This window comes from Trichomonas vaginalis, chromosome V (assembly GCF_026262505.1).
Source record: "Trichomonas vaginalis G3 chromosome V, whole genome shotgun sequence".
NCBI classification, from domain to species: Eukaryota; Parabasalia; order Trichomonadida; family Trichomonadidae; genus Trichomonas; species Trichomonas vaginalis.
Genome location: NC_067207.1, coordinates 20,614,718 through 20,752,049, shown reverse-complemented (window position 1 = coordinate 20,752,049; position 137,332 = coordinate 20,614,718). Strand labels below are relative to the sequence as shown.

The 137,332-nt window shown below is 32.9% G+C and overlaps 62 protein-coding genes, 1 non-coding gene and 5 pseudogenes across 68 annotated transcripts in view, besides 14 other annotated features; 32 read left to right on the top strand and 36 right to left on the bottom strand.

Moving 5' to 3' along the window:
* TVAGG3_0373750 (Rho guanyl-nucleotide exchange factor protein) overlaps positions 1 to 2,199 on the top strand; it is a gene marked incomplete at both ends in the record, with an annotated part of 2,476 nt that extends 277 nt beyond the window's left edge. The window contains one exon of the mRNA XM_001314263.1: positions 1 to 2,151. This exon is cut by the window's left edge and continues 258 nt beyond it. Coding sequence (XP_001314281.1) covers positions 1 to 2,151 — 2,151 coding nt within the window.
* Positions 2,200 to 2,649: 450 nt separating this feature from the next.
* Positions 2,650 to 2,679: a mobile genetic element.
* Positions 2,680 to 2,788: 109 nt separating this feature from the next.
* TVAGG3_0373730 (acetylation-dependent protein binding) lies at positions 2,789 to 3,326 on the top strand (the record flags this gene model as incomplete). The annotated part of the gene is made up of 1 exon (XM_001314262.1): positions 2,819 to 3,262. The coding sequence occupies one exon, from the start codon at positions 2,819 to 2,821 to the stop codon at positions 3,260 to 3,262; it is 444 nt and encodes a 147-aa protein (XP_001314280.1).
* Positions 3,327 to 8,001: 4,675 nt separating this feature from the next.
* Positions 8,002 to 12,691, top strand: TVAGG3_0373720 (uncharacterized protein; the record flags this gene model as incomplete). Its single annotated transcript, XM_001312753.2, has 1 exon — positions 9,615 to 10,202. The coding sequence occupies one exon, from the start codon at positions 9,615 to 9,617 to the stop codon at positions 10,200 to 10,202; it is 588 nt and encodes a 195-aa protein (XP_001312754.1).
* Positions 12,692 to 16,348: 3,657 nt separating this feature from the next.
* Positions 16,349 to 18,109: a mobile genetic element.
* Positions 18,110 to 26,071: 7,962 nt separating this feature from the next.
* On the bottom strand, positions 26,072 to 26,776 carry TVAGG3_0373700 (glycine-rich protein family; the record flags this gene model as incomplete). The annotated part of the gene is made up of 1 exon (XM_001312487.1): positions 26,072 to 26,776. The coding sequence occupies one exon, from the start codon at positions 26,774 to 26,776 to the stop codon at positions 26,072 to 26,074; it is 705 nt and encodes a 234-aa protein (XP_001312488.1).
* A 623-nt stretch (positions 26,777 to 27,399) lies between these two features.
* On the bottom strand, positions 27,400 to 27,702 carry TVAGG3_0373690 (glycine-rich protein family; the record flags this gene model as incomplete). Its single annotated transcript, XM_001312486.1, has 1 exon — positions 27,400 to 27,702. The coding sequence occupies one exon, from the start codon at positions 27,700 to 27,702 to the stop codon at positions 27,400 to 27,402; it is 303 nt and encodes a 100-aa protein (XP_001312487.1).
* Positions 27,703 to 28,230: 528 nt separating this feature from the next.
* On the top strand, positions 28,231 to 28,665 carry TVAGG3_0373680 (uncharacterized protein; the record flags this gene model as incomplete). Its single annotated transcript, XM_001312485.1, has 1 exon — positions 28,231 to 28,665. One exon carries the CDS (start codon positions 28,231 to 28,233, stop codon positions 28,663 to 28,665), a length of 435 nt encoding a protein of 144 aa, XP_001312486.1.
* An 11-nt stretch (positions 28,666 to 28,676) lies between these two features.
* Positions 28,677 to 39,384: a mobile genetic element.
* On the bottom strand, positions 29,046 to 29,405 carry TVAGG3_0373670 (protein of unknown function, DUF4107 family; the record flags this gene model as incomplete). Its single annotated transcript, XM_001312484.2, has 1 exon — positions 29,046 to 29,405. A coding segment is annotated over one exon (360 nt), but the record flags the coding sequence as incomplete, so codon positions are not given.
* Positions 29,604 to 29,924, bottom strand: TVAGG3_0373660 (uncharacterized protein; the record flags this gene model as incomplete). The annotated part of the gene is made up of 1 exon (XM_051231876.1): positions 29,604 to 29,924. The coding sequence occupies one exon, from the start codon at positions 29,922 to 29,924 to the stop codon at positions 29,604 to 29,606; it is 321 nt and encodes a 106-aa protein (XP_051101606.1).
* On the top strand, positions 30,535 to 31,389 carry TVAGG3_0373650 (protein of unknown function, DUF4106 family; the record flags this gene model as incomplete). The annotated part of the gene is made up of 1 exon (XM_051231875.1): positions 30,535 to 31,389. One exon carries the CDS (start codon positions 30,535 to 30,537, stop codon positions 31,387 to 31,389), a length of 855 nt encoding a protein of 284 aa, XP_051101605.1.
* TVAGG3_0373640 (uncharacterized protein) lies at positions 31,386 to 31,787 on the bottom strand (the record flags this gene model as incomplete). Its single annotated transcript, XM_001312482.1, has 1 exon — positions 31,386 to 31,787. One exon carries the CDS (start codon positions 31,785 to 31,787, stop codon positions 31,386 to 31,388), a length of 402 nt encoding a protein of 133 aa, XP_001312483.1.
* On the top strand, positions 31,813 to 32,427 carry TVAGG3_0373630 (uncharacterized protein; the record flags this gene model as incomplete). The annotated part of the gene is made up of 1 exon (XM_051231874.1): positions 31,813 to 32,427. The coding sequence occupies one exon, from the start codon at positions 31,813 to 31,815 to the stop codon at positions 32,425 to 32,427; it is 615 nt and encodes a 204-aa protein (XP_051101604.1).
* On the bottom strand, positions 32,765 to 33,346 carry TVAGG3_0373620 (uncharacterized protein; the record flags this gene model as incomplete). Its single annotated transcript, XM_051231873.1, has 1 exon — positions 32,765 to 33,346. One exon carries the CDS (start codon positions 33,344 to 33,346, stop codon positions 32,765 to 32,767), a length of 582 nt encoding a protein of 193 aa, XP_051101603.1.
* TVAGG3_0373610 (organellar and viral DNA polymerase type B) lies at positions 33,364 to 34,281 on the top strand (the record flags this gene model as incomplete). Its single annotated transcript, XM_051231872.1, has 1 exon — positions 33,364 to 34,281. One exon carries the CDS (start codon positions 33,364 to 33,366, stop codon positions 34,279 to 34,281), a length of 918 nt encoding a protein of 305 aa, XP_051101602.1.
* On the top strand, positions 34,638 to 36,197 carry TVAGG3_0373600 (phage tail repeat-like family; the record flags this gene model as incomplete). Its single annotated transcript, XM_051231871.1, has 1 exon — positions 34,638 to 36,197. One exon carries the CDS (start codon positions 34,638 to 34,640, stop codon positions 36,195 to 36,197), a length of 1,560 nt encoding a protein of 519 aa, XP_051101601.1.
* On the top strand, positions 36,751 to 37,302 carry TVAGG3_0373590 (integrase core domain containing protein family; the record flags this gene model as incomplete). Its single annotated transcript, XM_051231870.1, has 1 exon — positions 36,751 to 37,302. One exon carries the CDS (start codon positions 36,751 to 36,753, stop codon positions 37,300 to 37,302), a length of 552 nt encoding a protein of 183 aa, XP_051101600.1.
* On the top strand, positions 37,597 to 38,283 carry TVAGG3_0373580 (uncharacterized protein; the record flags this gene model as incomplete). Its single annotated transcript, XM_051231869.1, has 1 exon — positions 37,597 to 38,283. The coding sequence occupies one exon, from the start codon at positions 37,597 to 37,599 to the stop codon at positions 38,281 to 38,283; it is 687 nt and encodes a 228-aa protein (XP_051101599.1).
* Positions 38,521 to 39,387, top strand: TVAGG3_0373570 (organellar and viral DNA polymerase type B; the record flags this gene model as incomplete). Its single annotated transcript, XM_001312481.1, has 1 exon — positions 38,521 to 39,387. One exon carries the CDS (start codon positions 38,521 to 38,523, stop codon positions 39,385 to 39,387), a length of 867 nt encoding a protein of 288 aa, XP_001312482.1.
* A 347-nt stretch (positions 39,388 to 39,734) lies between these two features.
* Positions 39,735 to 40,039: a mobile genetic element.
* Position 40,040: 1 nt separating this feature from the next.
* Positions 40,041 to 62,300: a mobile genetic element.
* On the bottom strand, positions 40,938 to 41,285 carry TVAGG3_0373540 (kinase C-related family; the record flags this gene model as incomplete). Its single annotated transcript, XM_001312479.2, has 1 exon — positions 40,938 to 41,285. A coding segment is annotated over one exon (348 nt), but the record flags the coding sequence as incomplete, so codon positions are not given.
* TVAGG3_0373530 (uncharacterized protein) lies at positions 41,427 to 43,001 on the bottom strand (the record flags this gene model as incomplete). The annotated part of the gene is made up of 1 exon (XM_051231868.1): positions 41,427 to 43,001. One exon carries the CDS (start codon positions 42,999 to 43,001, stop codon positions 41,427 to 41,429), a length of 1,575 nt encoding a protein of 524 aa, XP_051101598.1.
* TVAGG3_0373520 (uncharacterized protein) lies at positions 43,506 to 43,760 on the top strand (the record flags this gene model as incomplete). The annotated part of the gene is made up of 1 exon (XM_001312477.1): positions 43,506 to 43,760. One exon carries the CDS (start codon positions 43,506 to 43,508, stop codon positions 43,758 to 43,760), a length of 255 nt encoding a protein of 84 aa, XP_001312478.1.
* On the top strand, positions 43,785 to 44,642 carry TVAGG3_0373510 (uncharacterized protein; the record flags this gene model as incomplete). Its single annotated transcript, XM_001312476.1, has 1 exon — positions 43,785 to 44,642. One exon carries the CDS (start codon positions 43,785 to 43,787, stop codon positions 44,640 to 44,642), a length of 858 nt encoding a protein of 285 aa, XP_001312477.1.
* Positions 47,376 to 48,345, bottom strand: TVAGG3_0373500 (annotated as a pseudogene). Its single transcript has one exon. A coding segment is annotated over exon 1 (970 nt).
* Positions 49,863 to 50,444, bottom strand: TVAGG3_0373490 (KilA, N-terminal/APSES-type HTH, DNA-binding family; the record flags this gene model as incomplete). The annotated part of the gene is made up of 1 exon (XM_051231867.1): positions 49,863 to 50,444. The coding sequence occupies one exon, from the start codon at positions 50,442 to 50,444 to the stop codon at positions 49,863 to 49,865; it is 582 nt and encodes a 193-aa protein (XP_051101597.1).
* Positions 51,735 to 52,556, bottom strand: TVAGG3_0373480 (organellar and viral DNA polymerase type B; the record flags this gene model as incomplete). Its single annotated transcript, XM_051231866.1, has 1 exon — positions 51,735 to 52,556. A coding segment is annotated over one exon (822 nt), but the record flags the coding sequence as incomplete, so codon positions are not given.
* Positions 53,246 to 53,879, bottom strand: TVAGG3_0373470 (integrase core domain containing protein family; the record flags this gene model as incomplete). Its single annotated transcript, XM_051231865.1, has 1 exon — positions 53,246 to 53,879. A coding segment is annotated over one exon (634 nt), but the record flags the coding sequence as incomplete, so codon positions are not given.
* Positions 56,425 to 56,985, bottom strand: TVAGG3_0373460 (organellar and viral DNA polymerase type B; the record flags this gene model as incomplete). The annotated part of the gene is made up of 1 exon (XM_051231864.1): positions 56,425 to 56,985. A coding segment is annotated over one exon (561 nt), but the record flags the coding sequence as incomplete, so codon positions are not given.
* TVAGG3_0373450 (uncharacterized protein) lies at positions 57,003 to 57,767 on the top strand (the record flags this gene model as incomplete). Its single annotated transcript, XM_051231863.1, has 1 exon — positions 57,003 to 57,767. One exon carries the CDS (start codon positions 57,003 to 57,005, stop codon positions 57,765 to 57,767), a length of 765 nt encoding a protein of 254 aa, XP_051101593.1.
* On the bottom strand, positions 59,134 to 60,021 carry TVAGG3_0373440 (protein of unknown function, DUF4106 family; the record flags this gene model as incomplete). The annotated part of the gene is made up of 1 exon (XM_051231862.1): positions 59,134 to 60,021. The coding sequence occupies one exon, from the start codon at positions 60,019 to 60,021 to the stop codon at positions 59,134 to 59,136; it is 888 nt and encodes a 295-aa protein (XP_051101592.1).
* TVAGG3_0373430 (uncharacterized protein) lies at positions 60,038 to 60,919 on the top strand (the record flags this gene model as incomplete). Its single annotated transcript, XM_051231861.1, has 1 exon — positions 60,038 to 60,919. The coding sequence occupies one exon, from the start codon at positions 60,038 to 60,040 to the stop codon at positions 60,917 to 60,919; it is 882 nt and encodes a 293-aa protein (XP_051101591.1).
* On the top strand, positions 61,118 to 61,410 carry TVAGG3_0373420 (protein of unknown function, DUF4107 family; the record flags this gene model as incomplete). Its single annotated transcript, XM_051231860.1, has 1 exon — positions 61,118 to 61,410. A coding segment is annotated over one exon (293 nt), but the record flags the coding sequence as incomplete, so codon positions are not given.
* On the top strand, positions 61,493 to 61,645 carry TVAGG3_0373410 (protein of unknown function, DUF4107 family; the record flags this gene model as incomplete). The annotated part of the gene is made up of 1 exon (XM_051231859.1): positions 61,493 to 61,645. The coding sequence occupies one exon, from the start codon at positions 61,493 to 61,495 to the stop codon at positions 61,643 to 61,645; it is 153 nt and encodes a 50-aa protein (XP_051101589.1).
* Positions 62,301 to 80,259: a mobile genetic element.
* TVAGG3_0373390 (organellar and viral DNA polymerase type B) lies at positions 63,407 to 63,727 on the bottom strand (the record flags this gene model as incomplete). The annotated part of the gene is made up of 1 exon (XM_051231858.1): positions 63,407 to 63,727. One exon carries the CDS (start codon positions 63,725 to 63,727, stop codon positions 63,407 to 63,409), a length of 321 nt encoding a protein of 106 aa, XP_051101588.1.
* Positions 64,012 to 64,321, bottom strand: TVAGG3_0373380 (organellar and viral DNA polymerase type B; the record flags this gene model as incomplete). Its single annotated transcript, XM_051231857.1, has 1 exon — positions 64,012 to 64,321. A coding segment is annotated over one exon (310 nt), but the record flags the coding sequence as incomplete, so codon positions are not given.
* On the bottom strand, positions 64,723 to 65,097 carry TVAGG3_0373370 (uncharacterized protein; the record flags this gene model as incomplete). Its single annotated transcript, XM_051231856.1, has 1 exon — positions 64,723 to 65,097. The coding sequence occupies one exon, from the start codon at positions 65,095 to 65,097 to the stop codon at positions 64,723 to 64,725; it is 375 nt and encodes a 124-aa protein (XP_051101586.1).
* TVAGG3_0373360 (uncharacterized protein) lies at positions 67,923 to 68,078 on the bottom strand (the record flags this gene model as incomplete). Its single annotated transcript, XM_001297673.1, has 1 exon — positions 67,923 to 68,078. One exon carries the CDS (start codon positions 68,076 to 68,078, stop codon positions 67,923 to 67,925), a length of 156 nt encoding a protein of 51 aa, XP_001297674.1.
* Positions 76,991 to 77,790, bottom strand: TVAGG3_0373350 (annotated as a pseudogene). Its single transcript has one exon. A coding segment is annotated over exon 1 (800 nt).
* Positions 80,260 to 80,345: 86 nt separating the features above from the next.
* Positions 80,346 to 81,167, bottom strand: TVAGG3_0373330 (protein of unknown function, DUF4106 family; the record flags this gene model as incomplete). The annotated part of the gene is made up of 1 exon (XM_051231855.1): positions 80,346 to 81,167. One exon carries the CDS (start codon positions 81,165 to 81,167, stop codon positions 80,346 to 80,348), a length of 822 nt encoding a protein of 273 aa, XP_051101585.1.
* A 460-nt stretch (positions 81,168 to 81,627) lies between these two features.
* TVAGG3_0373320 lies at positions 81,628 to 82,590 on the bottom strand (annotated as a pseudogene). The gene has a single exon. A coding segment is annotated over exon 1 (963 nt).
* Positions 82,591 to 84,588: 1,998 nt separating this feature from the next.
* Positions 84,589 to 84,625: a mobile genetic element.
* A 117-nt stretch (positions 84,626 to 84,742) lies between these two features.
* On the bottom strand, positions 84,743 to 86,537 carry TVAGG3_0373300 (spectrin binding; the record flags this gene model as incomplete). The annotated part of the gene is made up of 1 exon (XM_001314472.1): positions 84,854 to 86,305. One exon carries the CDS (start codon positions 86,303 to 86,305, stop codon positions 84,854 to 84,856), a length of 1,452 nt encoding a protein of 483 aa, XP_001314498.1.
* Positions 86,538 to 86,740: 203 nt separating this feature from the next.
* Positions 86,741 to 86,777: a mobile genetic element.
* A 1,177-nt stretch (positions 86,778 to 87,954) lies between these two features.
* Positions 87,955 to 87,992: a mobile genetic element.
* A 163-nt stretch (positions 87,993 to 88,155) lies between these two features.
* On the bottom strand, positions 88,156 to 90,378 carry TVAGG3_0373270 (structural constituent of cell wall; the record flags this gene model as incomplete). Its single annotated transcript, XM_001314473.1, has 1 exon — positions 88,156 to 90,378. The coding sequence occupies one exon, from the start codon at positions 90,376 to 90,378 to the stop codon at positions 88,156 to 88,158; it is 2,223 nt and encodes a 740-aa protein (XP_001314499.1).
* Positions 90,379 to 90,844: 466 nt separating this feature from the next.
* Positions 90,845 to 95,884, bottom strand: TVAGG3_0373260 (ankyrin repeat and DEATH domain-containing protein family; the record flags this gene model as incomplete). Its single annotated transcript, XM_001314474.1, has 1 exon — positions 90,845 to 95,884. One exon carries the CDS (start codon positions 95,882 to 95,884, stop codon positions 90,845 to 90,847), a length of 5,040 nt encoding a protein of 1,679 aa, XP_001314500.1.
* A 362-nt stretch (positions 95,885 to 96,246) lies between these two features.
* On the bottom strand, positions 96,247 to 96,889 carry TVAGG3_0373250 (uncharacterized protein; the record flags this gene model as incomplete). The annotated part of the gene is made up of 1 exon (XM_001314475.1): positions 96,305 to 96,889. One exon carries the CDS (start codon positions 96,887 to 96,889, stop codon positions 96,305 to 96,307), a length of 585 nt encoding a protein of 194 aa, XP_001314501.1.
* Positions 96,890 to 101,231: 4,342 nt separating this feature from the next.
* Positions 101,232 to 101,376: a mobile genetic element.
* A 2,262-nt stretch (positions 101,377 to 103,638) lies between these two features.
* Positions 103,639 to 104,180: a mobile genetic element.
* Positions 104,181 to 104,520: 340 nt separating this feature from the next.
* Positions 104,521 to 105,554: a mobile genetic element.
* A 45-nt stretch (positions 105,555 to 105,599) lies between these two features.
* Positions 105,600 to 106,276, bottom strand: TVAGG3_0373210 (uncharacterized protein; the record flags this gene model as incomplete). Its single annotated transcript, XM_001314476.2, has 1 exon — positions 105,911 to 106,276. One exon carries the CDS (start codon positions 106,274 to 106,276, stop codon positions 105,911 to 105,913), a length of 366 nt encoding a protein of 121 aa, XP_001314502.2.
* Positions 106,277 to 107,153: 877 nt separating this feature from the next.
* Positions 107,154 to 123,011: a mobile genetic element.
* Positions 108,578 to 108,898, bottom strand: TVAGG3_0373200 (uncharacterized protein; the record flags this gene model as incomplete). Its single annotated transcript, XM_001314478.1, has 1 exon — positions 108,578 to 108,898. One exon carries the CDS (start codon positions 108,896 to 108,898, stop codon positions 108,578 to 108,580), a length of 321 nt encoding a protein of 106 aa, XP_001314504.1.
* TVAGG3_0373190 (uncharacterized protein) lies at positions 109,059 to 109,457 on the bottom strand (the record flags this gene model as incomplete). The annotated part of the gene is made up of 1 exon (XM_001314479.1): positions 109,059 to 109,457. The coding sequence occupies one exon, from the start codon at positions 109,455 to 109,457 to the stop codon at positions 109,059 to 109,061; it is 399 nt and encodes a 132-aa protein (XP_001314505.1).
* On the top strand, positions 109,507 to 110,361 carry TVAGG3_0373180 (protein of unknown function, DUF4106 family; the record flags this gene model as incomplete). The annotated part of the gene is made up of 1 exon (XM_051231854.1): positions 109,507 to 110,361. The coding sequence occupies one exon, from the start codon at positions 109,507 to 109,509 to the stop codon at positions 110,359 to 110,361; it is 855 nt and encodes a 284-aa protein (XP_051101584.1).
* Positions 110,358 to 110,759, bottom strand: TVAGG3_0373170 (uncharacterized protein; the record flags this gene model as incomplete). Its single annotated transcript, XM_001314480.1, has 1 exon — positions 110,358 to 110,759. The coding sequence occupies one exon, from the start codon at positions 110,757 to 110,759 to the stop codon at positions 110,358 to 110,360; it is 402 nt and encodes a 133-aa protein (XP_001314506.1).
* Positions 110,785 to 111,399, top strand: TVAGG3_0373160 (uncharacterized protein; the record flags this gene model as incomplete). Its single annotated transcript, XM_051231853.1, has 1 exon — positions 110,785 to 111,399. The coding sequence occupies one exon, from the start codon at positions 110,785 to 110,787 to the stop codon at positions 111,397 to 111,399; it is 615 nt and encodes a 204-aa protein (XP_051101583.1).
* On the top strand, positions 112,029 to 112,568 carry TVAGG3_0373150 (organellar and viral DNA polymerase type B; the record flags this gene model as incomplete). Its single annotated transcript, XM_001314481.1, has 1 exon — positions 112,029 to 112,568. The coding sequence occupies one exon, from the start codon at positions 112,029 to 112,031 to the stop codon at positions 112,566 to 112,568; it is 540 nt and encodes a 179-aa protein (XP_001314507.1).
* Positions 112,735 to 113,574, top strand: TVAGG3_0373140 (KilA, N-terminal/APSES-type HTH, DNA-binding family; the record flags this gene model as incomplete). The annotated part of the gene is made up of 1 exon (XM_051231852.1): positions 112,735 to 113,574. One exon carries the CDS (start codon positions 112,735 to 112,737, stop codon positions 113,572 to 113,574), a length of 840 nt encoding a protein of 279 aa, XP_051101582.1.
* Positions 113,854 to 114,327, bottom strand: TVAGG3_0373130 (uncharacterized protein; the record flags this gene model as incomplete). The annotated part of the gene is made up of 1 exon (XM_051231851.1): positions 113,854 to 114,327. The coding sequence occupies one exon, from the start codon at positions 114,325 to 114,327 to the stop codon at positions 113,854 to 113,856; it is 474 nt and encodes a 157-aa protein (XP_051101581.1).
* On the top strand, positions 114,707 to 115,662 carry TVAGG3_0373120 (annotated as a pseudogene). Its single transcript has one exon. A coding segment is annotated over exon 1 (956 nt).
* On the top strand, positions 115,964 to 116,731 carry TVAGG3_0373110 (annotated as a pseudogene). Its single transcript has one exon. A coding segment is annotated over exon 1 (768 nt).
* On the top strand, positions 117,089 to 118,195 carry TVAGG3_0373100 (organellar and viral DNA polymerase type B; the record flags this gene model as incomplete). The annotated part of the gene is made up of 1 exon (XM_001330502.1): positions 117,089 to 118,195. One exon carries the CDS (start codon positions 117,089 to 117,091, stop codon positions 118,193 to 118,195), a length of 1,107 nt encoding a protein of 368 aa, XP_001330537.1.
* On the bottom strand, positions 118,387 to 119,244 carry TVAGG3_0373090 (uncharacterized protein; the record flags this gene model as incomplete). Its single annotated transcript, XM_001330503.1, has 1 exon — positions 118,387 to 119,244. One exon carries the CDS (start codon positions 119,242 to 119,244, stop codon positions 118,387 to 118,389), a length of 858 nt encoding a protein of 285 aa, XP_001330538.1.
* On the bottom strand, positions 119,269 to 119,559 carry TVAGG3_0373080 (uncharacterized protein; the record flags this gene model as incomplete). The annotated part of the gene is made up of 1 exon (XM_051231850.1): positions 119,269 to 119,559. A coding segment is annotated over one exon (291 nt), but the record flags the coding sequence as incomplete, so codon positions are not given.
* On the top strand, positions 119,574 to 119,999 carry TVAGG3_0373070 (uncharacterized protein; the record flags this gene model as incomplete). Its single annotated transcript, XM_001330504.1, has 1 exon — positions 119,574 to 119,999. One exon carries the CDS (start codon positions 119,574 to 119,576, stop codon positions 119,997 to 119,999), a length of 426 nt encoding a protein of 141 aa, XP_001330539.1.
* Positions 120,027 to 121,601, top strand: TVAGG3_0373060 (uncharacterized protein; the record flags this gene model as incomplete). The annotated part of the gene is made up of 1 exon (XM_051231849.1): positions 120,027 to 121,601. One exon carries the CDS (start codon positions 120,027 to 120,029, stop codon positions 121,599 to 121,601), a length of 1,575 nt encoding a protein of 524 aa, XP_051101579.1.
* Positions 121,632 to 122,090, top strand: TVAGG3_0373050 (uncharacterized protein; the record flags this gene model as incomplete). The annotated part of the gene is made up of 1 exon (XM_051231848.1): positions 121,632 to 122,090. The coding sequence occupies one exon, from the start codon at positions 121,632 to 121,634 to the stop codon at positions 122,088 to 122,090; it is 459 nt and encodes a 152-aa protein (XP_051101578.1).
* Positions 123,012 to 123,895: a mobile genetic element.
* Positions 123,896 to 124,516: 621 nt separating this feature from the next.
* TVAGG3_0373020 (RNA polymerase II transcription regulator recruiting protein) lies at positions 124,517 to 125,089 on the top strand (the record flags this gene model as incomplete). Its single annotated transcript, XM_001330507.1, has 1 exon — positions 124,526 to 125,077. One exon carries the CDS (start codon positions 124,526 to 124,528, stop codon positions 125,075 to 125,077), a length of 552 nt encoding a protein of 183 aa, XP_001330542.1.
* Positions 125,090 to 125,368: 279 nt separating this feature from the next.
* TVAGG3_0373010 (galactose-binding domain-like family) lies at positions 125,369 to 126,144 on the top strand (the record flags this gene model as incomplete). The annotated part of the gene is made up of 1 exon (XM_001330508.1): positions 125,495 to 126,004. One exon carries the CDS (start codon positions 125,495 to 125,497, stop codon positions 126,002 to 126,004), a length of 510 nt encoding a protein of 169 aa, XP_001330543.1.
* A 234-nt stretch (positions 126,145 to 126,378) lies between these two features.
* TVAGG3_0373000 (uncharacterized protein) lies at positions 126,379 to 127,370 on the bottom strand (the record flags this gene model as incomplete). The annotated part of the gene is made up of 1 exon (XM_001330509.1): positions 126,391 to 127,062. One exon carries the CDS (start codon positions 127,060 to 127,062, stop codon positions 126,391 to 126,393), a length of 672 nt encoding a protein of 223 aa, XP_001330544.1.
* A 54-nt stretch (positions 127,371 to 127,424) lies between these two features.
* TVAGG3_0372990 (uncharacterized protein) lies at positions 127,425 to 129,152 on the top strand (the record flags this gene model as incomplete). The annotated part of the gene is made up of 1 exon (XM_001330510.1): positions 127,944 to 129,116. One exon carries the CDS (start codon positions 127,944 to 127,946, stop codon positions 129,114 to 129,116), a length of 1,173 nt encoding a protein of 390 aa, XP_001330545.1.
* A 337-nt stretch (positions 129,153 to 129,489) lies between these two features.
* Positions 129,490 to 130,344, top strand: TVAGG3_0372980 (uncharacterized protein; the record flags this gene model as incomplete). Its single annotated transcript, XM_001330511.1, has 1 exon — positions 129,490 to 130,344. The coding sequence occupies one exon, from the start codon at positions 129,490 to 129,492 to the stop codon at positions 130,342 to 130,344; it is 855 nt and encodes a 284-aa protein (XP_001330546.1).
* Positions 130,345 to 130,635: 291 nt separating this feature from the next.
* Positions 130,636 to 130,715, top strand: TVAGG3_0372970. Its single transcript has one exon. It is a non-coding gene; the product is annotated as a tRNA-Leu (tRNA).
* Positions 130,716 to 130,826: 111 nt separating this feature from the next.
* TVAGG3_0372960 (sperm-tail PG-rich domain-containing protein) lies at positions 130,827 to 132,319 on the bottom strand (the record flags this gene model as incomplete). The annotated part of the gene is made up of 1 exon (XM_001330512.1): positions 130,870 to 132,297. The coding sequence occupies one exon, from the start codon at positions 132,295 to 132,297 to the stop codon at positions 130,870 to 130,872; it is 1,428 nt and encodes a 475-aa protein (XP_001330547.1).
* A 226-nt stretch (positions 132,320 to 132,545) lies between these two features.
* TVAGG3_0372950 (uncharacterized protein) lies at positions 132,546 to 133,448 on the bottom strand (the record flags this gene model as incomplete). Its single annotated transcript, XM_001330513.1, has 1 exon — positions 132,562 to 133,425. One exon carries the CDS (start codon positions 133,423 to 133,425, stop codon positions 132,562 to 132,564), a length of 864 nt encoding a protein of 287 aa, XP_001330548.1.
* Positions 133,449 to 133,876: 428 nt separating this feature from the next.
* Positions 133,877 to 134,146, bottom strand: TVAGG3_0372940 (uncharacterized protein; the record flags this gene model as incomplete). The annotated part of the gene is made up of 1 exon (XM_001330514.1): positions 133,877 to 134,146. The coding sequence occupies one exon, from the start codon at positions 134,144 to 134,146 to the stop codon at positions 133,877 to 133,879; it is 270 nt and encodes an 89-aa protein (XP_001330549.1).
* Between the last annotated feature and the right edge of the window lie 3,186 nt (positions 134,147 to 137,332).

Sequence of the window (137,332 nt, the reverse complement as noted above, 5' to 3'; positions counted from 1 at the left end):
GAAAATTTGGAACTCAAGACTCAAGAATGTGTTGCAGAAGAAGTAGTTGAACTTTCTACAAAGCATTCTGAAGCGCAAGCAGTAGAAGTTACTCATGTTGAAACTGCAAAGCAGCACGTTGTTGAAATTAAACAGGAGAAGACCTCAATAACACATGTTGAAACAAAGGTTCACGTTGAAGAGAAAATACATCAAAAATCTGAAACAATTATTTCCAAAGAACAGAAAGCGTCCGCATCTGCTGTCACAGTACATACTGAAGGAAAGATTGAACCAGAACCTGAAAAACAGCCACAAAAAGCAGAAAATAAGAAATCAGAAACAAAATTAGAAACTCCTACAGAAAAACCTACCACAAAACCAGCAGAAACACCTGCTTCCCCTAAGAAGGAAAGTAAGGAAGAAAAGAAGACAGAAAACAAGAAATCCGAAACAAAATCAGAAAAACCTGCTGAAAAACCAGCGCCAAAACCAGAAGAAAAGCCTACACCAAAGCCAGAAGAAAAACCAGCTCCAAAGGCTGAAGAGAAGCCAAAATCAAAACCAGAAGAAAAAACAGCTCCAAAGGCTGAAGAGAAGCCAACTCCAAAAGTTGAAGAGAAGCCAGCTCCAAAAGTTGAAGAGAAGCCAGCTCCAAAGGCTGAAGAGAAGCCAGCTCCAAAGGCTGAAGAGAAACCAAAATCAAAGCCAGAAGAAAAACCAGCTCCAAAAGTTGAAGAGAAGCCAAAATCAAAAGTTGAAGAAAAAACAGCTCCAAAGGCTGAAGAGAAGCCAGCTCCAAAGGCTGAAGAGAAACCAAAATCAAAGGCTGAAGAAAAACCAGCTCCAAAAGTTGAAGAGAAGCCAAAATCAAAAGTTGAAGAGAAGCCAGCTCCAAAGGCTGAAGAGAATCCAGCTCCAAAAGTTGAAGAGAAGCCAGCTCCAAAGGTTGAAGAGAAGCCAGCTCCAAAGCCAGCTGAAAACAAGAAACCACAAACTATATTCGATACTTCTGTGGAACAAGCTGCAACAAAACCAGCAGAAGATTCGAAATCACCTTCTCAAAATACAAGAACGCCAACATTAGATCTTGTTGCAAAGCGTCCAGAAATCGAAGAATTCGAGTCAGATGATGAAGAAAACAACACAAAAGACAATTCATCTACTTCCGAACAACCTTCAGCTCCTGTACGTATTTTCGAAGAGAAGATGTTGAAGAAGAGAGAATTCGCAATCAATGAACTATGCAGCAGTGAAGAAGTCTACTGCAACTACATCAGAAACCTAATTGTCGAGTACAAACCAGCAGTACAACATCTGATCAACGAAGATCAGACAAGACTTATCTTCCAAAACATTGATACTTTGATTCTTCTATCCAACCAATTCTCTTCTTTATTTGCTGCGGAACGCAAGAAAGGTCCTCAATTCGCTTTATGTGGAAACTGTTTCACAAACGCAAAGCACTTAATCAAGATGTTCGTTCCTTACATCGAACATTATCCAGAAATTGATTTATCAATTAAAAAACTGACAGCGATGAACAAAAAGTTTAGAATTGCTTGTGAAGCAGTTGTCAAGAAAGGTGTCCAACCAATATCATCATTAGTTATCATGCCTGTACAACGTATGCCTAAATATGTTTTGTTGCTTCGCGAGATCTATAAAGCAACTCCTGAATGGCATGAAGACAGGAAATTACTTGAAGACGCAATGGCTTCATTAAAGGAAGCTTCTTCAGCAGCTGATGCAAAGACAGAAGAAGCAAAGCGTAAATCAGATTTGTACATGTTGCAATCTACTATTAAAGATTGCCAGTTGACATTAGTTGCTCCTAGAAGAACAATTATCGCAAGATTCCCTGGACAACTTGAAAGATACGAAATTGTCATCATGACTGATATGATTATTGTCATCAAGGGTCACAAGAAGACTGCATTGAGATCTGAGTATACAACACTAAAGTCTTACGTGATGCTCAGTGATAACTCTGTTGTTGCTTGCAATAACCACGTTTTGAATGTTTCTACTCCAAACCGCCCTGAAAAATTGACAATGCAGATGTTACCTGAGAATGAAGCGAAAGTCATGGAGATAATCAAGGGAGTTATCGACTCAATCTTTGTGTTAAAGAGAAGAATTAGTATTGATTCAACTTCTGATTCTTATTAATAAAAAAATATGTTTCAACATTTAAAAAAAGCGAAAAGTAAACAGTTTAAGTTATAAAGAATACATTTTTATTTAGGGAATGAGCATTAGTGCATGATTTACAGAAGAACATTAGATAATGGTATTCGTATATGAAAAACTATAAAATCATATCGAAATCAATTCGAATTTATTTAGGTATTTCGTTTTATAATGAAAATTCGTCTTAATTTTGTCTAAATCTCTTGATGTTAGCAAAACAAAGCTATTGTGAGAGAGGCATTTAGTGTAATGGGATAAACAGTGGGATTGCTGCTCTAAGTCCTAGGTTCGAGACTCATTGGCTTCATTTTTCTCTTTTTTATTGACGTAAACTATTCAATTTTTGTGTTCTCCATTCAAATTTCAGAATTTTTTTTGCAGATTTCACGCTACATTCGAAGTTACCTTTTGTAACAACCACCACTGCCTACGAAAGACGAAAGTGTGTCACGATTTCACCCGGAAATCCGACGGTTGTTTAAGAGTATGCACTTTTGTCACCTACTCAAGCTATTGTCTTTTATTTATTATATTTCCGAGAATTTTCAATTTTTGAATTATTTTTGATAAATTTACGGAAAAATTTAGAAACAGAAATTTTTTATAAAAGTGACGTGAAAAAGTCTATTTCTGTTTTTTTTTGTTTATGAATGACTATAACAAGTACTGGTGCCACAAAATACTCAATGAATTGTTGAAAATGCCTGTATCGAAACCTTTCAGAGCGCCAGTGGATCCTGTACATGATGATGCTCCAGATTATTTGAAGAAAATCAAACACCCAATGGATTTCTCCAAAATAAAGCAAAATCTCGTATTAAATTCCTACAAAACCCCTCAAGAGTTTATTTCAGATGTCCATTTGATTTCTAAAAATACAAGAACTTATAACGGAAAAGATTCATACTTCGCTGCGTGCGGCGATATTATTGATGAATATGTAGACGAGCAATTCAAGGATAAGTCGAATTCTTACGACGAAGAATGGAATAAAAATTTGGAAAGGGCGATTTCGGAGCTACGCGAGCATATTGAATCAGCACCAAAATACAAGCAACTTTTAAAATTCTCAGCAACCATAAATCAATAGAAAAATTTATGTTATTTATTATTGGATTATTACTGTTATATTTGTATTGTTTTTAAATGTATTTGATTTATTTTATTATTTTTCTTAAGTCATATTTTGATTATCTTCCTTTTTAGCTCAAAAAGGCTTAATATCTTTTCTTGGATACTCGTTCAAGTTTTAACAGTGATCCAGACATAAATTATAGTTACATAAAAAATATTTATTTGAATTCAGAGTTGAACTTTTACTGGTTAAATGAAAAAGTTAATTAAGGGTCCACTGTAAAAATTGAAAGTCTCTCAAAATTGAGAGGCAATTTGCAAATAATCATTATCGTCATTTTTCGAAAATCCACTTTTCCTAGTGTTCTGATTAATATTATGTGAATACAACAATGAAGCATATGTTTCAATAAGATGATAATATATTCTATCACTTCAAATCTCATAAAAATTGCAAAATCAGTGAGTTTTATAAGAACATGATTTTTTCGAATTTTTTCGCTTTTGGATGCGTGTTTTGAAAAATAGATATTTTCGAATTTTAATTTTATCTTAAGTATAAGTTTTATATTAGGAATTTTTTTGACCTATTTCCAATCATTAATTCCAATGTTTTTCAAGGAATTTAATTGAGAAGAAATTAGGAATTTCGCTTTAATGCCATTACAAACTAATATTATGATGCATAATATATATATTTATTGAGGCTAATGCCGGGATATCTTGCATTTAAAAAAAATTCAAAGAATTGACAATTGGATAGCACAAATTTAATTCCCTGGACAAAGTATTATTGTTTATATATTCAAACCATTATCCTTAGTTTAGATATGTTGGCCAAAAATTTTCGTGTTATTTTTTGTGTTTAAGCATAAATTATGTATTTACTTATGAAAAATAAGCATTTTATTCATTATCATAAAGATATACCATAACAATTGATAAAATTTTTTTAAAAAAATTGTGTATTTTAGTGGGTATTATTCTGGATAATGCCAATTTTTACAAGATTTAATATTAACCATATCAATAGCCGACTCAATGTAAAAATTTAGATATTACCCTATAATTCCTGGGTTGTCAATTTTTTTGGGGCCTATGGAGAAATTTACTTTATCAATAGCGCACCATAGATTCGAATCCAGAGCCTATAATTCTAGAAGTAGATGAAGGTACCCTAGAATAACTACATGGTGTAGTTTTTATTGCTATTTAAGATATCACATAAAATATATTAATCAAATAATAAAAATTTCAATAAAATTAAATAATTGTTATTTTTATATAGAGTAGATATTATTTCTATATTTAGATCGAAAAAATAAATAATTCTGAAGTACTAGTAATATTCATCCATGATGATTTATTTTTCAATATTATACAATAAGAAATATATTTATAAGTTTTTTTTTGAAAAATGTTTAAAATTGAGAGATCAAAATTTCGGCGTCAAAAATTTTCTCACTGGGTTTTCGTGTATCAATCCCAGCTCATTATATACGCAACCAATCAAAAATCTGATATGGGAGTCCAAGGCTAACTTTTTGTTGTCTACCTAATAAAAGAGGAAGCAGCATTAGTGAGAATAATCGCAAATATTCAATTTAAATTATCTTTTTATTCTTAATTTAAAGTGACAAAAAGAATAAAAAACCTATTCTAAGGCATGTTGTTATGTAAATGAGACTAGACATCATATTTTATGTTATGAAAAAAAAATATTTAGAATTTTAGAACAAAATAAATAGAAAAAATAGCATAACTTATGGATGTGCGTATATTAAATTTAATAAATTAAGAGAAATTATTTTTGGCGCCAAAATTATTCGTTAACTCTCAAATTTTTCTGAGTCAATAAGCCGCCAAAAAAGTGTCATTTCTTTATAGGAAAGGAAACCTATTTGACGAACAATCCGGACACTAGTGCCTCAGCGAATTTCCCCAAACCCACCAATCCCCTCCCTGCTGTTGTGCACCATCGATGGAAAGTAAGTCATCAATAGTCTCTTTTCCTGATTTCAAGCTAACGTTAGATCATTCATGAAAGAAATCATTGCCTTTCATCAGAGACTTTCGTTATAACTGCGCTGCTCTCAAGTTCATCTTGAGAAATTTACGTAATAACTGAATTCCCAAAGTTCTTTAGGTGATCCAAAACACTGTAGCTGCTTGAACTTTGGACGAGCCTCGCACCCCAGAGAATAGAAATCCCAATCTTGCTCATGTTTAGTTGAATTAGTCTGCAGCAGTACAGCTCTGATACCACAAGATCGTGATGTATACAAAGTCACAACGCTATTTGATTCAACAACTAGCTAGTTTTGACATCAAATTGCAAAATTTGACTTCGTTATGAGCTCTTTGTAGCAAAAATACATTACACTTAAAGACTAGTTGCTAGACTGTAGTAGTTTGTTCGTATATATCTATTTTTCCCCAACGTATTGCATACTACATTTTGACAAGACTTGCAACCTTATAGTAACCTCGTTGGGAATTGTTCAAGCAAAGCGTAGGTAGTTAAGGTCGAGTAAGAGTTCTTCTTAAATCTTTCACTGAATGAGTAGGTGTTGGAAGAACTGTTCTCTAAAGCGATACAGTTGCGCTACATGTTCGTCAACTTGTCTAGAAATAAATATATCATTTGTTTTATACGTTTTTTCGTAATAAATCTATTTGTATTTGTTGTATTTGAGTATGAAGATAACAAAAACTACGGCATAAGACGCAGTACACTGGGCTTCGTTGCCATTTTATTTACCATGTTAAGAATAAACTTAACAGACATGCTTTGTTTTCGACGAAGCCATCTAAAATAAGAGTAGGTGCCAAAAGTGCTTACTCTTAAACAACCGTCGGATTTCCGGGTGAAATCGTGACACACTTTCGTCTTTCGTAGGCGGTGGTGGTTGTTACAAAAGGTAACTTCGAATGTAGCGTGAAATCTGCAAAAAAAATTCTGAAATTTGAATGGATAACACAAAAATTGAATAGTTTACGTCAATAAAAAAGAGAAAAATGAAGCCAATGAGTCTCGAACCTAGGACTTAGAGCAGCAAATCCACTGTTTCTCCCATTACACTACATGCATGTCTCACCTAGTGAATGAGATCAACTATATGATAACTTTTTCCCCATTATATTCTTGTGGAAAAGTGACAAATAGCAACTTTGACCCTCTCTCTCTAAAATAACGTACATCTAAATAAAACTAAAAAACTGTAAAATTTCTTTATTTGATAGTATACTTCAAATTATGCACTATACCTTCTAGAATTCTATAACACTCTTTGCATATAATTTTTAAAAAAAAAGTTATATCTCGACAAAAATATGATTTATCAATAGAGTATGTAAAATAAAACTCATTCGCAGTATTAAAAAATCGTAAATCTTTCCAAAAAAATTTTGAATTACAAATTTTAAAACTTAAAACAACATTTTTTGAAGCGAAAAAACGAAATCTAATTTTTTTTTGGAAAATTTAGAATAAATAGAGCTCTTTAACTCGTCGAATACAAATTGTTTTCAAGTTTTTTTCGACCGGAAATTGAACTTTTAGAGTTTATACAATAAGATTCACATGAAAAAATACGGGTTTAACAAAGAAATCACCAATATAAAGGTTTTTTTAGTAGAACGAGATTGATAAAAACTATGGTATGATAAAAAGACGATAATTTTTTTGGCGGGATAATTGAAGAATATGAATGATTCGAATTACAGACATACTCTAGTCCGAAACTTACTATGGTTCGTGACTTATTTTTGACACAGAATAGCTGTAGACTAAGGCTTACTCTAGATCCAGACTTATTATACAATTAAATTTGCTTTTGGAATAAGACTTAATTTTAGTTACAAACTTATCTTAATATCAGACTTATATTTAGAATCAGACTTACTTTAGTCTAGAACTTACATTTAGAATCAGACTTCCATTTCAAGTCAGACTTACTTTCGTCCGAAACTTACATTTCAAGTCTGTCTTACCTTCGTCCGAGACTTACATTTCAAGTCAGACTTACTTTCGTCCGAGACTTACATTTCAAGTCAGACTTACTTTCGTCCGAGACTTACATTTCAAGTCAGACTTACTTTCGTCCGAAACTTACATTTCAAGTCTGTCTTACTTTCGTCCGAGACTTACATTTCAAGTCAGACTTACTTTCGTCCGAGACTTACATTTCAAGTCAGACTTACTTTCGTCCGAGACTTAAATTTCAAGTCAGACTTACTTTCGTCCGAGACTTACATTTCAAGTCATACTTACTTTCGTCCGAGACTTACATTTCAAGTCATACTTACTTTCTTCCAAGACTTACTTTCGTCCGAGACTTACATTTCAAGTCAGACTTACTTTCGTCCGAGACTTACATTTCAAGTCATACTTACTTTCTTCCAAGACTTACTTTCGTCCGAGACTTACATTTCAAGTCATACTTACTTTCGTCCGAGACTTACATTTCAAGTCAGACTTACTTTCGTCCGAGACTTACATTTCAAGTCATACTTACTTTCTTCCAAGACTTACTTTCGTCCGAGACTTACATTTCAAGTCATACTTACTTTCTTCCAAGACTTACTTTCGTCCGAGACTTAAATTTCAAGTCAGACTTACTTTCGTCCGAGACTTACATTTCAAGTCATACTTACTTTCGTCCGAGACTTACATTTCAAGTCATACTTACTTTCTTCCAAGACTTACTTTCGTCAGACTTACATTTCAAGTCATACTTACTTTCTTCAAGACTTACTTTCGTCCGAGACTTACATTTCAAGTCATACTTACTTTCGTCCGAGACTTACATTTCAAGTCATACTTACTTTCTTCCAAGACTTACTTTCGTCCGAGACTTACATTTCAAGTCATACTTACTTTCTTCCAAGACTTACTTTCGTCCGAGACTTACATTTCAAGTCAGACTTACTTTCGTCCGAGACTTACATTTCAAGTCAGACTTACTTTCGTCCGAGACTTACATTTCAAGTCATACTTACTTTCTTCCAAGACTTACTTTCGTCCGAGACTTACATTTCAAGTCATACTTACTTTCTTCCAAGACTTACTTTCGTCCGAGACTTACATTTCAAGTCATACTTACTTTCGTCCGAGACTTACATTTCAAGTCATACTTACTTTCGTCCGAGACTTAATTTCAAGTCAGACTTACTTTCGTCCGAGACTTACATTTCAAGTCATACTTACTTTCGTCCGAGACTTACATTTCAAGTCATACTTACTTTCGTCCGAGACTTAAATTTCAAGTCAGACTTACTTTCGTCCGAGACTTACATTTCAAGTCATACTTACTTTCGTCCGAGACTTACATTTCAAGTCATACTTACTTTCTTCCAAGACTTACTTTCGTCCGAGACTTACATTTCAAGTCAGACTTACTTTCGTCCGAGACTTACATTTCAAGTCATACTTACTTTCTTCCAAGACTTACTTTCGTCCGAGACTTACATTTCAAGTCATACTTACTTTCGTCCGAGACTTACATTTCAAGTCAGACTTACTTTCGTCCGAGACTTACATTTCAAGTCATACTTACTTTCTTCCAAGACTTACTTTCGTCCGAGACTTACATTTCAAGTCATACTTACTTTCTTCCAAGACTTACTTTCGTCCGAGACTTACATTTCAAGTCATACTTACTTTCTTCCAAGACTTACTTTCGTCCGAGACTTACATTTCAAGTCATACTTACTTTCTTCCAAGACTTACTTTCGTCCGAGACTTACATTTCAAGTCAGACTTACTTTCGTCCGAGACTTACATTTCAAGTCAGACTTACTTTCGTCCGAGACTTACATTTCAAGTCATACTTACTTTCTTCCAAGACTTACTTTCGTCCGAGACTTACATTTCAAGTCATACTTACTTTCGTCCGAGACTTACATTTCAAGTCATACTTACTTTCGTCCGAGACTTAAATTTCAAGTCAGACTTACTTTCGTCCGAGACTTACATTTCAAGTCAGACTTACTTTCGTCCGAGACTTAAATTTCAAGTCAGACTTACTTTCGTCCGAGACTTACATTTCAAGTCAGACTTACTTTCGTCCGAGACTTACATTTCAAGTCATACTTACTTTCGTCCGAGACTTACATTTCAAGTCATACTTACTTTCGTCCGAGACTTACATTTTAAGTCATACTTACATTAATATCAAACTTATATTAACCTACGACTTACTTTTATTCCCAGACATCTTGATCCACACTGACATTGAAAACTACTCATACATCTAAAGCCACTCAAACATAATCCAAAAAATGATAATGTAATGAAACTTTATAGAAAATTGAAAATTTCGGCAATTAAAAATAAAGTCGAACAGCATTGTAAATGCAACTGCAACATGGAAAATGTTTATAAACTATATGGTGTTCATATTCCATGTATTCATAACATCTTAGATGTAAAACCGGCCGATTTAGAAAAACCTAAAGCATTTCATATTGGAAAATTGGAATTCAATAGTTCGAAGAATATTCTAGTTTATGATGATGAAGACAATCCGATAGGAAAGGGTGATCGGAAAAATGAACAATGCAAAATTTCGGCTCGGAAAACATTTACAACCAAAGTTGAGAACGAAATTTACTTGTATGAAGAACAAGTAACTCCAGATATAGGAGTTAAAAGTCTTGTTCAACGCATTTTAAATCTTCCGTCAATTGACAAGGCAACAAGTTTCATGTTTAATCTTGGGATGAACATCGATTATGATACAATTCAGGCAATTCATTATATATCATCATTAAGAAAAACACATCCAGAAGTGATAGATTTGGCATTAAGTAATGCATATCTTCCGGAAGAATCAGATGAATATCAGCAAAACAAAGACATGATTTCAAAAATTATCGAAGAAGTTTTTGATAATAAAGACAAGGAAAGAGATCCGGATTTTGTTGTAAGAAGGAAGAGGAAAAATGGTTTGTGAAAAAAATATTTATATGAATAAAATGTGTATGATTATTGTTTATAAAAATAGTTAATAAATATGAGAAACTATTTAATTATTTGTTATATAAAGATTCGATATACAGAACAGAATGAAAAAGGATAAAAAAATTAATCAGAAAGATGTAAAAGTTTGGGAGATATAAAAAATATTATAGAGATAAAATATTTCCTGAGAGATAAAAAAGTCAATGAAAGATGCAACAGTGTTAATGAGATGGCATAGTGTCTGAGAGATGCAAGAGTGTCTGAGAGATACAATAGTATCTAACAGAAGCAACAGTGTCTGACAGATGCAACAGTGTCTGACAGATGCAACAGTGTCTATGAGATGCAACAGTGTTTGAGAGATACAATAGTATCTAACAGAAGCAACAGTGTCTGACAGATGCAACAGTGTCTATGAGATGCAACAGTGTCTATGAGATGCAACAGTGTCTATGAGATGCAACAGTGTCTGACAGATGCAACAGTGTCTATGAAATTTAACAGTGTCTGAAAGATGCAACAGTGTCTGACAGATGCAACAGTGTCTGAGAGATACAATAGTATCTAACAGAAGCAACAGTGTCTGACAGATGCAACAGTGTCTGACAGATGCAACAGTGTCTATGAGATGCAACAGTGTTTGAGAGATACAATAGTATCTAACAGAAGCAACAGTGTCTGACAGATGCAACAGTGTCTATGAGATGCAACAGTGTCTATGAGATGCAACAGTGTCTATGAGATGCAACAGTGTCTGACAGATGCAACAGTGTCTATGAAATTTAACAGTGTCTGACAGATGCAACAGTGTCTATGAGATACAATAGTATCTAACAGAAGCAAAAGTAAGTGATAGATGCAACAGTGTCTATGAGATGCAACAGTGTCTATGAGATGCAACAGTGTCTATGAAATTTAACAGTGTCTGAAAGATGCAACAGTGTCTATGAGATGCATCAGTGTCTATGAGATGCAACAGTGTCTATGAGATGCAACAGTGTTTGAGAGATACAATAGTATCTAACAGAAGCAAAAGTAAGTGATAGATGCAACAGTGACTTATAGATGCAACAGTGTCTATGAGATGCAACAGTGTCTGACAGATGCAACAGTGTCTATGAAATTTAACAGTGTCTGAGAGATGCAAGAGTGTCTGAGAGATACAATAGTATCTAACAGAAGCAACAGTGTCTGACAGATGCAACAGTGTCTATGAGATGCAACAGTGTCTATGAGATGCAAAAGTGTGTATGAGATGCAACAGTGTCTGACAGATGCAACAGTGTCTGACAGATGCAACAGTGTCTATGAGATGCATCAGTGTCTGAAAGATGCAACAGTGTCTATGAGATGCAATATTATCTGTCACACATAACAATGTCTGACAGATATATCTTTCTATGATTCTAACCCTAATTACATTTTTCGTAGAAACCTATATTTAAGATTTGCAATTAACACCCTTTTTTCTCTTCCAATAATGCACAAAACCAAGATTTGACATCAGATTTAAAATCTCCATCAAGTCTGCTTTCCAAATCCGCTGTCAAAACTTGAATATCTCAATTAATTAATGATATTCAGATATTGCGAATAATCTTTAGGTAAAGAAGAAAATTTAGGTTGTAAAATCATATAAAAATGTAGTTAGAGAGCAAAAATTATGTTTGAGTGGATCTCCATGTCGTAGTGGATCTAGATGTTTGAGTGGCTTCAGATGTATGAGTGGTTTTCAATGTCAGTGTGGATCAAGATGTCTGGGAATAAAAGTAAGTCGTAGGTTAATATAAGTTTGATATTAATGTAAGTATGACTTAAAATGTAAGTCTCGGACGAAAGTAAGTATGACTTGAAATGTAAGTCTCGGACGAAAGTAAGTATGACTTGAAATGTAAGTCTCGGACGAAAGTAAGTCTTGAAGAAAGTAAGTACTTGAAATGTAAGTCTCGGACGAAAGTAAGTATGACTTGAAATGTAAGTCTCGGACGAAAGTAAGTCTTGGAAGAAAGTAAGTATGACTTGAAATGTAAGTCTCGGACGAAAGTAAGTCTGACTTGAAATGTAAGTCTCGGACGAAAGTAAGTCTGACTTGAAATGTAAGTCTCGGACGAAAGTAAGTCTGACTTGAAATGTAAGTCTCGGACGAAAGTAAGTATGACTTGAAATGTAAGTCTCGGACGAAAGTAAGTATGACTTGAAATGTAAGTCTCGGACGAAAGTAAGTCTGACTTGAAATGTAAGTCTCGGACGAAAGTAAGTCTGACTTGAAATGTAAGTCTGACGAAATTAAGTCTCGGACGAAAGTAAGTGACTTGAAATGTAAGTCTCGGACGAAAGTAAGTATGACTTGAAATGTAAGTCTCGGACGAAAGTAAGTATGACTTGAAATGTAAGTCTCGGACGAAAGTAAGTATGACTTGAAATGTAAGTCTGACTTGAAATGTAAGTCTCGGACGAAAGTAAGTCTGACTTGAAATGTAAGTCTGACTAGAAATTAAGTCTCGGACGAAAGTAAGTATGACTTGAAATGTAAGTCTGACGAAATTAAGTCTCGGACGAAAGTAAGTCTGACTTGAAATGTAAGTCTCGGACGAAAGTAAGTCTGAAGAAAGTAAGTCTGACTTGAAATGTAAGTCTCGGACGAAAGTAAGTCTGACTTGAAATGTAAGTCTCGGACGAAGTAAGACGACTTGAAATGTAAGTTTCGGACGAAAGTAAGTCTGACTTGAAATGGAAGTCTGATTCTAAATGTAAGTTCTAGACTAAAGTAAGTCTGATTCTAAATATAAGTCTGATATTAAGATAAGTTTGTAACTAAAATTAAGTCTTATTCCAAAAGCAAATTTAATTGTATAATAAGTCTGGATCTAGAGTAAGCCTTAGTCTACAGCTATTCTGTGTCAAAAATAAGTCACGAACCATAGTAAGTTTCGGACTAGAGTATGTCTGTAATTCGAATCATTCATATTCTTCAATTATCCCGCCAAAAAAATTATCGTCTTTTTATCATACCATAGTTTTTATCAATCTCGTTCTACTAAAAAAACCTTTATATTGGTGATTTCTTTGTTAAACCCGTATTTTTTCATGTGAATCTTATTGTATAAACTCTAAAAGTTCAATTTCCGGTCGAAAAAAACTTGAAAACAATTTGTATTCGACGAGTTAAAGAGCTCTATTTATTCTAAATTTTCCAAAAAAAATTAGATTTCGTTTTTTCGCTTCAAAAAATGTTGTTTTAAGTTTTAAAATTTGTAATTCAAAATTTTTTTGGAAAGATTTACGATTTTTTAATACTGCGAATGAGTTTTATTTTACATACTCTATTGATAAATCATATTTTTGTCGAGATATAACTTTTTTTTAAAAAAATTATATGCAAAGAGTGTTATAGAATTCTAGAAGGTATAGTGCATAATTTGAAGTATACTATCAAATAAAGAAATTTTACAGTTTTTTAGTTTTATTTAGATGTACGTTATTTTAGATGGCTTCGTCGAAAACAAAGCATGTCTGTTAAGTTTATTCTTAACATGGTAAATAAAATGGCAACGAAGCCCAGTGTACTGCGTCTTATGCCGTAGTTTTTGTTATCTTCATACTCAAATACAACAAATACAAATAGATTTATTACGAAAAAACGTATAAAACAAATGATATATTTATTTCTAGACAAGTTGACGAACATGTAGCGCAACTGTATCGCTTTAGAGAACAGTTCTTCCAACACCTACTCATTCAGTGAAAGATTTAAGAAGAACTCTTACTCGACCTTAACTACCTACGCTTTGCTTGAACAATTCCCAACGAGGTTACTATAAGGTTGCAAGTCTTGTCAAAATGTAGTATGCAATACGTTGGGGAAAAATAGATATATACGAACAAACTACTACAGTCTAGCAACTAGTCTTTAAGTGTAATGTATTTTTGCTACAAAGAGCTCATAACGAAGTCAAATTTTGCAATTTGATGTCAAAACTAGCTAGTTGTTGAATCAAATAGCGTTGTGACTTTGTATACATCACGATCTTGTGGTATCAGAGCTGTACTGCTGCAGACTAATTCAACTAAACATGAGCAAGATTGGGATTTCTATTCTCTGGGGTGCGAGGCTCGTCCAAAGTTCAAGCAGCTACAGTGTTTTGGATCACCTAAAGAACTTTGGGAATTCAGTTATCCGTTACTACTCTTAAATTAAAGTAGAGCACTACAGCGAATCAATCGTAATGCCTAGTCTCTCCAGTAACAAGCTGATCTGCTATATTAACTTTAAAGCCAAATCGATTCACATTGTTGCTGGTAAGTCTGATTGCTTCAGATAGAGAGCATGAATTGCTTCTTTATCATCTAATCCCCATCCCCCTTGTTCCCGATTGGATGACATGGACAATTCATCTTTCTCTAACGAAACAAAATGACACTTTTTTAGCGGCTTATTGACTCAGAAAAATTTGAGAGTTAACGAATAATTTTGGCGCCAAAAATAATTTCTCTTAATTTATTAAATTTAATATACGCACATCCATAAGTTATGCTATTTTTTCTATTTATTTTGTTCTAAAATTCTAAATATTTTTTTTTCATAACATAAAATATGATGTCTAGTCTCATTTACATAACAACATGCCTTAGAATAGGTTTTTTATTCTTTTTGTCACTTTAAATTAAGAATAAAAAGATAATTTAAATTGAATATTTGCGATTATTCTCACTAATGCTGCTTCCTCTTTTATTAGGTAGACAACAAAAAGTTAGCCTTGGACTCCCATATCAGATTTTTGATTGGTTGCGTATATAATGAGCTGGGATTGATACACGAAAACCCAGTGAGAAAATTTTTGACGCCCAAAATTTCGATTTGTGAAAAGAAATCATAAATCAAATATGTCCTAATTTTTGTTTTTATTAGGGTATACATGTTTTATACTCGAAGTACGGTATGTTGTTGTTTTTTTATTCAATAATTAAAAACTTGCATACAGGTCGTAAGGTGTTGGAATATCGTACACAGAGGTTACGCACATGTCTAGGGCAACTATTTGTTATGAATGAGTGTATTTTAAAAGATTTGAAATATCATAAGATTGATCCAAAATGGCATTATAATAAATGTTTTTATCCAATGTTAATTATATTTTAAATAAAGTAATGCAAAATTAATGACTTTTGAAAATTGAGAGAGAGAACAAAAAATAGAGTTTTTAAAAAACTAAATGTTGAAATAGTTTGAGATATCAATAAAATTAACAGTGAAAAATATTAATCAGAATAAATACAAAAATTGGGTATCTTATTGAAAAAATATGTGAAAAAGAGTGAAGATCAACCGAAATTTTATATTAATATAAAGGATATAAAAGAAATGTGAACGTAAATAAATATAAATTAAAAGATATAATTAAAATTTTTAATAAAGTTGAATCAAAGACAACAATTGATAGACAATTGTTGTCTTTGTGTACAACATTCACTTGAATTATAAACAATAACAAGTGTTTGTTGTTCACTGAGCAACTTTGAGAAGAATCATTTGTGATTCTTGTCAAAGTTGAATCAAAGACAACAATTGATAGACAATTGTTGTCCTTGTGTACAACATTCACTTGAATTATAAACAATAACAAGTGTTTGTTGTTCACTGAGCAACTTTGAGAAGAATCATTTGTGATTCTTGTCAAAGTTGAATCAAAGACAACAATTGATAGACAATTGTTGTCCTTGTGTACAACATTCACTTGAATTATAAACAATAACAAGTGTTTGTTGTTCACTGAGCAACTTTGAGAAGAATCATTTGTGATTCTTGTCAAAGTTGAATCAAAGACAACAATTGATAGACAATTGTTGTCCTTGTGTACAACATTCACTTGAATTATAAACAATAACAAGTGTTTGTTGTTCACTGAGCAACTTTGAGAAGAATCATTTGTGATTCTTGTCAAAGTTGAATCAAAGACAACAATTGATAGACAATTGTTGTCCTTGTGTACACATTCACTTGAATTATAAACAATAACAAGTGTTTGTTGTTCACTGAGCAACTTTGAGAAGAATCATTTGTGATTCTTGTCAAAGTTGAATCAAATTTTTATTTATTTCATGTATTTCTTTTTTAATATCGATATTCCTATTATTATTGGGGAGAAGCTTCCTAAACTTTTTAATCCCATAAATATGGTCATTATCTGGAATAAAGAGTTAAGCGTCATATGTCACTTTTTGTACTAAGGAAACATCGACTTTATGCGTTATGACTTTTCGATGAGGAAACAAGTGTTCACGTATTACAAACTTCCTTATTCCAATAAACCGACCCTAAACATAATTAATTCTAAGCATGATAATGGTCTCTTTTCTATGATAACCAAATCAATTTGGTTATCATAGTAAAGCACCAAAAACTGGAATAGGAATCGGCAATATGGAATCATGAAGCAACTCGGATAAAATAAATATGGAACATTCATACATCCATTCCCTATTTTTAACCATATTATATTTTCAAACAAAATTCTCGTACTATTTCAATAAAATTTGCATAACCTTGTTATTACTCTTAGGCGAAAGATGATTTTAATGTTAATTTTATAGAAGAACTTTTAATGCATAATAAAATAACCATTTCCTATAAATTTAGACTTAAAACGGTGACAATAAACAAGCTTTAGTCTAGAAATTAATTTTCTACTACTATAAATGCATCTTTATCTTTAATTAGAAAAAAATTTATCAATTTTATTATCCAGATGAAAAAAGAAGTGACATATGATATTTTATCTAATTTAAAATCTTTTATTGATTGTTTTTAAAAACTTTGCATTTTGTATGAGTATTTCATGTTTAAATCAGTATAAATACGCAAAATACTTATGAAATTCCAGCTGTTATTCAGTACTATTCATTTTTCAGCAATCATTAACTGTGGAAGAGTATGGCAAACGTTCGATAATGATCATGTATACTCTCAGATCATCAAGAATGAATTAAAGTCAATGCAGGGAAATGGATAATCCGATTAAAAACCCCAAAAAGGAAAAAGATATTATATGAACGTCTCACAAATGGTTAGTACTAAGCTCTTTCCTGATGATTGAATATTCTTTCATATTTTTGTATATTGTAAGGGATTTTCTCCCCAAATATATAATACCTTCCTTATAAACGATCTACTTTCTTTGAATACAAGTATAATTTTACATTTTAGGAAAAAAATTTATTTTTTCAAATTTATCTTATAACAATAGAGATTTATATATATGTGTGTCAATATAGGCTTTAGTGGTATAAAATTGGGTAGATTTTGTTTTATTTTGAGTAAAAAATTCAAAAAATACTACCTCATTTTGCGTGCAAAGGAATCGTCAGAGCTATTTAATAACATTTTACGAATGAACTATGGAATTACTATAACTTTTGAAGAAATTTCAAAGTTAATAGAAGATTGTATTTTAGAAATCAGCTAAAAGAATGATGTGCATGCATCAAGCGTTAAAGTATCCTAATCAGAATATAGTAATATACAATGATTAGCAAAGCAGATTTGAATCGGCAAGAAGAGTTGCTTAAAAAATCAGTTGAGTCTTCTCTAGTTTCCACACTGCCTATTCCTGTTTAAGTGCGGTTATTCCTATTCCAGTTTTTGGTGCTTTACTATGATAACCAAATTGATTTGGTTATCATAGAAAAGAGACCATTATCATGCTTAGAATTAATTATGTTTAGGGTCGGTTTATTGGAATAAGGAAGTTTGTAATACGTGAACACTTGTTTCCTCATCGAAAAGTCATAACGCATAAAGTCGATGTTTCCTTAGTACAAAAAGTGACATATGACGCTTAACTCTTTATTCCAGATAATGACCATATTTATGGGATTAAAAAGTTTAGGAAGCTTCTCCCCATTCTACCGTTTATTAATAAAAATATTTCTTGCAAAACCTTAAAAATAAAATTTTGGATTCTTCCTTCTCATATACTGTACCCTTAGTTCTTTATTTTTAAAAATCTTATTTGGCGGTTACTCTCAATTTTCTCAATTTTCTGAGCAATGAATTTACTTTTTTATATCAAATTTTAATGAATATCAAATCTTATAAACAAGATGTTGAAAATATTGATATTGGTGATTGTGTCTCCAAGATACCATTTCCTGTTGACAAAATAGATGCATTTGACGAAAATATCCTTGTTTTTACCCGGATTGTTATTTATTACGACTTTAAAATTTTAGCATTAGAATCCGATGATACATATCTATGTTATTTTCAATGGCAAAACAAATCAACACATAATAAACAAAAGAAAATAGGTACATTATTGTATTCATTAATGAATAACGAAATTTCACTAGTAGACTTTATAATGCAAGATCAATAGTTCTCTCTTAACCGTTACATATGGTGGTGTCTAGACCAAAGCGTTCCAGAATTCTTCAATCAGATACTTTTCATTGTTTTTACGCATTTCGATCAAGATTTTATCTTTTATAGCGGTCTTTTTTCAAATATTATTGATAATTATAATGATTACAATTCTAGCAAGAAAAAGTTTTTCGTTCAGATAATTTGCTATTGTATCTTAAATTTCGAATTTTCACAGAACGATCAACAAATAATGTACCACTTTTTATTGGAGGAAGGACTACTTGAATCATTTAATAATAACAGTCTAAGATTTAAAATTGATTTATTGTTGGCTCTTGAAAAATGCTATTGCATATTCGGAAAGTATGATTTTATGCATGACAAAATTGAATTAATAGATTTATCATATGAGAGCCAATTATTCGAAGAAAATTGCCCAAATTTCTTAGAATACTTGATTGAATTAACAGATGAGGATGGTTCATAGAAGTTTATATGAGGATTTACTTTGAATAAATATAATTTTAATGAATTAAAAATTAATTTTATATATTTGGCTATTGTTATTATTTTTAGAGTATATGAGTTGGGGCAAAGTGAAACAAATTTTTGACATAAAAGAAAGTCTTTGAAGAGAGTTAAAGAGAAATTTTTAAAAGATTAAAAAAATAGCATATATAAAATTTAAGGATTTGATATGGTAAGGAGATATTATTTGTGACTGTCTCACAGAATGAGACGTTTCTCTACAATCTTCTTATTCCACATTAATTTTCTTCTCAAATCAAGTTTTTATAGTATACTAATTTTTATTATGAATATACTATAGAGGCATTACATACAAACACACCTATTCATCACAAAAATTCACCTAATCTTCCAATCTGTATGTTTTATCAATTGTTATCATTTCATATAATAACAATTTATATGTTTGACTAATCTAATTTCATATTTTCCTATTAAATACTAATTTACACAAAAATGGTTTTATCAAATCTTTATGAAGTTATTAAATTCCAGATTATATTGCTTACTTTGCAAGCTAACTATAATATAGTGTGATAGCCTTATTGAACTTTGATCAAATACTCCTTCGTCCGTTAAAAATTAAGATGCGTTTAAAAAATCGGAAAAAAATTCTTTTGTTTTATTTTTAATTTTTCAACCGATAAAACTTTTTAGAAAAACTCCAAATTCCAAGAAATGCTTAGATTCAATATGAAGAACATATTCATACAGTCATTTCGTTTCAAATTTCAATTTTCAAATCGAACAAAGCTGCAAATTTGAATACTTTACAAAATTTTGAAACGTCTTTTCCCGAATGAATATTGAGTTTCAAGCCGGACAAGCTATAGCAAAACTGATCCTTATGACCCACTCTATCATTTTGGTTTTTTTTGCAAAACGTGGGTAAACACCCATCTCATAACACATTTTTTGCAAAATTTGGTAAAATCCGTGTAAATGCTCAGATACATGTGGCCAATAATATTTGAATACTGACAGGTCCGGATATTAGGTTTAAATAGCTGATTTAATTCGAAATATGAAAAAAGATGAAATCTCAATGTAATATAGTAAATTAAGAATCAGTATGAATGGTTATATGATTTTGATAAAAGAAAACTGAATGAAATAGAAAAAAATTTGAATCTCAGAATTTAAAAGTAAATAGAGAAGAAAAAGTGGCTTTAGGGGTTTTATGATAAGGTATTGTCGGGTATTAGAAGTAAATATGTTGAAGAGAGATATTCAGTTAATATGAGACAAAATTAAAACAAGAATTGAAGATTGTGTATGAATGTGTCATTCTGGGAGACTTGCATAGACAATGTCTCCCACAATGACACATAGCACACAATAACAGTGCACTGTTGCACTTTGTTGACAAAAGATACACAATCAGAAGAAGATTGTGTATGAATGTGTCATTCTGGGAGACTTGCATAGACAATGTCTCCCACAATGACGCATAGCACACAATAACAGTGCACTGTTGCACTTTGTTGACAAAAGATACACAATCAGAAGAAGATTGTGTATGAATGTGTCATTCTGGGAGACTTGCATAGACAATGTCTCCCACAATGACACATAGCACACAATAACAGTGCACTGTTGCACTTTGTTGACAAAAGATACACAATCAGAAGAAGATTGTGTATGAATGTGTCATTCTGGGAGACTTGCATAGACAATGTCTCCCAAAATGACACATATAGATAAATAAAAGTGTAATATGCTATTTTGTGTTTCAAAGTATTACAAAAGATAAGTTCTCAAAAAGTTGTCAGTGAACAACAAACACGTGATTAACTTCAAATATAACACGTGTTTATAACACATAGACAAACAATTGTCTATCAATTGTTGTCTTTGATTCAACTTTGACAAGAATCACAAATGATTCTTCTCAAAGTTGCTCAGTGAACAACAAACACTTGTTATTGTTTATAATTCAAGTGAATGTTGTACACAAAGACAACAATTGTCTATCAATTGTTGTCTTTGATTCAACTTTGACAAGAATCACAAATGATTCTTCTCAAAGTTGCTCAGTGAACAACAAACACTTGTTATTGTTTATAATTCAAGTGAATGTTGTACACAAGGACAACAATTGTCTATCAATTGTTGTCTTTGATTCAACTTTGACAAGAATCACAAATGATTCTTCTCAAAGTTGCTCAGTGAACAACAAACACTTGTTATTGTTTATAATTCAAGTGAATGTTGTACACAAGGACAACAATTGTCTATCAATTGTTGTCTTTGATTCAACTTTGACAAGAATCACAAATGATTCTTCTCAAAGTTGCTCAGTGAACAACAAACACTTGTTATTGTTTATAATTCAAGTGAATGTTGTACACAAGGACAACAATTGTCTATCAATTGTTGTCTTTGATTCAACTTTGACAAGAATCACAAATGATTCTTCTCAAAGTTGCTCAGTGAACAACAAACACTTGTTATTGTTTATAATTCAAGTGAATGTTGTACACAAGGACAACAATTGTCTATCAATTGTTGTCTTTGATTCAACTTTGACAAGAATCACAAATGATTCTTCTCAAAGTTGCTCAGTGAACAACAAACACTTGTTATTGTTTATAATTCAAGTGAATGTTGTACACAAAGACAACAATTGTCTATCAATTGTTGTCTTTGATTCAACTTTGACAAGAATCACAAATGATTCTTCTCAAAGTTGCTCAGTGAACAACAAACACTTGTTATTGTTTATAATTCAAGTGAATGTTGTACACAAGGACAACAATTGTCTATCAATTGTTGTCTTTGATTCAACTTTGACAAGAATCACAAATGATTCTTCTCAAAGTTGCTCAGTGAACAACAAACACTTGTTATTGTTTATAATTCAAGTGAATGTTGTACACAAGGACAACAATTGTCTATCAATTGTTGTCTTTGATTCAACTTTGACAAGAATCACAAATGATTCTTCTCAAAGTTGCTCAGTGAACAACAAACACTTGTTATTGTTTATAATTCAAGTGAATGTTGTACACAAGGACAACAATTGTCTATCAATTGTTGTCTTTGATTCAACTTTGACAAGAATCACAAATGATTCTTCTCAAAGTTGCTCAGTGAACAACAAACACTTGTTATTGTTTATAATTCAAGTGAATGTTGTACACAAGGACAACAATTGTCTATCAATTGTTGTCTTTGATTCAACTTTGACAAGAATCACAAATGATTCTTCTCAAAGTTGCTCAGTGAACAACAAACACTTGTTATTGTTTATAATTCAAGTGAATGTTGTACACAAGGACAACAATTGTCTATCAATTGTTGTCTTTGATTCAACTTTGACAAGAATCACAAATGATTCTTCTCAAAGTTGCTCAGTGAACAACAAACACTTGTTATTGTTTATAATTCAAGTGAATGTTGTACACAAGGACAACAATTGTCTATCAATTGTTGTCTTTGATTCAACTTTGACAAGAATCACAAATGATTCTTCTCAAAGTTGCTCAGTGAACAACAAACACTTGTTATTGTTTATAATTCAAGTGAATGTTGTACACAAGGACAACAATTGTCTATCAATTGTTGTCTTTGATTCAACTTTGACAAGAATCACAAATGATTCTTCTCAAAGTTGCTCAGTGAACAACAAACACTTGTTATTGTTTATAATTCAAGTGAATGTTGTACACAAAGACAACAATTGTCTATCAATTGTTGTCTTTGATTCAACTTTGACAAGAATCACAAATGATTCTTCTCAAAGTTGCTCAGTGAACAACAAACACTTGTTATTGTTTATAATTCAAGTGAATGTTGTACACAAGGACAACAATTGTCTATCAATTGTTGTCTTTGATTCAACTTTGACAAGAATCACAAATGATTCTTCTCAAAGTTGCTCAGTGAACAACAAACACTTGTTATTGTTTATAATTCAAGTGAATGTTGTACACAAAGACAACAATTGTCTATCAACTGTTGTCTTTGATTCAACTTTGACAAGAATCACAAATGATTCTTCTCAAAGTTGCTCAGTGAACAACAAACACTTGTTATTGTTTATAATTCAAGTGAATGTTGTACACAAGGACAACAATTGTCTATCAATTGTTGTCTTTGATTCAACTTTGACAAGAATCACAAAATGATTCTTCTCAAAGTTGCTCAGTGAACAACAAACACTTGTTATTGTTTATAATTCAAGTGAATGTTGTACACAAGGACAACAATTGTCTATCAATTGTTGTCTTTGATTCAACTTTGACAAGAATCACAAATGATTCTTCTCAAAGTTGCTCAGTGAACAACAAACACTTGTTATTGTTTATAATTCAAGTGAATGTTGTACACAAAGACAACAATTGTCTATCAATTGTTGTCTTTGATTCAACTTTGACAAGAATCACAAATGATTCTTCTCAAAGTTGCTCAGTGAACAACAAACACTTGTTATTGTTTATAATTCAAGTGAATGTTGTACACAAAGACAACAATTGTCTATCAATTGTTGTCTTTGATTCAACTTTGACAAGAATCACAAATGATTCTTCTCAAAGTTGCTCAGTGAACAACAAACACTTGTTATTGTTTATAATTCAAGTGAATGTTGTACACAAAGACAACAATTGTCTATCAATTGTTGTCTTTGATTCAACTTTGACAAGAATCACAAATGATTCTTCTCAAAGTTGCTCACTTCACAACACCCATTAATTCTTTTTGATATTACACATTAAGCTAACCAACCACACCAGTCATTTTATTTATATAGCTTTTTCCGTAACATTTTTAAAGGATTTCAAATAATTTACTTTTTCAAATATTTACTAGTTAATATCTCAATCAATTTATCCTCTTATTTATATTTTTAAAAATTTTCATCTCCATCACCATTCAATTTGGAATCTCATTTTTAAAATATCTTAATATAATCAGAATTTTATTAGTAGGTTAAAATATTTGCGAATATTAATTATTTGGATCAAAGCTTTCATACGATTACATTAATTTTTTTAATCGAAATTCTATTTCATTACTACTCAATTTTAAATCATAGCAGCATTAATAGCTCATCTACTTATATTCCATCATAATGTTATTTTATTCAATTTTTATATATCTGATTTTCATATTTTTTCAAATTCTGTCGCAAAATCTTTAAAATTGTTATATTTCCTTACAACACGGTTAATATAGTATTCTCCTTAACTTGTTTAAATGCAATTTTGCAATATTTGGAAATGATCAAAATATCCTAATGTAAACGTTTGCTCTTAGAATTCAGTGTCATAGTCGATTGTTTCTAACAAATTAATCTTTTTTGCATTGATTTTCGAAGTATTGCATTTTCATTACGGCCAAATCTGCTCTCTTTCATTAGATTGATAGCTCACAATAGTTCTTGTAATCAGAGAGGAAATATCTTACGAAATATACCTCTAAATTTTCACTTTATAGATAAATGTTATATTTTTCCGTTACTCGATTATTGTCCAATAAAACCACAATCATATTAAACTTCGTCCAAAATAAACAATAAAGAATAGTTTTTAAGTTTCTTAAACGGTTTATGAAGGTTCATATTTAATCGATTTTTTTATTTTCAATTCATGTATCTATAGTTCGTTAGTCTATCATCCCTTCATAAATTATCTGCAAAGAATTTTGTAGAATCTCAACTCTGTGAGGAACTACAATAAATTGAAAAGTCATTTTGTGATATCAAAATCCAATATATTATTCTTTCTAATACATATTAATAATATCTTGAGATGTAGTACACTATATATATACTTTCAAAAATCTTATATGTTTATTAGTTATTGAGATAGAAGCGATTTAATTCTTTGAAAATCGACGAAAAGTGCCATATTCATAAAATTATAGGGTATTTTTTCATTAATCAAACTTTGATAAATTTTAGTATAATGAACGATTTTGTTTCGTGTATGATACAGAAATGAAAAGCTTAATTAATATCATTTTGCATTTTTTAAAGGATGTTAGAGTACATCTACATTAAAAAATCAGATTTGAACTGCGATACTGCATCAAATTGATGCATATCTGATAAGGATCTCAAAAGAGTAAAGTTAATTTTTTGTGTTTTTTTAAGTTTTGGGCCTTAGTAAAACACCATCTCGAGCAATATTTTTGGGACGACGATAGACCTTATTTGGCCTTACAGTGGACCCTTAACAGTTAATTTCATGACAAAAATAAGGATTATGAAACAGTGGGTAATGTGATGAATGAAGCAATTTGAGCAAAAGTGATGCCTTGAGAACCACAACCTTCGATTTTAATATTCTCGACTTCTGCATAGTCTAGAAGTGTTATTCTGATTGCACCATTTCCATATTTAACTCCACTTTTCATTGATGGTTTCCTCAGAAAATACTCTTCCTTATAATTATAGCCATCAGGAACGAAAGAATCAATAGAAAAGGCATATTCATAATTTTTGTAATTATGTACTTTATTTTTTCCTTTAGCTGGATTTATTAATTTGTAATTGAATGGCAATTTTAATTGTTAGATTCGTACAGGCCAAACAGAAGTAAAAAGATAGGAATTGCTTATAAAACAAGTGTTTTAATCATTAAACAAGTCAAAGATCTGATATAACTGTTTAACAAGATAAATTGTCGGAATTTAATTCGGAATTTTGGTTGGTGAACTCATTGAGTCAGTTACATTGATACAATAATTTCTGATTTTCATGAATGACTCTATATCATCATTTCATATTTAATTGTTCTTTGTTTCTATTGTGCTTTCTTGAAGAGTAATTTCTTAATTGTTGATGCTGTTGACTATAAATAAGATGGATTCGGCCAAAATATTTGCAGAGGAAATAATTTTCCTTCGATGATATAAGTTTGCATCATTTAGCATCAATGAGCGGGGGATAAGTCATAGTCGAAGCATATATTTGTATCTGAAATTAGAAATATTGGTTTTAATTGTTTCATGAAAAAAAATAATGATTATGAAACAGTAGGTAGTGTAATGAATGAAGCAATTTGAGCAAAAGTGATGCCTTGGGAGCCACAGCCTTGAATTTTTATATTCTCGACTTCTGCATAGTCTAGAAGTGTTATTCTGATTGCGCCATCTCCATATTTAACTCCACTTTTCATTGATGGTTTTCTTAGATAATATTCTCTTTTATAATTATAACCATCAACAACAAAAGAGTAAATAGAAAAAACATATCCTGAACCTCCTGCAGCGCCAAAACCATAGTATCCCGAAGCATCTCCCCCATACCATCCTGCACCACCTCCTGAATTATAAGGGTCACAGCCAGAGCAACGATTCTTTCCTCCGAATCCAAAAGATGCTGCCTTTCGAAAATCATAATTTTTTGCTGCACCTATACCTAATTGAGTTCCGCCATAAGCTGCATAATCTCGATATGAATGATTTTGTGTTCCATCTCCACCTGTTTCTCCACCACCTGATCCTCCTGCATTGTGAGCATAAGGAGAACTAGAAGTAGCTGTATATCCATATCCTGACCCCCCTCCACCGCCCGCAACTATAATGCGGTGGTAAGGTGAGTCATTTTCGAGGCGAATATCACTGGCTCCACCACCTCCTGCACCATAAAAATTTCTTGAGTCATAATAAGCTCCATCACCACCTCCATTGAATCCTCCTCGTTGAATTCCTCTCGTTGTAGTTGCCATTCCTTTTCCCCGATATATAAAAATCCTTTTGTTTCTTTTTCTAGGAAAAGAATACCTTTTGAATACCCACCTAGACCACCGTTGTTATTAAGATACGACCCACCTTGCGCCCCCAGGCTTCCAAAAGATATCTTCCTGGAGGAAAATTAACTTCATACGGAGAACAATCATATGTTAATGAACATGGATATTCAAACGTATAATCGTAATTTTTGTAATTATATACTTTATTTTCTCCTTTGGTATTATCTGTTAGATTGTATTTGAATGGCAATTTTAATAATTATGCAAGGAGAGGTCAAGCAGGAGTAAAAAGATAGGAATGACTTATAAAACAAGTATGTTAAATTTATGATTTAGCCAATGTATCTACAGATGAATTAATAATTTGCGCATCATTTAGCGTCAATGAGCGAGATATAGGCCACAGTCAAAGTATATATTTGCATTAGAAAAAGGTCTCATCAAAAAAGATATGTATCCTTAATAGTGTGATGCTTTTACTAAGTAAATGAAATGTTAATTGTTTCATGAAAAAAATAATGATTATGAAACAGTAGGTAGTGTAATGAATGAAGCAATTTGAGCAAAAGTGATGCCTTGGGAGCCACAGCCTTGAATTTTTATATTCTCGACTTTGCATAGTCGAGAAGTGTTATTCTGATTTCACCATTTCCATATTTAACTCCACTTTTCATTGATGGTTTTCTTAGATAATATTCTCTTTTATAATTATAACTATCAACAACAAAAGAGTTAATAGCAAAAACATATCCTGAACCTCCTGCAGCACTTAATCCATCGTTACCAGAAGCAGCTCCTCCATACCAACCTGCACCACCTCGTGGATTATAAGGGCTGCAGCCATCGCAATGATTAGACCCTCCAAATCCAAAAGATGCTGCCTTTCGATATTCATGACTCATTTCTGCACCCGAACCTAATTGAGTTCCACCATAAGCTACACGATCTGGACGTCATGAACTGCATTTGAGATAGATTAAGTCAAAAGAAAAATTATGTGATGATAAAATTTTGCATCGTTTAGCACCTTTGAGCCAAAGAACGGCCATACTCCCTATTAATATTTGCATCAAAAAAGACTATTACTAAGTGAAAGGTATTTGAAATTTGGATTGAATTTTTATTGAGTAAATGAAATGTTAATTGTTTCATGAAAAAAAAATAATGATTATGAGTTAGTATCCCTAACTTGGGTACGGCGGCACTGCGCGCCTCCGTACACCACTTAGCGGTTTTAACACTTTACGATACCAGTAACGTATATTTTACAACACAACCATAACACCAACTTAACCTTAAATATTTACAAAACCGTCTGATACATAAACGACTTCACTAACGAATTCACTAACGAATTCACTACCATCCTCACTAAATAAAAATAACCTTATTTTATTTATTTTCCAACTTTTTTATTTCATTGTAAAGACATGTCTGACTACATTTACTATGACTCTTTCCCAGAACGTTTCCGTGAGCTGTTTAAAACCCAAGTAAAACTGAGAAACATGCATTTTAACAAAGACAGACCCATTGACGATGAAAGAAACCCTGAATATATTACAATCCCTTATGACGCAAAGTTCATTGCATACATTCCTTATGGTCGCAGAGGAACGAAAACTATTTCAACAAAGAACAAAAATTATTTCTGGAGCGATGAAGAAAATTGCCTTATCTACATAAATGCATACTTAAATAAAGCTACATATTGTACAAAAGAAGGTTGGACTGGATTTGAGCTCTACATATACGACGACGATGGAAACAGACGCTGTGTATACCCATACGATAATATGTACCATTGTTTTCATCAAGCATTAAACGAATACATAGTCAGTAAGGGTCTCATTCCTGTTGAGTAGATATGCTTTATTTTTGTTCTGTCATTTATATAAAAATAATTTTAAAAAATAAACTTAAAAATAAATGATATCACTACCTTCACGCGTATGAAAACATAGCGCAAAAATAAATTTAGGGTAGAAGGTTAGATCTAACCCGATTTCTAACCTCATTTCTACCTTAGCCGCTTTGCGACTCTGATTGCTTTAGCTTTCTCTTGAATTCATTGCTTTATAACTCTCTTCCTTGGTTTCTTTTTAGTTGCTTTCTTTACGGCCGTCTCCAACTTGACTGTCTTTCTTCTTCGGCCGTAATGATACCAATTACTTCCACCAGTCAATGGGTCAAATAGTCGTTCATAAGGGTTTCCATACATTCCATAGGGACCATACGGAAGAACTGCTGGTGGAAGTTGTGGAGAAGAAACATTTTCTTTAGTTCCATCGACTCTATTTAAATGCATTGTTTCACCTTTCATCTGGTCATTAAAGTCTTTTGCGTGTTTTGCAAACTCATCGTCCTTTCCTAAAGAATTTTCTGACTCAGTCGCAACCAAATTGGATGCTTTATTTATGAGCCCTATTTTATTTAATCTTAACTTCTTTGCAACCCAGCCTCCAATCTTTCCTTTATTTGCATCTAATGTCTTCGAAACTCTTCCTCCACTCATTTTATTTACTGCGTCATAAGCTCCAAGTGCTTTTGCTCCAAATGCTAATGCTTTTGTTCCCATTGCGCCTAAAGCTGCCCAAGCTACCATTTACACCATATTAAAACCATCTCTCTTCAACATTATCTCATAAAAGTTCTCGTTACTGGAGAAAGTCAATGAAACATAAACGTTCTCATTCATAAACTTCTTTCTTATTTCATCTATACGTTTCAAAATGTCTGAACAATTGCTAACATCTTCTACAACAGTTATTTCATCATGAATGACCTTCAAGAACAAACTCATTTAATATGCTATTAAAATCATCTCAATAATGAGTCCATCCTTTCCGTCTTTAGGTAGCACAACATCTTTCATTGAAGAAGGTTCGACAAGTCTTATGTTAAACTTACTGACAAAGTTTGTTATACTATAATGCTTCGGCGGCGAATACATGTAGTTTAAAAGACATAATATAGATTCTTCAGCAAATTCACTTATACTGGATTTTATAACAATGTTCTCACGAGACCAAATACCACCAATTGACAATCTTGTAAGCAATCCTGCTGAACCTTCAACTGTAAACGTCGATGGTAACATTCCACGAAGGTCATCTATTGACATCGTTGAGTCACTGTATTTAAATATTTTCTTAAAACAATCGTCATTATCTAACCATGCAATAGCTTTGAAGTTTTCATTCGAATATACATCTGCTTCATTAAATGTAAATCCTGACTTCTTTGCAGAGACGACTTTAAAATCTATTGCATTTGTTTCAAAATTATATGCTATGCTAACTTCTGATGGTAATGGGTGCCCTTCTGCTATAAGTTGTTCTTTCAATACCGTTTGAAGTTTTGTATTAAAAACTTTCATGTCATCTCCTGTGTCTAAGTTCACATACACAGCAACAGGGAAACTATCTTGCTTCTTTGTTTCATCATTATATCTCAAAACATTAAAGTTCTTCAATAATATTGTCCTTCCTGCTGGAATACTTCGAACCTGTCTGATTTCAATAGCTTTCTCACCTCCTATATACTCTACCCAGTGTCTTGGATATTCATAAGTATACTGACTTTCTTGAATTTTGGTAGGTTTCATCATAACGTGTTCATAGTATATCTTTATACTCTTGTCAGTTAGACTCGGTGCTATGTTCTGAATATTTCTGACTTGCATTTTTAATAAGATTAAAATGAAGCATTTAATACATGACGTAGATGAAGACATGAACGAAACCACAGACAAACTTAACTCTTCTCTCATTCTTCCTTTCAGTAAGGACTATGAGTTCTGTTCAAATGGTGTTTATTTCTATTGTGGAAAGATGGGGTCAGGTAAGACATTTAATCTTATTCGTCATATACTCATAACAGAGCGTTTAGGAAATGACTCTTACTATGACCAAATCATTATATCAGCAACTTCAGACTCTATGGACTCAACAGCGAAAACATTCATGTCAAAAGTTCAAGCCTCTGTCGTTAAAGTTCCAGACAGTGAGCTCATTGAATTTCTTCAACGTTACATTCGACGTAAGAGAAAATATTATGCCATCGTTGAATTTATACAGTCAGGAATGCAAAAGACCTCTGAGGAGATGGAAAGAATTATTGACAAACACCACTTACGTCAGTACTCAGGAGTTTACGATATGAAACGACTGACAAACTACATTCTATCAAAACTTTCAAAATACCCCTTCAAAAAATATCCTTCAAACACTCTGCTCGTTTGTGACGACTTCGCCGGAAAAGGTTTAGTTTCAAAGCCTGACTCACCATTAGCTAACATCATAACTAAAGTCAGACATTACCATTTAACTGTAGCAATACTTATGCAAACATGGAGGTTTTTAGCTTTAAACATAAAACGTCTCATAACTGACTTCGTTATCTTTCAAGGTTTCTCACGTTATGATATTGAACTCATTTGGAAACAGTCAGGTATAACATTACCTTTTGAAGAAATTTGGGAAGCATATAAGTCTCTCATCTCTCCTCGTTCATACCTTGAGATTCATATCATGACTAATACCATTAAAGTCAAAAATATTCCATGGGAACGACCAACATTGTTTTAAATCTTATGCTTCAATTGACTGATGGTAAACAAATTCCATGCATCTCTGTCGCCATTTCTGTTAATATTTTTGCTGTCATTCATATCATCCACTTCCCCATCCGTTAGCTTTTGAGGATATGCGTTAGAATAGCTGTTCTTAAATGAAGGCTTTTCACCCTTGATTGCATAAACTCTATAACTTTCTGCATATTTTATGTTTGAACCTCCTGAGCCATCATTGACATAAATTTTTATAGGCTTCCACCCTTTGTTCATGTTCCTGCTTCTTCCCTTAGCTCTTTTGTTCAGTAGTTCTACATCTTTATACACAGCACCTGTCTCAGTGAATTCAACAATATTTTCATTCGTTAGCTTTGCATTCAAACCCTTGTCGAGTATATTGTTCATTTCATACATATAAAAAGTTTTTATTCTATATGAAATGAGAAGCAAATCCATCTTAGCTGGTGCCGTTAATGTTCCAATTGAACCAACATCAAATGTTGACTCACGAACGACAAACAATATTGTCATAAAGAACTATAGTTCAGAATGTTTGAAAGAAAAGGAGCCAGAACTTAAGTCGGTGAATTTAAACACAGCTTCAAACGCTAACGCTACATCAGATGTTAAGTTAGAGTATCCACCATTAGACCAAGTTCTTTCAAGAGAAGCCAACGACAATCCTTACACAAATGTTCAAACAAATCCTTCAGATAACGTAGACCATTACCTTCTTCAGTTATACCAAACAATTTTACTCAAAGACGATAAGAAGCTTTTGACAAATCTTATAAGCAAAAACCAAATAATTCTAACAAAGGAGGACCTTGAAAATGTTATATCACGAATAACAGGGAAACAATGTGTCATTGACTATCTCGACCCTGAAATCGAATGCTGTGGTCAAACTCCACTATTCATGAAAATAGGTAACATCCGCATCATTGAAACACCTGGAACTACAGGAGTTGAGTTTAAGTATAAATATTCGAACGAGTATACAAAACTATCTACTGACTATAAGCTTTGTTTGAAATATGTTTTAGTAAATTAAAGCAGTCAGTCAAAAAATTTCAAGTTAGCAATTTGTAATATCTGTCCAAAACTTCTTCAACAGTATCGAACTCATCTTCATAATGTAGACCTAATCTTATTGACTTGGTGCAGTTTTCACTAACACAATATTTTTCTGTTCTCTTGACTGACATAACTAACTCATTTGTTTCATCAAACAGCAACAACCAAAGTTCATGACCTAATACATAACATTCATACTTTATATTTTTAGCTCTGAGTTCTCTTGTAAGCTGTTGCATTTAATATTTTCTAAAAAGTCAACTTCAACAGTCATTCGCACTGGTGCCTTCAGTTCTACAGGCTCGCCTTGAAAGTCAACTAGTCTGAATTGCATATCTTTCAAATTGTAAGGGTTCATAACAGAAAGATTTATACTCTACTGAACCTTTACTATTAACTCCTGAAATGCCTGTGACATTAGCTATTTTAGACTCAATGTATAAACAATTGCCATAACATACGTATGGAACAGATTTCATCTCAATAACTCCACTAACACTTTTCAAAGGTAGTTGCATATGATATGCTCCTAAAAGAAGTTGAACTCTATGACTCATTCGTGTTATCTTAAACTCCTTCGCATAACTGAACTTCAATGTTCCCTCAGAAGAGAGTTCGACATCTATGTTGTCAATAGTTTCTTCATTTATGAGAGTATCTATGACTCCAGCAATTTTATCTATTCTATACTCGGCTCTGTTAGGAAATGTTATAAAACTTCTTTTGTCATCTATTTCAATCTCTATGAAATCTGTTTCATCTGTTATGACAAAAGTTGCGATAGTATTGAAGTCAACAACTCTGAAAGCAAGTGCTTCATTCTGAAGACCTAAGTTTGTTTGTAGCTTTACTGTCCCGTATTCGTTTGGGTCTGTACTTTGCAAATAGAACAACATTTTATTCTCATTAAAATATGACTATTGCTGCATATGCGTATGAAACAAATGAAGCAAGAAGAGCACATGAACTAGTAAATGAAAACTCAACTTTAACAGTGGAAGGCAATGATTTAGTCATTGACGATGGAAAAACTAAAAAAGTCATTGATTTCGATACTTTTAACACGTATGACCCATTCATTACAACAAGTAAAGTTCCTATCATAAATGATGGAACGGTGCAATATATAAATTCTACAGTAGATGCCTCATTAGTGAAAGTACTAAATGTTCTCATTGAATTATTAAAGAGCTTTCGATTTGACGACAACATTAAATGCTTAAAGAATTTAGTCATGAATGAGAAACAAATTCTCGGCGTTGCTGGTAGCAGTAATGATGTACACCTTATGACATTAGAATATTATAACGAACATAAAGATGAACTGAAAGGAGAGAAGGGTGACACTGGACCTCAAGGAATTCAAGGACCTCAAGGCGAAAACGGTTTGGATGGAGAAGATGGAAAGGATGGAAAAACTGCTAAATCATGGATATGGAACCTTATAAATACTGGTTTAACAGCTGGTTCATATGGAGTTCTTCAATACCAAATCGGAAAGATATGGGCAGTACTTGGTGAAGAAGCTTTAGATGACGTTAAAAATGCTTTGAACTTCATTTCAAATGGTTCGGATACTATTAAAACTTTATCTGGTTGGATGCAAGAAACAAGGAGTCAAATAGATACTGTAAGACGTATAGCAAACAATGCACGTACGGGATTGGATACTTTACGAGAAGCACAAAATACACTAAAGGAAGCAAATGATATTCTTGGCTCAGTATCAGACATGCATGAAGATTGGCTTAAAGGTATTGACAAATCTTTAAAAAATCACAGTCAGTCTATTGCTGACTACAAGAAAAGTACGTACATGATGGAAGTATAAAGAACTTACTTAATGCTAACAATAACTTACCAGGAACTATTAAAGCATTTATAAAGTCCTTTGTAAAACCTGGTGCTCTAACATTTAGGTCTTTGAGAGCAAGAGCATTGAAATCAAGAGATGCAGAAACTCCAACAGAACCTACAGAAGGAACTGAAACAACAGAAACTCCAGAAGAACCACCAAAACCAACAGCTAATGAAATATTGTTCGAATATTTTCCAAGGTACTCTGTTCTCATTGCATACATTCAAGAAATACTTAAGAAAGCAGACTTGACTTTAGGAGATGATGAAAGTTCTGTATATCTTTCGTTCCAGTTCCAAATAGCAGAACTTTTGAGACAGATATGCTTAATGTATGACAACATCTCTGATTTCACAAGATATGATGACGACCATGACCCCGAACACGGTGAAGAAGAAGTTTTACAAACATCCATTAAGACAGGAAAAGTTTTAACACAAAGTCTCATTATTGACACCGAAGATGGTGAAGTGGATGTTCTTCAAGAGCTGAAGAAAAATACTTCTGAAGGAGGTGGTGGTAGGCATGAACTTGAAATAAATGAGATAGAAGAGAAATTAGATAATAAAGCAGATAAAAACCATGTTCATTATATAAGTTCAGATGAACAGATTATAACGGATTATCATGGATATTTAACACAGGATGAAGAAGTGAAGACGAAAGATGTTAATGAAAGAAGATATAAATTCATTCGTGCTGAAGGTTATGACATACGCTGTACTGTACAGTATGACACAGGTAAAGCACCAGAAGCATTTGGTTATAACGATGAAATTTATGCTTCATACTTCTTTGTTAACGGTGTATTAGTTGAACCAAGATTTATGTTGAGAGTTAAGACAAAAATAACTTTTGAAGATGCTATTAAAAGTAAAGCAGACAAAGATGAACTTGACGCAATGAACAAAGTTTTGAAATCTCATAAACACAATATCTCCGATATAAATGAACTTCAAGCTACATTAAATAGTAAAGCAGATAAGAACCATACACATGAATCCTTCACTACTGTTAGAGCAGACGACATAATATTGAACTATACCCTCGGTTCAAGTGCACCTTTAGAGAATCCAAGTACAAGCGTAAAAGATACACTAAACTCCTTAAATAACAAATGTATGAACATTGAAGGTCATGTCAGAAACTTTGAAACATATAAACTACCAGCAATGTTAGATAAGAAAGCAGATAAAGAACATACACATAACTCCTTCTCAACTGTTGCTATAGAAAGTATTGAAGGAACGGTTGGCGGAACTGGTGGGGATGCATTATATTATAAACCTCCTAACTTTCCACAAGGTTTAACATCGAATGAAAACATAACAACGAAGAAAGAAATTAGCTGTAAAAATGTTTATGTCATGGATGATGAAAATAATGTTAAATTCACTGCTCTAGATTTATATGATAAGAAAGCCGACAAAACAGAGCTTCAAACATTAAAGACTGAAATACTTCAAACATTATATCCTATAGGCTCTATTTATACGTCAATGAACTCAACAAATCCAGCAAGTGTTTTAGGTTTTGGTACATGGCAGCAGATTGTAGACAAATTCTTATACTGTGCTAACTCTTCAAAGCAAACAGGTGGTTCAAAGAAAATTTTAGAAGCAAACCTTCCACCGCATAAGCATACAGGAACTACAAACTTTTCTGGCGACCATAGCCACTCATTAAGAGACCACCCATTATACAACTCAGACTATGAAGCCGGTCATGACGTTTTATCTCCAGCTTATAACAATTCAGCAAAAAAGACTTTTCGACCAACTGAACCAGGAGGAAATCATTCACACACTTTCACAACAAATCCAACAGGCTTGGGTGCAGATTATATGCCACCATTTATAACTGTATTCGCATGGTACCGTCTTGAATAAAATCTTTAACTTTACATAAATGAGCTTGAAAGAAGTATTCGAACAACATCCATGGAGGTCATTTAAGAAGTTCAATGAAGCAGCAAAAAGTTGGGGATTTACTAACAGAGCTGAAGTTAAAAAGTTCTTTGACAAAAATGTTGTACATCAAACAAAAATAAACCCTTACGACTACTTTTTACCAATTTACTCCAACACTCCTGACGCATACCAATTTGACACTCTCATTCAAAGCAGAAAAGGAGGACATAAACCATTCCTCATCTTCATTAATGTTAACACTCGCAAAGCATATGCATATCCAATGAGGAATAAAGGAACTCGTGAAGTGTTAAGAGTTTTACAATCTTTTGTAGCAGAACATAACCCAAGTACTTTAACATCAGACCAAGACAGTGCATACCTCAGCAATGAAATCACAGATTTTCTCATTAAGCATAACATAACTCACTACACTACTGAAGACCATAACCATAACATACTCGGCATCATAAACCGCTTCATAAGGACTCTCAGAGATTTAAATCAAGAGCGAGACTTTACCGAAGAAACAATGAAACATTTTCTCGAAGTATATAATTCCTCAACGCATTCTACAACAGGACATACACCAAATTCAATGACACAACAACAAGAAGAAAAGTATATACAAAAGAAACGAAGTCAAACACAAAATATCAGAAATTCAACACAATTTACTCTCATTCCTGGAACAAAAGTTCGTGTAGTTCTTGACGACAAACCATTGACAAAGAAACGTTTAAGGTTAAGTAGAAACTATTATATCGTAGACTCTTCGCAAGGTAATGGATATCTTATAAAAGCTGCCGACGACTCTATTGCGTTTTATCCTCGTCATAAATTAGTTGAAAGTAGTAATGGCAAACTTGCTGAAACCATTGACGAAGCAAAGCGAGGAGTGGTTATTGAAATACTTGGCTATAACACAAACGATGACACTTATAAAGTAAGATATGAAGGAGGCGTTGAAGATGTTATACCATCTAAGAACTTGAGAGAGTCGAAGCCAACACATCTGGGACCATTAGAGCGGGAGTACTGGAAAGACAAAAATATGCCAGAAAGAATAAGAAAATTCTTCTAAACTTTTTCATTAGATGTAAATCAGACAAAAATAATTTTTAGGGAAGAGTATTATAAGGCATTTTGTGAAGAATATAGCAACCGCCGGAATTCCGGCGGTTGCTTTTTATACAAAATTCATGCGGGAATTCCTGATGAAATCAGACAAAAATAAATTTAGGGTAGAAGGTTAGATCTAATCCGATTTCTAACCTCATTTCTATCCTCATGAAAATTCATGAATTTCCTTAAGATAGAAAAAAATAAAGTTAGTTTTATTTTTATTTATTTTTTTATTTTGTATGTAAGAACAGAAATGTCAGTCGAAGCAAAAACATTCACGAACAAATCTAATGGCGAAACATTCATAAAAGGCACTTATAACGGTATTGAAGTCTTACGTAGAGACAAGGATGGTTACATTAATGCAACAAATATGTGTCAGCAGTTTAGGAAAGACTTTAGAAAGTTGTTGGAAAATAAGTCCTGGGAAGAGTATTATAAGGCATTTTGTGAAGAATATAGCAACCACCGGAATTCCGGCGGTTGCTTTTTATACAAAATTCATGCGGGAATTCCTGATGAAATCAGACAGGTTAGAGGAACGTATGTAGACCCAAGACTTATAAACTATATAGCAATGTGGGCTTCTCCAAAATATTGCATAGCAGTTGGAAAAATTATGGACTCCATAGACAAGAAAGTTCATGAGAAATTAGATGAAGAAGAACTTGAAGATACAGTAGAGAATGCTAAACCTTTGTTCGAACAAGATGTTAGAAAAATGCGCGAAAAACAATTAGAACATGAACGTGAGATATGTTATGGTTATAGAGATTCTCCATACGAACTAGACCAATGGGAACAAGAAGATTTAAAGAGAGAATTTAGAGAATATGAACTCGCTAAGATAGCATTAGAAGCTGCAGAAAAGAAGTTAAAAGTTTGGGGTCGTTTTGTACAAAAATATTGTGAGGAAATGAACCATTTATTTTTGTCATAAAGCCGCAAAGCGGCGGGGCATAGCCCATGACCAAAAATAATGTTTAGGGTAGAAGGGTATATCTAACCCGATTTCTAACCTCATTTCTACCCTCACGAATTTCCTTAAGACAGAAAAAATAAAGTTAGTTTTATTTTTATTTGTTTTTTTATTTTGTATAAAAGATATGATTTCAACAATCGGCACAACAACAATTCAAACAACAACAGCACCAAACTCGTTAGTCATGAATCCAACATGTTAGTAGAAATGAAAAACTTCATTCCTTCTTCATTTACTTTCGAAACAGAAATACAAAGAATAAAGCAAGAACTTTTAACAAGTAATTTAGACTGTACCGCACAGGATGAAGAAAATGAAGAATATCTTTATGACATGCAGGACATTATTGACCATTTACCCAAATTGCCTGAAATCCAACAACAAAAACTCACTATTCATGAATTCGATGAAATAGAAGTGAAACCAACTGACTCAGTAGAAATAAAGAAGTTCATACGTAAAGTAAACTATGAGTTTCTAGGATATCATTGCAACCATAAAGTTATGGACAAAGATTGCGACATGGTATATAAGAACATCTCTGACATATATAAATCGGAGGAGTTTAAGACATACGACAACTTTGTTTCATTAGTTGCAAAATGTGTATGGCAGATAAGAGATAAAGATAGAAGAGGTAAAGTATGGAATGGCCAAATAAAACCAGCAGCCTTTGAGTTAAAGAAAACCATTGACGCCTTGGTTGTTCTAGCTGGTTTTATTTCAATGTATAACGCAAAAATGAATCCGCAATGTTCAAAATGTAAAGCAGCAATGAGGAAATATAACTACTCCGTCAAAGAGATAGAACGTATGAGAAACGACTATGCAGACTTAAAGAAAGAAGCAGAAAAACCAGCAGAAAATAAAATGGACATGTTAGCATTTCTGAACAAAAACTATCCAACTGCTGACGATTTTCTTCTATCTGACGTCAAGAAGAAGTATAAAGAAACCTTCGGCATTGTTAAAACTTTTGATATCCTCAGCGAAGAAATAGAAGCTACAAAACTGTTTAGAATCTCACGAATTCATAACGTTTACCATGTAAAACGGTTATAAATAATGAGGGTAGATATCGGGTTAGATCTAACCTTCTACCCTAAAAATTATTTTTGCTGAATTCATCACAAAATTCTGAGTAAAATGACATAGGGCATGTGTCAAACCGTTGAGTTTTCACAAATTTTAAAAATTGCTGCGGAAAGTTCGTCAAAAAAGTGAAGGTTCCCGATGGTTTCAAACCGCCATACTTTACATGAAGATAGTTTACAATGTCAACTAAATATCATGTACGATCGAAACGGTTATGTAAAGTTTACATTTTGTAAAGTAGAACGATAGAATTTCCTGATGTCAGTCAGGACGCGAACCGACGTCAGTCAGGACCCATCCTGAAGTCATTCCATTGTTGTAAACGAAAACAATAAAAATGGTTTGACAGAAAAGTGACACTTTACATGGCAAAAAATAGAGTCTTACTTTTGAGATACTTGAGATTGAAACTGAATCTTATGAGGCGGTGATCTTGAATCACTACCTCATAAGGTTCAGTTTCATATAAAATTTGTTGCAATTTGTTATTCTTTTGCAATTATTTCTTATAAGATTTTACATCTTTTAGCGGGGAATGTTTGTTATCATGTATATATTATAAATATCTACACGATAACGAACATTCCTCGCTAAATTGCTGAGAAACTTTGAGGAAATGTAGTTAGTATACAAGTCTTGGGTACTGTGGCACTGCGTTCCACCTTACCCAATACTTGTGAATTTGACACTTTACAAAGCCGCCAACCACTTCACTTCACTAACGAACTCACTAATGTAAAAATAAACGTTCTCACTATCGTTCTCACTAACAACTTCACTAATGTTCTCATAAATTTTCCTCAATATCTTCATCATCAGTGTTAACCCTATTGTAGTCATACTTGAAGCCATAAACTTTCTCTAACTTCTTAACGTACAATTTACATAACTTACCTTCGTCATCGTATGGTTTAATGATATAACTATTTCTATCTTTATAAACAGTCAATGAAAAGTCAACTGGTCTCGGATGTATTTGAAAGAACATGTTATGCTCAGGAAGGAAGAATAAATGTTTAAATATATGTTTGTTATATGTTTTGATTTGTATGAGTTGCTTTTGTTCTGTCATTACATCCAAATAAAATAAAAATAAAATAAAAAATAAACTTAAAATTAATGATATCACCACCCTCACACGTATGAAAACATAGCACAAAAATAATGTTTATGTTAGAATGTTAGATCTAACACGTTTTCTAACCTCATTTCTAACCTGTTGAATTCATTGCTTTATAACTCTCTTCCTTTCTCCAACTCTTCTAACTTCTTCTTAAGTTCAGCAATGTTGTCCTCATGAAGTTTAATCTTTCTCAAAATTCCTTCTCTATCTAATGGTTGCTTTATCTTTCTAAACTGAACTCTACCATCCTTCATAGTATGAACGTAAAAACCTTCTGGAATAATTCCTGATTTAATGTATTCTACCAAAAACTTTTGTTTCATTGCTTCAGTGACTTTAGTCGTCATTTCAATCAAATAAAAATGTTCAAATAAAATAAAAATAACGTTATTTTTCAGTAAGGAAACGCAGGAGTTTTACGATTTATTTGAGGCGTAGGTTCTGGTTTAAATGTTGGAGTCGGTTTAGGAGTTGACTTTTGAACAGGAGTTTGTACTTCCATAGGTTCAGGAGTCATTGAAGGTTTTGCTTGTGAAGGCGTTGGTTTTGACGAAGGTGTTGGAGTTTGTTTAACTTCAGCTACTTCAGTATTATTTATAACATTTGCTTTATTTCTTTTCAACATCATAACTGCTCCTGCTGTAGCTAGCAAACCTAGTGGGAGACCATATCTTATATAAGGACTTGACCAAATGCTATTTTTGACAGGAGCTGGTGGAACACCTAACCTTGGTGAAACTGCTCTTTGCCATTGTGCAGCTCGTAAGAAATATTCAATAGGTGCTCCATAATCGTTTGGTAAAGTTTGTTTCACAGATGGTGAAGGTTCACGAGAGCTTGATGAAGAACTCATTTATAAGCTTTAAAAATAAACGTTCATCCTTTATTCCTCACTGTCGTCAGTTGCTAAGTTATAGTCGTCAAGTCTTATTATTGGTATGCCTGACTGTCTTACTTGTATTGCAAAGCAACAATCCCTCATAAATCCAATAAGTGGCTTTGGTACATTTTCAGTTGCTAGTTCAATAGGTCCTTTAACAGACAATTTGTATGTTATTGGAGCAGTAGATGTTTGACCTTGCTGGAAGCAAAAGTCCACTTCTGTTGGAAAACCACATAAGAAATGTGTGTTGTCATAGCTATCCCATTTATGTTCCACACTACCATCATCCACCAATGACCTCATAACATCTTCATTAAATCCTATCATATCATTGTTTGTATTGCAAGCGTTCGCAACCATTTCATAAAATACAGGTCCATATGATTTTTCAGGTTCTGCAGGCATATTTCCATAAGCTCCCATGGAAAGCTGAAGATATTTAAACTTAGGGTTCTCAAAATTAACATAATAGTTGTCTTTCTTTCTAAATAGTGCCCAAATACTTTTAACATTAATAGGCGTATAAGCTGCTGTAAATGTTGCACTTGAACTATCTGTATTCTTTGAGAATGAACCGTCCATAGGAATCCAATCCATAACTTTAACAGGAAAACATAAAGCCTCGTTTGTATAATGTTCTACAAGTTCTGTATAAATGTTAGGGTCTAAAGAGAATGACTTTGGATGAATGAAACATTCATTAAAATCCATCTTTGTTCGAAATAGTTGCTGGGTTACAGTTGTAATAGTAACTGTTCCACTAGCTTCTATTGCCTTCGTTATCATAGTGAATGGTTCATTCCATGGAACAAATTTATTTGTCGGTGGATTTGAATCTGAAGCAAATGCAACTTTAAGAGTTGGATTGAAAGCAATGATATCATTTACAGATATAGATGTGCATTGTAAGGCGTCGCTACTGAACTTTACTTTAAGCTGAATGTTTCCTGCAAAAGCTGGAATAAATCGAATAGCTTCTAATGGAAGGAATCTTCTAACAGGAATTCTTAAACGAAGCTTAAAATCAAATGATTTTCCTGCTGTAATTGGACCACTAACAATTTGTCCTGTTCTGCATGTTCCCGAATGACTCCATACATCTTCATGTCGAGTCTTTGAGAAAACATCTACTTTCTTTATTTGTTCGGTAGTTTGTGAGTTTGAAGTTATATATGCTTCTTCTCTTGCGTTGTCTTGAGAATATACGATACGACCATTTGCAAGGATTTGATATCCAGCAACTGCATAGAAAGCGTCATCGAAACCAATCCAAAATCCTGGTGGGTTTGTTTTATTGGAACCTGAACCAATTTCTTTATCTGCAATAAATTGACCTTCCATTTTATACGTAATGAATGTATTGTAAAGGTCCAACATATTTTCACCAGGAGGTGAGAGATTGAATGTTACCCATGTGTTATCTTTAGCAGTTCCAGGTTGTGATGGAATCTTTGCGTCAGAATATTTTCTATTAGTGTCACCAATTTGAACTGCATTGTCTATGATATCGAAATATGAGCGAATCTGATGAATATGCTCTGCTGGAGTAAATTCGTTTAGCTGTTCGTTCTGCATGTATTTACTTCAGATAAAAATATCTATTTACTTCATTATTCTCACTCTTCTTCTTGGTATTCGTGGTGGAAGTTGTTTCTTGACATTTTCAATGAACTGTACATTCTCTTTTGTCTCAACTTCTTTCACTGGCGGGTCAGGGTTCTTTGACTCGGTTTGTTTTTCAATGAAATTCACGAACTTTGCAATAAGCTCTTGGTTCGTTATTGAAAGTACATCTGGCTTCTTTTCTTCTGGTTCTATTGACTTTTCAGTTTGAATAGAAGGTTATATGGGCTTCGTGGACTTCACCCTTGCCATGCACCTTAATGTTGTCGCTTCTGCATTCGCTAATGGAACCTTTCTTTTTCTTACGTATATTTTACCATCTTTACTCTGACTTACGTAATAGAAAGGATGTTGTATTCCTCTTGCGTCATTTAATATAATAGACTCTCGCTCTGATTTTGACAAGCTCATTTTACATCGGTTAAAGTTTTAATTTAGTTTTTTATCTGCAGTCAAATGACTCAGACAAGCCCTACGGACAAGACCCAAGGTGTCATAGATGTTGAAGCATTGAAGAAAGAAATTCGCGAGCAAATTTTATCCGAACTGAAGGAACAAAAACAAGAACAAAAGCCAGAGAGACCAAAGAGAAAACTTAGTGAAAAACAACTAGCTGCATTAGCTGCTGGAAGACAGAAGAACCCACGTTTGCTGGCGAAAAAAGCTAGAGAAGAAGCAAAAGCTAAAGAAGCTGAAGCAAAGAAAGAGTAAATGGTTTATTTTTATCCGAATTAAATGTATAGACAAATACCTTTAACTGTTGCGTTCAGTAGTGAAAACCCTGACGTCAAAATAAAGGGGAACAGAGTAACGTTTAAGTTTCCAACAGACTGGATTGTGAACATAAATGAAGAGAAGTACATTGGCATAACATCTATGTATATAACACGTGCTTTCAGAAAGGTTGACTTTATACTTCAAGTCGAGATAGAAAATGACGAACAGTCTTTAAGCGCCCAAAACATTCACATATACAAATACTTTAAAGACGATACAACATTGCAACAATGTATGATTTCATTTAATGAGATGTTCGAGAAAAAGTTCAACATTGAAGTACAAACTTTACAGCCTTTACGTGAGTTTCTTGCACAACTGAAAGAAGAAGGTAGTCAGCCACAACTTATAGACTTTCATTATGAATTTAATGAAAATGAAGATGGAACTCATGACTGTCAATTCATTGTATTCTCACCATTCAATGAAGTCGCTAAAAAGAAAGAAAATCCATTACGTATAAGATTTCAAATCTCCGAACCAAGTGATGATTTTAAGAATGTTTTCAATTATGATGCAATGCTTCCGAGGAAAAATGAATTTTCAAAGATTGTAACACCTGGCATTTGGGATAGAAAGCAAGCAATACTTTACTCTAATATAGCCAAAGGCGTTGAAAATGAGTTCATTGGTCATACAAGAACTTCACCACTTCCTAACCCTAAATACTATAAATTAACTGGCTTCAATCGTGAGTTTTGGATAGACATGTACTCCACTCATGACCATAAATGTCCAGTGTTCTTGCCTCCAGATGGGAAGGACTGTCTCTACATTGAAGCACAACTCTTAAACTCTACCATCGCAGTATTGTAAAATCTACGCTAGCTTTATTTTTATCACGAATGACCTCATTGCTGACAAAAATAAATGACCTCAGAACTTCAACTTACGAATAAAGCTTGTTTTAGTCGTTATTGAAAAGTTGAACTTTTCAGCAAAGCAAGGTTGACATGACTTACATAAGTCGAATGCAATCTCTTGACCATCATGAAGTGCTTTGTAAAGTTTCATTAAACTGAACTCAGAGTCTTTGTCATATGTTCCAACAGGTATGTGAATGTTCTTATCTTCATTGTAATAGCATTGTATAGCTTCAGGAAACATTTCATTAGCGGTTAAAGCAATAACATCTTGCTTCACGCCTTTCATTCTGCAGTGAAATGCAACTTCATTTAAATCGTTAGTGAGTAAGTCTATGTAGGTCTTCTTTCCACAGAAAATACTTTTATAAGCTAAACTTTGTTTTCCAGGTGTTATTTCTGCAAAGTCGCTATGAAATTGACCAAGGTTCTTTCCTATAAGTTCGCGACCATATCTCTTCTTAAACTCTGCTGCAAGCTTTGGGATGTCTTCATTATATAAGTGCATACTGTCGGTATCCTGGTAAAAGATTTGAAGTCCCATGTCCTCTGCAGTACAGAATACTTCATTCATAATACGTTTTGACATAGACAGAATATTAACACCAAGTGGACAGAAGTTAAAGTGTCTGCAAATGCTTTTCGTTAGCTTGAAAATAGTTTTATCTGAACCATCCAAACCTTCGAACTTCACTATATGGTTGTAATTTCTTATAGCATATCTTATAGCATCTTTGTCATCTACTATGGTTATTTTTGACTCAATAGGAGATAGAATAGTTTTGCCATAAATGCTGTTCAGAATGAGTTTTATAATTTCTTGTAAGGGGTTTTCTTCTTTCTTATACTTTAACCTTAACTCAAACAACTTCTTTACTTCATCTCTTATTCTCATATCTCTGTTTCCATCGTAATAGTATCCTTGCAACACTTCACATTTGACACCTTGATATTTTATGAGGTCTTGTAATGTTATATGGTCAACATACATGAGACAGCAAGTGTTTGAACTTCTTGGAACGTTAAGTTCTGGATTTAGTTCAGGGTCGCAAACTATTAAATGAAAGTGTCTGGGTATACCAATCTCTGTTATCTTAATGAGAACAAAGAAGCCAGACATAAACTTTTCACCAATGGGTTCCTTTTGGTCGTCATCGAATAAATGTCTCATGAGATACTCTGTGCTTAACATTTCTTCCTTCAATACTTTTGGAATACCTTCTAAAGTATAAAGTCTTGCTATAGCTGAAGGATATAATGAAACAGTGTCGAAGTCAGCAATGAGTTTCTTTTTGCTCTTTTGTTTCATGTTATCTGACAACATACATCTTCCACCTTGAATGCATCTCGAAATAAATTCTCTTGGTTTATTTGAGAGGTCATAAAGATTTCCATTCGGGAAGTATACTCTGTTCTCAAACAATTTGTTAGCAATAGAACAAATACTAACGTAGTCATAAACGTTTAAATCAAACTCTTTCAATAAGTCATTGCGGAACTTTACAAAACCTTCTCTTAAAATTCTTACATCTTGTTTGCAGTAAAACGTGCTATATTTTTCTAAGTCGAAGTGGTTTTCATCTATTCTGCAACCTTTGATGGAATCTATGTTCTTCATAAATGTATCTGCATCATGGATAAACTTACATGCTTCAGAAATGACACCAGTTCTGTTGTCATTTGCTAACAAAACACTGCTGTAGTAGTTATATGGAAATACTTCTTTCGGTCCTGTTTGTAAGTTAAACATAGCAGGAAATAGTTTAAGCTTCTTATTTATAACACTGTAAGAGTCTTTTATAATAATTGCCCTTCCTTTATATAAACCAGTTATTTGCATTGTTCGTGAACCTTTAATGATGGGAGTTCCTTTCACTTCTGTCATGTGTCTTAAGATGAAGTTTATGTCATAACTGAGGTTATGGAAATATATTAAACTCTTGTCAGGAAGTCTTTCCAAAAATTCTGTTGCACAGTTTTGACCCCAAATACTTTCACTAACTGAACCATCTTCACTGTCATAACAGATGTTAAAAGCTTTATGAAAGCCATCCGTACTACACTCAAAGTCAGCAAAGAAAACGTGCTCAGGTATGAACTTACATTTAGCTTTATTTACTTCTTTTGACTCTGCTTTCTTCTTCAGTTGTACACAATACTTTGGAGCATATGTCAAATCTTTAAATGGTGCAAGGTTCTGTTTATATAAGTCAGTCGTATATGTGAAAAGTTCTCCATAAGAAATAGGTTCAAAATATTTGCACTCCCACAATGTTTTCATAACATCCCATAGCGGTGTAGTTCTATCCATGCGAACTACATATTTATCTTCTCTCTTTGTATATATTTTCATCTGTTTTTCAATGTTCATTCCACCACACTCCTTCAAGATTTCTATATAGTTTCGAATGAAATATGTTGTCATTGGAAGTCTTTCATTTAGCATGTAGTGGTCTTCAACAAGAAGTAAGTCAATAGTTCGAACAGTTTCACATTCTTTTGGTATGTATCTCTTTATTTCATTATGTCTTGAGTCATTGAAGTAACCAATGGTAACATTAAATGCTATACCTGTTGCGTCAGAAATTTCTTGTACTTTACTTTGAGGAAAGTCTCTAACACGAATGACTTCTCTCATGTGGTCAATAGTTTCTTCATTTACTCCAGCCTGAATGCAAGCATAAACGAAGCAGTTATCTTCTGTCATAAGTGTTGCAGTTCTTTTGTTCAGTTCATTGAAGATTTGGTAGCGTTCAAGATTTATAGGTAATGTGCAAAGATACTTCCAGAACTGACCGCTTCTCTTCTTATAAAACTTCTTTTCACCATTATCTTTCCAAAAGCTTTCTATAAGTGCTGGGTTTCCTGTTTGCTTAAGAGCTTCCAAAATGGCTTTCTGGTCATTTGTCAGTGTGCTTTCATCTCTATATGGTCTCTTCTTGGTTTCCTTTCTTTACATCTGACATTGTTAAGCCTTCATATTCTGTTAAATCATACATCTTTATTTCAGTAAGATTCTTTATGTTTGTCAAGAAGAAGTCATAGTGCATTTCAACAATACCTGCAGCATTTGCTTCTATCTCTGATATAAAGTTCTCCTTCAAGAGCTGATGTAGTAATGTTCCAATATTATTGAGGTTTAACGTAGAACATTCATACTTTCCACCAAGTTTATAACATACCATCCATCTCTGTTGGGAGTTTATTTTAATTTTCTCTAAGAGTCTCATGAAAACCTTACCGAAATGTTTGTGTAAGTAGTCTCTGTTTGGTTCATCTAAAGCTTCGATGTTAAAGTCAATGAGTCTATTGCCTGACTTCACATTCCTCTTCCTATTTTCTTCATCTTTCTTTAACCATCTCTCACCTTCTTTTGGTTTGTCGTCAATGGAACGAATGACATTATTAGCTTTGCGAACTTGTTCTATAGCACTTTTAAACATCTCTCTTCTCTGTTGTTTCAGTGTGTCATCTCTCTTTCGTGTTTCACCAACGTTTGCATTTGTTATGTCAAACATTTCTCTTCTTACTTCATGTGGTACAGCTCTTCTTGTTTCACCAACGTTTGCATTTGTTATGTCAAACATCTCTTGACGAACGTCATGTGAAAAGAGCTTTACGAGTATGACCACGTTTGCATTTGTTATGTCAAACATTTCTCTTCTTACTTCATGAGGTATTGAACGTCTATGATATAAGTCAATAGCAACGTCATTTAAAGGAAATGCTCTTGCATGGACTTCGTCCTCGCCGCGTTGCGGCTTTATGAACTCATGAATTCTATCATAAGTTATTTCACCATTATAGTCATTGAGGATGTCAGCGAGTGCCTTTTTGTTTGTTGTGTAATGCTTTGCAACATCTATATTAGCTTCTGTAAGAAGTTGTTTTATTTCCGAGTGTTCTAACTTAGACAACTTCCGATACATCTTTAGTAGGAAATAAAAAAATATTTTTTGAAAAAATAAACTTAGAAAAATTATTTCTTTCTATATTTGCCATTCCGAACTTCGAAAAGATGTTTTATACCAGCATAGAATTTTTCTCTAGAGCTTGGTCTTATATTGTTTTCATGACAATATTTTCTATATTCTTCATATAAAGCCTTTTTTTCATACATTTCATAAGGACAATCTAACCAGAATAGTGCATATCCAGTTTCGTTATCTAGGTCTCTATATGTTTCTTCTGTTTGTAGAATTTCGCTTTCTTCTATTTGTAGAATTTCGCTTTCTCTATTTAGTTCTATGACTATATATTGTGGCTTAAAAAGATGTGGGCAAGAAGGGTCTGGCGCTATGTAAAAAGTTAATTTTTCTGTCATCTTTTCTATCGGATAAAAAATATTTTTTGAAAAAATTAGATTAGATTTTTTTAAGTTATTTTTCAAAATAATTTAATATTTTTATTTTAATGAAACACATGCAAGATTGCAAGTTCTTTTCATACAATGCTCTCGCTACTGTCATCAAGAATGAGTTCAATAATGCTTCAAACGTCAATGTTATCTTTAACAAGAAGTTTGTGAAAGAATCTAAGTTTGGTCAGTATGTCAGACCATTAGCTTGTCATTGACCGCAAACGTTATACTTCACAAGAGTTAGCAGTAGTTTTGAAACAAAAGGGTTTCTTCGTGAATGTCAAAGATACTCATTATACTATTATAAAGAACTCCAACATTGACTTCTTCAGTATTGCTATGAATCTTTCCGAACAGAAAGAATATAAGAAGGGTGAAACAAATGTGAAATATTATTCTTCATCTCTGAAAACAATAACGAACAAAGATGTTATACAAAAGTTCTTACCAAAGGTTGAAGAAGCTTCTATTGACATTGACGAAGGAAGTGAAATGGTTGAAGAAATTGACCCTGACGTCATTTAAGCAAAAATATATTTTTGGTTAGTCTTCATATCGATATTTTACAACAATTCCCCAATGTATAAACTTTTCATACGCTTTTTCATAAGCTTTATATACCTTCAGAAATTTTGCATAATCTTTAGAAGCATTTAGATATTGTTTAAATGCTTTGTATGTCTTCAGAAATTTTGCATAATCTTTTACATGTTGTTCGTTCTCTTCTTCTGTCATGAGTTCCGAATATTCTAAATTCATGTTCTTTCATATGAGATAAAATTTTATAAAAAAATAAAATTAGCTTAGATTTTTTTATTCTTCCTCTTTGAAGTTATCGAAATATTCTGTTATTTTTTCCTTCAGTAATGTTAAGTCTTCTTTGAATGTAAGTATTGTGCAACCTTTGATGTCATAGTGTGTTTGAGGAAGAGTATTTTTGACAATTTCCTTTATTTGCTCATTCGGTGTCATTGAAATCGGTAAGTTTTCACGATAGAACCAGTTTCTGTCAGATTTGTAAATCTTAGCAAGGTCATAAAAGCTTTTGTTGTTTCTTCTGACTAAATGCAACATAACCATATCTTTATCTTCTTCTTTCTCCAACTCTTCAGTATATATCATATACTTATAACTCTTTTCCTTTCCTTTTGGTACTGAACGTGGTATTCTTTTCTGTATGCTTTTGTCTTTGGATTCAATGACTTCATCTTTTGCTTGAAGTTTCTTTTCCATCTCTCCACGTTCTTGTCTATGAATTTCGTCAAGAAGTCTGTAAACATGCCATGCATAACGAGGAGAAGCCCACATTGCAACTGCATTTACTAAAAGTCTATGAACATAATAACCTCTTAAATTTATTGGCAAATTTTTACGATTTTCATGTGTTTTATGCAAGACCGAAAAAAGTCGGTCTAGAGAAATTTCACTCAAAAGTTCTTGTGTGCTTTGGTTTTTGAACCAGTCGTCTGCGTGTTTAGTGTCTGGAGCAAAACATGCTGTCAAAATACTTTGCATTTGGTACATATCGTCTTTGACCGAACGAATGAGACGGAGTTGTTTGTTAAACTGAACCCACTCGTATTCTTCATTTATGGCTTCATGAACGATAGCAGTTGTTGTGTTCTCTGTTGTTGACATATCTGTCCTTACATACAAAATAAAAAAATAAATAAAAATAAAACTAACTTTATTTTTCTGTGTTAAAGAAATGTTAAAAATTCAGGGTTACATATGTGAAAAGAAGTCACGAACAAATGAAGGTCATAAGATTCAGCACATAATTCTGAATTGAATGGTGTGTCATACATGTCAAGCCGTCAAGAATTGAAGGAGATACGAGGCTATAAAGATTTTGGATATTTTCTGACACACACCCTGAGGGAAAAGTGACAAAACACGACGATAGAAAAAAGTGACAAAATTGAGAGAAAGTTGTTTCCCGACCAAAATGCAATCATGTTGAAAAAGTGACATTTGTAAAGTTAGACGATAGGATTTCCTGAAAAAGTGCAAGACTTGTTCTGAATCAGGACAAGATTTGTCTTGAAAAAATACAAGACTTGTTCTGAAAAAATACAAGACTTGTTCTGAAAAAATACAAGACTTGTCTTGAATCAGGACAATTGTTCTCAAATTTGAGAACTTTACAAGAAAAACTGACTAAAAAGTGCAAGACTTGTTCTGAATCAGGACAAGATTTGTCTTGAAAAAATACAAGACTTGTTCTGAAAAAATACAAGACTTGTTCTGAAAAAATACAAGACTTGTCTTGAATCAGGACAAAACTTTACAAAATGTAAACTTTACATAACCGTTTCTATCGTACATGATATTTAGTTGACATTGTAAACTATCTTCATGTAAAGTATGGCGGTTTGAAACCGTCGGGAACCTTCACTTTTTTGACGAACTTTCCGCAGCAATTTTTAAAATTTGTGAAAACTCAACGGTTTGACACGTGCCATATGTCATTTTACTCAGAATTTTGTGCTGAATTCAGCAAAAATAATGTTTATGTTAGCATGTTAGATCTAACACGTTTTCTAACCTCTTTTCTAACATAACTATTTACAAGCGTTTTACATGGTATATGTTGCGATGGTTCATGACTTTAAACAGTTTTGTAGCTTCTATTTCTTCTTTTAGTACATCGAATGTTTTAACAATGCCGAAGGTTTCTTTATATTTCTTCTTGACGTCAGATAGAAGGAAATCGTCAGCAGTTGGATAATTTTTGTTCAGAAATGCTAACATGTCCATTTTATCTTCTGCTGGCTTTTCTACTTCTTTCTTTAAATCTGCATAGTCGTTTCTCATTCTTTCTATCTCTTTGACGGAGTAGTTATATTTCCTCATCGCTGCCTTACATTTTGAACATTGCGGGTTCATTTTTGCGTTATACATTGAAATTTGACCTGCTAAAACAACTAAGGCGTCAATTGCTCTCTTCATCTCAAACATAGCGGGTCTTAGTTGTTCGTTCCATACTTTGCCTCTTCTATCTTTATCTCTTATTTCCCAAACACATTCAGCAACTAATGAAACAAAGTTATCGTAGGTCTTAAATTCTTCAGATTTATATATGTCAGAAACATTCTTATAAACCATGTCGCAATCTTTGTCCATAACTTTATGGTTGCAATGAAAACCAAGGAATTCATAATTTACTTTACGTATGAACTTCTTTATTTCTACTGAGTCAGTTGTTTTGACTTCAATTTCGTCGAATTCAGGAATAGTTAGTTTTTGTTGTTGGATTTCAGGCAATTTGGGTAAATGGTCAATAATGTCCTGCATTTCATAAAGATACTGTTCATTTGTTTCATCTTTCGCACTACAGTCTAAATTACTTGTTAAAAGTTCTTGCTTTATCTTCTGGATTTTTGTTTCGAAAGTATATGAAGAAGGAATGAAGCTTTTCATCTCTACTAACATAGATGTTGGATTCATGACTAACGAGTTTGGTGCTGTAGTTTGAATTGTTGTTGTGCCGATTGTTGAAATCATATCTTTACATACAAGATAAAAATTTTTCTTAGAAAAAAATTAGCGTTATTTTTCTTTCATAAGGAAATGTCAAAAATTCATGATTTTCGAGAGTTTTAGACCATGTTAGAAAAGTGGTTAGAAAACGTGTTAGATCTAACATTCTAACATAAACATTATTTTTTGGTGTAAATAAATGGTACCATTAATGATATCATGACTGTTCTCATTCATGTCTGATTTACATCTAATGAAAAAGTTTAGAAGAATTTTCTTATTCTTTCTGGCATATTTTTGTCTTTCCAGTACTCCCGCTCTAATGGTCCCAGATGTGTTGGCTTTGACTCTCTCAAGTTCTTAGATGGTATAACATCTTCAACACCTCCTTCATATCTTACTTTATAAGTGTCATCGTTTGTTGTAGCCAAGTATTTCAATAACCACTCCTCGCTTTGCTTCGTCAATGGTTTCAGCAAGTTTGCCATTACTACTTTCAACTAACTTATGTCGAGGGTAAAATGCTATGGAGTCGTCAGCAGCTTTTATAAGATATCCATTACCTTGTGTAGAGTCTACGATATAATAGTTTCTACTTAACCTTAAACGTTTCTTTGTCAACGGTTTGTCGTCAAGAACTACACGAACTTTTGTACCAGGAATGAGGGTAAATTGTGTTGAATTTCTGATATTTTGTGTTTGGCTTCGTTTCTTTTGTATATACTTTTCTTCTTGTTGTTGTGTCATTGAATTTGGTGTATGTCCTGTTGTAGAATGTGTTGAGGAATTATATACTTCGAGAAAATGTTTCATTGTTTCTTCGGTAAAGTCTCGCTCTTGATTTAAATCTCTGAGCGTTCTTATGAAGCGGTTTATGATGCCGAGTATGTTATGGTTATGGTCTTCAGTAGTGTAGTGAGTTATGTTATGCTTAATGAGAAATTCTGTGATTTCATTGCTGAGGTATGCACTGTCTTGGTCTGATGTTAAAGTACTTGGGTTATGTTCTGCTACAAACTTTTGTAAAACTCTTAACACTTCACGAGTTCCTTTATTTTTCATTGGATATGCATATGCTTTACGAGTGTTAACATTTATGAAGATGAGGAATGGTTTATGTCCTCCTTTTCTGCTTTGAATGAGAGTGTCAAATTGGTATGCGTCAGGAGTGTTGGAGTAAATTGGTAAAAAGTAGTCGTAAGGGTTTATTTTTGTTTGATGTACAACATTTTTGTCAAAGAACCTTTTCACTTCAGCTCTGTTAGTAAATCCCCAACTCTTTGCAGCTTCATTGAATTTCTTAAATGACCTCCATGGATGTTGTTCGAATACTTCTTTCAAGCTCATTTATGTAAAGTTAAAGATTTTAACCAACTCGTATCCAAGCGTGCATTGTTATATAAGGAGGCATATAATCTTTTCCATTACCTGCTGGGTCTGTAATACCAGCTACAACATGTGTATGATTTCCTGCAGTTCCACAGAAAATACCTGTGCTAACATCTTTGGGGTCAGTTGTGATATCATATCTATGCATTCCCTGTCTATCCGAACCCGCTGCAAGATTTGTATAACCTCTTTTTGTTATTGAATGTGAATGGTTTCCTTCCACAGATGTTCTTCCACTGAACCTATGCATATGTGAAGGAAGGTTTTCAATACCTATTTTCTTTGAACCTCCCATCTTCATTGACTGAGTATTAGTGTAGAATGGAAAACTGTCAACTATTTCATACCATCTACCACCAAATAAAGTGTTTGGATTTATTGGATTCATAGACGTATAAACAGCTCCTATAGGATATATTAAATCATATATGCTCATAACTCTATAAACATATTCTAAAGAACTTATGTCATTAAATACCATTTGGAATGTATCTCCCGGATGAAATGTTGCATTTGTTCCACTTTTATAATGTAATGTTAGTTCAATAGAATTATCCAAGAAAAATTCAAAAGTATCTGGTTGAAGACCTCTAACAAATTCAAATGGAGTTGCTGGTTCACCATTTATAATTTCTGTTGTAAATGTCATTGTATCTGGTTTCGAAAATTTCTTTGTTAGTTCTGCATCCACATAAGTTTTGTCTGCTTTCTTATCTAACATTGTTGGTAGTTCATGTGCTTCAAAGTTTCTGGCATGACTTTCAATGTTCCTGCAACTCTTATCTAAACTGTTAAGAGTATCTTTTACGCTTGTACTTGGATTTTCTAATGGTGCACTTGAACCAAGGTCAAAGTTCAATATTATGTCGTCTGCTCTAACAGTAGTGAAGGATTTATGTGTATGGTTCTTGTCAGCTTTACTGTCTAATGTAGCTTGAAGTTCATTTATATCGGAGATGTTGTGTTTATGAGATTTCAAAACTTTGTTCGTTGCTTCGAGTTCAACTTTGTCAGCTTTACTTTTAATAGCATCTTCAAACGTTATTTTTGCCTTAACTCTTAACATAAATATTGGTTCAACTAATACACCGTTAACATTGAAAGTAGAGGCATAAATTTCACCGGTATAACCAAATGCTTCTGGTGCTTTAGCTACATCATACTGTACAGTACAGCTTATGTCATAACCTTTAGCACGAATGTATTTATATCTTCTTTCATTAACATTTTTTGTCTTCGCTTCATCACTTCGTGTTAAATATCCATGGTAGTCCGTTATAATCTGTTCGTCTGAAGTTATATAATGAACATGGTTCTTGTCCGCTTTACTATTTAATGTAGCTTGAAGTTCATTTATATCGGAGATGTTGTGTTTATGAGATTTCAAAACTTTGTTCATTGCGTCAAGTTCATTTTTGTCCGCTTTACTATTTAATGTAGCTTGAAGTTCATTTATATCGGAGATATTGTGTTTATGTTCTTTATCTGCTTTTTCGGCTAATTTCTCTTCTATCTCATTTATTTCAAGTTCATGCCTACCACCACCTCCCGAAGAAGTATTTTTCTTCAGCTCTTGAAGAACGTCCACTTCGCCATCTTTGGTGTCAATAATGAGACTTTGAGTTAAAACCTTTCCTGTCTTAATGGATGTTTGTAAAACTTCTTCTTCACCATGTTCGGGGTCATGGTCGTCATCATATCTTGTGAAATCAGAGATGTTGTCATACATTAAGCATATCTGTCTCAAAAGTTCTGCTATTTGAAACTGGAACGAAAGATATACAGAACTTTCATCATCTCCTAAAGTCAAGTCTGCTTTCTTAAGTATTTCTTGAATGTATGCAATGAGAACAGAGTACCTTGGAAAATATTCGAACAATATTTCATTAGCTGTTGGTTTTGGTGGTTCTTTTGGAGTTTCTGTTGTTTCAGTTCCTTCTGTAGGTTCTGTTGGAGTTTCTGCATCTCTTGACTTCAATGCTCTTGCTCTCAAAGACCTAAATGTTAGAGCACCGGGTTTTACAAAGGACTTTATAAATGCTTTAATAGTTCCTGGTAAGTTATTGTTAGCATTAAGTAAGTTCCTTATGCTTCCATCATGTACGTCCATAGCACTATGTAAAAAATCTATACTTTTCTTGTAGTCAGCAATAGACTGACTGTGATTTTTTAAAGATTTGTCAATACCTTTAAGCCAATCTTCATGCATGTCTGATACTGAGCCAAGAATATCATTTGCTTCCTTTAGTGTATTTTGTGCTTGTCGTAAAGTATCCAATCCCGTACGTGCATTGTTTGCTATACGTCTTACAGTATCTATTTGACTCCTTGTTTCTTGCATCCAACCAGATAAAGTTTTAATAGTATCCGAACCATTTGAAATGAAGTTCAAAGCATTTTTAACGTCATTTAAAACTTCTTCACCAAGTACCGCCCATATCTTTCCGATTTGGTATTGAAGAACTCCATATGAAGCAGCTGTTAAACCAGTATTTATAAGGTCCCATATCCATGATTTAGCAGTTTTTCCATCCTTTCCATCCTTTCCATCCAAACCGTTTTCGCCTTGAGGTCCTTGTATTCCTTGTATTCCTTGTATTCCTTGTATTCCTTGTGGTCCTTGAGGTCCGGTGTCACCCTTCTCTCCTTTCAGTTCATCTTTATGTTCGTTATAATATTCTAATGTCATAAGGTGTACATCATTACTGCTACCAGCAACGCCGAGAATTTGTTTCTCATTCATGACTAAATTCTTTAGGCATTTAATGTTGTCGTCAAATCGAAAGCTCTTTAACAATTCAATGAGAACATTTAATACTTTCACTAATGAGGCATCTACTGTAGAATTTATATATTGCACCGTTCCATCATTTATGATGGGAACCTTGCTTGTTGTAATGAATGGGTCATAAGTGTTAAAAGTATCGAAATCAATGACTTTTTTAGTTTTTCCATCGTCAATGACTAAATCATTGCCTTCAATGGTTAAAGTTGAGTTTTCGTTTACTAGTTCATGTGCTCTTCTTGCTTCATTTGTTTCATACGCATATGCAGCAATAGTCATATTTTAATGAGAATAAAATGTTGTTCTATTTGCAAAGTACAGACCCAAACGAATACGGGACAGTAAAGCTACAAACAAACTTAGGTCTTCAGAATGAAGCGCTTGCTTTCAGAGTTGTTGACTTCAATACTATCGCAACTTTTGTCATAACAGATGAAACAGATTTCATGGAGTTTGAAATAGATGACAAAAGAAGTGTTGTAACATTTCCTAACAGAGCCGAGTACAGAATAGATAAAATTGCTGGAGTCATAGATACTCTCATAAATGAAGAAACTATTGACAACATAGATGTCGAACTCTCTTCTGAGGGAACATTGAAGTTCAGTAGCAAGAAAGAGTTCAAGATACCAAGAATGAGTCATAGAGTACAACTTCTTCTGGGAGCATACCATATGACATTTCCTTTGAAAAGTGTTGACAAAACGATTGAGATGAAATCTGTTCCATACGTATGTTATGGTAATTGTTTGTACGTTGAGTCAAAAATAGCTAATGTCACAGGTATTTCAGGAGTTAATAGTAAAGGTTCAGTAGAATATAAATCCTTCTGTTATGCAGTCAATTCAATGTTCATTCCAAACGTTCCTGTCATAGCAACTCATTTAGGTAAATGGGTTCGCATTAGTCCTCATAATTTGAAAGACATGCAATTCAGACTTGTTGACTTTCAAGGAGAGCCTGTAGAACTGAAGGCACCAGTGCGAATGACTGTTGAAGTTGACTTTTTAGAAAATATTAAATGCAACAGCTTACAAGAGAACTCAGAGCTAAAAATATAAAGTATGAATGTTATGTATTAGGTCATGAACTTTGGTTGTTGCTGTTTGATGAAACAAATGAGTTAGTTATGCCAGTCAAGAGAACAGAAAAAGGCGTCAAAGGCGCCGAGCGCAAAGCGCTATATTGTGTTAGTGAAAACTGCACCAAGTCAATAAGATTAGGTTTGCATTATGAAGATGAGTTCGATACTGTTGAAGAAGTTTTGGACAGATATTACAAATTGCTAACTTGAATTTTTTTGACTGACGGCGCAAAGCGCCAAGATGGGCTCAAAGAGCCCTCCTGACTGCTTTAATTTACTAAAACATATTTCAAGCAAAGCTTATAGTAAGTAGATAGTTTTGTATACTCGTTCGAATATTTATACTTAAACTCAACTCCTGTAGTTCCTGGTGTTTCAATGATGCGGATGTTACCTATTTTCATGAATAGTGGAGTTTGACCACAGCATTCGATTTCAGGGTCGAGATAGTCAATGACACATTGTTTCCCTGTTATTCGTGAGATAACATTTTCAAGGTCCTCCTTTGTTAGAATTATTTGGTTCTTGCTTATAAGATTTGTCAAAAGCTTCTTATCGTCTTTGAGTAAAATTGTTTGGTATAACTGAAGAAGGTAATGGTCTACGTTATCTGAAGGATTTGTTTGAACATTTGTGTAAGGGTTGTCGTTGGCTTCTCTTGAAAGAATTTGGTCCAGTGGTGGATACTCTAACTTAACATCTGATGTAGCGTTAGCGTTTGAAGCTGAGTTTAAATTCACGGCGCCATGCGCCAAGATGGGCTCTTTGAGCCCTCCCGACTTAAGTTCTGGTTCTTTTTCTTTCAAACACTCTGAACTATAGTTCTTTATGACAATATTGTTTGTCGTTCGTGAGTCAACATTTGATGTTGGTTCAATTGGAACATTAACGGCACCAGCTAAGATGGATTTGCTTCTCATTTCATATAGAATAAAAACCTTTTATATGTATGAAATGAACAATATACTCGACAAGGGTTTGAATGTAAAGCTAACGAATGAAAATATTGTTGAATTCACTGAGACAGGAGCTGTGTATAAAGATGTAGAACTACTGAACAAAAGAGCTAAGGGAAGAAGCAGGAATATGAACAAAGGGTGGAAGCCTATAAAAATTTATGTCAATGATGGCTCAGGAGGTTCAAACATAAAGTATGCAGAAAGTTATAGAGTTTATGCTCTCAAAGGTGAAAAGCCTTCATTTAAGAACAGCTATTCTAACACATATCCTCAAAAGCTAACGGATGGGGAAGTGGATGATATGAATGACAGCAAAAATATTAACAGAAATGGCGACAGAGATGCATGGAATTTGTTTACCATCAGTCAATTGAAGGTTAAACTTTAAAACAATGTTGGTCGTTCCCATGGAATGTTTTTGACTTTAATGGTATTAGTCATGATATGAATCTCAAGGTATGAACGAGGAGAGATGAGAGACTTATATGCTTCCCAAATTTCTTCAAAAGGTAATGTTATACCTGACTGTTTCCAAATGAGTTCAATGTCATAGCGTGAGAAACCTTGAAAGATAACGAAGTCAGTTATGAGACGTTTTATGTTTAAAGCAAGGAAACGCCATGTTTGCATAAGTATTGCTACAGTTAAGTGGTAATGTCTGACTTTAGTTATGATGTTAGCTAATGGTGAGTCTGCTTTTGACACTAAACCTTTTCCGGCGAAGTCGTCACAAACGAGCAGAGTGTTTGAAGGATACTTTTTGAAGGGGTATTTTGAAAGTTTTGATAGAATGTAGTTTGTCAGTCGTTTCATATCGTAAACTCCTGAGTATTGACGTAAGTGGTGTTTGTCAATAATTCTTTCCATCTCTTCTGAAGTCTTTTGCATTCCTGACTGTATGAACTCTACAATAGCATAATATTTTCTCTTACGTCGAATGTAACGTTGAAGAAATTCAATGAGTTCGCTATCTGGAACTTTAACGACAGAGGCTTGAACTTTTGACATAAATGTTTTCGCTGTTGAATCCATAGAGTCTGAAGTTGCTGATATAATGATTTGGTCATAGTAAGAGTCGTTTCCTAAACGCTCTGTTATGAGTATATGACGAATGAGGTTAAATGTCTTACCTGAACCCATCTTTCCACAATAGAAATACACACCATTTGAACAGAACTCATAGTCCTTACTGAAAGGAAGAATGAGAGAACTGTTGAGCTTTTCACTGCTTTCATTCATGTCTTCATCTACGTCATGTATTAAATGCTTCATTTTATCTTCATTAAAAATGCAAGTCAGAAATATTCAGAACATAGCACCGAGTCTAACTGACAAGAGTATAAAGATATACTATGAACACGTTATGATGAAACCTACCAAAATTCAAGAAAGTCAGTATACTTATGAATATCCAAGACACTGGGTAGAGTATGTAGGAGGTGAGAAAGCTATTGAAATAAGACAAGTTAGAAGTATTCCAGCAGGAAGAACAATATTATTGAAGAACTTTAATGTTTTGAGGTATAATGATGAAACAAAGAAGCAAGATAGTTTTCCTGTTGCTGTGTATGTGAACCTAGACACAGGAGATGACATGAAAGTTTTTAACACAAAGCTTCAAACGGTAGTGAGAGAACAACTGACTGCGGAAGGACATCCATTACCTTCAGAAGTTACCATAGTATATAATTTTGAAACAAATGCAATAGATTTTAAAGTCGTCTCTGCAAAGAAGTCAGGTTTTACATTTAATGAAGCAGATGTATATTCGAATGAAAACTTCAAAGCTATTGCATGGTTAGATAATGACGATTGCTTTAAGAAAATATTTAAATTCAGTGACTCAAAGATGTCAATAGATGACCTTCGTGGAATGTTACCATCGACGTTTACAGTAGAAGGTTCAGCAGGATTGCTTACAAGATTGTCAATTGGTGGTATTTGGTCTCGTGAGAACATTGTTATAAAATCCAGTATAAGTGAATTTGCTGAAGAATCTATATTATGTCTTTCAAACTACATGTATTCGCCACCGAAGCATTATAGTATAACAAACTTTGTCAGTAAGTTTAACATAAGACTTGTCGAACCTTCTTCAATGAAAGATGTTGTGCTACCTAAAGATGGAAAGGATGGACTCATTATTGAGATGATTTTAATAGCATATTAAATGAGCTTGTTCTTGAAGGTCATTCATGATGAAATAACTGTTGTAGAAGATGTTAGCAATTGTTCAGACATTTTGAAGCGTATAGATGAGATAAGAAAGAAGTTTATGAATGAGAATGTTTATGTTTCATTGACTTTCTCCAGTAACGAGAACTTTTATGAGATAATATTGAAGAGAGATGATTTTAATATGGTGTAAATGGTAGCTTGGACAGCTTTAGGCGCAATGGGAACAAAAGCATTAGCATTTGGAGCAAAAGCACTTGGGGCTTATGACGCAGTAAATAAAATGAGTGGAGGAAGGGTTTCGAAGACATTAGATGCAAATAAAGGGAAGATTGGAGGCTGGGTTGCAAAGAAGTTAAGATTAAATAAAATAGGGCTCATAAATAAAGCATCCAATTTGGTTGCGACTGAGTCAGAAAATGCTTTAGGAAAGGACGATGAGTTTGCAAAACACGCAAAAGACTTTAATGACCAGATGAAAGGTGAAACAATGCATTTAAATAGATTCGATGGAACTAAAGAAAATGTTTCTTCTCCACCAGTAGTTCTTCCGTATGGTCCCTATGGAATGTATGGAAATCCTTACGAAAGACCATTTGACCCATTGACTGGTGGAAGTAACTGGTATCATTACGGACGAAGAAGAAAGACAGTCAAGTTGGAGACAGACGTGAAGAAAGCAACTAAAAAGAAACCAAGGAAGAGAGTTATAAAGCAATGAATTCAACAGGTTAGAAAAGAGGTTAGAATCGGGTTAGATCTAACTTCTACCCTAAATTATTTTTGTGCTATGTTTTCATACGTGTGCGGGTGGTGATATCATTAATTTTTTATTTATTTTTTAAGTTTACTATTTTATTTGGATGTAATGACAGAACAAAAGCAACTCATCAAATCACATATAACAAACATACATTTAAACATTTATTCTTCCTTCCTGAGCATAACATGTTCTTTCAAATACATCCGAGACCAGTTGACTTTTCATTGACTGTGTATAAAGATAGAAATAGTTATATCATTAAACCATACGATGACGAAGGTAAGTTATGTAAATTGTACGTTAAGAAGTTAGAGAAAGTTTATGGCTTCAAGTATGACTACAATAGGGTTAACACTGATGATGAAGATATTGAGGAAAATTTATGAGAACATTAGTGAAGTCGTTAGTGAGAACGATAGTGAGAACGTTTATTTTTTACATTAGTGAGTTCGTTAGTGAAGTGGTTGGCGGCTTTGTAAATATTTAAGGTTAAGTTAGTGTTGTCGTTTGTGTTGTAAAATATACGTTAACGGTTTTGTAAAGTGTCAAATTCAACAAGTATTGGGTAAAGTGAGAACGCAGTGCCACCATACCCAAGACTTGTATACTAACTACAACTGGGTCTAACCATAACAAAACTATTGGTATAAGACTTTTGTCTATAAGATATGCTGTAGTTCCATAGAATCTTACCGATATCATAAGCTCAGGATTTCTTGTCAAAATTTTCTGAGTAGAAGCAATTCTAACCCAGTCGTGGGATGTTTTCTTTCCAGATGGAGATATAATGTCTGACAAAGAATATTTCTTGTATTTCTTTGAGTATCTTACGTTTAAATCACCTATTCTAACCATTTTGGTGTCATTGTCTATCTTTTTAACTGTTTCAAACTCAATGTTTAACATTTACTGTTCTTACATACAAAATAAAAAAAATAAAAAAAATAAAACTAACTTTATTTTTTCTATCTTAAGGAAATTCATGATTTCAGGGATTTTTTTACGAAGTGCAAAAGTTCTCTTCGTAAAAAATAACAGTTATATAATGAAATTTGGTCATTTTTTCACGATTTTCGTATGGAATCTCTATCCTCGGTTTTCCGAGGGTAGCAAACATATGAGGAAATTCATGAAATTTGGTCATTTTTTTCGGCAAAAATATATTTTAGGGTAGATGGTTTTTAGGTGTCACCAGGTCCCTCGGTCCCTCGGTCAACTAACATCTTTTTGAAAATGGTGACAACATGACATTTTGACAACAACACAGGAAATAAACTTCTTCGTATATGTTTTGTCAAACATGAGCGTAAATCAGACAAAAATATATTTTAGGGTAGATGGTTTTTAGGTGTCACCAGGTCCCTCGGTCCCTCGGTCAACTAACATCTTTTTGAAAATGGTGACAACATGACATTTTGACAACAACACAGGAAATAAACTTCTTCGTATATGTTTTGTCAAACATGAGCGTAAATCAGACAAAAATATATTTTAGGGTAGAAGGTTAGATCTAACCTCTTTTCTAACCTCTTTTCTACCCTCATGAATTTTGTATAAAAGATATGATTTCAGGGATTTTTTTGACGAAGTGTTAAAGTTCTCTTCGTCAAAAATAACAGTTATATAATGAAATTTGGTCATTTTACTCGGCAAAAATATATTTTAGGGTAGAAGGTTAGATCTAACCTGTTTTCTAACCTCTTTTCTACCCCAGTTATTTTATAAGCGTTTTACATGGTAAACGTTATGAATTCGTGAGACTCTAAACAGTTTTGTAGCTTCTATTTCTTCTTTTAGTACATCGAATGTTTTAACAATGCCGAAGGTTTCTTTATACTTCTTCTTGACATCTGAAAGAAGAAAATCGTCAGCAGTTGGATAGTTTTTGTTCAGAAATGCTAACATGTCCATTTTATCTTCTGCTGGCTTTTCTGCTTCTATCTTTAAGTCTGCATAGTCGTTTCTCATTCTTTCTATCTCTTTGACGGAGTAGTTATATCTCCTCATTGCTGCTTTACATTTAGAACATTGCGGGTTCATTTTTGCGTTATATTCTGAAACCTTACCTGCTAAAACAACTAAGGCGTCAATGGTTTTCTTTAACTCAAAAGTTGCTGGTTTTATTTGTTCGTTCCATATTTTACCTCTTCTATCTTTATCTCTTATCTGCCATACACATTCAGCAACTAACGAAACAAAGTTGTCGTAGGTCTTAAACTCCCCAGATTTATATATATCAGAGATGTTCTTATATACCATATCGCAATCTTTGTCCATAACTTTATGGTTGCAATGAAATCCTAGAAACTCATAGTTTACCTTTCGTATGAACTTCTTTATTTCTACTGAGTCGGTTGGTCTGACTTCAATTTCGTCGAATTCAGGAATAGTGAGCTTTTGTTGTTGGATTTCAGGAAGTTTAGGTAGATGGTCAATAATATCCTGCATTTCATAAAGATACTGTCCATTTGTTTCATCTTTCGCACTACAGTTTAGATCTCCTTGGAGAAGTTCTTGCTTTATCTTCTGGATTTCTGTTTCGAAAGTATATGAAGAAGGAATGAAGCTTTTCATTTCTACCAACATTGAAGTTGGGTTCATGACTAACGAGTTTGGTGAAGTTGTTGCTAACATGTTCTTACAATAAAAATAAAAAAAATATTTTATAAAAAACTAAAATATATTTTTTATCTTAAGGAAAATTCATGAAAATTCACGAGGGTAGAAATGAGGTTAGAAATGAGGTTAGATCTAACCTTCTACCCTAAATTATATTTTTTGGTCATTTACGCTCATTACGATGAAGAAGTTTCGACAAAACATTTACGATGAAATTCATGAAAATTCATGAAAATTCAAGAGGTTAGAAAAGAGGTTAGAAAAGAGGTTAGATCTAACCTTCTACCCTAAACATTATTTTTACTGAAAAATGACCAAAATTCATGAAAATTCAAGAGGGTAGAAAAGAGGTTAGAAAAGAGGTTAGATCTAACCTTCTACCCTAAATTATATTTTTGTCGAAAAAAATGGTTCATTTACTCACAATATTTTTGTACAAAACGACCCCAAACTTTTAACTTCTTTTCTGCAGCTTCTAATGCTATCTTAGCGAGTTCATATTCTCTAAATTCTCTCTTTAAATCTTCTTGTTCCCATTGGTCTAGTTCGTATGGCGAGTCTCTATAACCAGAACATATCTCACGTTCATGTTCTATTTGTTTTTCATGCATTTTTCTAACTTCTTCTTCGAACAAAGGTTTTGCATTCTCTACTGTATCTTCAAGTTCTTCTTCATCTAATTTCTCATGAACTTTCTTGTCTATGGAGTCCAGAATTTTTCCAACTGCTATACAATATTTTGGAGAAGCCCACATTGCTATATAGTTTACAAGTCTTGGGTCTACATACATTCCTCTAACCTGTTTGATTTCATCAGGAATTCCTGCATGAATTTTGTATAAAAAGCAACCCGCTGTTTTCCGCGGGTTGGTATATTCTTCACAAAATGCCTTAAAATACTCTTCCCAGGACTTATTTTCCAACAACCTTCTAAAGTCTTTCCTAAACTGCTGACACATATTTGTTGCGTTAATATAACCATCCATGTCTCTACGTAAGACTTCAATACCGTTGTAAGTGCCTTTTGTGAATGTTTCGCCATTAGATTTGTTCGTGAACGTTTTTGCTTCGACTGACATTTCTGTTCTTACAATAAAAATAAAAAATATTTTTTGGTGGGACGTCGGACATTCGTTTGTGGCTTAACCGTCGGACCACAAACGATAAAAATCTCTGCTCCTAGCAGTACTGCTACTGACAGTAGCAGTACTTTTACTGACAGTAGCAGTACTTTTACTGACAGTAGCAGTACTTTTACTGACAGTAGCAGTACTTTTACTGACAGTAGCAGTACTTTTACTGACAGTAGCAGTACTTTTACTGACAGTAGCAGTACTTTATCGTCGAAAACCCTCTCAAATTTTCCTTTTTACTGACGGTAGCAGTACTTTTACTGACAGTAGCAGTACTTTTACTGACAGTAGCAGTACTTTTACTGACAGTAGCAGTACTTTTACTGACAGTAGCAGTACTTTTACTGACAGTAGCAGTACTTTTACTGACAGTAGCAGAGATTTTTATCGTCCAACTTTACAAATGTAAACTTATATCGTTCTATTTTCTTCACTAGGGTCTAACACCAAAGTAACCTTACAAATGTAAACTTATATCGTTCTATTTTCTTCACTAGGGTCTAACACCAAAGTAACCTATGTACATGAAATTTCACTGCATAAAAGGAAAAAACCTGCGCGAATCGGGATTTGAACCGAGGTCTTCGACGCCTTTAACGAGGTAGCCCATACCACTGAGCTATGAGCCGCTTGCATATTCACAAAAATAAATTGTTTTCATGAGTTTTCTACGATGTTAGAAAACGGGTTAGATATACCCTTCTACCCTAAAATATATTTTTCAATACTTTTTCAGCACTTTTCCGTAGTTGTATATGAAAGACAATTCGAGATAAAAGTCATAGTACAATGGTATTATATGCTGCACACCATTTGTTGTGAACCAAACTTGAAAGTCAGAGAAACTGTTACTAGGTGGTTCGTAGAATTTAGAAGCAAAGTCATAAAAGTCCTTACCGATACATAGAAAACTACTGTTGCTTGAACTGAAACTTGCATGACACATAACATTTTGAGGGTCAAACACGTTTCTATAAACTGTCAAATCTGTAAGCACCGGATGAAATTTCTTCATCTGAAATTGTCCTACCAGTATTTGTAAAGATATAGTCTAACGGTTTTGTATCTGCTACTTTTGTTCTTTGTTTTTCAACCTGAAGCATTTAATATATGTAAAAATATATACTGTTTTAAAAACGTTTTAAAATGGTATGCCATATAGCTTCTTGAATTTGTTAAGAAGTATTTGAACGTGTTTTCCATCTGTATCTCTAGTGTTTACATAAGCATAGCCTTCCTTAGTAAAATATACTTGTAATTTCCTATAGTTTACGCCGGTATAAAAGTAGAAAGAGTCTTGTTCTTCGCTATAGTAGTAAAACTCAAAAGTATGCTTGCCATAGTCTGTAATTTCAATTGTTTCATCTTCTAGTTCGTCGACAAATTCGAATACAATATCTCGAAATTTGCCTTTGTTCTTATTGTTTTCAGAACGAGTGACCCAACGTAAGTTTTCAAGTCTATTGTCGTTTCTTATATGGTTTATATGGTCTACAAAAGGTAGATTGTTAGGGTTCGGTATAAAATGAGTTGCAATGACAATATGTTTAAAATAGTGTTTTCCACCAATCCTCATCCTAGCATATCCGTCATTTCGCTCACATTCGCTTAAAACTCTTTTTGTCTTTTTGTTTCTGACTTCAAATGACTCACAACAGTGAATTTCATATTTCTCATCTAACAAACAAGTTTCCCAACGGTCTTCTCCAACAAACTCAGCGTACATTTCAAATAAAATAAAAAAATATTTTTTTAAAAATATATTGTTTTAAAATGGTATGCCATTTCATATTTCTCATCTAACAAACAAGTTTCCCAACGGTCTTCTCCAACAAAACTCAGCGTACATTTCAAATAAAAATAAAAATATATTTTTTTCTTTACTTTACGTAACCACCTGCTGCCAAAAGTCTTTGACGCCAACCCATACCAGCTAATGAAGGTTGACTTGTTTTAGTATTGAAACTAAACTTTGGTTTTGGTTTATCTTCAGTTTTTGGTTTTTCTTCTTCTATCGGTTTTTCGTCACTTTTCGGTTCACCTGACTTTACTTCACCTGCAGGAACAGTTGTGTCGTCAACATCTTCATAAATATCATATGCCATTTGTTTTTGTTTTCCTTTCAACTTTTTGTGTTTGTTGTAAAGTTTAGAATATTTCGACTCTAAGTCAATGAGATGTTCTATAATGAACTGTTGGTCAGTGAAGTAAACTTTTCCATCTGTTGTCTCGAAAGCTCCTTCAGACTTCAATATTTTATTTGTGAGAGTCTGTTTCTTTTTTGAGATACTAGCCGTTCCATTTCTATGAAAAGTGACTTTATAGTTAGGGTTTGTATTTCCAGACCTGGCACTTTCTATTATTGAATTTTTCTCTTCATCTGTAAGTTCTTTGACAGGTTTTGACAATGGTTCTGAACTTTTTGTTTGTGGTGTCAAATCTACCGTTTCAACTTCTTCGGTCATTTCATCTCAGTAAAAAATTTAGTTTGGTTTGTTTTCAACTGGTTGTTGTTGTTTTTTAAGTCGGTCTAAAACTTCCTGAGGTATAGGAAGAACTTGACAAACACGTGGTTGTGTAACTGCTGGAAGTCGACAAATCCATCTTGAACCCATTTGTCTCAATGCTGTATTGTTCATTTCATCTCAGTAAAAAACTTTACATTCTCCAAGTTTGAGGCGGTTGAGGTTGGTTATTGTTTACCCATTGTTGTGCATGGTTATATCCTCTGTTAAAGAATCTTTCACCTTGGTCCATATAGTGTCCTGCTTGGTTATAGTAGTCATTTGCTTTGTTATAATAGTTTCCTGCTTGTCTTCCTACATTGTCCATCCATCCTTGAACTTTTCCTCTTGTTTCAGGATTTGGAATAAGATTTGTTGCATCTCGTGCTACATCCCAACCTTTCTGTACAGTTTGTATAATAGGTTGTGCTTTCTCTTTAAGTATACCTAATGTACTCAAAATCTTCCTTCCAACTCCAAATACACCTCTGGCTATTGTTCCCACTGCGGGTAAAAATCTGGATGCAACTCCTGCTAATGCGCCAAATAAACCCATTTCTTATGGGTTAAAAAATGACGAATCCAAACAAGGACCCCTATGTTTCTAAAGCGACAAAGAAAGCACTCATGGTAAAAATCTTTAGTTCAACACCAAATGCTTGGTTTATGGATATCTTGGAAAACATTCCGAGGTATAGAGAAGATGGACCACCATACTGGCTAATATTTGTCGGTCAAAACACAAGATACTGTGAAGCCATACCATTACAGTCTAAAAATATTTTAGATGTCTTAGCAGCTTTGACAATATTCGTTGACAAATACCATCCAACAAAACTAACATCTGACCAAGAAAGTTCTTTCAAATCAGACGATGTAAAAAACTATCTGCGTTCAAAAAATGTAAACCAATATTTCATTGTCGACCAAAACCATTCTGCTCTTGGTGTCATTGACAGTTGTATAAAAATCTTAAGGATACCCTTACATTGCGTAGTTAGAAAGAGAATATGATATTGTCATGATTGCTAAAGTTTTAGGCTCCAGAAATGAATATACATCAAACTGAAACAATTGATAAATTGAATGAACTTTTGAGAGGTTCTCAAATAAAAAAATTATCTAATTTTTTACAATATTACTATTATTTTATCCACATATGTATATATAGTAATTTGAGAAAACTTTTAGGAAAAAATAAGTTTAATAAAAATCTGAATTTTACTTGTTGTGGGATTGTTATTAATTGACACTCCAGACGTATTACTAATAGTTATGCGTATGCAATTAAAGTATTTCTGATGGACAAAATGTGAGATTTATATCAGATAATTCATTTCTACTATTAAGTTATTCATTTATGAGTTTGCACTTATTCGCACTAAATAAATAACTATTAAAAATTGTTTTAATTAATTGACACCATATAATAGAGTGAATTTTGTTTGATCAAACAACAATAGATGATAGATATAAAGCCAAGAAACTTGCTATTAATATGCTCTACTTGCTATTTCAATGTAAGTATGATATTTTCTAAATGTTTCGTTCAGATAACTTAGATATATTAGTCAAAATTTGAAATTTTAATAGCACATATATTAAAAATAATTATTATTCATAAAAGATTAATGAAATAGTAAAAAAAATCAATCAAATTATAAAAATACAACATTTAGAAGAATTCTTATTATCCTTCAAAAAGTCAGTATTTCTGCTGTAATTTTCTACAACATTGTAGTTATTGCACTTTGTCTATGGATTTGTATATATGTTATATATAAATTATATATCTAAACTGCCCATAAGTGCAATTTTTATATAAATTGTTTATTTCTTTAACAATTTCATATGAAATATGCTTTTTTAAGCGTATCAAAGCTGTGTTCTTAATGTGCATGGATATATCAAGAAAAATGTCGAAAAAAATGTGAATTCACAAATTCACTGAATTTTCGCCGTTTTTTGAATTTTGCTACAGCACTAATATTAAATAATACTAAAATCTTCTGTCTTTGTAAAAGAATAAATTCTGACAAAAAGTGCTCGTTTAAATTTAATGATCATCTGTATGACTAAGTGGTAAAAAGTGTTTATGACCAAAAAAGGGTTACATGCTTAGTCTATTTTTCTGACAGGATACTCTAGATTTACATGATCTCTATTTCATATCTCCGTTTTTAGATTCTTCGACAGATTTTATGATAGAAAACCAAGATTAACAAATTTCCGGCATGTTAATGAAGAAATCTGCAGCTACCCTCAATATTATTTCAATAATCAGTATCGTTTCTCTTACAATTTATTTTTTTCTCAATAATTTAACAAGAAATAACAATACACACTTGGTTTTACGTATAAAAGCTAAGTGTCGAACTTAATCAACTTTACTTACTTAGCAAATGAATATTTTTGTGGTTGCGAGTTCTGAATGCTGAAGTTTTAGATTTCTCTATAAATGATATCATTGCACTTACAATGTTGTTCCAGCCTATCGCATAAATCATAGAAAATCCAAAAAAAAAATAATATAAAGAAAATTCATGTCATGAAGTTCAAAAAATACCGTGTAACATTAAAATTTGTTATGCATAATACATTTTAGCTATTATTGATTTTTTTTAATTTTCGAGAAATTGAATGGTGAGTCCGATAGAGAAATTTTTAAAAATCCTAGTGCCTCATAGAAGTAATTTCCCTCGTCTCCCATACTTCCAAATGTATGCATATGACATAAACTTTTATGCATTACACAAGTGGCCAATAATATCTATAGAGTAAAAAATTAGAAATTTAATTTTTTTATATGATAGTTATATTTCAGATTTGCGAGCGTAACTTTTTTCTCCATGGCATACTTGTTTTAAGAGCAAATGATCAAAATCGTCCTTCAATTATTGAAGGAGCTGATATCTTTTGAAAATTGAATTGAAAGGGTATTCAATTTTCAAATTTCCTCTCAATTTTGGAAACATATCAACTCTATGAATTAACAATTATGTGCCTTCACAGTTTATCAGTCATATAAGGTGCTTATAAAGAAAAAAGTTACGCTCGCAAAATATGTTTTTATATAGATTTCACATAAAATAATTATGTAATTTCTAAAAAGAATATTTTTGTTCTTGAATATTAAAGTGTATTGTAGTTTAAAAAGTTTTAAATATGTTGCTAAAATTTCAGGTTTATAGCTCATGTCTAGCATGACTTCTTCGTATGCGCAAAAAATCTGACACGTAAGGGTATCCTTAAAATGGATATTCTTATATGGAAAGGAATAGATAAAATAGGAGTGAACCATCAGGATGATGCTCGAATAGATGTTTGAAGCGTATAATCTGGGAAACGATAATAAAAACAATGTTAATAATAGTATCAATCCATCATTTGCCATCTCAGATATAGAACTATTCATTTATCAATGCATTCTATCTGCTTCTTTGATAAATGCAGCTCTTCAAAAGGATCTACTGTTCTATTTGAAAAATCAGATTGTTCTGTTGTTCAACACAGGTTTTGTATTCATAACTGTTTTGCAACAACATAAGGTCATATTTCATATTGCTCTTGAGTTTTTAAATTATGTTGAACAAGGTTCTGCATGTGAATGCGGCATTTCAAACTATTTCTTTATACTTTATCATACAAATGGAAAGATGAAATTTTCATCTTTGAATATGAGTAAAAATGTGCATCTTTTAATGCTGCATTAATGATCATGACTTCAAAATTTAAGAAACCTAATTATTCAAATATAGAAGGTAATAAAAAAAAAAAAGGGAGTGGGGCCTCCAGGCACTTCGTGCCTTCTAGCCCTGAAGATGTTTATTATAAATGATTTTTTTTTCTTGGGATGGCCTTCCAGGCACTTCGTGCCTTCTAGCCCATAAAAAATTTTGCACAAGACCCAAGAGGAGGACCGGAGCCCCAGCCGACCAGCCGTTGACTTTTTTGTTTCACTTTTCACAAATTATATATGTTTTCATGTTTTGTCAAGATTTCTTCGTAATGAGTGTAAATGACCCAAAAATAATGTTTAGGGTAGAATGTTAGATCTAACATGTTTTCTAACATGTTTTCTAACCTCATGAATTTGTCAAGATTTCTTCGTAAATGTTTTGTCAAGATTTCTTCGTAAATGTTTTGTCAAGATTTCTTCGTAATGAGTGTAAAGGACCAAAAAATAATGTTTAGGGTAGAAGGTTAGATCTAACCTCTTTTCTAACCTCTTTTCTAACCTCTTGAATTTTCAAGACTTCTTCTTCGTACATGTTTTGTCAAGACTTCTTCATCGTACATGTTTTGTCAAGACTTCTTCATCGTAAATGTTTTGTCAAGACTTCATCGTAATGAGTGTAAAGGACCAAAAAATAATGTTTAGGGTAGAAGGTTAGATCTAACCTCTTTTCTAACCTCTTTTCTAACCTCTTGAATTTTCAAGACTTCTTCTTCGTACATGTTTTGTCAAGACTTCTTCATCGTACATGCTTTGTCACTTTTCTGTCACTTTTTGGGTAAAAACATTTTTATTATTATATATAAATGAATTTTACAAAACCACCGTTACCGTTCTTTGGAAATAAGAGTAAATGTAAAGATATTATATTGAGAGAACTTAAGAAACTACCGAATGGTCTAACATTTGTAGATTTGTTCGGTGGAAGTTTCTATATATCCCATTTATGTCATACAATATTCCCAGACTCAAAGATTATATGCAATGACTTCGACAACTATATGGACCGTCTCAAACATATTCCAGACACAAACAATATATTGAAAGAGTTAAAAGAAAAGATACCTATAGGTAAGATGGAACGTATACCATTAGATAAGAAAAATATTGTGAGAGAGGTTTTGAAAAAAGCAGAATATATAGACTGGGATAGTATATCTGCTAGACTATTATATAGTGGTTCTATAAGAGTTCATGACATTGAAACACTTATGTCAAAAGTTTTATATCTTAACTATACAAATGTTTTCAAAGAGGACATAGAAAAATATATTGAGGGTATAGAGTTTGTGAGATGTCATTGGACAGAGTTGTATGAAAAATATAAAGACAAGGAAAATGTTTTCTTTATAGTGGACCCGCCGTTCTATAACACATGGGATTTTCAATACCAAGTAGACTGGACTTTGAGAGACAAATATATTGTTTTAAAAATGGTATGCCAATTTCCATATTTTCATCTACAAACAAGTTTCCCAACGGTCTTCTCCAACAAAACTCAGCGTACATTTCAAATAAAATAAAAATATTTTTTTTTTCTTTACTTTAGCGTAACCACCTGCTGCCAAAGTCTTTGACGCCAACCCATAACAGCCTACTATGAAGGTTGACTTGTTTTAGTATTGAAACTAAAACTTTGGTTTTGGTTTATTCTTCAGTTTTTGGTTTTCTTCTCCTATCGGTTTTTCGTCCACTTTTCGTGTCACCTGACTTTACTTCACCTGCAGGAAACAGTTGTGTCGTCAACATCTTCATAAATATCATATGCCATTTGTTTTTGTTTTCCTTTCAACTTTTGTGTTTGTTGTAAAGTTTAGAATATTTCGACTCTAAGTCAATGAGATGTTCTATATGAACTGTTGGTCAGTGGAAGTAAACTTTTCATCTGTTGTCTCGAAAGCTCCTTCAGACTTCAATATTTTATTTGTGAGAGTCTGTTTCTTTTTTGAGATACTAGCCGTTCCATTTCTTGAAAAGTGACTTTATAGTTAGGGTTTGTATTTCCAGACCTGGCACTTTCTATTATTGAATTTTTCTCTTCATCTGTAAGTTCTTTGACGAGGTTTTGACCAATGGTTCTGAACTTTTTGTTTGTGGTGTCAAATCTACCGTTTCAACTTCTTCGGTCATTTCATCTCAGTAAAAAATTTAGTTTGGTTTGTTTTCAACTGGTTGTTTGTTGTTTTTTAAGTCGGTCTAAAACTTCCTGAAGGTATAGGAAGAACTTGAACAAACACGTGGTTGTGTAACTGCTGGAAGTCGCAAATCCATCTTGAACCCATTTGTCTCAATGCTGGTATTGTTCATTTCATCTCAGTAAAAAAACTTTACATTCTCCAAGTTTGAGGCGGTTGAGGTTGGTTATTGTTTACCATTGTTGTGCATGGTTATATCCTCTGTTAAAGAATCTTTCACCTTGGTCCATATAGTGTCCTGCTTGGTTATAGTAGTCATTTGCTTTGTTATAATAGTTTCCTGCTTGTCTCCTACATTGTCCATCCACTCCTTTGAACTTTTCCTCTTGTTTCAAGGATTTGGAATAAGATTTGTTGCATTCTCGTGCTACATCCCAACTTTCTGTCCAGTTTGTATACATAGGTTGTGCTTTCTCTTTAAGTATACCTAATGTACTCAAAATCTTCCTTCCAACTCCCAAATACACTCTGGCTATTGTTCCCACTGGCGGTAAAAAATCTGGATGCAACTCCTGCTAATGCGCCAAATAAACCATTTCTTATGGGTTAAAAATGACGAATCCAAACAAGGACCCCTATGTTTCTAAAGCGACAAAGAAAGCACTCATGGTAAAAATCTTTAGTTCAACACCAAAAATGTTGGTTTATGGATATCTTGGAAAAACATTCCGAGGTATAGAGAAGATGGACGCACCATACTGGCTAATATTTGTCGGTCAAAACACAAGATACTGTGAAGCCATACATTACAGTCTAAAATTATTTTAGATGTCTTAGGCAGCTTTGACAATATTCGTTGACAAATACATCCAACAAAACTAACATCTGACCAAGAAAGTTCTTTCAATCAGACGATGTAAAAAACTATCTGCGTTCAAAAAATGTAAACCAATATTTCATTGTCGACCAAAACCATTCTGCCTCTTGGTGTCATTGACAGTTTGTATAAAAATCTTAAGGATACCCTTACATTGCGTAGTTAGAAGAGAATATGATATTGTGCATGATTGCTAAAGTTTTAGGCTCCAGAAATGAATATACATCAAACTGAAACAATTGATAAATTGAATGAACTTTTGAGAGGTTTCAATAAAAAAATTATCTTAATTTTTTACAATATTACTATTATTTTATCCACAATATGTATATATAGTAATTTGAGAAAACTTTTAGGAAAAAATAAGTTTTAATAAAATCTGAATTTTAACTTGTTGTGGGATTGGTTATTAATTGCCACTCCAGACGTATTACTAATAGTTATGCGTATGCAATTAAAGTATTTCTGATGGACAAAATGTGAGATTTATATCAGATAATTCATTTCTACTATTAAGTTATTCATTTATGAGTTTGCACTTATTCGCACTAAATAAATAACTATTAAAAATTGTTTTAATTAATTGACACCATATAATAGAGTGAATTTTGTTTGATCAAACAACAATAGATGATAGATATAAAGCCAAGAAACTTGCTATTAATATGCTCTACTTGCTATTTTCAATGTAAGTATGATATTTTTAAATGTTTTCGTTCAGATAACTTAGTATATTAGTCAAAATTTGAAATTTTAATAGCACATATCTTAAAAATAATTATTATTCATAAAGATTAATGAAATAGTAAAAAAATCAATCAAATTATAAAAATACAACATTTAGAAGAATTCTTATTATCCTTCAAAAAGTCAGTATTTCTGCTGTAATTTTCTACAACATTGTAGTTATTGCACTTTGTCTATGGATTTGTATATATGTTATATATAAATTATATATCTAAACTGCCCATAAGTGCAATTTTTTATATAAATTGTTTTATTTCTTTAACAATTTCATATGAAATATGCTTTTTTAAGCGTATCAAAGCTGTGTTCTTAATGTGCATGGATATATCAAGAAAAATGTCGAAAAAAATGTGAATTCACAAATTCACTGAATTTTCGCCCGTTTTTTTGAATTTTGCTACAGCACTAATATTAAATAATACTAAAATCTTCTGTCTTTGTAAAAGAATAAATTCTGACAAAAAGTGCTCGTTTAAATTTAATGATCATCTGTATGACTAAGTGGTAAAAAGTGTTTATGACAAAAAAGGGTTACATGCTTAGTCTATTTTTCTGACAGGATACTCTAGATTTACATGATTCTCTATTTCATATTCCGTTTTTAGATCTTCGACAGATTTTATGATAGAAACCAAAGATTAACAAATTTCCGGCATGTTAATGAAGAAATCTGCAGCTACCCTCAATATTATTTCAATAATCAGTATCGTTTCTCTTACAATTTATTTTTTTCTCAATAATTTAACAAGAAATAACAATACACACTTGGTTTTACGTATAAAAGCTAAGTGTCGAACTTAATCAACTTTACTTACTTAGCAAATGAATATTTTTGTGGTTGCGAGTTCTGAATGCTGAAGTTTTAGATTTCCTCTATAAATGATTCATTGCACTTACAATGTTGTTCCAGCCTATCGGCATAAATCATAGAAAATCCAAAAAAAAAATAATATAAGAAAATTCATGTCATGAAGTTCAAAAAATACCGTGTAACATTAAAATTTGTTATGCATAATACATTTTAAGCTATTATTGATTTTTTTTTAATTTTCGAGAAATTGAATGGTGAGTCCGATAGAGAAATCGCTATAGTAGTAAAACTCAAGCGTATGCTTGCCATAGTCTGTAATTTCAATTGCTTCATCTTCTAGTTCGTCGACAAATTCGAATACAATATCTCCAAATTTGCCTCTGTTCTTATTGTTTTCAGAAAGAGTGACCCAACGTAAATTTTCAAGTCTATTGTCGTTTCTTATACGGTTTATGTGGTCTACAAGAGGTAAATTGTTAGGATTCGGTATAAAATGAGTTGCAATGACAATATGTTTAAAATAGTTTTTTCCACCCATCCTCATCATAGCATATCCGTCATTTCGCTCCCATCCGCTTAAAACTCTTTTTGTCTTTTTGTTTCTGACTTCAAATGACTCACAACAGTGAATTTCATATTTCTCATCTAACAAACAAGTTTCCCAACGGTCTGTTCCAACAAACTCAGCGTACATTTCAAATAAAATAAAAAAATATATTTTTTTTATTCTTGAGCTATTTTTTATTCTTGACTTTGTTGTTGCATTTGTTGCATTTGTTGTTCTTGAGCTATTTGTTGTTGAAGTTGTTCTTGTAATACAATACTTTCACCGGTTGCATCTTCCAATTCGAAACTTTCTGCCGTCATTGACAAATACATAGGACATAAAAGTTTTACAGGAACAAAGTTTGCGTCAACTAATGTCAACGTTATGTTTGCTAAAGTGTTTGAGTTTACTAAAGCTGAAAACTCTGCATTCGAATGAACAATAGGCAAACCAGCAGAGAAAGTGTTGTTTATACGCATGAGTATCTTTTGGTCATAGTAGTTTCTGTCGACATTCGAATAGCACTTTGAACCTAAGTTTGAAACAATATATAAAATAGGTGTGCTTAAAGTCAATGGAACAGACATTCCTTGTATGACACCTTTTCCTGTTATAGGAAACTGTTGGTAGTAAAAACCAGATATAAGTTTTGTATTATAGCTCATATCGTTTATAGTAAACTCAGTCGGACATCCAAAACATAATGAAACCTGCTCTAGTTGCAGCACATGTTACATCCGTCCTTAAAGTATTAAATAAGTCAACAAAACCTGTTGGTGGTATATCTGAGTAAGTATCTTCAAAGAAGTATTTTTTACCATTCACAACAACAAAGTCTTCTGGTGTCAAAAAGAGCAAAACAGGCTTTAGTCGTCATCGTGTTTAAAGTTAGTTTACAATATCGTCCTTGAGGACTTTGTAAGTTTGTTGTTATAGAATTATATGACTCAGGGTTTTTAGTCGTAATAGTATAAACCACTATGTCTTCTGCCATTTACTTAGCAAGTAAATTTTAATGAAATGTTGTGGTCGTCAATATTTTTATGACGTCTGGGAAACTATATTTTAAGTTCAACGTTTCACCTCCTTTCATAACGTATATCTTGTCAATGACATTATATGAAACACCACAGCAAGCAATGTCGGGTTCTATTTCTTTGATGTTTATATCGTCTGCCTCTGTCAAAAGTTTCAATAGTTCTTTCAAAATTTCATGAGGTGCGATGACATATGAGTTCACTTTTACAGGGTTGTGCTCAACCAAGTTTAAACATTATACCCAAAGCCTGACAAATCTTCTCCTGAGTTTTAAGTTTGTCTTTAAGTTGTTGGTAGTCGTTTCGAATATCTGCAACAGAACTTAAGTCTCTGCTAACTTCAGGATATGTTGGTTGTTCTTTTACAGGAACAATTGTTTATACCATCTTCGTCTTCGTATGGTTTCCCCACTTCAACATCTCTGTCTTTGACATTGACAACAACACTTTGACTGTTTGTTTGAGTTGGTGAATTTAACTTCACATCTGCCACCGCCATTAAACCTTTTGAAACACTCACGCTTCTATTTTTCGGAAATGACATTTTACTTAGAATAAAAGATGGACGTATTCGAGTATCTCTTCGAATTGAAGCAGAACAAAGTTTACACACACAAACAATACAAATACATTGACAGAATAGTTCTTTATACAAACAATGGTAAATGTTATAGAATAGCAATATTTGCTGAACCAAAATATTTCATAAAGCAAAGAAAGTTGGTATAACCGAAATGGTGAAAGTTCTTGAAGCAGACAAAAATATAACAACAAAACTTACAGATATTTCTAAAGGTAAGTTTATAATACAATTTTATGTCAAAACTGGCGTACTGTCAATATTTGACGGAGAGAAGTCAGTTCAAGAACAACTTACTGACCTGCTGCCAAAATCTGCTCGATGGAAGCTGTCGTTATGCCAATCTGAGGAGCCCCAGCAGGTTTCATCGAACGAATCTTCAAAAGAGCATCTTCCGTGAAAAGTGCTATTGGTTTTGTAAACTTCTTTGCTTTCAATTCATCTGGACCGTCTCTGTCACCAGTATATTGTATTTGTACAGTACCAACAGTTGAAATACCACCCATAAAGTCTTCTGAGTCAGCAAATGGAATGCCAAGCCAAAAGTTTGAACGGTCTCCATTTGTATATTGAGTTTTTTGAGCTCCTGTATGAGTCCATACTTTCACATATGGCATAATAGAACTTTGCATTTCAGGGTTAATGGTTGTTGTGAAGTTGTTGTTAAAGTTCATAGCATCTAATGTCAAGTTGTATGACCTCATATCCTCAACTGTGGAATATTCTTCTCTTGGATAGTATTTGCCATCTATGTTTATATGATATTTAATACCGGGTTGTAGAAACAAGAATAGTCATTTATAGTTCGTCTGAACAGTACAAACATAGTATCTGCATGTTTCATTGCAGTTGTTAAAGCAATATCTGTTCTTGCACCTGGGTCAGCACTTTGGTTTCCAACTTCACCTGCAAAGTCTTTGACAGATATTTGGTGTATAGGGAACATAAGCGGAACTGCAATATATTTGGCAGCTAAAGCATTTGAAATATCTGGGTCCAACATATAGACTGCAAGTCTGCTTTCTATTCTCTTGCATTCAAACTTTTCGCATGTGAACTTAACTGGGTCCCAAGCATCTCCAGCAGCATTGAAATAATAGTTTACTTCAGTGTTGAGGTTTGAGAAACCAAAGTCTAAGTCAACTTTGTTTTTGCAAAAGTCGGCGAATGACATTTTATTTGTTCCCACTACTTCTGTAAGAGTGAATGGGTCTTGTGTTGGTGCAATGACTAAGTTATTTTTGCTTGGAGTAAGTTCGATAGAAATTTTTCCTGCCCAGTTTGGCAAGTATCTTAAAAACCTGAAGATGAGGAAAGATGACAAAGGAACTCTAAGTTTCAGTTTTACTTTGGTTACTGCTGCTGCAGTTTGTCCAGAAAGGTTAACATAAACTCCTGGAACGTTAGGGTCAAGTCTTCTTATTTTCTCAATAGTTGCATACTGGTCTGTTTGTTCTCTAGCTTGTGGTTGTACTGAGTTTCTTAAAGCGAACCATTCATAGTTTGCCCATGTTACTGTTTGAACTAAGTCAGAGTTAGAATATATCTTATATCCCATGAAAACTTCTGGAGCATATTGGTATCCGACATAGAAAATTCCATTGCAACCTTTCTTGTCAGACAACTTGGCAGAAGGTTTTATTTCAATGTCTTGTTCCACGTATAAGAATGAGTTGTCAATAGAAATAATATGAAACCTGTCGCATGCAATATCTACTGTTGTTGAAGAACCTTCTCCAAACTCACCTACGTTTCCATAAGAAACAGCAGTTGTATATTCGTAAGTTCCAGGAACTATTTCTGACCTTCTAATGGCATTGTCGCATTCGTTATACCATTCGGAAACATTTCCATTCATAGCATCCAAAACTGTTGGCGTTATATTCTGAGCGGCGTACATTTCATATGAGTAAAAATATAGAATAGTTGGATTTATATGTCATAATAGAACCCACGTGGACCAAGCTTTACTTTCTTCCTGACTGAGTTTTTAACTCTTCTTTTTCCTTCATTGCCCTCTGCTTGAAGTTGTTGCATCTTTGCATTATGTTCATCTAGTATGTTGCAAATTTCCCATGTCCTTTTTGCCTTTGGACTCTGGTCGCCCATCTCAGGTAACCTATATCCTAGAAAGAGTTTGTCATAGTCTGTATTTGAGTCTTCGCGTATTGTTTGCATGACTCTTTCCTGAGTTTCCGGTTCAAGCGCTTCAAACAGTGCCTGTCCATATGGAATAAGCTCGTTTCCAAATATATGTTTTTGTAGCCATTCTGGTTTTCTTTCCATGTTACCAACTATATCTTTTGTGAATGGGAAAGCTTTTACCCAATCTTTCAGTCTTGCGTCGTTTATTTCTGTAGTTGGTTTTATTTTGTCAAGGAACATGTTTTTCAATACTAACATTTCATTTGGTACTGTCCATTTGAGTTTTCTTAAATATTCATCCCTTCTCGATTCATCGTCTGCAAAGTAAGTTTTTATGACATTTTGTAAACTTTCGTTTGCAAGGTCATGTACAATAGGTTCTCTTCCTTCTCTCTCCCTAACTTTCTTTCTAAACTCTTCACCAAATATACCATCTCTATGGTTCTGTGTAGTTCTTTGAGATAAATGTTCTAGAACGTCAGGTGTTATATTTCCATCAGCCATGTTCATTTCATACTGGTTCAAAATATCTGCATCTTTCATATCTTTCAATGGCATTAAAGCCGCGCTGAAAATACCAGCTATATCTGGTTCACCATTGACTTCCATTGCGTCTACAACTTCTTGGAATTGTGGTTGTAAGTTTATGAACCACCTATCCGGGTTAGCTTTATGACCCCATCTCATTGTAGTTCCATCGTCTGCAGAAACAAAAGTAGGTTTGTTTCCATCTTGGTTAGGTTCTGAATGAACTTTAAACAATGTTTCATTTCTATATGTTTTCTTGAAATTTAACCTTTTATTTTCACCGAGTTCATCCGAAGATTGAACGTTAAATGCTCGTAAGTAAAAAGGGTTGTTGTATTTGTGTACATTTTCTTTCAGTACTTCCATTCTATGCTGAATATTTTCATCTGGTGTTGGAGTCTTTTGTATGTCGGCAAACATTTTTCGATATTCTTCTACTATGTCAGCCGAATCTTTCTTAGACTCTTGGAAAGATTCCATATTCACCTCATGCTCTTGTTGAGGGTCAAGATTTTTCGGCTGTTCCAAATCTTCATCTAGTTCTGTGAAGTTAGTTTCCAAAGGAGTGACTTGTTCGTTTCCTTCAGGCTCTTCTAGCTGTTGTTGCTGAACTATTTCTTCCATGTCTGGTTGTATCTGAACTTCTTCCTGTGGAGTTTCTTGTACCTCATCTGCTGGCATTTCATATATTCCGAGACCGTTTTCAACAATTTCCCTATCTACGTCATCCGCATTCATAAGCTTTTGTTCTTTTCGTTCCGTCTCTATTTTTTACGCGTTTCATGACGAAAGTTGAATTGTCATTTAGCTCTGACATCAAATATCTCGGAGTAAATTCATCCATGTCATTTGGATGATATGCTATTAAATCATATCCCTTAGCGAGCTTGTATTTTCCAGGTTTGAGATTATATCCGTTTTGGTGCTGAGCCATAAAGCTAAATAGGTTCGGGTCAGTATTTCCATCCTTGAACTTTCCAATAGCTTCTTTATATCTGTCACTAAAGTCAACAGTATCTGGGAAACCACACTCTTCTTTAAGCATTTTTAAGAATTCTTGGTTTCCTTGTTCTCTACTTCTTTTATGTCCTTGCTCTGTTTGTGGTTGCTGTGCTGGTTGTGGAGGTGGTTGTGCTGGATTTTGAACTGTTGGTTGCTGTGCTGGTTGTTGTGTTGGTTGTTGTGCTGGTTGTGGAGGTGGTTGTTGTGCTGGTTTTGGTGCATGCCTGTGTCTATGTCCATGTGACGATGTAAATGTTCTAGGTAGTCCTGGTGCAGGTGCTTCTCTTGGAGGGTTTGGTGGTATATAAGTTCCACCAGCTGGCACATATGTTCCATCTGCAGCGTAATGTCCTACCTGACTTTTCGTTCTTAAGAAAGCATTTACTAGGTCTGTTTTGGTCTGTTGTAACTCTTTTTCTTGACTTTTCACAACAGTTGCTCTAACGGCGTCATAGGCACTTTGAACTGCCTGTCTCGTTGCTGCATCTGTTATTTTCGTCATATTTTGTGCTACTTCTTTTAACTCTTTGTCGAAACCTTCAGACTTCAGTTTCTTTCCAGATGAGAAGTCGTTCACTTGTTTCACCTTACTATGAAGAGCTTCGAAGGCGTTCTTAAAGTCAGCATTTGTTAAAGCTTCATTTGAACTGTCTTCATCCGCTTGTATTTTTGTCCTTATTGACCCTATAAGCTGGGCTGCTTTAGCGTTGGCTTGGGCATCTAACCAGTCATTGTTAGCTTTTATATATTCTGAGCTTTTCATTGCCTTTTGCATGGCTGCGTCGTTATTTTTACTTTCTTGTGCTAAGTTTTCATACTGTACGGTTTGGTTTTGCAACTGTAAAAGTTTTTCTGCCTTTACAGTTGCTTCAACTTCTTTTTTATACTCATCGCTATCCATATATGTCTTCAGGGCTTTTTGTTTTATTTCTTCATCTTTCAGTACTTTATATCGAGTAGTATGGTTTTTCAAATTTATGACATCTTGTTCCATTTTTGCTACTTCTGCTGCTTTTTCTGACACTTTTTTCGCATATTCCTCTGTACTTAGTTCTTTCAGTTGTTCTTCTTTCTTCTTTTTCTCTACGTTTAACTCATTGAGTTTCTTTGTGTGTCTGTCATATTCTAGTTTCTTTTCGTTTTCACTTATTTGCTTCTGTATGTCTATGTTTGACTTTTTGACATCTGATATTTGATTTTTGAGTGAACTCAAATTCATTTGACTTTGAGGGTTATAAGCTGTTCCGTCTGCAGCTCCACCATAGCCTGCCATTTTCGCTAAAAGTGCCGCTCTTAAACCTCCACTCTGTGCACCAATAACTCGGTTTAAAAGCATAGGGTTGCTTGACATTTGTTGCAACATAGTGGGGTCATTCATAATTTGTTGTTGCAACTGTTGTTGTGGTGTTAGTTTTACTATTGGATGTTTCAATGCTCCCTTCCTCTTACGTATATTCTTACGTAGCTTACGTGGCATTTTAAGTGAAGTAAAAAACGGTTTTTGACAGATGTTTATATGACACTTTTTGTTCAGCACAAAAAACTACTCGGTCAAAGTGTTGTCAGTTTTGTAAAATAACCGTCCTATCTCCGTGCCTATGACGAAGAAATCTTGACAAATTCAAGAGGGTAGAAAAGAGGTTAGAAAAGAGGTTATATCTAACCTTCTACCCTAAACATTATTTTTGTCTGATTTTACGAAGAAGTCTTGACAAAACATTTACGAAGAAGTCTTGACAAAACATTTACGAAGAAGTCTTGACAAAACATGAAAACATATATAATTTGTGAAAAGCTCCTGGAAGACCTCCGAATAAAAACTTCATTTATGTGGGCTAGAAGGCACGAAGTGCCTGGAAGGACACCCCAAGAAAAAAAAACTTCATTATACCAATCATCCTCAGGGCTAGAAGGCACGAAGTGCCTGGAAGCCCCACTACCTTTTTTTTTTTTTTTTTTTTTTTTTTTTTTATAGAATTTATATACTATTCATCTATTAGTAAACACTACCGTATATTATTTTTTAAGCTATCTTATTTTTTGAACTTTTATTCAAATCTTTGGTCGCAAGAAGAATTGCATGATAAATAAAAACATTTAATCAAAGTCAATTTTATTTTTCATATTCAAATGGACTGAGTGTTAACATTTAACATTTTTTGCTAATTGTCGTCAAAAATTAGGCGTAAAGCAAAAATTGATATTTCATATGGTTTTATGATAGATAAGCATTATATTCCCACTCATTATATTCGTAAATTTTGAGGTTTATCCTTCGCTTTTAAGATCATTGAATTTGATTTTTATATAAAATAGTTATATATTAGAAAATAATATGAGTTTATGTGATATTATTTTTCAGAAGATTTCATTCTATATGCCTATGAAAAGTACTCTCAAAACTAACTTTTCCTAATTATAATTAAATCTAGAATATTGTATTATGCTTAGTATTATTTCATTTTTCTCATTCAATTTAGAATTTACAAATGTCAAAAAATTGAGAGCTGTCACTTTTGATGAATTTCTGTTTATTACAAAATCGAACAAATTGTGAATTTTTACTTTTGAATGGTATTCAAATTTACCCTCTCCTAAGAAAATGCCCCAACAATATGAGGAAAAATATTTTGAGAAATAAATTTTTGGCTTGTTTTTTAAATTAATGAAACCACTGTAAGATAGCAAGAAATATTTTTGAAAAATAATAAGAAACATGTGTAATTTTCATATTTTTAGTTTGTAAATTAAATATTTTTTTTAAGTTAGTTTCTCACTGATATTATGTCATCAAAATCATTTTCTTTTGCAATGTCAATTGGAGTTTTCCCATCAGCATTTTTCTCATCAATATTTAGTCCAAGTGTAACTAAATATTTAAACATATCAATGCAATCTGATTTTGCAGCAATATGGAGCAAATTATCTTTATTATTGTTGTTGATATGGATATCAGCTCCAGAAGTAATGAGTATTTTAGCAGTATCAACATGGTTACCTTCAATTGCATAAATAAGTGATGAGTTTCCATGAATGTCAAGCTTATTTACATCTAAACCGTGCTTTATTAAAAATTTCGTTATATTTTCAGAACCAGTAATTGCGGATGTATGAAGTAAATTCATTCCTTTTTCATTTACTTCATTGAAATCAGCTCCATGAGAAATCAGAACTTTCAGAGCATCAACTGCCTCTGTTGCAGCTGCTATTTCCATGGGTGTTTCATCATCAAATTTTGTAGTTGGATCAAAACCATTTTCAATAAATGCTTCGACAACTTTTTCGCAATTGAACCGTATTGCAACATGAAATGCAGACTCACCATTTTCGTTGGTAACATTAATTGCTGCACCTTTTGAAATCAAATATTTAACCATTTCATGATGATTCCTTGATGCTGCTGCAAAAATAGGAGTTTCTTGATATTCATTTTGATAATTAACGTCAGCACCATTAGAAATAAGTAATTCTGCAACTTCTATTGCATTAATTGATGCTGCTTTAAACAGAGCAGTTTGTAGCATTTCATCAACTGCATCGATATCGCATCCTTTGTCGATGAAAAATTGACAAAGAGAAGGAATATCAAAAAGGGATGAAAAAGAAAAGCAATAATTCAAATCATCACAGTTATCAAAGAATATTAAAAATGCTTGTAAATTATTAAAACAACTGCAATTGAACAAGTTGATTGTCAATTGCTTTTGTAGTAAAAATGAAATAAAATCAACATTGTGGGAGATTATTGCGAAATCCATGCATTCATTGGAAAGTGTGCAATACTTTAGGCATTCATTAATAATCTCTGAACTGCCACCTAAAAATGAATATTTTAAGCAAGAATCTGTGAGTTTTGTCTGAAATTTTGATCTCAAAAGCTTGAAACAATTTGAAGAACCGTAATAAGTGCAAAGTTCAATCAAACTCATTTCTTCTTCAGGATACATTAAGTTTGTTATGATATCATTGTCTTGGAAGTCTTCTTTCTCAGAGCATTTGACGAATTCTTCGAAATTATCGTCCATAATTGCTCTGAAAACAGTACTTGGCTCGTGAACATCCAAAATGTAATTTGAATCTTTGAAAGATATTGATTCTTGTATGAATTTTGATGGTATTTCGACATTATAGACCGTATTTAAGAAATAAATACATATGGGATTAATATATTCAAAACTTGGATGATAATCTTCATAAATTTTATAAATTATTTCCATATATTCTTTTGTAAATCGATTTCTATAAAGAATTATGTAACTTATTCTATAAAATACATAGTATGGTGATAGTTGATACTTATTGATTAAAACTGATACAATTATTTTGTATATTTCTTTAACATCTTCAGATTTATGTGAATTGAGGCAATAAATCCTGTCCCATGCCTGGATGTAATCTTTATAAATCCCGAAAAGTTGATTATAATCATCATGTCTTGTTTGATTAGTGGCCATCAAAATTAATTAAAAGTGGCAAAATAAATTTCCCTTGAATTTGACTTTTAAAACGACCCCTTTTGGATTTCCTTGCCAATTGGAAGAAAATTATCAATCTTTTCTAAGTGTATCTTTTGAAAAAACGATTCATTCAAGATCAAATTTATTTTTTAAAATTTGAAATAATCATTTTAATTCCATTTTATATGTATATTGTAATAAACAGAAATTCATCAAAAGTGACAGCTCTCAATTTTTTGACATTTGTAAATTCTAAATTGAATGAGAAAAATGAAATAATACTAAGCATAATACAATATTCTAGATTTAATTATAATTAGGAAAAGTTAGTTTTGAGAGTACTTTTCATAGGCATATAGAATGAAATCTTCTGAAAAATAATATCACATAAACTCATATTATTTTCTAATATATAACTATTTTATATAAAAATCAAATTCAATGATCTTAAAAGCGAAGGATAAACCTCAAAATTTACGAATATAATGAGTGGGAATATAATGCTTATCTATCATAAAACCATATGAAATATCAATTTTTGCTTTACGCCTAATTTTTGACGACAATTAGCAAAAAATGTTAAATGTTAACACTCAGTCCATTTGAATATGAAAAATAAAATTGACTTTGATTAAATGTTTTTATTTATCATGCAATTCTTCTTGCGACCAAAGATTTGAATAAAAGTTCAAAAAATAAGATAGCTTAAAAAATAATATACGGTAGTGTTTACTAATAGATGAATAGTATATAAATTCTATTAAAATGGATTTGATCCAAAAAATATAAAACCAAAAATAATTGTTATAATTTAAATGAAGAAGTAATTTAAAACGATTTTATTTATGATCAAATTTTATATATTTTTTTGGATCAAATCCATTTTAATAGAATTTATATACTATTCATCTATTAGTAAACACTACCGTATATTATTTTTTAAGCTATCTTATTTTTTGAACTTTTATTCAAATCTTTGGTCGCAAGAAGAATTGCATGATAAATAAAAACATTTAATCAAAGTCAATTTTATTTTTCATATTCAAATGGACTGAGTGTTAACATTTAACATTTTTTGCTAATTGTCGTCAAAAATTAGGCGTAAAGCAAAAATTGATATTTCATATGGTTTTATGATAGATAAGCATTATATTCCCACTCATTATATTCGTAAATTTTGAGGTTTATCCTTCGCTTTTAAGATCATTGAATTTGATTTTTATATAAAATAGTTATATATTAGAAAATAATATGAGTTTATGTGATATTATTTTTCAGAAGATTTTGTGTTCTTCTTCAAAATTTTATTTTTTTTATTAAAAAGAATCTTTACAAAATATACATTTACTTTAATTAATATTTAAAAACGTGCTCTATCAAAAGTTCCAAAAATTCAATATTTTAGCTTTTCTGAGGTGTCACTTTTGATGAATTTCTGTTTACAACAATATGAAAATTTGTCCCAAAAATTTGTTAAATTACTCTTTTTCACGGTGAATTTTTTTTTGAATGTGACATATGCCCATCTTGAATATATAATATAATTAAAAACCATATATATAAAGATCAAATCAGTTATTTATTCTATGAAATGAAAAAATTAATAAAGATTACATTAGAATCATCGGCATGGTTAAAGATATAGAGAAACTGAAAGCATTAGGTTTTGATTTGCATGTGATGTATCCATTTGGACAATTAGTTGAAAAAGAATGATTTGGAATATCAAACTTCGATTTGAAAATCTGCGCAGCAGAAGTTGGACATGAAATAGCTCCGCATCTTCTTAACAAAGGACAACCATCAAATGCCATATCCTGTATTTCAGATAACTGAACTGATGTACCAAGGAAAAGAAATGATAAAGAAGAACAATCAGTAAATGATTGATAACCAATGGTCTTGATACTGCTCCCACTAAATATTATCCTAATTAGGTTTTTGCATGACATAAAAGCATAGCTTTGAATACTAACTGTATTAGGAGGCACAACAAAAGTCTGAATAGAAGAACAAGGAATGAATGTGTAAATCTTAGTCTCTGCGTAGTCAGTTAAAGCGCCATTACTAAATTTAAATTTTGTATCATCTTTTGAAACTGTAATTGAAAACAAATTAACGCATTCAACAAAACAACCTCCTAAAATAGTGATCAAATTACTTCCCAAACTTAATGAAACTCTATTCAAATTCGTACATCCTCTGAAAGCGAATGATTCTATATCCGTAAGACTTGCTGGAATGGTGAAAGATTCGATACTAGAACACTGATAAAAGGCTTTTGATTTTATTGTTTTTATTCCTTCATTGAGATTCAATCTTCTTAAATTTTGGCAACCGATAAAACACTCCAATGGAATTATTGGGCAACTAATTGTTACTTCTTCCAAAGATAAACAATTACTAAAGCATGAAAAATCAATTCTGTTCATAGTATTTTGAATGTTGAAGACTGTTAAACCACTATTAGAAAAAGCTTGTTCACTAACATTTATTAAATTGTTTAAAGATATATCACCGATTGCAGAACATGAATAGAATGCGAAAGTTCCAATGCTTCTTATCGATGATGGCAACTGAATATTGCTTAGTTTGTTGCACTGATTAAAGCAATAATCAGGAATTTCTGTTATCAAATTTCCATTGAAAACAACAGTTGTTAATTTCGAACAACTTCTGAAACATTCTTGTCCTAATGTCGTTAAACTACTAGGTAATGAACTCGATGTTATTGTTGATGAATCAAATGCTCTCTTACCAATTTTAGTTAATTGATCTCCATTGAAAGTAATTGTTTTGAGCTTTTTATTTACAAAACAAGAACCTCCGATCGAAGTCAATTCTGGTGGTGCATTAACAACAGCGTTTTCATCATCTCCAATGTATTGTAGCATATTTTTCCTTTCATCAGATAATAAAATATTTCCAGAAATTTCAAGCTTGCTATTTCCAGATGAGTAGAAAATCATTGTTGAGTTGCATCCTGTAAATGCACCTTCACCAATATAATCCAACTGATCCGAAATGTATAAACTTTGAAGACTCTTACAGTCAACGAAACAAGCGATACCAATCTTAGTATAGTCATTTGGAAGATTTATTGTTCTAAGTTTAGTACATCCTTGAAACAGACTAGTTCCTAATACTTTAATATTATTTGGAATTGTTATTTCTGTGATAGGTGTATATGCAAAAGCTAATGCATCAATTGCTAAAATATTCTCATGAAAACTTATACTTCTAACACTACATTTCCTAAAACAAGCAATTTTCAAATTCAATACGAACGATGGAACAACATAATCTTGATTAAAAGCCGAACTTACATACACCAAAGAATTATTGTTTTCTCCGGTGAATATTGATATAGAATCTGTTTTAAAATATGGATTATCAGGATCAATTTGAATTGATTCAAATTTGCAACCAAAAAATGTCTGTCCCATCATATGCTTAACATGCTTCGGAATGAAAATGGTCTTAATTCTTGATTCAGCAAAAGATTCAGCTCCAATTTTCGTCAAATTCGAGTTCCTGGAAATTTCAATTACATCAATTGTTCCTTTAAAAACACCGCTATCTTGTGCTGTATTGTCTTCAATTATTTCAACAGAGTCAGGCAGGACAATTCTTGATAATGCAGAGTCGTAATTGAAGCAGCCAGATCCAATGTAAGTGATTTTTGGAGGGAAATTTACTGTTTTTAATTTGGGACATTTTCGAAAAAGAGAGTTGTTTAATGCTAGCAAGTTGGTACAATATTGCATATCAACTGATTCGAGGTTGGATTCTGAGAAACAAAAGCTACAAATCGAAATACATTGACTAAACATAGCAAAAGTAATAGAAGTAATGAGACTTTTGCATCCAAAAAAGGGACTATCAGATAATTTTGTGCTGGAGCCAATATATTTGACAGTTGATGGAATCTCATATGAACCGTTGAGATTTTCTGGAGCCTTAATAAGGAATGTGAAATCATTATTATATATAACACCAAAATTATCCTCTTTACATATTAAAAATAATAACAAATAGCTTATTCACCAAACATTTTTTGCATTTATGCCACTTTTTGAGGACCAAATACAGAAACCTTGATATACTAGATAAAGTAAACCATTCAATTGCTGAAATGCTCAAAATTTTAAGATTTTTTTTTTCTTTTCATCGTTGGTGGCATATTGAAATAATAGCTTTTACATTGTAAACTTTTAGTCATTATGGACTCTATTTGAAAGTAATTTTTGAAAATAAAAAATATTCTTTATTTAATACAAATAATATACTCTATATATTTTAATTAATATTCTTAAGTAAATCTACGACATCATCAAATCCAAGTTTTGTTGCATATTGAATTAAAGAATCTCCTTCGAATTGGAGTTTACTACTAGCTCCAAGGGAAATGAGAAGAGATATGACTGGAATATTTCTCTTTTGGACTGCTTTTACCAACGGAAAAACTCCTTTTCTATTTTGACAATTCATATCAGCCTTGTATTGAGCTAGTATTTTGATAATTGCTTCATTTCCGGAAAGTGCAGCATAATGAACTGGCGAATTACCGTAGATATCGACATATTTAGGATCAATATTGTTTTGTAGCAAGTATTTAACTGCGTTTTCTGCTTTGCTTTCCACAGCTTTCATCAATAATAGCCCTCCAAATTTTGTTAAGAATTCCTTTTTCTTTTCGAATGTTTCCTCAAATGACTTTTCATCATCAAGATACTTAATCGCTGTATAAAAGTCCTTGTATAAGTCAATCATCTTCTTCATGTTTTCATCTTTTGTTCTTTCATATAATTTTGGAATTTTATGTGGTTTAAATCCAGCACGAATCAAAGTTTCAAATATTTCAATTTGGTTAAATGAAACAGCAATTTCAACAGCAGTATCTCCTTTCTTAGTCTTTGAATTCTTTGCTCCATTCTGACACAAAACAACTACGCATTTTGTGGCACCAACTGAAGTTGCAATATGAATCAAATGGAATCCATTCATTGCAAATTCCGGATCAAATCCTTTGGATAGTAACTCATTTAGCTGCTCTGAATCATCTTGCTTAATGATTTTATCTAAGTTTGTTACTTGTTTCTTATATTCATGCTTAATAATTTTTGTAATTTCTTCATTCTTGCACAAATCTTGAGGATATTTTCCGTCAGAATTTGTAAGAATAAGTGGATGATACTTCAAAACAATCTTACAAATTGTTTCATTGTTTGATAAAACAGCCAAATGAAGTATTGTGTTGTTACTAGATAATTGGTCTCTAAAGTTAACATTCGCATTGTTTTTAAGGAGCATTAAGACAGATTTTTCAAACTTACTTTTAATAACTTCACATAAAATTTGATTTTGATACTCGCTTCTCAATGTCTTACTTGTATTGAGCAATTTCTTTAGGTTCTTGTGATCATTAAGCATAGAATATAAAAGCTTCTTTCCATAGTTCATTAATAATTGTTTCATTTCTTCTTTCTTGGCATATTCGATTGGCGAATCTCCATTTGAATCTGCAATAAGTTGTGCATATTTGTTGATGAGTAATTTTGCTGTTTCAATCATATTTTTGAGTGCAGCAAAATGAAGAGGTGTTTTCTTCATTGAATTTTGAGTATTAATATCTGCTTCATGCTCAATCAAATAGTTTGATAATTTAGAAAGACCAGCAGCTGCTGACCAATGCAATAAAGTATTATCATCTTCGTCTTTTGCATCCAATTGCATCAAACCATTTTCGACTGATTGAATCAAATAGTTTTCATCACCACTTTTGAGAAAAGTCAAAATCTCTTCAGATGAAACTGATGATACTATATTGAAATGTTTTCTCATAATAAACCAAATTTCATTTTCTTTCTTACATTTACCTCTATTATTCATAGCAAGATCAAGCTCGGACATTCCATTTTCTGATATCCTAGCTCCATTTTCAAGAAGTAATTTTGTAATTTCTACATTACCATGTTCAATTGCTAAATAAAGAGCTGATTTGTTTTCATTAGAACGAACATTAACATCTATTCCTAATGCTAATAAGGCAGTAACTAATTGAGTTCTATTATTCTTTGATGCAGCATGCAACAACGTTTCATTATCTTGGTTCTTTATGTTTATTGGATATCCTATATTATACAAAATTTTAAGGGCTTCAGAGCTTCCAAGTTCGAATGCGGCGAAGGCAAATTCCGAAACATTGCCTCGGAGGAAATCATAATATTGATCGAATTGTTTGTTTTCAATTACAAACACAATTTGTTTCTTTAAATATTCTCTTTGAACTGGATCAATAATTTTAGTTGGTGGTTGTGATATGTCACTATATGAAATTGTATCTGAAACATCTTCGTTTTGAGATGAAGAATCAAATTCGATCTTTTTCTTATTATTGACTAGTTCACTTAAGTAGGAAGCTTTATCAGATTGAGATGAATCATGATTTATTTTTGCATCAATGATAGGTTGCTGATGAATCTTATCTGAAGAGTTATTAATTTCAGAGCTTTCTTGGGGAATTTTCTCGCTGATTTGTGAATCAATATTGATATCTTTTTGTTTAATCTGGGAATAATTTGAAATAGAATTTGTGATATTTTGCTGAACTTCACGTTGTAGACTTTGGTTAGGGGTATTATCAGGGGATGATGTAGGAATTTCTGAATTCGAGGAGCAAGCAGAATTAGAATCATTAGGAAGTGGATCTTTTTGTTCAGAAATCTGATTTGTAGGAAGATTAATTTGCTGATTGTTGCTTATTGGAAGAAGTTCTTGTTCAAGTGACACTTCATTAGGATGACATTCTGCATGTTGTATATTATCAATTGGAGGAAGTTCTTCGTTCGAGGATGCTTCAATTTGAGGAAGTTCTTTATTAACATTGGCTTCAATAGGAGGACTATCAGCTTGATGATTATTATCAATTGGAGGATTTTTTCCATTTAAAGATATATCAAGTGGAGAAAGTTCTGTTTGTTGATTATTAACGATTGGAGGAAGCTCTTGATTCACAGGCATTTCAATTGGAGTAAGCTCAGATTGTTGATTAATATCAATTGGAAGGTGTTCTTTTTCTGAAGAGATAACAACCGAAGGAGGTTCTCCCTTCAATGATGTTTCAATTGGTGGAAGTTCTGTTTGTTGATTAGAATCAATTGAAGGAACAACTTCATTTTCTGTAGATTGTAGCTCCACTTGTTGTTTGATATCAATCGAAGGAAGTTCCCCATTCAATGATGTTTCAATTGGAGGAAGTTCTATTTGTTGATTAGATTCAATTGGCGGAAGATCTCCATTCAGTGGTTTTTCAATTAGAGAGAGATCTCCAGCTAATGACGCACCATGGTGGGGAAGTTCCTTTTCTTCTTCATTTTTACATGGAACAAGCTCTGTTTTCTGTTTACTATCAATTGGAGGAAGTTCTCCATTCAATGATGCATCGATTGGTGGAAGTTCTATTTGTTGTTTGGAATCGGTTGGAGAAAGATCTGTATGTTGATTAGATTCAATTGGTTGAAGTTCTCCCTTCAATGATGTTTCAATTTGAGGAAGTTCTGATTGCTGATTGGAATCGATTGGAGGAAGTAGAGTTTGTTGATTAGAATCGATTGGAGGAAGTTCTGTTTGATTAGATTCAATTGGTGGGAGACTTCCAGTTAATGATGCATCAATTGGTGGAAGTTCTGTTTGTTGATTGGAATCGATCGGAGGAAGATCAACATTTAATGATGTATCAATTGGAGGGAGTTCTATTTGTTGATTAGATTCAATTGGAGGAAGTTCTGTTTGATTAGATTCAATTGGTGGGAGACTTCCAGTTAATGATGCATCAATTGGTGGAAGTTCTGTTTGTTGGTTGGAATCGATCGGAGGAAGATCAACATTTAATGATGCATCAATAGGTGGAAGTTCTCCAGTTAATGATGCATCAATTAGTGGGAGTTCAGTTTGCTGATCAGATTCAATTGGAGGAAGATCAACATTTAATGATGCATCAATAGGTGGAAGTTCTCCGGTTAATGATGCATCAATTAGTGGGAGTTCAGTTTGCTGATCAGATTCAATTGGAGGAAGTTCTGTTTGTTGATTAGATTCAATTGGAGGAAGATCTCCATTTAATGATGCATCAATAGGTGGAAGTTCTGTTTGTTGATTAGATTCAATTGGAGGAAGATCTCCATTTAATGATGCATCAATAGGTGGAAGTTCTCCAGTTAATGATGCATCAATTAGTGGGAGTTCAGTTTGCTGATCAGATTCAATTGGAGGAAGTTCTGTTTGTTGATTGGAATCGATCGGAGGAAGATCAACATTTAATGATGTATCAATTGGAGGGAGTTCTTTTTGCTGATTAGATTCAATTGGAGGAAGTTCTGTTTGATTAGATTCAATTGGAGGAAGTTCTGTTTGATTAGATTCAATTGGTGGAAGTTCTGTTTGATTAGATTCAATTGGAGGAAGTTCTGTTTGATTAGATTCAATTGGTGGAAGTTCTCCGTTTAACGATGTATCAATTGGAGGAAGTTCTGTTTGCTGATTAGATTCAATTGGTGGAAGTTCTGTTTGATTGGAATCGATTGGTGGGAGACATCCAGTTAACGATGCATCAATTGGAGGAAGTTCTCCATTCAATGATGCATCCATTGGAGGCAGATCTTTATGAAATGACACATCAAATTGAGGCAGTTCTTGCTGAATTGACAAATCTGTTGGAGCAAAACCGAGTTGTATATTGTGGTCTGATAAGGAAGGTATTGGGGAGTCGCTCTGTTGTCCGAAAAAAGTTGTCGATTGATAGTCATCAATTAATAACTCTTCAATAGGTGGTGCATTTTTAACAAATATATTGCCATCTTCAATAAGAGGAATTGAATTATTAGAAGTATTATCAATTGCAAGTGGGCTTAAATCAAATGGTTGTTGTATTTTATTATTTGATTCTTCAGATGAAAGGCCCAACTCCATCTCCAACGAACTATCTTCCGATGAGTTCTTAATAAAATTTGCAGCTTCGGAAAAGCCCATTTGTTCAGCTATATAAGATGGTGTTCTTTGATAATTATCTGGTTCATCCTTTAATCCTTTTTCAATGAGTTTTTTAATCATATATAAATTCCCAACTAAAGCAGCTATATGTAATGCAGTGCATCCATCTTGTGAATTTTTTGTATGGATGTCAGAAAATTGAATTAAAATATCAAACCCTGTTTGGTCAAGACTTTCAATAGAAATCATTAGTGGAGTATATCCACGGAAATTTAAATCATTCACACCACATCTTTTCGAAGCCATCCATTGAACAACTTCATAATTTTTTGCAATTAATGCAAACATCAATGGATTTCTTCCTTCTTGTTGATCTTTTATAGACCAATCAGCTCCATTATTATAGAATAACTCAATAGCATTTAGTTTACCTGTATATGCAGCATAAAAAGTTGGAGTCCAATTAAATTATAAAGAATTCCATTAAAAAATAATGAATTTCAGCAACTTCATTCATTACTGACTTATTGGTATCTATAATCTTTTGGATTTCGACCAAATTATCTTCCCCAATAAATTGATAAATGGTCAACTTGAAAAAAAAAATAAAAACCGTTAACTAACGTTCTATTCTCCTTTGAAGGAAGAATCAGAAGGATCCTCTATCTCTGAAAATTCAGAATTATCTAATTAATATGTATAATTTGTTTATTATGAATAACTCTTGTGATAAGAGATGGACTATAACTTAGATAAGTTTCAATAATATCAAAATGATATGTTTCCAGAATTAAGTAATTCTGATAACTTAAGCAAAACGGATGACGTTTTGGAATTTTGGTGGATATCAAACCCAGATTTTTCTAAAATATTTTTAACGGATTTCAAAAGCTTTTGGCTTTGAATTCTGGTGATCTTCTTCTTCTCTGTATTTTCTTTATATTCGTGTCTGCTTGGAGAGTGGAAACATTTTCTATATTTTGGAGAAGATTGACTGAAAACACTGTAAACACTACGAGAATCATCAGGTGTGCTTCGTATATATGGAGGAAAACTTGCACTTGATTCACTATCAACGGCTTCAAAATTGTAAAGTTCATCTAAATTAAATTTATTGATCTCCATTTGAACTTCTCCAATATCTATTGGATAGTCAATCTGTAATCCTGCATTTATAAGCTTATAAGCTTGTTTTGGAACAGTTTTAGCATAATCGCGATATTTCTTTGGAATAGCATGTCCATTATAGACAACAAGGTTTGGACATATTATAAGTAATGAAATAATTATATTTTCCTGTAGGGATGCGACGGTTTTACGCCATGACCGTTTAAAAATAGAATAATACGCCATGTTTGGGGCCGAATGGCGGGTACGAAGTAGCCGCCATTCGGCCGAAAGACAAAACAATATAAAATTATCGCCGCCCCTTTTTTTCTTTCTCTTTTCTCTTTTTCCCCTCTTTCTCTTTTTCACTCATTAAAAGTAGTTAGAGAAAAAAATAATATTAATTTTTAAAATTTTTATAAAAATAAAAGAAAGTATTATAAGAAATTATTTAGAGATTTATATGCAAAGTGTTAAGAATAATCTGAGGACAAGACTAAGGATAATCTGAGGATAATCTGAGGATAGTCTGAGGATAATCTGAGGAGTAGTCTGAGGATAATCTGAGGAGTAGTTCGAGGATAATCTGAGGAGTAGTTCGAGGATAATCTGAGGAGTAGTTCGAGGATAATCTGAGGAGTAGTCTGAGGACTAGTCTGAGGAGTAGTTCGAGGATAATCTGAGGAGTAGTCTGAGGATAATCTGAGGAGTAGTCTGAGGATAATCTGAGGAGTAGTTGGAGGATAATCTGTGGAGTAGTCTGAGGATAATCTGAGGATAATCTGAGGAGTAGTTCGAGGATAATCTGAGAATAATCTGAGGAGTAGTCTGAGGATAATCTGAGGAGTAGTTCGAGGATAATCTGAGGAGTAGTCTGAGGAGTAGTTCGAGGATAATCTGAGGAGTAGTCTGAGGAGTAGTCTGAGAATAATCTGAGGAGTAGTTCGAGGATAATCTGAGGAGTAGTCTGAGGAGAAGTTCGAGGATAATCTGAGGAGTAGTCTAAGGAGTAGTTCGAGGATAATCTGAGGAGTAGTCTAAGGAGTAGTTCGAGGATAATCTGAGGAGTAGTCTGAGGAGTAGTTCGAGGATAATCTGAGGAGTAGTCTAAGGAGTAGTTCGAGGATAATCTGAGGAGTAGTCTAAGGAGTAGTTCGAGGATAATCTGAGGAGTAGTCTGAGGAGTAGTTCGAGGATAATCTGAGGAGTAGTCTGAGGAGTAGTTCGAGGATAATCTGAGGAGTAGTCTAAGGAGTAGTTCGAGGATAATCTGAGGAGTAGTCTGAGGAGAAGTTCGAGGATAATCTGAGGAGTAGTCTGAGGAGTAGTTCGAGGATAATCTGAGGAGTAGTTCGAGGATAATCTGAGGAGTAATTCGAGGATAATCTGAGGAGTAGTCTAAGGAGTAGTTCGAGGATAATCTGAGGAGTAGTCTAAGGAGTAGTTCGAGGATAATCTGAGGAGTAGTCTGAGGAGTAGTTCGAGGATAATCTGAGGAGTAGTCTAAGGAGTAGTTCGAGGATAATCTGAGGAGTAGTCTAAGGAGTAGTTCGAGGATAATCTGAGGAGTAGTCTGAGGAGTAGTTCGAGGATAATCTGAGGAGTAGTCTAAGGAGTAGTTCGAGGATAATCTGAGGAGTAGTCTAAGGAGTAGTTCGAGGATAATCTGAGGAGTAGTCTAAGGAGTAGTTCGAGGATAATCTGAGGAGTAGTCTGAGGAGTAGTTCGAGGATAATCTGAGGAGTAGTCTAAGGAGTAGTTCGAGGATAATCTGAGGAGTAGTTCGAGGATAATCTGAGGAGTAATTCGAGGATAATCTGAGGAGTAGTCTGAGGAGTAGTCTGAGGAGTAGTTCGAGGATAATCTGAGGATAATCTGAGGAGTAGTCTAAGGATAATCTGAGGAGTAGTCTGAGGAGTAGTCTGAGGAGTAGTTCGAGGATAATCTGAGGAGTAGTTCGAGGATAATCTGAGGAGTAGTTCGAGGATAATCTGAGGATAATCTGAGGAGTAGTCTGAGGATAATCTGAGGAGTAGTTCGAGGATAATCTGAGGATAATCTGAGGAGTAGTCTGAGGATAATCTGAGGAGTAGTTCGAGGATAATCTGAGGAGTAGTCTAAGGATAATCTGAGGATAATCTGAGGAGTAGTTCGAGGATAATCTGAGGATAATCTGAGGAGTAGTTCGAGGATAATCTGAGGAGTAGTCTGAGGATAATCTGAGGAGTAGTCTGAGGATAATCTGAGAATAATCTGAGGAGTAGTCTGAGGATAATCTGAGAATAATCTGAGGAGTAGTCTGAGGATAATCTGAGGAGTAGTCTAAGGATAATCTGAGGAGTAGTCTAAGGAGTAGTTCGAGGATAATCTGAGGAGTAGTCTAAGGATAATCTGAGGATAATCTGAGGAGTAGTTCGAGGATAATCTGAGGATAATCTGAGGAGTAGTCTGAGGATAATCTGAGGAGTAGTCTGAGGATAATCTGAGGAGTAGTCTGAGGATAATCTGAGAATAATCTGAGGAGTAGTCTGAGGATAATCTGAGAATAATCTGAGGAGTAGTCTGAGGATAATCTGAGGAGTAGTCTAAGGATAATCTGAGGAGTAGTCTAAGGAGTAGTTCGAGGATAATCTGAGGAGTAGTCTGAGGAGTAGTCTGAGGAGTAGTCTGAGGATAATCTGAGGAGTAGTCTGAGGATAATCTGAGGAGTAGTCTGAGGATAATCTGAGGAGTAGTCTGAGGATAATCTGAGGATAATCTGAGGAGTAGTCTGAGGATAATCTGAGGAGTAGTCTGAGGATAATCTGAAGACTAGTCTGAGGATAATCTGAGGAGTAGTCTGAGGATAATCTGAGGAGTAGTTCGAGGATAATCTGAGGAGTAGTCTGAGGAGTAGTTCGAGGATAATCTGAGGAGTAGTCTGAGGATAATCTGAGGAGTAGTCTGAGGAGTAGTTCGAGGATAATCTGAGGAGTAGTTCGAGGATAATCTGAGGAGTAGTTGGAGGATAATCTGTGGAGTAGTCTGAGGATAATCTGAGGATAATCTGAGGAGTAGTTCGAGGATAATCTGAGAATAATCTGAGGAGTAGTCTGAGAATAATCTGAGGAGTAGTTCGAGGATAATCTGAGGAGTAGTCTGAGGAGTAGTTCGAGGATAATCTGAGGAGTAATCTGAGGAGTAGTCTGAGAATAATCTGAGGAGTAGTTCGAGGATAATCTGAGGATAATCTGAGGAGTAGTCTGAGGATAATCTGAAGACTAGTCTGAGGATAATCTGAGGACAAGACTAAGGATAATCTGAGGAGTAGTCTGAGGATAATCTGAGGATAATCTGAGGATAATCTGAGGAGTAGTTCGAGGATAATCTGAGGATAATCTGAGGAGTAGTCTGAGGATAATCTGAGGAGTAGTTCGAGGATAATCTGAGGAGTAGTCTAAGGATAATCTGAGGAGTAGTCTAAGGAGTAGTTCGAGGATAATCTGAGGAGTAGTCTGAGGATAATCTGAGGAGTAGTCTGAGGATAATCTGAGGATAATCTGAGGAGTAGTCTAAGGATAATCTGAGGAGTAGTCTGAGGATAATCTGAGGAGTAGTCTAAGGAGTAGTTCGAGGATAATCTGAGGAGTAGTCTGAGGAGTAGTCTGAGAATAATCTGAGGAGTAGTTCGAGGATAATCTGAGGAGTAGTCTGAGGATAATCTGAGAATAATCTGAGGAGTAGTCTGAGGATAATCTGAGGAGTAGTTCGAGGATAATCTGAGGAGTAGTCTGAGGATAATCTGAGAATAATCTGAGGAGTAGTTCGAGGATAATCTGAGGAGTAGTCTGAGGATAATCTGAGAATAATCTGAGGAGTAGTCTGAGGATAATCTGAGGAGTAGTTCGAGGATAATCTGAGGAGTAGTTCGAGGATAATCTGAGGAGTAGTCTGAGGACTAGTCTGAGGAGTAGTTCGAGGATAATCTGAGGAGTAGTTCGAGGATAATCTGAGGAGTAGTCTGAAGAGTAGTCTGAGAATAATCTGAGGAGTAGTTCGAGGATAATCTGAGGAGTAGTTCGAGGATAATCTGAGGATAATCTGAGGAGTAGTCTGAGGATAATCTGAGGAGTAGTCTGAGGAGTAGTTCGAGGATAATCTGAGAATAATCTGAGGAGTAGTCTGAGAATAATCTGAGGAGTAGTTCGAGGATAATCTGAGGATAATCTGAGGAGTAGTCTAAGGATAATCTGAGGAGTAGTCTGAGGATAATCTGAGGAGTAGTCTAAGGAGTAGTTCGAGGATAATCTGAGGAGTAGTCTGAGGAGTAGTCTGAGAATAATCTGAGGAGTAGTTCGAGGATAATCTGAGGAGTAGTTCGAGGATAATCTGAGGAGTAGTCTGAGGATAATCTGAGGAGTAGTCTGAGGAGTAGTTCGAGGATAATCTGAGGAGTAGTCTGAGGATAATCTGAGGAGTAGTTCGAGGATAATCTGAGGAGTAGTCTGAGGATAATCTGAAGACTAGTCTGAGGATAATCTGAGGAGTAGTCTGAGGACTAGTATGAGGATAATCTGAGGATAATCTGAGGACTCGTCTGAGGATAATCGAGTAGGGGGAATTTTAGCTAAAAGTGACACGCATGTAAAAAGTGACACACTCATGAAGGGTGTGATTACCGATCGGTAATTTCGACAGTTTAGAATTTAAAATTTTTTATGGAACTGTTGCGAGTTTCATAAAGAATTTAAGGATACCCTTACGTGTCAGATTTTTTGCGCATACGAAGAAGTCATGCTAGACATGAGCTATAAACCTGAAATTTTAGCAACATATTTAAAACTTTTTAAACTACAATACACTTTAATATTCAAGAACAAAAATATTCTTTTTAGAAATTACATAATTATTTTATGTGAAATCTATATAAAACATATTTTGCGAGCGTAACTTTTTTTCTTTATAAGCACCTTATATGACTGATAAACTGTGAAGGCACATAATGTTAATTCATAGAGTTGATATGTTTCCAATTGAGAGGAAATTTGAAAATTGAATACCCTTTCAATTCAATTTTCAAAAGATATCAGCTCCTTCAATAATTGAAGGACGATTTTGATCATTTGCTCTTAAAACAAGTATGCCATGGAGAAAAAAGTTACGCTCGCAAATCTGAAATATAACTATAATATAAAAATTAAATTTCTAATTTTTTACTCTATAGATATTATTGGCCACTTGTGTAATGCATAAAATTTATGTCATATGCATATTATTTGGAAGTATGGGAGACGAGGGAAATTACTTCTATGAGGCACTAGGATTTTTAAAAATTTCTCTATCGGACTCACCATTCAATTTCTCGAAAATTAAAAAAATCAATAATAGCTAAAATGTATTATGCATAACAAATTTTAATGTTACACGGTATTTTTTTGAACTTCATGAATGAATTTTCTTTATATTATTTTTTTTGGATTTTCTATGATTTATGCGATAGGCTGGAACAACATTGTAAGTGCAATGATATCATTTATAGAGAAATCTAAAACTTCAGCATTCAGAACTCGCAACCACAAAAATATTCATTTGCTAAGTAAGTAAAGTTGATTAAGTTCGACACTTAGCTTTTATACGTAAAACCAAGTGTGTATTGTTATTTCTTGTTAAATTATTGAGAAAAAAATAAATTGTAAGAGAAACGATACTGATTATTGAAATAATATTGAGGGTAGCTGCAGATTTCTTCATTAACATGCCGGAAATTTGTTAATCTTGGTTTTCTATCATAAAATCTGTCGAAGAATCTAAAAACGGAGATATGAAATAGAGATCATGTAAATCTAGAGTATCCTGTCAGAAAAATAGACTAAGCATGTAACCCTTTTTTGGTCATAAACACTTTTTACCACTTAGTCATACAGATGATCATTAAATTTAAACGAGCACTTTTTGTCAGAATTTATTCTTTTACAAAGACAGAAGATTTTAGTATTATTTAATATTAGTGCTGTAGCAAAATTCAAAAAACGGTGAAAATTCAGTGAATTTGTGAATTCACATTTTTTTCGACATTTTTCTTGATATATCCATGCACATTAAGAACACAGCTTTGATACGCTTAAAAAAGCATATTTCATATGAAATTGTTAAAGAAATAAACAATTTATATAAAAATTGCACTTATGGGCAGTTTAGATATATAATTTATATATAACATATATACAAATCCATAGACAAAGTGCAATAACTACAATGTTGTAGAAAATTACAGCAGAAATACTGACTTTTTGAAGGATAATAAGAATTCTTCTAAATGTTGTATTTTTATAATTTGATTGATTTTTTTTACTATTTCATTAATCTTTTATGAATAATAATTATTTTTAATATATGTGCTATTAAAATTTCAAATTTTGACTAATATATCTAAGTTATCTGAACGAAACATTTAGAAAATATCATACTTACATTGAAATAGCAAGTAGAGCATATTAATAGCAAGTTTCTTGGCTTTATATCTATCATCTATTGTTGTTTGATCAAACAAAATTCACTCTATTATATGGTGTCAATTAATTAAAACAATTTTTAATAGTTATTTATTTAGTGCGAATAAGTGCAAACTCATAAATGAATAACTTAATAGTAGAAATGAATTATCTGATATAAATCTCACATTTTGTCCATCAGAAATACTTTAATTGCATACGCATAACTATTAGTAATACGTCTGGAGTGTCAATTAATAACAATCCCACAACAAGTAAAATTCAGATTTTTATTAAACTTATTTTTTCCTAAAAGTTTTCTCAAATTACTATATATACATATGTGGATAAAATAATAGTAATATTGTAAAAAATTAGATAATTTTTTTTATTTGAGAACCTCTCAAAAGTTCATTCAATTTATCAATTGTTTCAGTTTGATGTATATTCATTTCTGGAGCCTAAAACTTTAGCAATCATGACAATATCATATTCTCTTTCTAACTACGCAATGTAAGGGTATCCTTAAGGAATATAAGCAAAGATTTGAATCAAAATCTTAGACCTAAGCCGCTCGATTCGCTCGCGGCTTCCGCGAATTACAGATCAGCAAAGATTTGAATCAAAATCTTCGAACTAAGCCGATCGCTTCGCTCGCGGCTTTCTTTATTATTTTAAATTTGCATATTTCCATCAAAAGTTCATAAGGTAAAAAATTTCGTTTATTTTTACTAAGAAAAAAAAGGTTTTTGATAATAAATTTATTTTATTTCGAAAAAGTAGCAATAATCGTAAAAGGGTATTGATAGGCTTGCTAAAGTAACTAATTTTAGCTGTCAAATACTTTTGTATTTTGAAGTAAATTAGTATAAATTTGATATTATTTTAACTCCCTTTGAAAACCTCAATTTTCCATACAGAGGGAACGGGAATAGCATCCAATATTCCCTGAGAATGGTTGCGCATTCTCAGTTCCCTCTATATTTCGAACGAAGCTCTCATCGGTCTTTTTTTTTAATACTAAACGTTTTTTTCCCTGTCACTTTTAGCTAAAATTTGGGTTTGCCGAGGATAATCTGAGGAGTAGTCTGAGGATAGACTGAGGATAACCTGAGGAGGATTAATCTAAGGAGGATTAATCAAAGGAGAAATACTCTAAGGTAGAGCAGTTGGATCACTACTCAACCACAATTTACTTTTAACCATTTTTTGAATTCTTATTCAAAATAAAAACACATTTTTATATAATTCTCTTATTTATTTTAATTTGATAATATTTATTGATTATATTTCAGATCACTCAATTAAAAAAAGCCGTCTTTCTTTCAAAATTTCTGAATTATTATCCTTTCAATTTTAATGAATAAAATCATATTTATTCTTCTTTAAAACACTTCATTTCTTTAAGGGTGCACACGAGAGGATCATGTAAACTTCAGAATTTAGAACCTTATTTTTAGGCATTATCTTGGCTACCTATTTAGGCTCGAAAAGCAAAAAATATCAAAAAATACAACTTGACTCCATTATGACCCTTTCATGGAGGTAGTTTTTATCCGCTAGTATTTTCCCTTTGAATCTCTTTACAATTCGAAATCAAATTCAAATCTCAGTAGAAGAAAGGAAGAATCGACTTACTACGGTTGTAATACGAATAAATACATATATTTAATTATTTTACATAATAATTGTTTGAAGCTCATATTCCATCAAATTTTTAAATAAAAACATTAAAATGTTGAAAATGTTCAATATTTTAATAGGGTTTTGGCACTTTATTGAGGAATTACTACATACATAGTCGAACTGAACTTGATATTTTGAAATTTAAATTATTTATCAAAATTAAAATTTAACTTGAAATTTATAATTATTTAGTCATATTTTGCATAATTCTAAGTAGATTTTGTAAAAAATCAAGAAAGAAAAATTTTAACGTGCTTTATTTTTTCTTTTTTATAATAATACATATTATTATATAATTAACATATTCATAATGTTTCACCCTTTCAAAAATATAATCCTCCTCCTCTCAAATAAACGTACATACGGGTGGCCTCTTTTTTCAAAAAATTAAAATTTGAAATTTTGGGCTCAAATATTAGAGATTTTTTCAACCTTCAACGATATATGTTGTCTATATCAGACCTCCTTTCTTTTTGATACTTAACATTGTTCCTAAATCTTAGCCGTTAAGGCTGTTCTGAAAATATTTTTTTTCGACAAAAATCGAAAAAAATACTTAAAATTCAAAAATCCCTTAATTCCTGAGGATTTTGGAAAAAAGTTTTTACATGAACATGTGTATATTATATGAAGTATATTGATAAGGTAAAAATCAAATTTTATTGCATATTCATCGAGAAAATAAACTAACGAATCCCTCAAAATTGAGAGGGTAATCCTCCTCCTCTCAAATAAACGTACATACGGGTGCACCCTTAATTGTAGTGTTGCTTACTGCAACACTTAAACCAATTGTGGATTCCATTGAATGGCCTTCAATGGAATTCACAATTGGTTTAAAATTAGTTGATGCATATCCTATGTATGGTCCTAATATGGTCTGGCCAACCATATTCTAGTTGGAAATACATAGGATAGTATCACTAATCAATACAATACATAACAAAGTTAAATGCGAAAACAAAATCAAATTACAAAATCGTTCAAAACGAAGAATGAATACAAAAACACCTATGCACTGAGGCTGGCCACCTCAGTGCATTTCGAATAAACATACAAGTATATACAATTTAAAAAAAATATTTTATAATTTTTACAAAGACAAGAGCAACTATGTTTTCCAACTAGCTCCCTTCATGATCTTTAGCCTAGCGTCCATTAATTCCTTACTCATGTTTAAATTTGAACAAGTTAAGATGAGACGCTGGGCTGAGATTGTTCTTTCACAGCTTGCCTCCGCACAAGTGCAGCAAGTTATGCGGAGGCATATATTTGCGAACAATCCCCAATTTTCATCATTGATTTTAAAATTAAAATCAAAAATGTCCAAGCCACTTACAGTTCTTGATGTTTTAAAGATATGATTGTTATTGGCAATCATATCTTTAAATAGTTTAACTATATCATCAATCACATCATCACTACGTCCTCTTTTTTTGAGTTCGCTTGTGAACCAGCTAATTGCAGCATCAACCATCGGAGAATCACAGAGCTCTTCACCCTCAGTATCATCATTACTCTCATGAACTTCTTCCTGCTCATGAAGATCTTCATTGAATCTATTAAGATCCTGGGCTGGCCAATTGTGCTTCAACGAGGGTGCTGGTGGTTCGGTGTTTCCTTCTGCTTCAGCGGCGGCGTCTCCCATGAAGATTTCCCTGACATCTTCTATCGGGTCTTCCTCTTTCTGCCGGTAGTGGAACATCTTCACGTAGCCGCTTGTTGGGGGAGGGAATTCTCTGCTATTGATACTGTTCCTAGCAAACATGAGGCCTTTGGGTGTAATGATGTATGCGAATGCCCAAAGGCCTCCCATTTGCGAATGAATGGTCTTCTCAAGCAAGATGTCCCTAAAGATTCTGGCGAATCTGTTGTTTTCGGCATCAAGCTCTTCCAGGGCCTTCATTGCATTATAGATGCAGGGATAGACCCTGGAAAGTGGAGACTTCGGGTCTTCGAAGATCAGGACCAAGCTGGCGAAGATGACGGAACACTTATAAAGATCTTCTGTTCCGTCAGGAATGGAATGGAATAATGTCACCTTCGCCCGCTTGGTCCAGATAAAATGGAGAGGATAGATGAAGGATACCCATCTTGTTTCGACATTGGATGGGCATCTTGATCCAAAACCTCGACATGCTGGCGGCATATTTCGGCAACTTCCAGCAATTGATCCTTCAATGGTGAAATTGCTGGATGGTTCATTGCCGCCTTATAAGCATTGTGTACCCTGTGGCAAATACAGGGTACAACAATGAATTCTTTCATCCATTGCACCTTGGATAAGGCAAGGATGGAATTATCCTTACCAGTAAGTGCAGCCAATTGTGCTGTTCCTCCATCAACTATGACACAAGTTAGTATGGGTTAGTTGGGTATGGTGGCACTGCGAGCCTCCTTACCCATTATATGTGAATTTGACACTTTACAAAACCGTTAACGTATATTTTACAAATCAAACGCAAAAACCAACTTAACCTTAAATATTTACAAAACCACCAACCATTTCACCTCACTAACGAACTCACTAATGAAAAAATAAACGTTCTCATAAATTTTCTTCAATATCTTCATCGTCAATGTTAACTCTATTGTAGTCATACTTGAAGTCATAAAGTTTCTCAAGTTTTGAAATGCATAGTCTTGTTAACTTACCTTCATCATCATAAGTTTTTATAAAACTACCATGACAATCTTTATAAACAGTCAGTGTATAGTCAACTGGTCTAGGATGAAGTGTAAAGAACATGTTATACTCAGGAAGGAAGAATAAATGTTTAAATGTATGTTTGTTATATTTTTCGATTTGTATGGGTTGCTTTTGTTCTGTCATTTATATAAAAATAAAATAAAAATAAAATATAAAAATAAACTTAAAAATAAAATAAAAAATAAAATATAAAAATAAACTTAAAAGCTAATGATATCACTACCTTCACGCGTATGAAAACATAGCACAAAAATAAATTTAGGGTAGAAGGTTAGATCTAACCCGATAACTACCCTCTTTTCTACCCTGTTGAATTCATTGCTTTATAACTCTCTTCCTTGGTTTCTTTTTAGTTGCTTTCTTCACGTCTGTCTCCAACTTGACTGTCTTTCTTCTTCGTCCGTAATGATACCAGTTACTTCCACCAGTCAATGGGTCAAATGGTCTTTCGTAAGGGTTTCCATACATTCCATAGGGACCATACGGAAGAACTACTAGTGGAGAAGAAACATTTTCTTTAGTTCCATCGACTCTATTTAAATGCATTGTTTCACATTTCATCTGGTCATTAAAGTCTTTTGCGTGTTTTGCAAACTCATCGTCCTTTCCTAAAGCATTTTCTGACTCAGTCGCAACCAAATTGGATGCTTTATTTATGAGCCCTATTTTATTTAATCTTAACTTCTTTGCAACCCAGCCTCCAATCTTTCCTTTATTTGCATCTAATGTCTTTGAAACCCTTCCTCCACTCATTTTATTTACTGCGTCATAAGCTCCAAGTGCTTTTGCTCCAAATGCTAATGCTTTTGTTCCCATTGCGCCTAAAGCTGCCCAAGCTACCAATTACACCATATTAAAATCATCTCTCTTCAATATTATCTCATAAAAGTTCTCGTTACTTGAGAAAGTCAATGAAACATAAACGTTCTCACGGGCTTCGCCCTCACCGCTTTGCGGTCTATCTAACTTATTTCTTATATCATCTATACGCTTCAAAATGTCTGAACAATTGCTAACATCTTCTACAACAATTATTTCATCATGAGTGACCTTCAAAAACAAACTCATTTAATATGCTATTAAAATCATCTCAATAATGAGTCCATCCTTTCCATCTTTAGGTAGCACAACATCTTTCATTGAAGAAGGTTCGACAAGTCTTATGTTAAACTTACTGACAAAGTTTGTTATACTATAATGCTTCGGCGGCGAATACATGTAGTTTGAAAGACATAATATAGATTCTTCAGCAAATTCACTTATACTGGATTTTATAACAATGTTCTCACGAGACCAAATACCACCAATTGAAAAACTTGTAAGCAATCCTGCTGAACCTTCAACTGTAAACGTCGATGGTAACATTCCACGAAGGTCATCTATTGACATCGTTGAGTCACTGTATTTAAATATTTTCTTAAAGCAATCGTCATTATCTAACCATGCAATAGCTTTGAAGTTTTCATTCGAATATACATCTGCTTCATTAAATGTAAAACCTGACTTCTTTGCAGAGACGACTTTAAAATCTATTGAGTTTGTTTCAAAATTATATGCTATGGTAACTTCTGAAGGTAATGGATGTCCTTCCGCAGTAAGTTGTTCTCACTACCGTTTGAAGCTTTGTGTTAAAAACTTTCATGTCATCTCCTGTATCTAAGTTCACATACACAGCAACAGGGAAACTATCTTGCTTCTTTGTTTCATCATTATATCTCAAAACATTAAAGTTCTTCAATAATATTGTTCTTCCTGCTGGAATACTTCTAACTTGTCTTATTTCAATAGCTTTCTCACCTCCTACATACTCTACCCAGTGTCTTGGATATTCATAAGTATACTGACTTTCTTGAATTTTGGTTGGTTTCATCATAACATGTTCATAGTATATCTTTATACTCTTGTCAGTTAGACTCGGTGCTATGTTCTGAATATTTCTGACTTGCATTTTTAATGGAGATAAAATGAAGCATTTAATACATGACGTAGATGAAGACATGAATGAAACTACAGACAAACTTAACTCTTCTCTTATTCTTCCTTTCAGCAAAGATTATGAATTCTGTTCAAATGGTGTGTATTTCTATTGTGGAAAGATGGGTTCAGGTAAGACATTTAACCTCATTCGTCATATACTCATAACAGAGCGTTTAGGAAACGACTCTTACTATGACCAAATCATTATATCAGCAACTTCAGACTCTATGGACTCAACAGCGAAAACATTTATGTCAAAAGTTCAAGCCTCTGTCGTTAAAGTTCCAGACAGTGAACTCATTGAATTTCTTCAACGTTACATTCGACGTAAGAGAAAATATTATGCCATCGTAGAGTTCATACAGTCAGGAATGCAAAAGACTTCTGAGGAGATGGAAAGAATTATTGACAACCACCACTTACGTCAGTACTCAGGAGTTTACGATATGAAACGACTTACAAACTACATTCTATCAAAACTTTCAAAATACCCCTTCAAAAAATATCCTTCAAACACTCTGCTCGTTTGTGACGACTTCGCCGGAAAAGGTTTAGTGTCAAAACCAGACTCACCATTAGCTAACATCATAACTAAAGTCAGACATTACCATTTAACTGTAGCAATACTTATGCAAACATGGAGGTTTTTAGCTTTAAACATAAAACGTCTCATAACTGACTTCGTTATCTTTCAAGGTTTCTCATGCTATGACATTGAACTCATTTGGAAACAGTCAGGTATAACATTACCTTTTGAAGAAATTTGGGAAGCATATAAGTCTCTCATCTCTCCTCGTTCATACCTTGAGATTCATATCATGACTAATACCATTAAAGTCAAAAATATTCCATGGGAACGACCAACATTGTTTTAAAGTTTAACCTTCAATTGACTGATGGTAAACAAATTCCATGCATCTCTGTCGCCATTTCTGTTAATATTTTTGCTGTCATTCATATCATCCACTTCCCCATCCGTTAGCTTTTGAGGATATGCGTTAGAATAGCTGTTCTTAAATGAAGGCTTTTCACCTTTGAGAGCATAAACTCTATAACTTTCTGCATACTTTATGTTTGAACCTCCTGAGCCATCATTGACATAAATTTTTATAGGCTTCCACCCTTTGTTCATGTTCCTGCTTCTTCCCTTAGCTCTTTTGTTCAGTAGTTCTACATCTTTATACACAGAACCTGTCTCAGTGAATTCAACAATATTTTCATTCGTTAGCTTTACATTCAAACCCTTGTCGAGTATATTGTTCATTTCATACATATAAAAGGTTTTTATTCTATAAGAAATGAGAAGCAAATCCATCTTAGCTGGTGCCGTTAATGTTCCAATTGAACCAACATCAAATGTTGACTCACGAACGACAAACAATATTGTCATAAAGAACTATAGTTCAGAGTGTTTGAAAGAAAAAGAACCAGAGCTGAAATCCGTGAATTTAAACACAGCTTCAAACGCTAACGCTACATCAGATGTTAAGTTAGAGTATCCACCACTGGACCAAATTCTTTCAAGAGAAGCCAACGACAACCCTTACACAAATGTTCAAACAAATCCTTCAGATAACGTAGACCATTACCTTCTTCAGTTATATCAAACTATCTTACTCAAAGACGATAAGAAGCTTTTGACAAATCTTATAAGCAAGAACCAAATAATTCTAACAAAGGAGGACCTTGAAAATGTTATATCACGAATAACAGGAAAGCAATGTGTCATTGACTATCTCGACCCTGAAATCGAATGCTGTGGTCAAACTCCACTATTCATGAAAATAGGTAACATCCGCATCATTGAAACACCAGGAACTACAGGAGTTGAGTTTAAGTATAAATATTCGAACGAGTATACAAAACTATCTACTGACTATAAGCTTTGTTTGAAATATGTTTTAGTAAATTAAAGCAGTCAGGACCTTCGGTCTTGGCGCTTTGCGCCGTCAGTCAAAAAAATTTCAAGTGAGCAATTTGTAATATCTATCCAAAACTTCTTCAACAGTATCGAACTCATCTTCATAATGCAAACCTAATCTTATTGACTTGGTGCAGTTTTCACTAACACAATATTTTTCTGTTCTCTTGACTGACATAACTAACTCATTTGTTTCATCAAACAGCAACAACCAAAGTTCATGACCTAATACATAACATTCATACTTTATATTTTTAGCTCTGAGTTCTCTTGTAAGCTGTTGCATTTAATATTTTCTAAAAAGTCAACTTCAACAGTCATTCGCACTGGTGCCTTCAGTTCTACAGGCTCTCCTTGAAAGTCAACAAGTCTGAATTGCATGTCTTTCAAATTATGAGGACTAATGCGAACCCATTTACCTAAATGAGTTGCTATGACAGGAACGTTTGGAATGAACATTGAATTTACTTCATAACAGAAAGACTTATATTCTACTGAACCTTTACTATTAACTCCTGAAATACCTGTGACATTAGCTATTTTTGACTCAATGTACAAACAGTTGCCATAACATACATATGGAACAGATTTCATCTCAATCGTTTTGTCAACACTTTCGACATGGTATATAAGAACATCTCTGACATATATAAATCTGGGGAGTTTAAGACATACGACAACTTTGTTTCATTAGTTGCAAAATGTGTATGGCAGATAAGAGATAAAGATAGAAGAGGTAAAGTATGGCATGAACAGATAAAACCAACTGCTTTTGAGTTAAAGAAAACCATTGACGCCTTAGTTGTTTTAGCAGGTAAGGTTTCAGAATATAACGCAAAAATGAATCCGCAATGTTCTAAATGTAAAGCAGCAATGAGGAAATATAACTATTCAGTAAAAGAGATAGAACGTATGAGAAACGACTATGCAGATTTAAAGAGGGAGGCAGAGAAACCAGCAGAAGATAAAATGGACATGTTAGAATTTCTGAACAAAAACTATCCAACTGCTGACGATTTCCTTCTATCTGATGTCAAGAAGAAGTATAAAGAAACTTTCGGTATCGTTAAAATTTTTGATATATTAACTGAAGAAATAGAAGCTACAAAACTGTTTAGAGTCTCACGAATTCATAACGTTTACCATGTAAAACGGTTATAAATAATGAGGGTAGAAATGAGGTTAGATATCGAGTTAGATCTAACCATCTACCCTAAAATATATTTTTATTGAATTCAGCACAAAAATAATGAATTTCATTAAGACAGAAAAAATAAAGTTAGTTTTTATTTTTATTTATTTTTTTATTTTGTATGTAAAGACAGTAATGTCAACATTAGAGAACACAACAACTGCTATCGTTCATGAAGTCATAAATGAAGAATATGAATACATACAGTATAACAAACAGTTACGTCTCATTCGTTCAGTCAAAGACGATATGTACCAAATGCAAAGTATAATGAATGCTCTTCGTTCTACAAAGCAATCATATCATTGGTTTGAAAACCAACAGACAAAAGAACTTTTAGAAGAATTTCCTCATATGATTGCTTCCCTCGGAAAACCGAGAGAAGAGATTCCGTACGAAAATCGCAAGAATTTGGCTCCTGGTTTGAAAGGTTATTATGTTCATAGACTTTTAGTAAACGCTGTAGCAATGTGGGCTTCACCTCGTTATGCTTGTTATATTTTCATGATGTTAGATGAACTATATAAAGCAGAACGTGGAGAGATGGAAAAGAAACTTCAAGCAAAAGATGAAGTCATTGAATCCAAAGACAAAAGCATACAGAAAAGAATACCGCGTTCAGTACCAAAAGGAAAGGAAAAGAGTTATAAGTATATGATATATACTGAAGAGATGGAAAATGAAGAAGATAAAGATATGGTTATGTTGCATTTAGTGAGAAGAAATAACAAGAGCTTTTATGACTTCGCTAAGATATATAAATCTGATAGAAACTGGTTCTATCGTGAAAACTTACCGATTTCAATGACTCCGAATGAGCAGATAAAGGAAATTGTCAAAAATACTCTTCCTCAAACACACTATGACATCAAAGGTTGCACAATACTTACATTCAAAGAAGACTTAACATTACTGAAGGAAAAAAATAACAGAATATTTCGACAACTTCAAAGAGGAAGAATAAAAAAAATCTAAGCTAATTTTATTTTTTTTATAAAATTTTATCTCATATGAAAGAACATGAATTTAGAATATTCGGAACTCATGACAGAAGAAGAGAACAAACAACATGTAAAAGATTATGCAAAATTTCTGAAGACATACAAAGCATTTAAACAATATCTAAATGCTTCTAAAGATTATGCAAAATTTCTGAAGGTATATAAAGCCTATGAAAAAGCGTATGAAAAGTTTATACATTGGGGAATTGTTGTAAAATATCGATATGAAGACTAACCAAAAATATATTTTTGCTTAAATAACGTCAGGGTCTATTTCTTCAACCATTTCACTTCCTTCGTCAATGTCAATAGAAGCTTCTTCAACCTTTGGTAAGAACTTTTGTATAACATCTTTGTTCGTTATTGTTTTCAGAGATGAAGGATAATATTTCACATTTGTTTCACCTTTCTTATATTCTTTCTGTTCGGAAAGATTTAAAGCAATACTGAAGAAGTCAATGTTAGAGTTCTTTATGACAGTATAGTGTGTTTCTTTGACATTCACGAAGAAACACTTTTGTTTCAAAACTACTGCTAACTCTTGTGAAGTATAACGTTTGCGGTCAATGACGATAGCTAATGGTCTGACATACTGACCAAACTTAGATTCTTTCACAAACTTCTTGTTAAAGATAACATTAACGTTTGCAGCACCATTGAACTCATTCTTGATGGCAGTAGCGAGAGCATTGTATGAAAAGAACTTGCAATCTTGCATGTGTTTCATTAAAATAAAAATATTAAATTATTTTGAAAAATAACTTAAAAAATCTAATCTAATTTTTTCAAAAAATATTTTTTTTATTTCCTACTAAAGATGTATCGGAAGTTGTCTAAGTTAGAACACTCGGAAATAAAACAACTTCTTACAGAAGCTAATATAGATGTTGCAAAGCATTACGCAACAAACAAAAAAGCACTCGCTGACATCCTCAATGACTATAATGGTGCAATAAGTTATGATAGAATTCATGAGTTCATAAAGCCGCAACGCGGCGAGGACGAAGTCCATGCAAGAGCATTTCCTTTAAATGACGTTGCTATTGACTTATATCATAGACGTTCAGTACCTCATGAAGTAAGAAGAGAAATGTTTGACATAACAAATGCAAACGTTGGTGAAACAAGAAGAAGAGACGACACACTGAAACAACAGAGAAGAGAGATGTTTAAGAGCGCTATAGAACAAGTTCGCAAAGCTAACGATGTCATTCGTTCCATTGACGACAAACCAAAAGAAGGTGAGAGATGGTTAAAGAAAGATGAAGAGAATAGGAAGAGAAATGTGAAGTCAGGCAATAGACTCATTGACTTTAACATCGAAGCTTTAGATGAACCAAACAGAGACTACTTACACAAACATTTCGGTAAGGTTTTCATGAGACTCTTAGAGAAAATTAAAATAAACTCACAACAGAGATGGATGGTATGTTATAAACTTGGTGGAAAGTATGATGTTCTACGTTAAACCTCAATAATATTGGAACATTACTACATCAGCTCTTGAAGGAGAACTTTATATCAGAGATAGAAGCAAATGCCGCAGGTATTGTTGAAATGCACTATGACTTCTTCTTGACAAACATAAAGAATCTTACCGAAATAAAAATGTATGATTTAACAGAATATGAAGGCTTAACGATGTCAGATGTAAAGAAAGGCAAACCAAAAAAGAGACCATATAGAGATGAAAGCACACTGACAAATGACCAGAAAGCCATTTTGGAAGCTCTTAAGCAAACAGGAAACCCAGCACTTATAGAAAGCTTTTGGAAAGATAATGGTGAAAAGAAGTTTTATAAGAAGAGAAGCGGTCAGTTCTGGAAGTATCTTTGCACATTACCTATAAATCTTGAGCGCTACCAAATCTTCAATGAATTGAACAAAAGAACTGCAGCACTTATGACAGAAGACAATTGTTTCGTTTATGCTTGCATTCAGGCTGGAGTAGATGGAGAGACTATTGACCACATGAGAGAAGTCATTCGTGTTAGAGACTTTCCTCAAAGTAAAGTACAAGAAATTTCTGACGCAACAGGTATAGCATTTAATGTTACCATTGGTTATTTCAATAACTCAAGACATAATGAAATAAAGAGATACATACCAAAAGAATGTAAAACTATTCGAACTATTGACTTACTTCTTGTTGAAGACCACTACATGCTAAACGAAAGATTACCAATGACAACATATTTCATTCGCAACTATATAGAAATCTTGAAGGAGTGTGGTGAAATGAACATTGAGAAACAAATGAAGATTTATACAAAGAGAGAGAACAAATATGTAGTTCGTTATGATAGAACAACACCGTTATGGGATGTTATGAAAACATTGTGGGAGTGCAAATATTTCGAACCTATTTCTTATGGAGAACTTTTCACATATACGACTGACTTATATAAACAGAACCTTGCACCATTTAAAGATTTGACATATGCTCCAAAGTATTGTGTACAACTGAAGAAGAAAGCCGAGTCAAAAGAAGTAAATAAAAATAAGTGCAAGTTCATTCCTGAGCACGTTTTCTTTGCTGACTTTGAGTGTAGCACAGACGGCTTTCATAAAGCTTTTAACATCTGTTATGACAGTGAAGATGGTTCAGTGAGTGAAAGCATTTGGGGTCAGAACTGTGCAACAGAATTTTTGGAGCGACTTCCTGACAAGAGTTTAATATATTTCCATAACCTCAGTTATGACATAAACTTCATCTTAAGACACATGACAGAAGTGAAAGGAACTCCCATCATTAAAGGTTCACGAACAATGCAAATAACTGGCTTATATAAAGGAAGGGCAATTATTATAAAAGACTCTTACAGTGTTATAAATAAGAAGCTTAAACTATTTCCTGCTATGTTTAACTTACAAACAGGACCGAAAGAAGTATTTCCATACAACTACTACAGCAGTGTTTTGTTAGCAAATGACAACAGAACTGGTGTCATTTCTGAAGCGTGTAAGTTTATCCGGGATGCGGATACATTCATGAAAAACATAGATTCCATCAAAGGTTGCAGAATAGATGAAAACCACTTCGACTTAGAAAAGTATAGCACATTTTATTGCAAACAAGATGTAAGAATTTTAAGAGAAGGTTTGTTAAGTTCCGCAATGACATATTGAAAGAATTTGATTTAAACGTTTATGACTACGTTAGTATTTGTTCAATTGCTAACAAATTATTTGAGAACAGAGTGTACTTCCCGAATGGAAATTTATATGACCTCTCAAATAAACCAAGAGAATTTATTTCACGCTGCATTCAAGGTGGAAGATGTATGCTGTCAGATAACATTAAACAAAAGAGCGAAAAGAAACTCATTGCTGACTTCGACGCTGTTTCATTATATCCATCAGCTATAGCAAGACTTTATACTTTAGAAGGTATACCGAAAGTATTGAAGAAAGAAATGTTAAGCACAGAGTATCTCATGAGACATTTATTCGATGACGACCAAAAGGAACCCATTGGTGAAAAGTTTATGTCTGGCTTCTTTGTTCTCATTAAGATAACAGAGATTGGAATACATAGACACTTTCCTTTAATAGTTTGTGACCCTGAACTAAATCCAGAACTTAACGTTCCCAGAAGTTCAAACACTTGCTGTTTAATGTATGTTGACCATATAACATTACAAGACCTCATAAAATATCAAGGTGTCAAATGTGATGTGTTGCAAGGATACTATTACGATGGAAACAGAGATATTAGAATAAGAGATGAAGTAAAGAAGTTGTTTGAGTTAAGGTTAAAGTATAAGAAAGAAGGAAATCCTTTGCAAGAAAATATAAAGCTCATTCTGAACAGTATTTATGGCAAAACTATTCTATCTCCTATTGAGTCAAAAATAACCATAGTAGATGACAAAGATGCTATAAGATATGCTATAAGAAATTACAACCATATAGTGAAGTTCGAAGGTTTGGATGGTTCAGATAAAACTATTTTCAAGCTAACGAAAAGCATTTGCAGACACTTTAACTTCTGTCCACTTGGTGTAAATATTCTATCAATGTCGAAGAGAATAATGTGTGAAGTATTCTGTACTGCTGAAGACTTAGGAATGGACATCTTTTATAGCGATACGGACAGTATGCATCTCTACAATGAAGATATCCCTCGTTTAGCTGAAGAGTTTGAGAAACGTTATGGAAGAGTTCTCATTGGTAAAAACCTTGGTCAGTTTCATAGTGACTTCGCAGAAATAACACCTGGAAAACAAAGTTTAGCATACAAGTCAATATTTTGTGGAAAGAAGACCTACATAGACTTACTCACTAACGATTTAAATGAAGTTGCATTTCACTGCAGAATGAAAGGCGTGAAGCAAGATGTTATTGCTTTAACCGCTAATGAAATGTTTCCTGACTCTGTTCAGTGTTTCTATGATGAAGATAAAGGTTTAATGGTTCCGCAAGGAAAATTTGACAAAGACTCTGAGTTCAGTGTTATGAAGTTATATAAAGCACTTTATGACGGTCAAGAGATTGGATTTGACTTATGTAAGTCTTCTAGTCCTTGCTTTGCTGAAAAGTTTAACTTCTCAATAACGACTAAAACAAGCTTTATTCGTAAGTTGAAGTTCTGAGGTCATTTATTTTTGTCAGCAATGAGGTCATGAATGAGGTCATGAATGAGGTCATTTATTTTTGTCAGAAATGAGGTCATGAATGAGGTCAGCAATGAGGTCATGAATGAGGTCATTTATTTTTGTCAGAAGTGAGACCATTCATGATAAAAATAAGCCGCTAGCGGTGAGGGCGAAGCCCATGTGGTCATTTACAATACAGCAATTGTAGAGTTTAAGAGTTGAGCTTCAATGTAGAGACAGTCCTTATGGTCTGGAGGTAAGAACACTGGGCAGTTATGGTCATGAGTGGAGAACATGTCTATCCAAAACTCACGATTGAAGCCAGTTAATTTATAGTATTTAGGATTTGGTAATGGTGAAGTTCTTGTATGACCAATGAACTCATTTTCAACTCCCTTACTTAAGTTTGAATATAATATAGCTTGCTTTCTATCCCAAATGCCAGGTGTTACAATCTTTGAAAATTCATTTTTCCTCGGAAGCATTGCATCATAATTGAAAACATTCTTGAAATCATCACTTGGTTCAGAGATTTGAAATCTTATACGTAATGGATTTTCTTTCTCTTTAGCGACTTCATTGAATGGTGAGAATACAACAAACTGACAGTCATGTGTTCCATCTTCATTTTCATTAAATTCATAATGAAAGTCTATAAGTTGTGGCCGACTACCTTCTTCTTTCAGTTGTGCAAAAAACACACGTAAAGGCTGTAAAGTTTGTACTTCAATGTTGAACTTTTTCTCGAACATCTCATTAAATGAAATCATACATTGTTGCAATGTTGTATCGTCTTTAAAGTATTTGTATATGTGAATGTTTTGGGCGCTTAAAGACTGTTCGTCATTTTCTATCTCGACTTGAAGTATAAAGTCAACCTTTCTGAAAGCACGTGTTATATACATAGATGTTATGCCAATGTACTTCTCTTCATTTATGTTCACAATCCAGTCTGTTGGAAACTTAAACGTTACTCTGTTCCCCTTTATTTTGACGTCAGGGTTTTCACTACTGAACGCAACAGATAAAGGTATTTGTCTATACATTTAATTCGGATAAAAATAAACCATTTACTCTTTCTTTGCTTCAGCTTCTTTAGCTTTTGCTTCAGCTTCTTCTCTAGCTTTCTTCGCCAGCAAACGTGGGTTCTTTTGTCTTCCAGCAGCTAATGCAGCAAGTTGTTTTTCACTAAGTTTTCTCTTTGGTCTCTCTGGCTTTTGTTCTTGTTTTTGTTCCTTCAGTTCGGATAAAATTTGCTCGCGAATTTCTTTCTTCAATGCTTCAACATCTATGACCCTTGGGTCTTGTCCATATGACTTGTCTGAGTCATTTGACTGCAGATAAAAAATAAAATTAAAACTTTAACCGATGTAAAATGAGCTTGTCAAAATCAGAGCGAGAGTCTATTATATTAAATGACGCCAGAGGAATACAACATCCTTTCTATTATGTAAGTCAGAGTAAAGATGGTAAAATATATGTAAGAAAAAGAAAGGTTCCATTAGCGAATACAGAGAGCGACAACATTAAGGTGTATGGTAAGGGTGAAGTCCATATAAAACCTTCTATTCAAACTGAAAAGTCAATAGAACAAGAAGAAAAGAAGCCAGATGTTCTTTCAATAACGAACCAAGAGCTTATTGCAAAGTTCGTGAATTTCATTGAGAAGCAAACCGAGTCAAAGAACCCTGACCCACCAGTGAAAGAAGTTGAGACAAAAGAGAATGTACAGTTCATTGAAAATGTCAAGAAACAACTTCCACCACGAATGCCAAGAAGAAGAGTGAGAATAATGAAGTAAATAGATATTTTTATCCGAAGTAAATACATGCAGAACGAACAGTTAAACGAATTTACTCCAGCAGAGCATATTCATCAGATTCGCTCATATTTCGATATCATAGACAATGCAGTTCAAATTGGTGACACTAATAGAAAATATTCTGACGCAAAGATTCCATCACAACCTGGAACTGCTAAAGATAACACATGGGTAACATTCAATCTCTCACCTCCTGGTGAAAATATGTTGGACCTTTACAATACATTCATTACGTATAAAATGGAAGGTCAATTTATTGCAGATAAAGAAATTGGTTCAGGTTCCAATAAAACAAACCCACCAGGATTTTGGATTGGTTTCGATGACGCTTTCTATGCAGTTGCTGGATATCAAATCCTTGCAAATGGTCGTATTGTATATTCTCAAGACAACGCAAGAGAAGAAGCATATATAACTTCAAACTCACAAACTACCGAACAAATAAAGAAAGTAGATGTTTTCTCAAAGACTCGACATGAAGATGTATGGAGTCATTCGGGAACATGCAGAACAGGACAAATTGTTAGTGGTCCAATTACAGCAGGAAAATCATTTGATTTTAAGCTTCGTTTAAGAATTCCTGTTAGAAAGTTTTTACCATTAGAAGCTATAAGATTTATTCCTGCATTTGCTGGTAACATTCAGCTTAAAGTAAAGTTCAGTAGCGACGCCTTACAATGCACATCTATATCTGTAAATGATATCATTGCTTTCAATCCAACTCTTAAAGTTGCATTTGCTTCAGATTCAAATCCACCGACAAATAAATTTGTTCCATGGAATGAACCATTCACTATGATAACGAAGGCAATAGAAGCTAGTGGAACAGTTACTATTACAACTGTAACCCAGCAACTATTTCGAACAAAGATGGATTTTAATGAATGTTTCATTCATCCAAAGTCATTCTCTTTAGACCCTAACATTTATACAGAACTTGTAGAACATTATACAAACGAGGCTTTATGTTTTCCTGTTAAAGTTATGGATTGGATTCCTATGGACGGTTCATTCTCAAAGAATACAGATAGTTCAAGTGCAACATTTACAGCAGCTTATACGCCTATTAAGGTTAAAAGTATTTGGGCACTATTTAGAAAGAAAGACAACTATTATGTTAATTTTGAGAACCCTAAGTTTAAATATCTTCAGCTTTCCATGGGAGCTTATGGAAATATACCTGCAGAACCTGAAAAATCATATGGACCTGTATTTTATGAAATGGTTGCGAACGCTTGCAATACAAACAATGATATGATTGGATTTAATGAAGATGTTATGAGGTCATTGGTGGATGATGGTAGTGTGGAACATAAATGGGATAGCTATGACAACACACATTTCTTATGTGGTTTTCCAACTGAAGTGGACTTTTGCTTCCAGCAAGGTCAAACATCTACTGCTCCAATAACATACAAATTGTCTGTTAAAGGACCTATTGAACTAGCAACTGAAAACGTACCAAAGCCACTTATTGGATTTATGAGGGATTGTTGCTTTGCAATACAAGTAAGACAGTCAGGCATACCAATAATAAGACTTGACGACTATAACTTAGCAACTGACGACAGTGAGGAATAAAGGATGAACGTTTATTTTTAAAGCTTATAAATGAGTTCTTCATCAAGCTCTCGTGAACCTTCACCATCTATGAAACAAACTTTACCAAACGATTATGGAGCACCTATTGAATATTTCTTACGAGCTGCACAATGGCAAAGAGCAGTCTCACCAAGGTTAGGTGTTCCACCAGCTCCTGTCGAAAATAGCATTTGGTCAAGTCCTTATATAAACTATGGTCTCCCACTAGGTTTGCTAGCTACAGCAGGAGCAGTAATGATGTTGAAAAGAAATAAAGCAAATGTTGTAAATAATACTGAAGTAGCTGAAGTTAAACAAACTCCGACACCATCGCCAAAACCAACGCCTTCACAAACAACACCTTCAATGACTCCTGAACCTATGGAATTACAAACTCCTGTTCAAAAGTCAACTCCAAAACCGACTCCAACATTTAAACCAGAACCTACACCACAAATAAATCGTAAAACTCCTGCGTTTCCTTACTGAAAAAATAACGTTATTTTTATTTAATATTAAAATTTTTATTTGATTGAAATGACAAATAAAGTCACTGAAGCAATGAAACAAAAGTTTTTGGTAGAATACATTAAATCAGGAACTATTCCAGAAGGTTTTTGCATTCATACTATGAAGGATGGTAGAGTTCAGTTTAGAAAGATAAAGCAACCATTAGATAAAGAAGGAATTTTGAGAAAGATTAAACTTCATGAGGACAACATTGCTGAACTTAAGAAGAAGTTAGAAGAGTTGGAGAAAGCAATGAATTCAACAGGGTAGAAATGAGGTTAGAAATCGGGTTAGAAATCGGGTTAGATCTCACCACTTCACCTAAATTTATTTTTGTGCTATGTTTTCATACGTGTGAGGGTGGTGATATCATTTATTTTTTATTTTATTTTTTAAAATTATTTTTATTTTATTTGGATGTAATGACAGAACAAAAGCAACTCATACAAATCAAAACATATAACAAACATACATTTAAACATTTATTCTTCCTTCCTGAGCATAACATGTTCTTTCAAATACATCCGAGACCAGTTGACTTTTCATTGACTGTTTATAAAGATAGAAATAGTTATATCATTAAACCATACGATGACGAAGGTAAGTTATGTAAATTGTACGTTAAGAAGTTAGAGAAAGTTTATGGCTTCAAGTATGACTACAATAGGGTTAACACTGATGATGAAGATATTGAGGAAAATTTATGAGAACATTAGTGAAGTTGTTAGTGAGAACGATAGTGAGGTGAAATTGTTGGCGGCTTTGTAAATATTTAAGGTTAAGTTAGTTTTTGCGTTCATGTTGTAAAATATACGTTAACGGTTTTGTAAAGTGTCAAATTCACAAGTATTGGGTAAGGTGGAACGCAGTGCCACCATACCCAAGACTTGTATACTAACTGCTTTATTTTACGAGTTTCAAATTTAGATCTGAACCATGTTGAAGATCTTTCAAATCAATACGACAAATACATTTGTACACACTAGCATATTGTAGCAGTTTATATTATAAATAAAGATTCGCTTTATTTTACGAGTTTCAAATTTAGATCTGAACCATGTTGAAGATCTTTCAAATCAATACGACAAATACATTTGTATACACTAGTATATTGTAGCAGTTTATATTACAAATAAAAATTCGGTATTTATTTTTATAACTTATTTTTTATTACATAGATTTTAATTCTAACCGAAAAATATTTCTAATCTATTTATATACATGTATTTTACTTAATGACATTGATGATATATGCAATTTATATGCACGTTTATCAATTATCAATATGAGCCATTGTATTGTTCATGGTAGTAATATTTGAATTTTAATAGTTGTTATCAACACCACGTAGCTTTTTGTCCTAAATTTATACTATTTGGTTCCGAAATAAGATTATAAATTTTTAAATTTAAATTCGACTTTTAAATACACTACTGATCGATTGCTTATATTGAGTTTCTGCTTTGCAAACAAGTTGAGGTTATAATTGTAAGTTTATTTGTATGAAATAAGAAATAATATATGTGACATTTGGATTTTATGCTACCATTTTTCTAAACAGGTGGTAGTGAGTCATTCACTTAAATATTGAGTAATCTTCAATAATGTGTAACGAAGATTTCTCTGAAACCATTAAAATAACGTATATAAATAATCGTATGTCAAAATGTGTGCCTATTTCAATTTTGCACACATTTTGACAGAAATTTGAATGAAATTTAGAGGTTTTTCTTCAAATTTGAATGATGCTTGTCAGAAAAGTGTCAAAATGTGTGCAAATGTGTTCATTTTATTCATCTCATATTTCATTATTTAACCAGAAAAACAATTATTTATAATTATTTTCCAAAAGTTTCTTCAATTGAATACTTTCAATAGAAATGATTTGAAAACATATTTTAACCTTGTGTCTTTTGTGTCCATATGAATGCATATCAAGCCCTTCATAATTAATGACCTTAAATTTATAGAGATTTATTAGTGAATTATCTTATATTTCTAGCTGTGTTATCCTCTAATTCGGTTTCTTTTCATGAAATACCAATAAAAATTACGCCGGTGAGTAATATAAATCAAGACGCAACTATTCAATTTTTGAGAGAGTTTGCGAATTAAAACGGAATGATTAATAAAAATATATATTCTTGAGAAATTGATATTATTTGATTTAGAATTTTGTATATTATTATTTCCTCAGATCTAAATTCAATATATTTTTGAATACTCAATAAATCATTTAAAATTATTTTATAAATTATTAATATGTTCTTTATCTGATACTAAATTGATATCCAATTTCTTTGGAAATTGTTTTATTCCTCCCTTCAAATCTTCGCATTGAATTTATATTTGACATCTCAATTTCTTTGAAAAGCCATTAATTCAATTAGATTATCATTAATTCAAATTTTTTAATGCTTGGAATAGAAGAGGAAACTATAAAGAGCAGGAAATCCTTGAGACAGAAATTTAGCGCAGATGAAGATAAACGCAAAGTTGAGCTAGTTAGTGTTTATGGCAATCATTCATGGAAAAAAATTGCGACATTAATGGAAGGCAGGAATACACGCCAATGTCGCGAAAGATATATTAATTACCTATCACCAAACCTTATTAATGGACCTTGGACTTCCCAAGAGGATCGATTCTTAATTGATAAGGTGAAGCAATTTGGTCAGAGTTGGTCGAAAATTGTTAAATATTTCCCAACAAGATCTGATGTTAACATCAAAAACAGATACGCCCTTCTTGTTTCTAAAGGTAAGGCTCCAAGGTTTAAATCGGAAACCCACAGGACCAAAAGTAAGAAGGCGGAAACAACTGTGCTCAAAAGTGAACCTTGTGTATCTATTGAAGAAATATTTGATACATCAATCTCTGAATTTCAAGAATTGAAATTGGATTCCAAAAATGATTGCCCATTTAATCTCTCATCCGAAGAATTATTTGATTTATCTTTTTATTAGATTGGTAAACCGTTGTAATTGTATGAAAATTATCTTTTTAGTTCAGTTTCAAAATAATCTTAAATTTAATGAATAGTTTCCTTAATTTCATGCTTGATAAGCAGTCTTATGAGTTACTTTTCGTAATTACATTCTTAACTTGAACTTTGTCATGTCAAATGATGTGTAAATTTTTGAAAAGTAAAATTATAATCCGAGATTTCGCTAGTAAGAGATAAATGAAGTAAGATAGCATGATTGGTGTAATAGTCTTATTCATTTTCGTCACTTTTCTAATTACAAATGATTTCCTTTTTATTTGCACTGACAACATCAGTACTAGACTCAAAGAAAATATTCAAAAATGTTTTTAATGATAATATAATTGTAATAGAAGTCAGTGGTAACTCAAAACAGTACATAAATGGTACTAAACAAATGACAAAACCAGAATATTCCATATACCCATGGGACAAGACATACGATTGGTGCTCAAGCTGTGGAAAGACATATGACGACCATCAATTTATTTCATTTTCCTTGCGTGAAAAGAAATTTAAGATTCATGGTTATTACATAAGAGTCGGTTGCTGCAATGAAGGATGCTGTTGCGAAGATAACTATTACTCATGCATTGATTGCTGCTTATATTCATGGGCCCTTCAGATTTCTAATGATAATCAAACATGGCAAAACCTTCATATCGTCGAAAAGGAGCAAAACATGAGAAAATGCAAAGATAGATCATATGACTTCGACAAGGAATACATTACGAAATATATCAGATTTGAACAAACTCAGCCATGCCCTGGATATCCTTCTTGCCTTTCAATTAATAGAATTGAATTTTATGGCGAAGTCGTTAGTGAAGATTCAACCAACGAAGACGTATTCAGTCAAAATGAGGAAGATGATGTAAGTATCATAGGTCATTTCTCAAAGAGCTAAAAAACATTCAAGAATTTACCTTTTTTTCTTTTATTTCCTCATATTTCTTTCGGAATATCAAAATTATAATTTATTTCTTTGATTTTTATTTAAAATCCTAAATAAGATTTAAATACGTACTAATTCAAATTAAATTTGATCTATTAGTCCATGAAAGAGAAAAATTATAAAAATTATAAAAATTTATTTTGAGAATGAAACGACTTGCAATAAGAATAATTATATAGTAACACAAGTGTGAATGAATTGTATAATTCAATCGAACTCTTTTGTTTTATTGAATAAAAAAAACAAAAATGAACTAGATAAATTGTTTGTATTGATGATATTTCTATACATCATTGCTTAACATATAGAAAAATGTTCTAGAAATCAAAATAAAGTGTTTAATTAAATCTAACATTTCCATTCTTTGAGATATGACCAATAATACTAACATCATCATCGTCATCATGGTATGAAACGAAGTCTTCTTCGCGTGAATTGTCATTAACAACTTCACCAATCAAATCAAATTTATTTATTGCGATGCAAGGAGGATCTCCAGGGCATGGTTCATTCTGGATCAGTCTAACATACTTAGTAGTATATTCACGGTCTAATTTATAAGTATTCTCGTTGCATCTCCGCATGGATTCATCTTTTTCAATGCGATGAACTTCTTTCCAAGTTTTGTTGTCATCGGAAACTTGTAATGACCATGAATACAGACAACAGTCAAAGCAAGTAGTAGATTCGTCTTCGCAGCAGCAATTCTCAGATGCGTAGCAGCATCCGCATCTGACAAAGTAACCTGTCAATTTAATTTTCTTTGATTGCAAGGAATATGTAATCCATGGATGATCACTACTCGATTTTCCACAATTTGAACACCAATCGTAATCTTTATTCCATGGATAGACCGAATATTCTGGTTTTGTATATTGGAATGAACCATTTATGTATTGTTTTGAGGATCCACTTACATCTATTACTATAATTTTATCATGAAATGCTTGTTGAAATATCCCATCTTTGCTAGAATAAGATTGACAATTTAAAAAAAGAAAAGAAATCATGAATATAAAAAGTGACATTTAAAATCTTTTGTATTTGATTCTATAATAACATTATCATTGGAATGGACTTTTAAGTGTATGCTAATTTTACGATTTTTAGTCAGCCTTATAATATTTTCAAATCAAAATTCATTCTTTGTATGAATTTATCTTAAATGGAACTTATAAATAGTATATCTCAGATTGTTATATAAATTGGTCTAATAAATTAGATGAAAATATCAAAATTGTGGTAATTTAAATCAAGGTTGATACGATTTGGGCGAAACAGATAACATCTTTTCTGCATTTCATTATACCGTTCTAAACCAAATTCTAAAAAGGATCTATAATAAATTTATCTTAAAATTTGTTCGCATAGTATTCAAACATTTCAATATAATTGACATTTGTCATAATTCAATTTTGATTTTTTCAGTACCAATTTTTGTAATGATCTTGAAAGTGATTGATAATTGACAACTAAGAAGATCTATTATTAAATAAGCCTCATTAAATTTATCAAAAACCTTTGGCGCCAAATAGTTTCAAAACATTTGAAGAATGATACAGCATGAAGATTAATATTCAAACACTTGGACTTGGTATAGTGATAGTTCGAAAATTGTATTCAAAGGTTGAGAAATTGAAAAACATTCCCAATCTTTATGATGTAAAAAGATACTATAATTGCTTTATTTTGTCCGTGATTTAAGCATGGTTTACTCAAAGCTTTTTATTTGAAGATATATTCAATTTTTGTGAAAATGGGTGTTCACTGAAAAGAATAGGTTTTGTATTTATTTTTAATAGAAAGTTATTGGTATCAGAGAATAGCAAAAAATGTGATGCGTATATTGATAACTGCTTTGTTAATTGTTTCAATTTGATTTTTGTCAGAAATGAATTTGATTGAACATCTTGCTGTATTGAGCTTAAATACCCAATGGAGTGATTTCTTCACTACAACTCCAAAAATATATTGCTCAAATCCATCAAATTGGAATGGAGATTACTATGTTTTAAATGTAATTTTCACTAGTTTATCGAACAGAGCTTTATTAATGGCATTTTCAAGTAATACAAAAGTGCTAATTGAATATTGTGATTTCACTAATGTTTCGGCAACAGGAAATGGAGGTGCAATTAACTTTGGTTCATATGGTATGTTTGTTGGAAATCATAATTGCGCTGATTCTTGTTATTGTACTGGATTCTGCCACTTTTCACTCAGTATAGTTTCCGCATCGCAATCTGCCTATAATTTAAATTTTTATACTTCATGTAAAAACTGTGGTCAATACAATCTAGGAAATGGCACAATAGGAAGTATCGGAGGATATTGCTGGTTAAATAATTCAAATATTTCTGACTGCCAAGCAATTACCCGTGCAGCTTATCTACTTGAAGATGCATCAAGAATATCTTATGAAGCGTATTGTCATATATCCAATAACAATAGTTCATATGCATTCGTGATGAAACATTATGTAGGAAAAACTGGCTATTTGCTATATATGAACTTCCTCAATAATAATGTAGATGATTATATTTTTTGCTCAGAAGGGTCATATATCATATTACAAAATTGCTCTGTGATTGATAATCCGTGCACATCAACCTTTTATAATTTCCAAGGAGAGTTTGTTGTTACATTCTCATATTTCAGTAACAGTGGAACCATTGGATCATTCGTGCGTACTTCCTCTATTTTGAGTTCTAGTTATGTAAATGATCTTGGTGATATTAATGAGGATTTATGTATCACTGTACTACCAACATCTATCTGTACCCCTATTCCATCAACCCCATTGCAAACTCCAAAATCTACACCACTTGTAACAATGCAAGCAACAAATTCAATAACTCCTGTCGTTACACCATTTAATACTCCATACGAAACATTAGCTAGTACTGCTATTAAAACTCCATATTATACGCCTTTGGCATCTACAGCTTCTACTTGCCAACCTACAATGTCACCATCTTCATCATCTACGTATGATCGAACAAACATTATGAAATATTTGAACAATAGAAATCCTGTATTCTTTATAATGCTAACTTATTTCTAATTATTTTAATATATATTGAAATTTGTAAAAATTCTTTCGGCATTATATTCATCTCTAGATATGTGTTTCCCAAATATTATTAATCTCGATGACCTTAAATTACAAAGTATCAAAAAATACTTTACTCTTAGATTTTAATAATTCATATATAAAAATGATTTTTATTATTATGTAAATTCATGAATATTAATTCAATGAGAATTTCGGACGAATTCTAATTCAAATTTTGAAAGGGTATTCGAAGCAAAGAATCATGAAAATATTCCAAATTTAAGTTCATAAATTACGAAAGGAATTAAAGGAAAATAAGGTGAAAACTTAAATGGGAGCAATTGAGAAGGAAATTGAATTTTTGAATTAAGAGTATAATAAGATGTTCTTCGATTTTTTGGGATCTAGTATCATCAGAAAAGATTGGAGTAATTATTACAGCGGTGTTCCTATAATCTATAATAGCTCAACATCAACCTGGGATGGTAATTACTATGTTGTAAATAATGAATTTGAGAACCTATCACAGAAGGCTCTTCAAATATCTGCATCAAGCAATACGAAAGTACTTGTTGAATACTGTTTCTTTTACAGTATTTCGTCATCTGGCTATGGAGGGGTGATATATTTAGGCTCCGCTGGAGAATACGTTGGAGCTTATTTATGTGCATCCAAATGTAAATGTGATTCATTTGGACACTTTTCATTAACCTGGACTAATGACGATAAAAATGCAAAGAATTGGTGTATTCAAAACTCCTGTTCGAATTGCGGAACGTATGGAGTTGGATATTGTACAGAAATCATGGATTATGGGGATGGAAAGTTTGCTAATTCTAATTTATCTAGTTGTCAATCTGAAGATAGATGTGCCTATATTAATGAACAAGCTTCGAATATTACTGATGATAAATTTTGCCAAATAGCAAATAACACTGCATCTTCTTCATATGTTGTGAAGCACTATACTGGATGTCAAAGAAATATGCGCTATATGAACATTGTAAATAACCATATTGCAAATTATATAATCTATAGTGAACAGGCAACTGTAGTAATTACAAATTGCTCATTAATTGATAACTCTGCAACAGATGTTTTTTATAATTCCGGAGGTTCTTTTACAGTAATAACTACATATTTAGAAAATTCTGGAACCATTTCAAACGATGCAAACACTATTTCAATTTCAACATCATATTTTCAATTAAAATTGAGTTTTTATGGAAAAAAATAAGTGTGCTACCAATGAATCGAAAAATATCCAACAAAATACTGAAGAATTAAGAGCTGAATCGGGTTCAAAAGTTGTTATTAGTATATTTTTGGGAAGGCAATTAGATTAAAAATGTTAATACTAAAGTGTAATCATTTCAAAATTGAAAAAATATATATAAGGTAGAAATAAAGAATATTTTTATTGAAATTGAAGATATAGATATGAACTCAGATAAGATTTTGCTTTTTAAATAAATTCTGAATTGAAATACATTTATTATAAAAGTCTCAAGAAGGAATTAAATGTCAAGGTACTATGGCCGAGTGGTCTAAGGCGGTGGATTCAAGTCCCACTACGCGAGTGCATGGGTTCGAACCCCATTGGTACCAATTTTTTATTTTTTGTTTTATCAACGCAAATGAGATTATTGTATTTTCATTTAAATCCAGATGGGAAAAGCATCGAGACTTTTTAAACTAATATAAATAACAACATTTATTGGGAGATTCAATCAAAAAAAACAAAATCATAAGTGTAAATAAATCATTGATTCACTTTCTTCAGGTCAGAATTAAACGACCTCTTAATAAGTCCATCATGATTATGGTCAACATTGTATGCACCTGGTCCAGGTACATCATTTCTTGGTGAATTCTCAAATCTTGTAGCTCGTGACACTGATGAACTCCTTTTTTGTTGTCTAAATTCTCTAACATTATAATCAACTGGTGATGGCCCTTTCTTAATTTCAAGAAATCCGATTCGAGATTCTTTTGCTTTTCCATATGTTTTATTAATAGCGCCAACGTTAGATATATCCTTTGGTGAGTATGCACCAGGTCCAGGAGTATCATAATTAATATCATATATTCTCCTTGAATCTGTATTATGAAATTGAGGTGAAGGATCTGTAGATTTAAGTTTAAAGCTACTGAAATCAAGTTCGTATGATCCAGGTCCTGGTGAAGTTGTTCCATAAAATTGTGTTTTTGCAATGGCTCGTGGAAGATTTGAAGTTGGTGATTTCATCCAATGAACATCTTTAGCTTCATAATCTCCTGGACCTGGCATATCATCTGCTGCATCTTTGAAGCGAGGAGCATTTGAACCGAAACCAGATCTTGGAGTTCTGGCACTAGATTTCGCTCTTCTTGCAGATGATTCAGCGCTTGCGTACTTCTGTGGTCCTGGATAATCATTTGGTTTTGCCCAAAGATCTCTTTTAACTTTGGATTTAAAATTAGAAGTGGCCTTGTTATAATTTATAAGGTCGCCGTGAGCCATGTTGCCACCTTTTGGTGATTCTAATGGCCTTTCGTCATGGTATTCTCTGATATTTGGCTGTATTTTAATATTTCCGGTTCGAGGTGTATAAGCTCCAGGTCCTGGAACATTTTTCTGTTCTCTATCAATTAAGCATGTCTGAGGTCGTCCATATTTGAGTGATGCTCCTATGTTTGTCTTTGGAATATCTGGATCGTAGCAACCAGGCCCTAAGTATGACTGATCATGTGTGTCTCTGAGAATTGGACGTAAGCTTCCGTCAGGTAAAGTTTCATATCCATCTACTCCTTGTCCAACATTTGGTGAATAAGGCATCGGAGCTTTCTTTATTGAAGATTTTGGCCTTCTTGAGCTTTTTGATGCCCATGATGTAATTTGGCTATGATCTACTGGTGAAGGGCCGTCATTAATCTGAAAAGGAGTTCTTTCGCTTCGAGATTGAAATGCTGAACATGGCCGTGATTGTTTTGATGCAGGTTTATCTGGATTGTATGCACCAGGATCTGGTGTTCTGTGTATTTTTTGGCCAAAAGGATTCCTTTTTTCTTTCGAACCACCAAAAGATGTATCATAATTATGCTTGACTTTTGAAATATCACGAATTTCATAACTTCCTGGTCCTACATTTGCTGTTGTCCCGGTGGATCCCCAGTTAAAATCGCGTTTACTGTATTTCCCCCAGGACATTTATAAACGTACACTATTTAAGTATGGATATTATTTTGATCAATACGTTCAAAAATATGTGAATATTGATGATTAATTGCTATCAGTGTTGAATACTGCTCAAAAAAAAACTTTGAGATTTATAAAATGAGGCATAATGTCAGCTAAATAGTTAATTGTCATATTATTGAATGAGTAAGAAATGATAAGATAATTAGCAGTAAGCAATGTCAAAATTAAAATAAAAATATTAAAATTAGTGCATGGATATTTGAAAAGGATAGTTTAATCGAATTTAAAATCTTTAGCAAGATCAACAACTCTGATCTTGCGATGCATTTTTTGGATAGATTTGAAAAAGAAAACATAAACTGTAACACCAAAGATGGCAAATGCAATTAATGCATATACTATCCATATCAATGGTGAAACAGATCTATTTGTAATCATATAAGAACTGGATAATGTTGGAATAAAATTAATTCCATTTTTTGTGAGTTCGTAGAAATTTCGTGGTGAATCTGTCCAATCACCGTAAATTGCGGCTGATTTTATGTTGATTAATAAACTTATGTTACTTGATATGTGATTAAGAGCAATTAAAGCTTGGTTTGTCGTATAAAATTCTTTATCATCGATATTCTGTGGATTATTTGTTGAATTGTATATATGTAATGACGTATCTGTTGGAAGATTAAGTTTTTTAATCACGAAATGCGGTTTCGATATGAAATTAACAAACCAGCATATGTTTGATGCATTTATATTTCGATTAATATCTAATTTGATCTCTTTCTGATTCATTGTAACAATCGAATAATCTGGACAAACTGTTTTTGGTAAATTCCATACAGAAATTGAAACACCACCTTTACTGTAATAAGTTATAGTTATACTCTTGCAATCAATTCGTAAATTATCTCCAATATTAGCATTATATGTGGTAATATTGTCATCTCTCCAAGTAATATCAATAATAACTGATCCTGTAATTGTATGGGGTTGTATTGAGATAAAAATTAAATCATCAATGCTGTTATTGGCAGTAATTGTTTCATGATCAAGTAAAATATATGTGTCAAATGTATTTTCTTTATGAGAATATGATTTTGACTTGTACCCGAATTTAGAGTAAGTCATCTTATTCATTAATAAAAGGAAAACAATGTTCATTTAGTCAAAGAAAAAAATTAATATTGGTCAGGAAATAAAAAGCTTAGTTGATAATAATGCTTGATATCAATGAGTTTTGTCTATGTAAATTTCGTTCGAATTGAGGAAATGAAAGAATATTTTTTCATTGAAAGGATATGAGCAAAAAATATCAGAATTACTGTCATGTATAGCTTTGGTATTACATAATTTCTAATACGCTTTTCTTAATTTTGTTTTATTAACTTATTTTTAAACAAATCATCAAATAAAAGCTATAAAAATATAATATGCAGATCCTATTGGAAGAGTATATTCTGTAAATATGCCAAAAAATGAATTCTGAATTTGAAAATGTATTTTTTTACAAATATAAGATTTTACAGTATGAGCTGCGAATGTACTTGAGCTTTACGGAAACATATTTATAACTATTAGTTGCATTTGTCTACTCTATTATATCTTCGTCATCCTTTCCAGTATCGTCACCACCAACAAATGGAATAACTTGCTCTATAATAGGAAATACTAAGTTGATGGCAATTCTAAGATTCTCTGATGAAGTTGCTGTAATTTTTATTAAGAGGGTAGTATTTTCGGAGCTAAAATTAAAGTCGTACTTTCCTCCTTCTGGTTTTACCTTTTCATTAAGAAGGGATAATGCTTCGGCTATTTTTTCTTCTGATTGAAGCGGATATTTGAAATTAGCACTAAACATTTGTCATTTTTCATAAAAGTGACAAAATTATAACTCAGTGAGGATCTCGTTTCGAGAAGTAACGACCGGTCTTTGGAAATGAGAATAGTGACCAGAAGAAACTTTCTATATATTTCAATGAATTTAGAATCAAAAATGATTTTAAATGATTCTTTTCAATTCTTCTCAAAATCAAATGAATCTATATAGAAGAAGATTGGCTCTTGAAATTGATTATTTATGAAATCAGAAAATAACTGAACGGAAATAATGAAAGCATGATATGAGTAATACTAAATATTTAAAATAATCCGCTCGACAGATTTATTAAAAACAAATACATGAATTAGGATACGGATTTGAGAGCTTTGGATTAACGCTCAATGAAACAATTCCAAAAGGTGATTGTAGAATTGTTTGCAAGCTCCACTCTGAATACTTCAAATGAACATTCTTATTGGCATTTACCAAAAAAAAAATCAGTAAAATAAATTTTTACTGTTTGGTGTTTGAAAAAGTGTTAAATGATTATCACTCTTTCGATTTAGAAATCATTTTCATTCTGTTGCACCATGATCAATGAGGTACTTGATGATTTCATCCAATTTCAGATCTTTTGCAAGTGTGAGAGGTCTGATATTTATATCAAAAGAATGGAACAAAGCAATGATGGATATGAAAATAAAAAGAATGTAATAAAGCAATGATGGATATGAAAATAAAAAGAATGTAATAAAGCAATGATATATACGAAAATAAAAAGAATAGAATAAAACAATGATATATACGAAAATAAAAAGAATATAATAAACCAATGATAGAAAATTAAATAGAATCCAGTAAAGCAATGATAGATATGAAAAGAAATGAAATATCATAAGACAATGATAGATGTGATAAGAAACAAAATAAGAATCATGTTGATATCTGCACCATGTTGAACTAAGGAATCAACGATTTCGAGGGAGTTTTCATGGATTGCATCAAAGAGAGGAGATTCGTAAAAATTTATAGAACTGTATGAAAAGAAAGAAAATTCTCTAAAAAATGATGAATGTGAAAATATAAATAATTTGATAAAACATTGATAAATTTGAAAAGAAAGTGGACAATATAATGCAGGGTTGAATTGTCTAATATAATGATGGACATGAAAAGAAAGAGAATTGCATGAAAAAATGATAAACATAATTAGAATTAGAATTTGATAAAGCAATGTTAAATATAAAAAGAAAGAGAATCGGATAAAACAATAATGAATATGAAATGAATGAGAATTTCATTAAGAAATGATCGATATGGAAGTTAAGAGAATAAAATTAAACAATGATTTATATGAAAAGAAAGGAACCATCATAAAACAAAGATAAATATGAAAAGAAAGAAATTATCAAAAAGAAATAATAGACGTGAAAAGAAAGATTATATAATTAAACAATAATAAATATGAATAAAAAGAGAATTCTATAAAATAATGTTATATGTGAAAAGAAAGAGAATGTAATAAAATAATGATAAATATGAATAGAAGCATAATAAGTTTCACATTGACATCAGCACCATATTCAATTAAGAAATTGACGATTTCTGATGAATTCTTTTTAATTGCAAAAGAGAGTGGGCATTCAACATAAATCGAAATAGAAATCTATGATTCAATGATAGATGTGAATTGTAAGATAATTGTATAAAACAAAATTGAATCCAATAAAGAAGTAATAGATATGCACTTAAAGATATGAGCTCTCAATTTTCGACCCCCAATATACGTTTATTTTAGTTTCGGCATATTAACATGAAGCACGAGCCAAACCCTTAAAGATGTGTCCTCTAGTTTTGCCAACTCTTTCATATATTGTAACTATTTTCAGGAAAAAACGCAAATTCAAAATTAGAAATTCACATTTAATCGAGTATAGTATTAAATTACTATCTTTCGTACACGGACCAAGCAACAACTCAAGGTGCATGCTCATTACAGACAAAATCCCCTCTAGTGCACTTAAATTGGGTGAGTTAGCACCAAACAAGCCATAAGTTAAAGATCTGAACTTGCTCCAGACAATGTATCACTTTAGTTATGAATGCACCAGAAATCCGTCCCAAACTCATACATTTCTACGCTAATCACGATAATAAATATACTATTTTGTACTTTTTACAATAAATCTCTCTTTGTTACACTACAAAATCAATGTGCATTTCGTTGCACCAGTTTTGAATCTTGTTAAATAATGATTTTTGTTACTTTCATGATACAGTCCCATTTAGTAAACGGATTATTTACAAAATAAAAATAAAAAATATATTTTTTATTTACGATTTTTTATATTTGGATTTTTAAGGCATAATTTAGAAAATATTAATAATTTAATCGATTTGATATTAAGAAAGACATTTAAAATTCATAAAAGATCCAAATAATTTCATATCCAAAGTTATTAATATTTGAAGATTTGAGGAAAGAAAAGGAGAAATATTGCATATGAAATGTTTTCAAAAATACATCAGAAATTGTAAAAGAATTTTAATAATTAATAAGATTTGGATAGGTTAAAATTTGTGATGAAACCACCAGATGCTAACTCACGCCACACATACACAGAAGCATTCTATCACGCAACCACCCGATGCTAACTCACGCCACACATACACAGAAGCATTCTATCACGCAACCACCCGATGCTAACTCACGCCACACATACACAGAAGCATTCTATCACGCAACCACCCGATGCTAACTCACGCCACACATACACAGAAGCATTCTATCACGCAACCACCCGATGCTAACTCACGCCACACATACACAGAAGCATTCTATCACGCAACCACCCGATGCTAACTCACGCCACACATACACAGAAGCATTCTATCACGCAACCACCCGATGCTAACTCACGCCACACATACACAGAAGCATTCTATCACGCAACCACCCGATGCTAACTCACGCCACACATACACAGAAGCATTCTATCACGCAACCACCCGATGCTAACTCACGCCACACATACACAGAAGCATTCTATCACGCAACCACCCGATGCTAACTCACGCCACACATACACAGAAGCATTCTATCACGCAACCACCCGATGCTAACTCACGCCACACATACACAGAAGCATTCTATCACGCAACCACCCGATGCTAACTCACGCCACACATACACAGAAGCATTCTATCACGCAACCACCCGATGCT